A 144,179-nucleotide genomic window follows, 5' to 3' on the forward strand; every position below is an offset into this window, starting at 1 on the left:
TTCATATTCATCGACTCTCTGCACGCGCCATGGTCCAGGAGCTCTAGCAGTGATTCCAGATCATGAAATACATTAATTGACAAAAATGACACACCAAGAAGGAGTTATCAGAATCAAATGTGAATGCAATGATGTTAAATGGGATTATGATATTGGAGCAAAAGGATACATTTATTAGGGCATACTGTACAATTTAAAGGAAGCTTTAGTGTCCTGTTGGATACAAGACAAGAAATAATTGGGCATGAAGACATATTGGCTCGGTATGGCATCCTGCAGCACATTTACCTAAAAATATTGCAGGTGGGGCTGAAGATTCTGAAATTTGGTGGACACATTACTGGGAAACTCTTGCTATGTGTGGGCGGTTGTTATCCTGCTAAAAATGGTCAGAATCTTAAAATAGAAGACTAAATGGACATACAGCGCATGTGTGCATATTAATCTGACAAAAAGTAAGAATCTAAAATTTGATCTGCCAAAAAAAGAGTTTTGTTTGTTAGGAAAATTGGTGCAAACTGTTTTATTACCATCTAGGTAACAGTAAACATCTTCCCCACCAACAAACAGCAAACAAACCCAAAAACAAGAGTGGCCAAATAGAAAGATAATGAATATATGGTAAATGCACAGATTAAAAAATACAAAATGCACATGCTGCATACAGGTTTAATGGAAATTCAAGAACCAGATTATTAAAAAAAATAAAATAAAATAAAAGCATCATATTCACTTTACTAATCCCTTGACAACCATGTGCAATACTTTCCTGGCCTCTCATTGGTCTGTTTACAGAAAAAACACCTCAGAGGGGATAGGAAGGATGGAGCTGCATACATGGTAGTCAGAGATTAGAGAAGCCTGTGATATTTCTCTAAAATCGAGCAGTCTAATTTGTTTCAGATTAACACTCATCTCTACTTACCTCTGTGGTCCATGTGGTATTGCCAGTCACTGTTAACTATATTAGAGCAAGAATTTGTGGTGGCCCAGTATGGGTGTTGTGCCCCCGTACCCTTGCTGCCCTGTCAGGCAGCCTCCTTACAGTGTCCCCTTATGTATATATTGTTTGCCATGTGTTATACTGTATAATGCATATAGAAATGTGATCTCCAGTTTTCATGTGAATTGTCATATGAGTGTAATCCAGTAGGTATCAGTGACCATGTGACTTACGGGGGACCTATGGGACCCCACCAGAGTCTCCCCTATAAAAGCCCTGGCAGGAGTTTCTTCTCTCTCTTTCTGCTGAGTTGCAGCGCAGTCAAGTCCTAGAGTGTGTCTGGAGTCCATAGGAGGCCTTAAGTCACTCCAGCAGCCACAATTCTACAAGTAAGCTCCAACCACAGCATTGTCAGTCTCAAGTCAAGTCAGTCACAGTCATCTATTGTCAAGTCAGAGTGCCCTGCATTAAAATTGTCTAAATCTACTGCAAGTCCCAGCAAGCCCTTAAGGTCTCTGAAGTCACTGGTCACCTCCGTGGGCCTGGCTGAAGTGTATAGACTGTACCATCTGTCACTCAGTAAAGCTGCCATTGTCCGTAACTTGGCATCGGAGTCATTATTACCCCCGTGCCTAGCCCAGGATCCAGCGGTATACCTTCGGGTGGTATTGAGGATAAACCATGTCCTGGCATCACGAATACAAGGGGTTAATGCCATCTGCCCCTAGGGTAATTCCACCTTCCCTGCATCTCACACCCTCTACTACAACTTTTTGCGTCCAACGAACAGGATACGAGTGTGCGCCTTATACAAGTCCTTCCCCAGTCTGATCTGTGTCCAGTATTGTCAGAAAATCGCACGCCGATGCAAATAAAATTGGCACCACAAAGTGTACGGGACTTTGTCAGTGAAAAATGTTTCACCCGAGGCACTGGTGAACTAGAGGGGGAGGTGAAGAAAGGACTGTTATTTGCCATTGTGAACTGTAGAGAGTCAGTACCTTAAAGGGTTAACTTAGTCCGGTGTTTCCAGCGCTGGCGGTCGCAGCTCCACCCCCGTGAGTCCCCAGCGGTGACGCCTCTTCAGTACAGCGAGGAGGAACAAAAGGGCCGCCCTGTGTTGCAAAGGGGAAGATTTTGCAGACCGGACCAAAACCGGAAGTTCCCTGGGCGCAGCCATATTGCCATATTGGAATCTCCAGCTGCTGCGCTCGTCTTTGCTGTTATCTGTCAAGCACCCGCTGCAGTGCAGAATCTGCAAACACCAACCATAGTCAGGTGTCACGAAGTCTCCGGTGCCCGTAGCCTTCAGTATTAACCCAGTAATGCCCGCAAGTCTGGTCGCAAGACTTTTCACAACTGGGTACCTGCAAAATAGAGGGGGAGCATTCATTACAGTACCCCCACTAGTCAAGTCAAAGCCACTACAGCGCTACAGTAAGCATCTTAAAGGAGAACGCACCTTATTTCTCTTAAAGCGACAACGCACTCAAAAATCGACAGGATGTCAGAACCCAGCTCTCCAGATCAACCAGGCACCAGCGCCCCTTCATCTAAAGCGATGAGGTCATCACCTTCTTGAAAAGCCAGGGTCCTGCCCCCTCCCTGCCTCCAGCAAGCATCAAGAGTCTTGGTGTTTCAATGTCTGCACCTGTATTCATGGGGAACCCTGTGCTTCCTACCTACAATGGAGACGCCTTCACCCTGAGGGATTTCAAAGAGAGGATCCCGAGCTTGTTTGTCTTTTACTCTTTCCCTCCTAGTCAACAGATGCAACTGCTAACAGGACACCTCCAGGGACCGGCACTAGATGAAGTCCGCACCTGGCCAGCATCTGAGAAGGCAAAGGTGGAGCAGATCTTTGAAGGACTGTACCAGGTATTTGAGTCACATTTTCCATCTGAGGTATGTTTCGGGCTGTATGAAAGGAGACAAAAGCCAGGTGAGACCTTGAGAGTGTATGCTGTAGCCCTACAGAGTGCCCTAGAGACTGTCCAGAAGTTAGATGGTATGACTCCTGAGCAGGGCAACAAAGTGTTAATGGACAGATTTATTGATGGAGCCCATAACAAGTGGGACAAGGCCCAACTGAGATTGTTAGCAGTCCAAAATCCTAATATGTCATTCCCTGCTTTTAAGAGACTAGTTATCCAAGTAATTGATTCCGAGACTGAGTCCAAAGATGTCTGTACCCCCCTTGCACCTGCTCAGGGACCCTCAAGGATGACGGTCAGGCCTATACCGCCCCATTCAACTATCCCAGCCGCAGTCCAAGCAACAATCTCAGTCACTACTGCTTCAGACTTACAGAGTATTAAACAAGACCTTGAACAATTGACTAAGACTATCAAAGATCTCGCTACTCAGCTTGCTCCACTCTCCTGTGAGCAATCCTTGTCTAGAAAATCCCCTTCTGCTCCTGCCCCATGTAATCCCAATTACTGTGCTCCTTCATCCGCTAGGTATTCTGGGAGTAACAGACCCTTCTGTACTTATTGTAACAAGTCCAGCAACTGGAAAAATGCACTGCTGGGGATTAAACAGAATTCCCTTAGGGGTCAGGAACTGGCCCTCGGTAGAAAAGTCCGCAGGCTCAACTCCAGAATGACCTAAATCAGAACTCTCACTTTATGTTGCCTCCTGCTCCTTTGTAAGGGTTATTGTAGAAGGTGTATCTTTAGAGGCGTTAATAGATAGAGGGTCGCAAGTGTCTACCATATCTAAACGTGTTTTCTATCAGCATTGGGATTGTCTGTTGTGTGAGCCTGATGATGTTAATTAGTTGCAGGTAATGGGCAACCAGTCCCCAGACATGGATACTGGGATCCGACCATTCAATTGGGTGAACATGTACTTAAAGGGCAGGGAGTGATTGTAACGAATGTGACAGATAAGGGGTCTGCTGAGTTTATACTAGGGATGAACATTATGAAATACCGTTTCACTGAGATGTTAGATGCCTTGCCTGCTTCTCTTCCGCATATGTCCCCTTCAGACCAGCGGCTGTGCAGCACCACTTAAAAGTCCTAAAAGCAGAACAGAAGTTTGCCAACAAGCAAGGTAAAATCTGCCGAGTACGACGAGTTCAGATATCTGGTCGGTGACCTTACAACCCGAGACTATCCTCTGGTGTTGTGCATGTCCCGGAGTCAAGAATAGGGACTATGCAACTAGAGGATTATCCTCTTGTCCGAGCTGCAAGAAGACTTGTCACTGTCACCAACAGGAGAGTCCCGATGCGGTTAGTTCACCTGTCTGATGCTGCTACTGTCTTCTCCAAATACACCCCAGTAGCCCAGTTGTACCTCATAGAGTCGAAGGACATTTTGACGGAACGTCTGGTGGCCCGACAGCATGCAGCTCAAGTTACCGTTGGATCCAGGACTAATCTTCAGAGCCCTGGTGGGCACAGCTCCAGGTGGGGGGGCGACACTTCCCTAAGGGACCAGGTCAATGGAGTCATCAATGTCACCAAAATGTATCACAAAGCTTTCAGCAAACGCACCACAGACTTCGGGAAGAGTTCCATGATCCAGCACCGCATCCTCACAGGAGACAGCCCGCCTATCAAGGAAAGGCACTATCTGGTCGCGCCAGGCATGTATCAGATTGTCAAGAAGATGCTGGCTGACATAAAAGAGGCGGACATGATACATGAAAGTTAGGATACAGGAGAGTCCCTGGGCGTTGCCACTTGTCCTGGTCAAGAAATAAAGATGGAACCATCCACTTCTGTGTCGGAACTGAACAATGTCACACATAAATATGCTTACCCTTTGCCAAGGATCAAGGAGTCACTCATGGCCCTCGGGTCAGCTGCTTGCCTCACCCTGGACTGAACCAGCAGATACTGGCAAGTGCCCATGGCCGTGGAGGACCGGGAAAAGGCCGCCTTTGTAACACCCATGGGGCAGTTTGAGTTTAAAAGTATGCCTGCTACATTCCAGCATCTGATGGAAAGGTGCCTGGGCCACCTGAATTTTCAGAGTGTCTTGTTATACCTGGACAATGTCATTGTGTATTCTAAGTCTTACCAGGAACACTTCAGTTATCTGTCGGACATCTTTCAAGTCCTGATTAAAGGAGTAATCCAGAATAGGAAAATTGTACTCCATACTGCCAGCAGTAAAAAAAATAAAGAGGTACATACCTTCCTTCGCTCCCCTGGTGCCTCCGGTAACCCACTCTGGTCTCCGCCGCAATCCTCTTCCTGGTTGCCGGTGGTCAGCGAGTCATACTGCGCTCAGCCAATAACCGGCCGCAGTGAAGTCCCGACTCGGCCGGCAATAGTGTGACGTTTTCCCCCCTGGCACCTGCTGCCGAAGATCTACCAGTGCTCCCAGCACTGCGGGCGAGGGAATCCACCCATCTATGGATTTCCCTATGTTTTCTCCAAATCATCCTGCGATCTTCTATGTCTCACCAACCCCGGGGCTGGTTCAACCCACACTAGTCTCCACGCCAGTCTCAATCTTGTCATCATTGGCTCCGGCCTATACACCAGTCTCCAGGTGCCAACCCTGTCTCCAGCCTCTCAAGCACAGCTGCCAGAGACTCTGGCTCCAGCCCTTCCTGAACTGATACCAGCTCCTGAGTTCACTGAGGAAGAGCCAGCTGCATCACCAGAAGTCCCAAGAGCTCCAGAAACCTCAAGAGTTCCATATTCTCCAGAGTTGGTGTTGCGCAGATCCCAAAGGTTGATGTATTGACAAATACCAGCTACGTACAGAGAATAAGTTGTGGTGCCATGTATAAAGTTGTACAACATATAGTCCAATCTAGTCAGTTCACACATAACTAATTTATTGAAGTAAATAAGGTTTGGATATAGACTAGTCACATGTAATAGCTAGTTAGGACTGTAGCCAGTATGTATATTACCAGTCCACAATTGTCTAATGTACATATGTCTAATCGTTTTTCCTGTCCACGTGTACAGGGTACTCTACTGGCCAGAGGGTTCCCATGAGGTGTAAATAAAGCACGTATAGAGACAAAGTTGCTGTATAAAATGGTAACCTTGTTGTATGGTGTAAAACCTGTATAAAGTTCAGGGGAGAAGTAGCTAGTGCTATTGGGCCCCAGTAGCTAAGGCATTGGGTAGAGAGCCTCCTGCAGCCCAATCCGCAACACATGTGTTTAAGTATATTTAATTGTGTTCAGTATGCAGTTACAAGGTTCATTAATCCCACATAGTTACATAGTTACATAGTTAGTACGGTCGAAAAGAGACATATGTCCATCAAGTTCAACCAGGGAATTGAAGGGTAGGGGTGTGGCGCGATATTGGAGAAGGGATGGGATTGTTAAGCCGAGCGCTCCGGGTCCCCGCTCCTCCCCGGAGCGCTCGCAGCTGCCTCTCATTCGCAGCGCCCCGGTCAGACCTGCTGACCGGGTGCGCTGCAATATCACTCCCAGCCAGGATGCGATTTGCGACGCAGGAGGCGCCCGCTCGCGATGCGCATCCCGGCTCCCGTACCTGACCCGTTCCCCGTCTGTCTTGTCCCGGCGCGCGCGGCCCCGCTTCTTAGGGCGCGCGCGCGCCGGGTCTCTGAAATTTAAAGGGCCACTGCGCCACTGATTGGCGCAGCAGGCCTAATCAGTGTTATCACCTGTGCACTCCCTACTTATACCTCACTTCCCCTGCACTCCCTCGCCGTATCTTGTTGCCATTGTGCCAGTGAAAGCGTTCCCTTGTGTGTTGCTAGCCTGTGTTCCAGACCTCCTGCCGTTGCCCCTGACTACGATCCTTGCTGCCTGCCCTGACCTTCTGCTACGTCCAACCTTGCTCTTGTCTACTCCCTTGTACCGCGCTTATCTTCAGCAGTCAGAGAGGTTGAGCCGTTGCTGGTGGATACGACCTGGTTGCTACCGCCGCTGCAAGACCATCCCGCTTTGCGGCGGGCTCTGGTGAATACCAGTAGCAACTTAGAACCGGTCCACCAACACGATCCACGCCAATCCCTCTCTGGCACAGAGGATCCACCTCCAGCCAGCCGAATCGTGACAGGGATTTTATATTTCTTCATAAGCATTAATGTTATTTTGTTCCAGGAATGTATCTAATCCTGTTTTAAAGCTGTTAACTTTTCCTGCTGTGACCAGTTCCTGAGGTAGACTGTTTCATAAGTTCACAGTTCTCATGGTAAAGAAGGCGTGTCGCCCCTTGAGACTAAACTTTTTCTTCTCCAGACAGAGGGAGTGCCCCCTCATCCTTTGGGGGGGTTTAACCTGGAACAGTTTTCTCCATATTTTTTGTATGGGCCATTAATATACTTATATACGTTTATCATATCCCCCCTTAAACGTCTCTTCTCAAGACTAAACAATTGTAACTCCTTTAATCGCTCCTCATAGCTAAGATGTTCCATGCCCCATATTAGTTTAGTCGCGCGTCTCTGCACCCTTTCCAGCTCCACAGTGTCCCTTTTATGGACAGGTGACCAAAACTGAACAGCATATTCCAAGTGAGGCCGTACCAATGCTTTATAAAGGGGCAGTATTATGTCCCTGTCCCTTGAGTCCATGCCTCTTTTGATACATGACAATATCCTGCCGGCTTTGGAAGCAGCAGCCTGACATTGCATGCTATTCTGTAGTCTGTGATCTACAAGTACACCCAGATCCTTCTCTACCAGTGACTCTGCCAGTTTAATCCCCCCTAAGACATACGACGCATGCAGGTTATTAGATGCATAACTTTACATTTATCCACATTGAACCTCATTTGCCAAGTGGATGCCCAGACACTTAGTCTATCCAAGTCATTTTGTAACCTATACACCTCCTCTATAGACTGTACCGTGCTACAAAGCTTGGTGTCATCTGCAAAGATAGAAACAGAGCTGTTAATGCCATCCTCTATATCATTGATAAATAAATTAAACAACAGCGGTCCCAGTACAGAACCTTGGGGTACACCACTAATAACTGGGGACCAATCAGAGTACGAATCATTGACCACCACTCTCTGGGTACGATCCATGAGCCAGTGTTCAATCCAGTTACAAACTAAAATTTCCAAACCCAAAGTCCTTAACTAACCTGTCAGACGTCTATGAGGGACAGTATCAAACGCTTTTAGCAAAATCCAGAAACACTATATCCACAGCCATTCCTCTGTCAAGGCTTCTACTCACCTCTTCATAAAAGCAAATTAGATTGGTTTGACAACTTCTATCCTTAGTAAACCCATGCTGGCTATCACTTATAATACAATTATCCCCTATGTATTCCTGTATGTAATCCCTTATAAGTCCTTCAAACTATTTACCCACAACGCATGTTAAACTTACCGGTCTATAGTTTCCTGGGGAAGACCTAGAGCCCTTTTTGAAGATTGGCACCACATTCGCCTTGCGCCAGTCCCTTGGCACAATACCAGACACCAGTGAATCTCTAAATATCATGAACAGGGGTACAGATATTACTGAACTTACTTACCTCTCTAAGAACTCTTGGGTGCAATCCATCCGGCCCTGGAGATTTGCTTACATTTATATTACTTAACTTACCTTGTACCATCTCTACATTAAGCCAGTTCAGTACATTACATGATGTGTTACCAGCATTGACCTGTCCAATGTCAGCTCCTCCTTCTTCCCTAGTATATACAGAACTAAAGAACCCATTCAGTAGCTCCGCTTTCTCTTTATCGCCTGTGACAACCTCCCCATTATCATTATTAAGGGGTCCTACATGCTCTGTCCTTGCTTTTTTGCATTTATATATCTAAAAAAATATTTAGGATTAGTTTTGCTTTCTTTGGCCACCTGTCTCTCATTTTGAATATTTGCCATTTTTACAGATTTTATTAAGCTCTTTGTACTGTTTAAATGTTATAGCTGACCCATCAGATTTGTATTTTTTGAAGGCAATTTTTTTGTTGTTTATTGCTCTTTTAACATCATTTGTCAGCCATGTAGGATTTAGTTTTAATTGTTAATATTTGTTCCCTTTTGGTATATATTTAGCTGTATAGTTATTTAGAGTTGATTTAAAGATGTCCCATTTACCTTCTGTATCAGTATTTAAGAACTCCTCCCTCCAGTCTATGTCCTGTAGTGCAGCCCTCAGCCCAGGGAAGTTTGCCTTTTTAAAGTTATATGTTTTAGCCTTCCCCGCCTGTCTTTGTTTTCTACATTTTAAGTCAAAAGTAACTATATTGTGGTCGCTATTACCAAGGTTTTCCCTCACAGTTACATTACCAACCACATGTTAATGTCCCATTATCACAAGAAGCATGTATAGACATTTTCACAAAGTGCTACATGGACTCATCCCCAGTTATGTTTTCATATTCAGACATGTGAAGGACATTCAACAATAATGCCCCAGGAACTGTCATCACCAGGCCCCAGTGGCCACTTCCAGTCGTCGGCCCTCCAGGACTTATATAGGCTTGATTTTGTTTTACTACTATAATAAAAAATTATAACTTTTAGCACAAAAATTTGTACACTTAAAAATGTCCTCTCCTGACCTCTATAACTTTTTTATTTTTCTGCATACAGGGTGGTATGAGGGCTAATTCCTTGCGATGTGATCGGAAGTTTTTATCGGTACCACTTTTGTTTTGATCTGACTTTTTGATCTCTTTTTATAATTTTTTTTAGGGTATAAAAAGTGAAAAATATGTAATTTTGGAATTTGGATTTTTTTTACGTGTACGCCATTGACTCTGCAGTTTAATTAACTTTATATTTTTGTAGTTCAGACATTTATGCACGCGGCCATACCACATATGTTGAAAGGTAACAAGTCCCAGGGATAATAGTCCATTCATATGGAAGGTGATTGGGTGCAAATCTTAATATATTTTCCATTTGATCATTGTGATATTTAGCATCCACTATTATTGCTGTCATCCTGGCCCCAGATATATACTGCCGTTCTGTTGTACCATTATATATTAAGATTTGCGTCCAGTCACCTTCCACACGAATGGACTATTATCCCTGGGACTTGTTACCTTTATAGATCATGCATGCAGTAATTTTTCCGCCACTATGTCCCGTCACTGTATAACGCCCGTAATGAATTACGGGCATATACGGGTGCAAACGGGCAGTTACAAAACCCCATAGGCTGCAATGCAATTTAGTCACGGCCGTCAGGGGTTTTGTAACGACCGGGTTTCGCCGATATAGTGACGGAACTGGTGACGGAAGTTCCTAAACGGAACTATTTCATAGTGTGAATGAAGCCTTAGATGTGTTTCTTGTTACCATCCATAGAATTGCCTTCTATGCTCCTTTTTTCTTAAATTTTTTCCCATACTTTTCCAGATATTTCTGAGTTGCATAATTTTTTCTACCCATACTTCCAAGTACAAGCTTGACCTTTTCTGGCACATTTCTATACTGTTTTGTATATAATTACTATGACATCAGTTTTGTATATACATATGTGCTCATCAGTCATTTATTATATGTCTTATAGATCTGATGAAGGTCCATGTTTGACCGCAACATTATCACTTGTATTGGATTGTACATGAAATAAAACTCACATTGGCAATATCAGAGTGCCAAGTCTTTTGTTACAGTGTTCAGTGCTATGCCATAGCATAGCATTGATCAGTGTCCAGCCTAGATCTCAGGCATGGAGCAATAGAGATACGATCGGACGGCCAGGAGGAGGGTAGGGACCCTCCTCGCTTCCTCTCAGCTGATCGGGACACCGCGATTTTACCATGGCAGTCCCGATCAGCTCCGCTGAGCTCCCGAGAAACATTTTTTTTTTTCATTATAGATGCGGCAATCCACTTTGATCGCCGTGTCTAAGGGGTTAATACCGGAAATCACTGCGATCGGTGATGTCCGGTATTAGCCACGTGTCCTGGCCATTGATAGCCGCCGGGACCGACTCACTATGATGCGGGGTCATCTCGTGATCCCGCTTCATAGCAGGGGAGCGGGCACAGGACTTACAGGTATGCCCTGTGTCCTTAACAGGTTAATAAATAAACCACCCATGATCTTTTCAATGCCTCACTTTTAGGTTTATCCTAGCATTTATGTAAGGTTTATGAAATGCAACTTTTTTTAAAAAGCTGCACATTTTTGCACTAGTTGACTCTAGCCATGACCATACTAATAGTGGGTGTCAGCTGCAGTTTACAGCTGTATATGGAGTGAATTCAGTTCCTGAGCCTATTCCAATATGTGTCACCAAGGCTCTTTGCTTTGGTGAAGTAAGAGCCGGTATTCATTCAGTGTCTGTGCTGAGATGCAGACTGATGCTATGGCCGTAGTATGGCTGGAAGGCCAATCCGGGATGGCTCTTACTGGGAATGACCAAGTGCAGGGTTGGGGGTCATTCCCCACAATCCAGGCCACCTTTTGTTGGCCTTAAAGGCAACCTGTTTCACCAGCTGAGGGGGATTTTGCTAGTTTCAGCTCACACTGCCAGAAAGAGCTGTATGTGGAGTTCGTCCCTGCAATTGCTCTAAGGTTGGAAGCTGGTGAACAGTCTGCCTGGAGGCCTGGAAAAGACTTGCTTGATGCTGCATGGCATGGACTCAGGTGTGAACAAACACCTAAGGAAATAACAGGTGGACTTTTGTTACGTTTTCCTTTGTTTTGCGTTTAAAGACTGTTTGCTGTGTGCCAAGTGTGAATAAAACACTGAACTTTGAAAAGTACTGTTTCCTTGCCTCTATACTGCAACCGCACCTATCTGCAAGAGCTAGTTATCACAACATGTACATTAAATGTTGGGAAGGGGTTAAGAAAGAACAAAGCTTGAAAAATTGGGTAGTTGATTTCTAATGTAGCTTGTTACAAATTAGCTAATTAAAAAATAAATGAATAAATAATTTAATTAACATACCTAGCATAATTGAGTCCTACGAAGACTCAAAACATGTTTATCATTGCTAACATAGTATAGCTTATACTCTAAAAAATTGTGTATAAATATTAACTGTTAGGAATACACACATTTTTGTTCATAAGTAACAATTTTAACTAACATCACACAATTAATACCAAAAAGAGGGTAAAAAAAAAAGAAAAAACATGATTGTAATCATGCCATGAGGGTATGGAATATATTTTACACCACTGACCTCTAGTGGTAGACTGCTAAAACATACGTTTTGAAATGAATGTTGGTATATGTGCACTATAGTAATGCCCAACCACTTTTATTAAATAAATAAATAAAAGTGTTGCCTAGATTTCATTTTCCTGATTAGAGCTGGATATTGAAACATATTCTTTTTTCTAATCTGTTTCTATTTTCTGACTGTACATTTTTATTAGATTTTTATACAGTAAAATGGTCCCAAAAATTGCTTCCCCCATATTAGCAACATGTTTTTATTTGACATAGTTACTGTTATTTTCTTTTCTTGACTTCATATCCTCTCCCCAGGCCCACTGCTTTCCTTCCTATCACACCATTCCCCCTAACTTTTAATTAAATAATTGGAGATTGGAGGTCACTTTTTCTTGTCTTTACTATCTGGCCTAGACCACTATTATGATTTCTCCTGGCCAAGACTTGTCTTCACAGAACCTAAAAGACAAACATTTAAGCTCCGTTCTCCAGCATAATACCCACCTCTTTACAAACTCCCCATGTGTATTGGTCTGCAAAGTAATATTTCCACTTTGTTACCCCATTTAGTAGTTATGCCCCCTTTGTGCATCCATATACAGTGGTCCCTCAACATACGATGGTAATTCGTTCCAAACGAGCTATCGTTTGTCGAATCCATTGTATGTTGAGGGATTCGTGCAATGTAAAGTATAGGAAGCTGTACTCACCTGTCCCCGCCGCTCGAGATGGTGTCCCCGCCGCTCCCGATGGTGACCCCGGCCTCCGCTGGGCTCTCCGCTGTCTTCTCCGGTCCTCCGCTGTCTTCTCCGGTCCTCTGCTGTCTTCTCTGGTCCTCTTCTGTCTTCTCCGATCCTCTTCTGTCTTCCGCAAGGCCTTACTGGGCCTGCGTAGCGACGTCATTACGCCGCTGCGTACGCCATTTCTATTGGATGACGTGCGCAGCAGCGTATTGACGTCATCGGAGAGGGCCGAGAAGACAACGGAAGACCAGCGCTGGACCCGGAGGGCACCCTGGAGCATCGTGGAGGGGTAAGTAATACTTACCGCACCACACGGGGAACATTAAGCTGCTATCTGGCAGCAGCTTAAGCATTTGGCGCTGCCGGATAGCACTTAATGCGATGGCCCCGACATAAAAAAGCATCGTATGTCGATGCTGACATCGACATGCGATGGCCTCTGAGAGGCCATCGTATGTCGATTTCATCATATGTCGGGGCCATCGTAGGTCGGGGGGGTCACTGTAGTTATAGGCCCCCATACTGCCCCATATAGCTTTAGGCCCCAACACTGCCTCACTTTGGTGCTCCACTGGTTCTCTGGCCTGGAAATTTACTTGCCCATAGCAGTAGGTTTCCGGTCCTGTGGAGCACCAAAGCAGATGTTGTGATTACTATCCACAGCATATCGGTACCTGTACTTTTCCTATGCTGTCTTCTTACTCTATATTGGCACCCTCTGCTACCATAGAAGAAGTGACCAGTGGCTGCGGTGGCCATAAAAGATTTTTGTTTTATGTACTCCCAGAACCTCCATAGCTAATAAAGACGGTAAAATAAAAAACAAAACAGTAAACTACATTTAACTATGTTACCGAATTTGGGAAGAGGTTTGCGGTACCCTGTACAGGTATTTTCCGCTGAGACACGCAATAGATATAGTCACTTTCCCAGGCCTGGACACAGGGTTCTTCTGGACTAATCTGCGCCTTCTATACTCACCTCCTTAGCAATAAGATCTCTTCTACAAGGCAAATAGCAATAGATGCTTTCTATTCTCTCAGACAATGACTGGGCAGATGTGGTTGAATCACATACGTATGTGTCCTCTACTACAAATAACAAGCGTATACCGCTGTATATAATACATCAGAGCTATTTGACTTTAGTCAGACTTCACAGAATAGGTAAACTATTTCATGATAGTTGTCACATATGCCACTCACCTTGTGATGATTTTGGCATATAATCTGGGATTGCCCGTTTCTGTGACATTTATGTGGTACCCTGTTGATTTGCTTTTTTGGTAAAAAAGTTGGTTAATGCTGTACATTTTTGAAAACCATAAGACATTTAGGGCTGTTACAGATAGATAAGAGAGTTACCGTAAGTGTGCAGGACCAAAAAATATTATATCATTTACCAACATATTGTTCACAACATGAATGTGAGTGATTTACCTTCTGGTTAATAGTTTCTGGGAGTTTAGAATTTAAACATAGTTTGAAAAACTACAAGAATATTTCAAGTTTTTAACTCCAATGAGAAAAATTCACAGCCCATGGCATTTGACAGTGCTATTGGGGATAAAGTATAGGGGATAAGATGTCTGATCACAGAGGTCCTGCTGTTGGGTACCCCCCGCGATATCCATTCCAGGCTGGCGGCGGTTTCAGGAACACGGAAGCTTGGAGCTTCCACATCTGTGGCATCACGCCTCACCCCCTCCCATAAACATGAATAGAGGGGGTGAGGCGTGATGCCAAGAATGTGGAAGATCAAAGCTTCCGTGTTCCCGAAACCGCCGCAGGCCCAGATATCGCGGCGGTATCCAACGGCTAGTACATAGCTGTTACGCCACCTCCCATAGACATGAATAGAGGAGGTATGAAGGCTTTAGTTGCCAGTCATACGACACGTGGTGGAGTTTGCTCCATGCATGGATGACTGGGGTGCCACACCGGAGACCGTGGGGGATCGGACATCATATTATAGGGGATAAGATGTTTTTTGGCAAAGTACCCCTTTAACAATTGCAACTGTGCATGGAGCAGCCCATGCAGGGAAGTCCAGCATTGCTAAATAGAAGTATATTGTGTTAAACAAAAAAAAACAAAAAAATATTGACACAAGCCAAATATGATTAGTCAAGCCACATAAGCTTTCAGTCAAAAATCCACATATTCCATACAAGAAAAAAGACGGTAAAAAAAACGTACATTCACACTTCCAGGGATGATAGGCTGTAGTGCGACAGACCAGAGTCACTGGACTGACATACCCATAGAGTTGGACAGTCCAGGTTAGGCCAGGCAGAGCTTCACATTGATGTGCTGCAGTAACAATAAGGTCTCAGGTCTCTGTGTAATGAAGCTCCAGGTTTCTAGGCTTTCCCAATGCCCTATGGATACTGGGGAACATTTATAATTGCTGTCTTTTGTAAGTGAGTTCTGAAGACATTTTTTTTTTTACTTTAGTTTTCCATATGTGCCACATATTTATTATACTATTGATACATTTGGCGCACATAAGCAAAACACAAAACTCTCAGTTGAGACTTTTTTGTGACTTATTAAAAGTGCATACCACAGGCAGTTTTGTAAGCTAGGTCAGACCTGGAGTTGACTTGCAACATTTTTAAAGGGGTTTGTGACTTTTTTTTTGCCTACTTGCTACATTCGCACATCATAAATTTATGACCACTGCAAAGTGAAAACTTAATTTGGCTTAGGTACGGCTGTTTGCAACTTTATGCGTACCCACATAAGTCGCAAAAAAGTGCTTAGGCCCATGTGAGACCTTTCATGTGCCCGGAGTAAGCAAAAAAAAAAAAAGGCTCTAAACACCATGATAAATGTCCTCTGCTGTCCATGTGGTAAAAGCCCTGTTCCTGTGGGGTCAGTAGAGAAAAGGAGAGATTTAGGGTTGCCACCTTTAGTGATGTTATGGATTCCATAAGGGCCAGGATTCTAATGTTAGCCCTACATTAATGGCTGCAGCAGAGTTACAGTGTTTTCAGTGGAATTCTGCTCCTCTGTTCAGTCTATTCTGCCAATGGAATTCTGCTAGTGGTAAGTACAGTGGGGCAAAAAAGTATTTAGTCAGCCACCAATTGTGCAAGTTCTCCAACTTAAAAAGATGAGAGAGGCCTGTAATTTTCATCATAGGTTTACCTCAACTATGAGAGACAAGATGAGGGAAAAAAATCCATAAAATCACATTGTCTGATTTTTAAAGAATTTATTAGCAAATTATGGTGGAAAATAAGTATTTGGTCAATAACAAACGTTCATCTCCATACTTTGTTATATAACCTTTGTTGGCAATGACAGAGGTCAAATGTTTTCTGTAAATCTTCACAAGGTTATCACACACTGTTGCTGGTATTTTGGCCCATTCCTCCATGCAGATCTCCTCTAGAACAGTGATGTTTTGGGGCTGTTGCTGGACAACACAGAGTTTCAACTCCCTCCAAAGGTTTTCTATGGGTTTGAGATCTGGAGACTGGCTAGGCCACTCCAGGACATTGAAATACTTCTTACGAAGCCACTCCTTCGATGTCTGGACGGTGTGTTTGGGATCATTGTCATGCTGAAAGACCCAGCCACGTTTTATCTTCAATGCCATTGCTGATGGAAAGAGGTTTTCACTCAAAATCTCACAGTGCATATCCCCATTCATTCTTTCCTTTACACCGATCAGTTGTCTTGGTTCCTTAGCAGAAAAACAGGTCCAAAGCATCATGTTTCCACCCCCATGCTTCACAGTAGGTATGGTGTTCTTTGGATGCAACTCAGCATTCTTCATCCTCCAAACACGACGAGTTGAGTTTTTACCAAAAAGTTACCAAGAACTTTAGTTTCATCTGACCATATGACATTCTCCCAATACTCTTCTGGATCATCCAAATGCTCTCTAGCAAACTTCAGACTGGCCCGGACATGACTTAAGCAGGGGGACACGTCTGGCACTGAATGATTTTAGTCCCTGGCGGCGTAGTGTGTTACTGATGGTAGCTTTTGTTACTTTGGTCCCACCTCTCCGCAGGTCATTCACTAGGTCCCCCATGTGGTTCTGGGATTTTTGCTCACCGTTCTTGTGATAATTTTGACACCACAGGGTGAGATCTTGCGTGGAGCCCCAGATCGAGGGAGATTCTCAGTAGTCTTCCATTTCCATGTCTTCCATTTTCTAATGATTGCTCCCACAGTCGATTTCTTCACAGATTCAGTCTTCCCAGCCTGGTGCAGATCCACAATTCTGTTTCTGGTGCCCTTTGACAGCTCTTTGGTTTTGGCCATAGTGGAGTTTAGAGTGTGACTGTTTGAGGTTGTGGACAGGTGCCTTTTATACTGATAACAAGTTCAAACAGGTGCCATTAATACAGGTAACAAGTGGAGGACAGAGGAGACTCTTAAAGAAGAAGTTATAGGTCTTTGAGAGACAGAAATCTTGCTTGTTTGTAGGTGACCAAATACTTATTTTCCACCATAATTTGCAAATAAATTCTTAAAAAATCAGACAATGTGATTTTATGGATTTTTTTTTCTCATTATGTGTCTCATAGTTGAGGTATACCTATGATGAAAATTACAGGCCTCTCTCGTCTTTTTAAGTGGGAGAACTTGCACAATTGGGGGCTGACTAAATACTTTTTTTACCCACTGTATGTCCGCTAAATGTTCATTTTTGGGGCGGAATTCTGGAACTGAATTGGTATCTATGCAGACTTGGCACATGGTGGAAGCGGATATTCAGCTAGCAGAATTCCATTGGCTGAATGTTTATAGTGTGGATGAGCCTAAAGCTTCAATGTATTTGTCATGTTCTAAGAGCTGGTCTTTATCTTCCTCCACAGAATATATTGCAGAATCCAATGAAAATTACCACTGCGACAGCTCCATGTTGAAGGTATCCTGGATAGCATGGCAAAGTTCTCTGGTAGCTACAACAATGCCCTTTGGTTATGCTTTAGTGGTGCCTAGAGTAAAGTGCAATGTGCCTCTTTTAGTGCAATGTGCCTCTTTTTCTGTTGAGATGCAGTAATCATAACTGGAAAGGGTGCTATGGCAGAGCTGTGGGCTAGTCCATAGGTTGGCTGAACAGCTCTGCGGTATGAGGAGCGGGTATCCATTTTCAATTTTTCATACACCAGAATTGCTGTTATGTCTATGTATAGAAGTAGCAGGTAAGTATGTGGTAATATAGGTCACTCTGTAGCTGGGGAGTGACTCTGATGCACCATGGTGAGAAGCTGGTTAGGCCACTGGTAAAGAGTTATAGAGGGAGAGAGTATGCTCCGGGTAGTAGGTTGTGCAGTAGGGAAAGGGTCTGCCTGGCAAGAAGGATATTTACATAGATAGCATCACAGCACCGATTCCATGAAAGTCAAATTTTATTTCCTTGTGGGAATTCTCTGTGCTTGGATGGGGTGTTGGCTTTTCAAAAATGGAGGTACTAGTGCACTGGAGCCAAAAAAAAGGTACTCTGATCTGGTGCAGTCTTAAATTGGCCACTAGGTGTCACCACAGTACAAGAGAAAGCTGTTAAAACAGTGAAATGTACTGTATGCTCTCTATAAGGCTTTTCTTAGTGTGAGTTCTCTTATGAGAGAGATAAAAAATGATGAGGGTAGTAGTAGGTAACAAGAGAGCTATGTAGGGACACTGACTATAGCTCTCCAATGTCAGCAGTGTCACTATGGTTTTTGTGGCTTACTGGGCATTGTCCTTTGGTGCTGGGCCTGCAACCAGAAAGTATGGTGTGAAAGATGGCATCCTGTTAAGCCAAGTTTTAGTTCCTGATTCAGTTGGTAAAAAGTTGCATACTAATTGGTCAACAATGCTCTGACCCTTTTATATGTGATCTGCGGCCTGTTTCCAATGACCTATTGGAGGTCAGTATCGCTCTCTAGGATGTGCCAATATCTGGTAAGGATATCCCTGTTTTCCGTCATAGGTCCCTAATATTCTTAAGGGACCTGCACTCAGGGATTTTGACTTCGGAGTGAGTAAATGATCACGTGATGTATCCAATGCTGTCTTATAAGCAGGATTAAGTATGTATTCAGGGTATTCCCTATCTTTAAAGCATTGTCTCATGTCTTTAGCCTGGACTTTGTACTCCCCTACCTCAGAACAGTTCCTCCTGAGATGGAGGTACTGCCCCCTGGGTATCCCCTTTTTGAGGGGCCCATGGTGGCAGCTCTCCCATCTCAGGAGGCTGTTAGTTGAGGTTTTCTTGCGATAAATTGTACTCTACAGGGCACCAGTAGGCCCTCTCATTTTTACATCCAGATTCCTTGGTCTGTACCTCAAAAGTAAAGAAGAGGCCTAACTCATTCTGGTTGAGAGACAGTATGAATTCCTCAAATTCCCTCACTGGGCCTCCACACAGGATGAACATGTTATCTATAAATCTGACCCAGAGTAGGGCATAGTCACTGAGGTTTTACACAAGTCACATCCGTTTTGCAAAAGTGGGCGTGGTTATGTACATTTTTTCAAAAATAAATAATTATCATTAGAAAATGTTAATTAAAAAAAAATTCTGTTAGTCCAATAAAAAAAGGTATTACAAGATAGTGCAACATTTTTTGATTTGCATCCATATATATATATTTCTTTTTTTTTTTTCATGGTCACTGCACTGAAGTTAAACCCCTGGGCATATTTTATTTAGACAGTTATCACTTGAATGAGCACTAGTAATCATGGAATATTATGTGAGATAATTTTCTGTGATTCAGAATTCCAAAATGGATGATTTTGGTGCTAAAAAAAAAAAAAAAAGGATGACGGCAAATGTGTTTTATTTAAAAAAAATTTGCGCCAAAATCAGCAATGCCATTGATGTCAAGCAAGGTCTTATACTGTATGTGCTTGCATAAATGTTGGTATCTTTATTTTTTGTTTTCTGTATTGTCCCTGTCAAGCACCAATATTATAAAAAATATATATTTCAGCTGAAATATTTTATAAATGTTTTGGTGTTTCCAATATTCCTTAGCAACCATACAGAAATGGTAAGTAGTAGAATGCAGCTGTTCACAGGAAATTGGACTTTACTTCACACCTTTGTAATGAATTAGTTTACATGATTCTCATTACAATTCCCATAGCTGGACATTTTGTAGGAACAGGTGTCTAATTTGTGTGTGCAACGCAAAATAAGACAAAAATAACTGAGCATTTATCTTCTAGAAATAATACAGTGCCAGAAATAATTTTGAATATTTTAGAAATGTTAGTGTTCTCTGCATATTATATATATGTATATATATATATATATATATATATACCGTATTTATCGGGGTATACCACGCACCGGCCTATAACATGCACCCTCATTTTACCAAGGATATTTGGGTAAAAAAAGTTTTTATGCCGGCGACTATAGCCAGGGTGAGAGAAGCGGCGCCGGCAATGGGGCAGCGGCGCGGATAGCCAGGGGGAGAGAAGGGACAGCGGCACCCATTGCCAGGACCGCTGCCCCGTTGCCTCCCCCATCCCCGGTTGTATAATTACCTTTTGCCGGGGTCGGGTCCGCACTGCTTCAGGCCTCCGGTGTGCGTCCCCTGCGTCGTTGCTATGCACGGCGCAACGCAATGACGAGTGATGTCATTGCGTCTCGTAGCGCACAGCAAAGACGCAGGTCCACCGGAGGCCTGAATCAGCGCGGACCCGACCCCGGCAACAGGTAATTATACAAAATCTTAATCCTTCCTGTACTTATTAGCTGCTGAATACTACAGGGGAGATTCTGATAACATCATGACCACAGTGCTCTCTGCTGACATATCTGTCCATTTTAGCAACTATATGGTTAGGGCAGCACAGTGGCTCAGTGGTTAGCACTGTTACCTTGCAGCACTGTGGTTGTGGGTTCGAATACCACTAAGGACAACATCTATAAATAGGTGTGAGTGCTATATAAATAAAGAGTTATTATTATTATAATAATGTCAGCAGAGAGCACTGTGGTCGTGATGTCTGCAGAGAGCACAGTGTTCTAAAAATAAAAGTATTTCCTCTGTAGTATTCAGCAGCTAATAAGTACAGGAAGGATTAAGATTTTTTAATAGAAGTAATTTACAAATCTTTTTAAGTTTCTGGGATCAGTTGATTTAAAAGAAAAAAGGTTTTCACTGGAGTACCCCTTTAAGATCGTACAAAGAGATCTCACAGTTTTTTGATGATCAGGAGTTCCTAGAGAAATGGAAAGATCTACATAAGGAACATGCATTAAAATTGACCAAACTCATCTTTCCCGTACTGAAAAGCAGTATGCTAGTGTGACTACTGACCTCTTTAAATCGAAGTTGGAGTTAAAAACTAGACTCACCGAAAATCAGTTCGGATCCATCTCCAAACGCATTGGGAAAAGATTAATCCCTATGCAATTGGAATTGAAAGAGAGAAAGAAAGACAAGTTCCTCAGGGATAAAATGGATTACGATACCGGCAAAGTGTTTTGGACTGGCAACCCAGAAGATTTATAAGGAATCGGTGCATGAGATCTAACCCGAGGAAGCCGGACTTTTGGACCACAGAAAACACAACATCTGTGAATACCAATGTTCTTAATCTTACCAACATACCATTGAGCCCTGAATGTCTCTCTTTATTAGCTAAAGGGTTAAATTACTGTCAGAAAAAAGGGAGTTTCCAGCTTCCAAGTAAAAAAGAATAAATTTTATTTCAATCCTTTAAAAACGTGCAAAAAAATAGACCCCATAAAAGGTGACCCCATAAAATCAAAAATGAAACACCGTTTCGGTTTATTAATAAACCTTAATCATGTTCCTGTCTAACCAGCAAATTTGATCCTATCTATCCAGATAGATTTACCTAAAGCGGTGAGACAGATTAATTTATATAGCTTTATTTTAGTTAATAGTTGGAGTAGTGATGCTACCTCATTTATTGGAGAAACACCGATAGCAGTGTCGATCCTTTGAGCTTTAGTTTGAGCAAGAATTTTACTGAACAGGATAGGATAGTGCTTACTATGCTATGCGGGCTTTCAGGTGGGGCGCTTAAAGATCTGGATGAGAATGGTGACGAAAATTATAAAAATTATTTTCGTCGTGGTAAACGGTCTAATTCCCCCCCCCACTAGCCGGCTAGCTGCCCCTTGGATACATTTCTCAAAGCTGTTACCCGTGATGTCAGGGCCCTCATCTATCCGATGGATCGGCCTTATCTGACAATCTGATAAGAAATGGTATGCCCAAAGGGCAGGCACGGCGATGGGCACGTCCATCACACCTACATTTCAGAATCTATATCTAGCTGACTTGAGGAACAGAAGGTTTTCACTAGTAGCAACCCACATGCCGGTCATGTCAAGATGTATCTTAGATACATCAATGATGTGATTGTCATATGGGACAGGTCTGAACAGACCTTCAACCAGTTTGTCACTTTCTTGAATGACAATAACCACGGTATGGGTTTTACTAGTGTCTTTGTGGGGTAAAACACATAATTTTCTGGATGTTGAGCTGGATGCCAGTACGGGATCATTAGAATGTAGAGGGTACCGTAAACCTACCACTGTTAATTCTCTTCTAAGCTATTATAGCTATCACCCACACTATGTAAGATGCTCACTCCCGTATGGGCAATCTGTCAGCTTGCGAAGAGTGAATTGTAACCTGACATCTTTTGACATGCAGGCGTCCCAGCTTATGGATAGATTATGTGAACGTGAATATCCAGAAGATTTGATTCAGCACTCCTAGCAAAAAGCCGTGCCTTAAATCAAGAACATATTTTAAGAAAAAAGAAAAGGGCGGAAAATCAGAGAGGACAAGGTACTTCAAGTAAAGTGAAGGAAAGACGGTTTGTTTTTTTCTTCACCTTTAGTTCTATGGAAAAAATTGTGAAAAATGCTGTATTAAAAAACTGGCACATACTGGCTCAAGATGAGATCCTTAGGGATATCTGTAAAAATAAACCGATTGTTACTTTAAAAAAAAAAAAAACGAAGCTTAAGAGATGTTCTGGTTAAGGGGCACCTAGATTTAACGGAAAAAATGGAAACATGCTGGTTGAACAGTGCTAGTTAACACGGCAACCACCGTTGCGGTGGTTGTAAATGGTGTGAACAGATGTTGATAGGAAAATCTGTAAAATTAGGAGCGGAGCAGTGGTCCATAAAACAGTTTATTACATGCCGTACTAAATCATTAGTGTATGCTATTAAATGCAGCTGTGATTTCTTTTATATCGGTAACACGATTAGACCATTATATGTGCGCTTTGCCGAACATGCAAGATCTGTTACAACCGGAAAGGGATCCTCGTGTTTAATTCATCATATGCGGGAATGTCATGCTAGCGATGCTTCCCAAATGTGATTTATGGGATTAGTACACATTCACACATGGCCGGATGGCGGTGAAGTGAATGCGGCCTTACTGAAACAAGAAACCTCCTTGATAATAAGGACTCAAGCACTTGGTCCCCTGGGCCTAAATGAAAGAAGTGATCTAGGCATGTTCAATGAAGAAACAGTCTTAATTGTTGCTAACTATATACAGTAACCCCCCGACATGCGATGGCCCCGACATATGATCAAATTGACATACGATGGCCTCTCAGAGGCCATTGTATGTTGATGTCAGCATCGACATACAATGCTTTTATATGTCAGGGCCATCGCATTAACTGCTATACGACAGCGCAAAATGCTTAAGCTGCTGTCGGACAGCAGTTTAAGCATCCCGGACAGGTTCACTTACCCATCCCCGCTGCTCTGGGTCCACTTCGCGATCCTCCGGCGTTTTCTGCATCTTCTCCGGGGTCCGGGCCTCGCTTTCCGGCATCGTTATTACGTTGTGCGCACGCCGTCGCGGTGCTGCAATGTAATAACGTCACCAGAAAGCGAGGCACGGACACCAGAGAAGATGCAGAAAAAGCCGGAGGATCCCGAAGAAGACGCCGGAGTAGCGGGACAGCATCGGGAGCCCCTGGGGCAGCATCGGGAGCGGTGAGGACGCAGTCCGGAGCGGCGGGACAGGTGAGTATAACTTCCTATACTTTATATTGCACGAATCCCTCAACATAAGATGGATTCGACAAACGATGGGTCGTTTGGAACGAATTACCATCGTATGTTGAGGGACCACTGTATATGTTCTTTTTCTCCCATATATATATATATATATATATATATATATATATATATATATTTATTTTTTTTTTTCTTTGTACCTGCACGAGTACTTAATATTTGGAATATAGTAGTAAATGTTGCAGTGTTCCAGGGTAATATGTTGTCCCTGTTTTTTGCCTTTATGTATGTGTTTGTGAAGTTGTACACTGGAGTTTCAACGAGTAACACTTTTGAGGGTAAACTAACCTCCACCTCTATACCGCCCACATCTTTTAAGAGGTGTGCTCTGAGGTGTACTTGCAGGAAACAGTAGAAGCGGCAGGTAGCCGCGAAACGGACATTGCTCCAATCTGTCTGCTCCCTCCCCACACCGATACCTTTGTATTGTCTCACGTGAGTGAATAAAATCTTTACCTTATCCACATTGCAAAGTGCCATCTACTTCTTTCTGTATGGAACTATCTGTGATTGCTAGTTCTTTGGATTGAGCACCGCTATCAGTGGACTGTACTGAAGAAATACACATGTACCTCCGTATGATCTATACCCCCTTGTTGGAGTCAGTAGTGCTGACCCCCAACTCTCCTATGTGTCTTGCTTTAAAAAAATATCAAAAAATGCTTTTTATTAATGTCAGCAGCATTTGGATATGCCCTGTATGTCAGTGCTGGGACCGCTGTGTGATTGACACACAGATCCCAGCACATAGGCCCCTTATTCTTTTTATATGCGGGTGGAGCAAAAACAGTGCCCGTTCTCCTGTGCCCAGCAGTGATGCGATGCGGGTGGCTACAGCAAGCGCTTGGTCCTTAAGGCACTATGCGCGGCATAATGCAGTAGCGGAATGAGCCGGCCACCCATTCTCCTGTCCTCCTAGAGTGCACAGCGGTGATGGGATGCGCGCAGCCAGCTTATTCCGCTACTGCATTATGCTGCCCATGGGGAGCAAGCGCTTACAGTGAGAGCTGGCCACCTGCATCGCTTCATCGCTGTGCAGAGGAAAACGGACACTGTTTATTCTTTTACTGAAGAAAACTCGCCACCCACATATAAGAATAAGGGGCCTATGGGCTGGAACCTGTGTGCCAATCACACAGCATTCCCAGCGCTGACATACAGGGGATATCTGACTGTTGCTGACTTTCATAAAAAGGATTTTTTTTTGCCTGATTAAAGCTGCTAGAAATCAGCAAAAGGTATGCTTGAACTGTAATTTCTAACAACTTGGTCATCCTGGGGCTAGTTTATGGGGGTTAAAATCTGTGACAGTTGCCCTTTAACTGCAGGTACTACTGCTCCCAACATGGAGCACACTCAGCTCCATGCTGCGAGCTGTAGTACCTGCATTAATGGACAGATCCTGTCAGAAGTGATCCTTGCTGCGATCTGTCTATTAATGCAGACACTACTGAGAGTGCTCCATGTTGGGAGCAGAAGTACCTGCAGTTAAGGACAGATCACAGCGGGTGTCACTCCTGACACCCACTGCGATCGTCCTGTATAATGTATAGATGCTGGGCATGGCTGCTCTTCTCTGGTCCCCTGCACTGCCGTACACACACACACACATATATATATATATATATATATATATATATATATATATATATATATAGTCATGGCCGTAAATGTTGGCACCCCTGAAATTTTTCAAGAATATTAAGTATTTCTCACAGAAAAGGATTGCAGTAACACATGTTTTGTTATACACATGTTGTTTATTTCCTTTGTGTGTATTGGAACTAAACCAAAAAAGGGAGGAAAAAAAGCAAATTGGACATAGTGTCACACCAAGCTCCAAAAATGGGCTGGACAAAATGATTGGCACCCTTTCAAAATGGTGGAAAAATAAGATAGTTTCAAGCAGGTGATGCTCCTTTAAACAGACCTGGGGCAAATAACAGGTGTGGACAATATAAAAATAACACCTGAAAGCAGATAAAAAGGAGAGAAGTTCACTTAGTCTTTGCATTGTGTGTCTGTGTGTGCTACACTAAGCATGGACAACAGAAAGAGCAGAAGAAAACTGTCTGAGGACTTGAGAACCAAAATTGTGGAAACATATCAACAATCTCAAGGTTACAAGTCCATCTCCAGAGATCTAAATTTGCCTTTGTCTACAGCTCACAACATTATGAAGAAGTTTGCAACACATTGCACTGTAGCTAATCTCCATGGGCGTGAAACACAGAGAAAAATTGATGAAAGGTGTCAATGCAGGATAGTCCGGATGGTGGTTAAGCAGCCCCAAACAAGTTCCAAAGATATTGAAGCTGTCTTGCAGGCCCAGGGAGCATCAGTGTCAGCACAATCTATCTGACAACATTTAAATGAAATGAAACACTATGGCAGGAGACCCAGGAGGACCCCACTGCTGACATAGAGACATAAAAAACCAAGACTACATTTTGCCAAAATCAACTTGAGTAAGCCAAAATCCTTCTAGGAAAACATCTTGTAGACAGATGAGACCAAGATAGAGCTTTTTGGTAAAGCGCACTATCCGTCAACATTTAAATTAAATGAAACGCTATGGCAGGAGACCCAGGAGGACCCCACTACTGACACAGAGACATAAAAAAGCAATACTAAATTATGCCAAACTGAACTTGAGTAAGCCAAAATCCTTCTGGGAAAACGTCTTGTGGATAGAAGAGACAAAGATAGAGCTTTTTGGTAAAGCACATCATTCTACTGTTTACCGAAAACGGAATGATGCCTACAAAGAGAAGAACACAGTACTTACAGTGAAATATGGTGATTCAATGATGTTTTGTGGCTGTCTTGTTGCCTCTGGCACTGGGTGCCTTGAATGTGTGCAAGGCATCATGAAATCTGAGGATTACCAACGGATTTTGGGTGGCACTGTACAGCCCAGTGTCAGAAAGCTGGGTTTGCGTCCGAGATCTTGGGTCTTCCAGCAGGACAATGACCCCAAACATATGTCAAAAAGCACCCAGAAATGGATGGCAACAAAGCGCTGGAGTGTTCTGAAGTGGCCAGCAATGAGTCCAGATCTAAATCCCATTTAACACATGTGGAGAGATCTTAAAATTGCTGTTGGGAAAAGGTGCCCTTCCAATAAGAGAGACCTGGAGCAGTTTGCAAAGGAAGAGTGGTCCAACATTCTGGTTGAGAGGTGTCAGAAGCTTATTGATTGTTATAGGAAGCAACTGATTTCAGTTATTTTTTTCTAAAGGGTGTGCAACCAAATATTAAGTTAAGAGTGCCAATAATTTTGTCCAGACCATTTTTGGAGTTTGGTGTGACATTATTAGTGTTGCTCGCGAATATTCGCAATACGAATTTTATTCGCGAATATCGCATATTCGCGAATTCGCGAATATTCGCGAATATAGCGCTATATATTCGTAATTATGAATATTCAGGGTTTTTTTTATTTTTTTTTCACAGTACACATCACAGTGATCACCCCTCTCTGCTTCCAGCTTGTGTGGTGTAAAGAAGGCTCTAATACTACTGTATGAGACTGGCGTGCAAATTTTCGCATATGCGAATTTTCTCATGTGCGAAAATAAAGCGAGAATATTATGAATATGCGAATATTCGCGAATATTCGCAAATTCGAATATGGCCTATGCCGCTCAACATTATGTCCAATTTGCTTTTTTTCCTCCCTTTTTTGGTTTAGTTCCAATACACACAAAGGGAAAAAAACATGTGTTACTGCAATCCTTTTCTGTGAGAAATACTTAATTTTCTTGGGTACCAACATTTACGGCCATGACTGTATATATAAATATATTTACCCCTATTATTCATATTTCCTGCAGAGAGTTGTGATTGGCTGGAACCATCTGGCCAATCACATCTCTCTGTGGGAAATATAATTTCTGTGATATGAAGAACTTTACTTTGCAGAACATAGTGCAGGATCGCGCAGAAGAGCGGCCGGCCACCCGCATCTATACAGGTGTACATTATATAGGAGGATCGCAACGGGTGTCAGACCCCGGGGAGATCTGTCTATTAGTACAGGTACTACTACTCCCATCATGGAACAGTCTGTTCCATGCTGGGAGTAGTACTACCTAAAAAAATGTAAAAATAAAGAAAAAAAGTGAAAGACGTTAAAACACGCACTTTATTAAACACATTATTATAATACATTACTAATAAAAAGTTTAACAAAATAAATAATAAAAAATATATTATTATTACATTTAAATGGCCCCTTTCTACATTTTTATTATTGTCGGCTACATATTTAGGTTCCTGCTGCCCACATAAATTGGTTCCTTAATTACAATTTTGTTATACAGTGGGGATCAAAAGTTTGGGCACCCCAGGTAAAAATGTGTATTAATGTACATAAAGAAGCCAAGGAAAGATGGAAAATTCTCCAAAAGGCATCAAATTACAGATTAGACATTCTTATAATATGTCAACAAAAGTTAGATTTTATTTCCATCATTTACACTTTCAAAATAACAGAAAACAAAAAAAATGGCATCTGCAAAAGTTTGGGCACCCTGCAGAATTTATAGCATGCACTGCCCCCTTTGCAAAACTGAGACCTGCCAGTGTCATGGATTGTTCTCAATCATCATCTGGGAGGACCAGGGGATGTCAATATCAAAGGTTTTAAATGCCCAGACTCATCTGACCTTGCCCCAACAATCAGCACCATGGGTTCTTCTAAGCAGTTGTCTAGAAATCTGAAACTGAAAATAGTTGACGCTCACAAAGCTGGAGAAGGCTATAAGAAGATAGCAAAACGTTTTCAGATGTCAATATCCTCTGTTCAGAATGTAAATAAGAAATGGAAGTCATCAGGAACAGTGGAAGTTAAAGCAAGATCTGGAAGACAAAGAAAAATATCAGCCAGAATAGCTCGCAGGATTGTGAGAAAAACATTTCAAAACCCACATTTGACTGCACAATCCCTCCAGAAAGATCTGGCAGACACTGGAGTTGTGGTACACTATTCCCCTATAAAGAGATACAAATATGGTCTTCATGGAAGAGTAATCAGAAGAAAACCTCTTCTATGTCCTCACCACAAAAATCAGCATTTGAACTTTGCAAATGAACATATAGACAAGCCTGATGCATTTTGGAAACAAGTTCTGTGGACCGATGAGGTTAAAATTGAACATTTTGGCTGGAATGAGCAAAGGTACGTTTGGAGAAGAAGGGGAACAGAATTTAATGAAAAGAACCTCTGTCCAACTGTTAAGCATGGGGGTGGATCAATCATGCTTTGGGGTTGTATTGCAGCCAGTGGCACAGGGAACATCTCACGAGTAGAAGGAAAAATTGATTCAATAAAATTTCAGCAAATTTTGGTTGCTAACTTGATGCCATCTGTGAAAAAGCTGAAGTTAAAGAGAGGATGGCTTCTACAAATGGATAACGATCCTAAACATACCTCGAAATCCACGGGGGATTACATCAAGAGGCAAAAACTGAAGGTTTTGCCATGGCCTTCACAATCTCCTAACCTCAAAATAATTGAAAATCTATGGATAGACCTTAAAAGAGCAGTGCGTGACAGACAAAGAACTGGAAGACTTTTGTAAGGAAGAATGGGCAAAGATACTTCAAAAAAGAATTGAAAGACTCTTGGCTGGCTACAAAAAGCGTTTACAAGTTGTGATACTTTCCAAAGGGGGCAATACAAGATATTAACTCTGCAGGGTGCCCAAACTTTTTCAGACGCCATTGTTTTGTTTTCTGTTATTTTGAAAGTGTAAATGATGGAAACAAAATCAAACTTTTTTTTTTTACTGCAAAAACTCAGTGGAATCTTAGCTTTAGAGTAATAACAAAATAGTGTGAATTAAGAAATTTGTTATTTCGAATCGAGTGGAAATTTGGATTCGGTCAGAATCGAATTTTTCATGAAGTTCTGAACGAATTTGGATTCCTCCGATTCGATTCGCTCATCTCTAGAAGAAAGGACTGAGCATGTTAAGATCGAAGACCTGGAAATATTCGGGATAACCCTACACATATGAGATAGTTGGCCAATCCTGGCAAAGTCAGCAGTTTTATTCAACTTTGCTTTAATCTGAGTATAACTTAGGGCTTGTTCACACTGACAGCATGCTCCACTACAGGAAGCACCAATGGTTAGTCTGTCAAAAGAAAGAGAGTTGAGCAGAGAAAAAAAGTGCATGTCCAATTTTTTTTCTCTACTCAACTCCAAACAGACCCCATTCAAGTCATTGTGATCCGTCAGGATCCTGCGGTATCAGTTGTGCTCTGGGCCATTCTGGGTCTGTTTGGCGCAAAAAAAAAAAGAGCCAGACCCAGAAAGGGTCGGAGCACAACTGCAGTGTGAAGTTAGCCCAACAATTAGAAACTTTGCCAGCAGATAACAGCTAATGACCTATGTGTGGTAAGTGGACTCAAATAATGTGTTAAAAAGTGTTAATACAGCAAAAAAAAATTTTTTTTTAAATATAGGATTGCATTAAACACATAAAATAAAACAAAATACAGAAACATTGTTGCACTCTAGTGTAAAACTATTTGCATTACATTAGATCACATGTTCAGTTTTACCATTATTGCACTTTATAAAGATTTATATGTAAGCAAGCTATTAATATGAAGTTTTTTGGCCATTCTATGCTATTTTGCTTTCTTGCTGTAATACACATTAAGGATCTGCTGCATATTTTCTGCAGAAAATATGCAGCATATCCTGAACGTGTGAATGTACCCTAAACATGTCATGTTCCACTGAAATATATATATATTCAGAAGTATTTTACATTATGTCCAGTCTCTCATTTGTCTTCTCTCAGCGAGTGTTACACTTCAGGTGGTGGGTCTCCATATTTTGACCTAAGGAAAAACAAAGGCAAATTTTAATAGCATTCAGTTTATAACTTCAGCAGGATTCTACAAAGCTATCAAGTGACAATTTTACATGTGTGTATTCTAGATAAGAAGATCTGCAACAGAAAAACATACTTTAGTAACTGATAAACCCCATAAATGAATTAACTCTTTAAGGACACAGCCTACTTTGGCCTTAAATTGGTACTCCGCCCCTGACATTATCTACTAAGATGTCTGATTGCGAGGGTCCCATCCCTGAGACACCTGCGATCTCCGTGCACCCAGCGTTCTAAACAGTATGTTTAGAGTGCTGGGTTCCTACCGGGGGTCGTTTGGCACCTCCTCGTGACATCACACCACGCCCCTCCATTCATGTCTATGGGAGAGGACGTGACGGCTTAAAGGGGCAGGGTACCCATTTAAGGACCCAGCCAATTTTATTTCTTGCTTTCTAAGAGCCATAACTCTTTTCTATTTTTAGCTTAAAACCAATATGAGGGCTTGATTTTTGTGAGTCCAGTTGTATTTTGTAATGATATCACTCTATTTACCATAAAATGTATGGCAAAACAAAAAAGATGTCAGGGTCAGAATTTGGCATAAACAACATGAAATCATGAGTACACGGTGGGCCATTTATATGGATACACCTTAATAAAATGGGAATGGTTGGGGATATTAACTTCCTGTTTGTGGCACATTAGTATGTGAGGGGGGAAACTTTTCAATTATCTGCTAATCCTAAAGGTTCACATACATATGCCACTAAAAGTGACAATATGTGAAATTGAATCATTTTCCTCAATAACTAATTGATATTTAAACTCATTTTTTTATTTGGTCTTTTTATCTAATTTATGGACTTTTTTGTGTGTTCAAATGTATGCAGAAACATAGAAAATTCAGAAAAGTTCACAAACTTTGAATTACCACTAAAGATGAGCAAATCGAAGCTGACAAACCCGAATTTGTTACAAATTTCACAAAATATTCGATTCGCAACGAATGCGAATATCGCTGTGATTCTATCGCGCAAATCATTTCATTAAACTCCATTTACTGCGGTGCAGGGTCCAGGGCATCTAAAATGGCGGTTCCACATGTCAGTACATGGAGCAAGGAACACTGGGAAAGCGGGAAGGCAAGACGTGAAGGGAAGTAGGCGGGATGACCCTGAATCACATGCAGGATGCAGCCTATCAGCAGCCAGTCACCCCTTTGATGTCACAGCCCTATGTATTTGGCAGCTATTTTGCGGCTAGTCATATCATTCATTACACTGCATACAGATAGGACGGACATCGCTGTGTGTGTTACACAGAAAAGCTCATTCCAGCAGCGTTTCACATCCTAGTCACATCAGCGTTCTGGTGGAAAGAGAGCAGTGTTTTTTTCACTGAAAAGGATTTTTACTGCAGCTGCAGGCATTAACCTCCCACTTACTTTCTTCGGCAAGAAACAGAGAGGGAAACAAATCTGTGTGTTGCCTCATACATTTAAACAAGCTGCCTCAACTTCATAAACCTTAGCAAAGGAGGCAGGAATAATTTTTCAGCGCAATTCAGTGTCTTTGTTCCACACAAAAAAATCATCTGCTGGTTATACTAGTCTGTAGACGGTATAATACCCAGCAGTCCATTCCTAATAGTCTTTGACATAGTGCAATTTTGTGTTTAGCACACAGCTTTTTGGCTGCAGCACTGTTGTGTACTGCTGGTACAATATATGGTTTGCTAATGCAGCTGGGCCTGGACCTAAAAAATGTTTATGGTAGCACTAGCTACCATAAATCTTCAATTAAAATTTCAGTTACAAACATTCCTCCGCATCAGACCTTTTTTCACCCACCTTCCTCACCGGGTACTGGTATTGCTACCCACCGCACCACTCTGTCACCGGGTCACTTTCAGGACTCCTGATGCTGCTGCTGCAACCTCAAGCCTGTCTCATTCAGCCACTATATGGTCTCTTCTAATGCTTCAGCCAATTCCAGGCTGTCTCATTCAGCAACTACATGGTTTAGTGATGCTGCTGGGCCTAGGACATTACCTATATATGTTTATGGTAGCACTAGGTACCATACATCCTCAATGGAAATGTCAAAATTCATCTTTTATTCTTAAAGATTGTGAGGCCCCATAGTCTCCTCATCTGCCGCCAACTCCAGGCTGTGCCATTCAGACACTACATGGTCTCCCCATGCTGCCACAAACTCCAGGCAGTCATTCAGCCACTATATGGTCTCCTCATACTGATGCCACCTCCAGGCTGTCTCATTCAGCCACTATATGGTCTCTTCTCATGCTTTAGCCAACTCCAGGCTGTGCCATTAAGCCACTATATGGTCTCCTCCTACTGATGCCACCTCCAGGCTCTGTCATTGTGCTGCCATGTGACATGTGACTCCTTGTTAGATTTGGTCCTTTGTACCCACACGCCGGGCCCAGGACACTAAACCTTGGGAGTTAAAAGTTCAATTTCAAAACCCTCAATTTCAATTTAAAAATCTTAAATCTAAATTTAAAAATCATAAATTTCAATGGTCTCCCCATTCTTCTGCCAACTCCAGGATGTGCCATTCAGACACTATATGGTCTCATCATGCTTCAGCCAACTCCAGGCTGTGTCATTCAGGCAATATATGGTTTACTGATGCTGCTGGGCCTGGGTCTGAGAATAAAAATCTTGTTATGGTAGCACTATGCTACCAACTCCAGGCTGTGCCATACAGACACTATATGGTCTCTTCATGCTTCAGCCAACTCCAGGCTGTGTCATTCAGACAATATATGGTTTACTGATGCTGCTGGCCCTGGGCATGGACCTAAAAATTTTTTATGGTAGCACTAGCTACCATAAATCTTCAATTCAAATTTAAAAATTCATCTTTAAATCTTAGGGATTGTGAAGCCATAGTGTCTACTCATGCTGTTGCCAGCTCCAGGCTGTGTCATTCAGCCACTATATGGTCTCCTCATGCTGCCAACACCTTCACGCTATGTCATTCAGCCACTATATGGTCTCCTTATGCTGCCAAAACCTCCACGCTGTGTCATTCAGCCACTATATGGTCTCCTCATACTGATGCCATCTCCAGGCTCTGTCATCGTGCTGCTCTGTGGCAGTGATTCTAAAAGCGACACCTGTAATCTGCATGTTATTCTGAATAACAGTATTATTTCACTACCCCAGCACACTCCATATGCGTGTTAGAACACAGCAATGTGAGGCTCTGTGTAGGCCAGAAATAGCTGTTTTAATATAGATTTGCAGCAAATATATTTGGATCGAACAGAATTTTTTCAAAAAATTCGGCAAATCGGCCGAAATCAAATTTTTCAAAAGTTCGCTCATCTCTAATTACCACCATAGAAATTTTAAATGTTGTCTCACCTGTTACTGATGTTTTCCTTTTGCTTCTCCTTCAGCTGATTCATAAGTCTGAAAAGTAATATTTTAATAAATGCTTTTGTATAATTTAGTTGGGGATTATTTGGTCATACCTTCATTGATAAAACATGGGCCTAGATGCCTTTCTTGAAAGTAAAAATATAACAAGTTATGTGCACTAGAATATTGGAGGTAGGTAGCCGAGTCAGGGACTTATCCTGATTGGGATATGTGAAGTCAGCGAAGATGTTTATTCCCTTAGGCTAAGTTTCCACTTGTTTTGTTTTTTTGGGCAGTTTTTTGAAAACTGCCATTGCAGTTTTTGATCCAAAGTCAGAAGTGGATCCATAAGAGAGGAGGAGGTATATTCTGCTTCAATTTATGTGTTTATAGATCCGTTATTCCATTTCCATGTTTTCCATATGTCTCTGTAGAGTGTGATGTCATGATACATGTGATGCTTTCAAAAAGTATTTAAAGTTTGGATGTTATTCTATGTGTTATGCCATGACTAAGGACCTGTAACGGTCCGAAATGAGTCGGCTTCTGTCCTGATGCTAGTTTGTATCCGATGATCCTACAATAAAGTACCTGTGTTTTACCGCATTCGGCACTGGACATTCCTTTGTGAACCTGTTGATCCAGTCCGGAGACGCTGCCGGCTAGTCCGTGCATTATTGCTGGGAACACGAGGAAGAGAGCTGTCCACACACAGTGGTGTTATAAGGGAGGAGAAGTGTAAGTCCTTCCTTTATAAGTCCTATTCCTTTCGAATACACTTCTGGCTTTGGCTCAAAAACTGCAGTGGCAGTTTCCCAAAAACTGCCAGAAAAGAAACAAGTGCAAACTAAGCCTTCGTGTACGTTCACATGAGCAGATTACCTACGGATTATCTGCTGCCTTTCTGCTGCATAAAATCCACAGTGGATTTTGCTACCATTGACTTCACCATTGCCTCACAATAGAGGCAGATTTGCAGATTTTCCTCCAGACCCATTAAAGTCAATGGTAGCAAAATTTGCTACGGATTTTCTGTAGCAGATATGCAGTGGAAAATTTGCATACCCTTATGGAACATTCACACGTGCATATTTTTTGCTGAAGATCTGCTGCAGATTTGCTGTAGCAGCTTTAGCTACCCATTGAAGTCAATGGGTAGCAAAATCTGCAGCAGCAAAAATAAACGTGTGAATATACCTTTAAAGAGTAACTGACAGTCAGTTGCATCACCCACACTGACTGCTTATACAGTTTAATAGTGCGGTTTATGTTTATACCAATGCCGATTACCTTTTTAAAAACCCGTTGTGCTATTCCGGAGTTATGTACAAAAATTCTAATGTGTAAATGATTTCCTTGGGGCGCGAGGGACCAATACGTGCTGTGATAATGTGTTGAAGAGCGAAACATGCATATTTATGAAGGAGTATCACAGGGCCGGTACAAGCAGGCAGAACGCTGCACCAAGGGGCTGGGGGAACAGCCCTGTTGACCAAAAATAACGAGGAGCATTTATCAACTCTTTTACACAAGTTTTTTTGTGTAAATTTGTCGCTACTGCAAAAAAGTCGCTACTGCGACACCGTGACTTTTCGTGTGACAATCATCTATGCGAGCAAGTTTTGTTTTTTTGACTAAGGTACGCGGGTTTGTAAACTTTACTTGGTTTAGTCAGGGATTTATCAACCGCGACATTCGCAAAAAAGTCGCAAAGCCTTCAAAAACCGACTAAATATACCCAAGCAAAATCATGGCTTACGAACCTGACTGTTGAACTCATGCTGCTATTACTCTGTTGTGTGCAGTGGCGTAGCTATAGTGGTCGCAAGGGTCGCAATCGTGACTGGGCCCGCAGTCCGGGGGGCCCGCGGGGCCCCCCTGCCACTTCACTATACTATGCTATGCTACAGCAACAGGTCCCGGGCCCGCCGCTGCCAGCAAGTCGCCCGTACCCGCCGCTGCAAGCCGCTCTGCCTCGGCTTTCATTCATTGTGCCGACCTGGCGTCCCCAGATGAAATAGCTTTCACTGCTGCGCAGAGGCTCCTCCCCCAGTTTACGAGCATTGCGCGGCCATACAGATATGGTGGCTGCGTAATGACGTTCCCAAAATCACAGCAAGGGGGCGTCACTAAGCTTTACGTCATTACGTGGCCGCCGTTTCTGTATGGCCGCGCACCGCTCGTCATTTGGTGGAGCTGCGCGGTGTCTTTTGCCTCCGACTCCTACAGCAGCAGCATCGTCGATGAAATGTGGTGCACTGCTGGATGCAGCCACCTGGTAAGTGAAGGGGACTGTCTACTGCAGTGTTTCCCAACCAGGGTGCCTCCAGCTGTTGCAAAACTATAACTCCCAGCATGCCCGGAGGGAGGGAGGGGAGGGGGGGGGGCGTCCTAATATAAAAATCTGAGGAGACTACCTGACTACTGGGGGGTGATATGAGATATGGGGTTCAGATGAATGTGGGGGGGGAGGGATGATATGAGATATGGGGTCCAGAGGAGGGGGTGGAGGGATGATATGAGATATAGGGTCCAGGGGAGGGATGATATGAGATATGGGGTCCAGAGGAGGGGGTGGAGGGATGATATGAGATATAGGGTCCAGAGGGGGGGGGGTGATATGAGATATGGGGTCCAGAGGAGGGGGGGTTGATATGAGATATGGGGTCCAGAGGAGGGGGGGGGGGTGATATGAGATATGGGGTCCAGAGGAGGGGGCTGATATGAGATATGGGGTCCAGAGGAGGGGGGGTGGTGGAGGGATGATATGAGATTTGGGGTACAGAGGAGGGGGTGGATTTGGAGTCTGGAGGCAGCGTGTGTATGAATGATGTGTGTATAAACTGTATTTATGTTGTATGAATGATAAATGTTGTGTGTAAGCTAGAAGGATATATGTATGATGTGTGGACATGTATTTTGTTGGGGGATCTGGAGGTGGCGGGTGAATGTATATGTATGAAGTGTATGTATTATGCATGTGTGGGGGGTCCAGAGGCGGCGTGTGTATGAATGATGTATGTGTACTGTATGTATGATGTGTGTGTATAAATGATAGATGTGTGTAAGCAAGATGTATATGCATGATGTGTGGACATGTATTATGTTGGGGGGACCTGGAGGCGTATGTATGTATTATGTATGTGTGGGGGGTCCAGAGGCAGCGTATGTATAAACTATGTATGTGTATGTACTGTATGTATGATATATGAATGATGTGTGTGTATAAATGATAGATGTGTGTAAGCAAGATGTATATGTATGATGTGTGGAGATGTGTGTAAGCTAGAAGGATGTATGTATGATGTGTGGAGATGAATTATGCAGAGGGATCTGCAGGCGGCGGGTGTATGTATGATGTATGTGTATGTAAGATGTGTGTGTATGTATGTATTATGCATGTGTTGGGGGGGTTCGGAGGTGGCATGTGTATGAATGATGCGTTTATGTACTGTATGTATGATGTGTGTATGAATGATGTGTGTGTATGAAAGATAGACGTGTGCAAGCAAGATATATGTATGTATGTAGGATGTGTGGGAGGGTAAAGTGTATAGCATGGTTACTTTTGAGGGTTTATATTCAGGTGCACAGTGTGTGGCAGTATTATGCTCAGGAGCACAGTGTGTGGCAGTATTATATTCAGAGGGTACAGTAGGGGGCAGTATTATATTCAGGGCACAGTGTGTGGCAGTATTATATTCAGGGGCACAGTGTGTGGCAGAATTATATTCAGGGGCACAGTGTGTGGCAGTATTATATTCAGGGGCACAGTGTGTGGCAGTATTATATTCAGGGGCACAGTGTGGGGCAGTATTATATTCAGGGGCACGATGTGGGGCAGTATTATACTCAGGGGCACAGTGTGTGGCAGTATTATATTCAGGGGTACAGTGTGTGGCAGGATTATATTCAGGGGTACAGTGTGTGGCAGGATTATATTCAGGGGTACAGTGTGTGGCAGGATTATATTCAGGGGCACAGTGTGTGGCAGGATTATATTCAGGGGCTCAGAGTGTGGCAGAATTATATTCAGGGGGATGGTAGGGGGCAGTATTATATTTGGGGTACAGTAGGTGGCAGTATTATATTCAGGGGGTGCAGTGGGTGGCAGTATTATATTCAAGGGGTACAGTGGATGGTAATTTTATATTCAGGGGATACAGTGGGTGGCAATATTATATTCAGGGGGTACAGAAGGAGGCAGTTTTATATTCAGGGGGTAAAGTAGATGGCAGTATTATATTCAGGGGTACAATAGATGGCAGTATTATATTCAGGGGGTACAGTGGATGGTAATTTTATATTCAGGGGATACAGTGGGTGGCAGTATTATATTCAGGGGGTACAGTGGATGGTAATTTTATATTCAGGGGATACAGTGGGTGGCAGTATTATATTCAGGGTGTACAGTAGATGGCAGTATTATATTCAGGGGGTACAGTGGATGGGATACAGTGGGATACAGTGTGTGGCAGTATTATATTCAGGGGATACAGTGTGTGGCAGGATTATATTCAGGGGGTACAGTATTTAGCAGAATAATAATGATTATTGTCTTCATACAGAGGATGAGGATCTACTGACAAAGTGAGAACCTATGATGTCCCGGTGTCAGACTCTGCAGAGAAGATGGAGCTGGAAGACATCCTGACGTCTGGACCAGATGGAGAAGGAAAGAAAAGACAACAGAGAAGACGTCACTCAGGTCAGTGATATCATTGTGTTTTCTCCTGATTGTCCCATCAAAGCTGTAGTCATTTGTTAGTTCTGCAGTGATCATAGGTGACAATGTACCCTAATCTATGGCTCTCCAGCAGTTGAAAAACTACAACTCCTATAATGCCTGAGGCTCTCTAGACATGATGGGAGTTATAGCTTTACAACAGCTGATTTGTGATTGGTGGAGGTACCAGCAGTTGGACCCCCACCAGAAAAATGGGCGTATTATTCTTCAATGCCTGTTTTGTCTGTCTGGCCCTGCCTATTAGTCACTTAGTCATGAGAATACACAACTATATAAGTGACTAACAGGCAGGGCCAAAGGGACAAAGATATCAGTGACTACAGCATTGATGGGACACAGTCAGGAGAATACACAACTATATGTGTCCCATCAGTGCTGTAGTCACTGATATCTTTGCGCAGCCGAGTAAGGGGTCGTCCGGGATTGGGAAAGAGGGTCGTCAGGTGGTAGGGGGGCCCAGGGCAATTTTTCGCACCGGGGCCCCCAGTTTCTAGCTACGCCCCTGGTTGTGTAAATGTTTTGACAGGCAATTTTCAGGTTGTATGATTTGTTATAATAAATGTTTGATATAGTATAATATAATATAATAATATATAATATAATAATATAATATAGATGTCCTATACATTAAATTTACTTATTGGAAGGTTAAATTTGTTTAAAAGGTAAGAATGATCAAGTAATTTTGCCATTGCAAAACATACTGAGGGGCATTTTGAACAAAGCTTTTTAAAGAGATATGTAGCGCTAATTTTAAAGTCGTCTACGGCACCAGCCAGACGAAAAATAGAAAGCAAGCTTAAACTAAACTGACAGCGTTTCACATTTGCTACGGTAAGTGTCCGGGTCAGCCATAAATGGTGCCCTATGGGCTGGGAACCTCAGCGTGTTGCCAACCCCGACGATGTCGCATCTTGGACGGTGAAAGGCTGAGCAAACTGTCATGTAAAAGAGCCCGGACATAGCTCCTTTAATGGACAGGTTGGTAAGCCTATCACCGGCTGAGGCGGGACATCACTGCAGGTGGGGATAGGCTGAGGTTCCGAACCCCAAAAGAAACATGGCCAGAGGAAAGGGACACATACCAGAGCAAATGGGGACCACAGGCAGGTAAGTTAAAGCTTGCTTACTATTTTTTGGCTGCCTTAAATGCCTGACATAAACCCAAACTGCAACCTCAACGTTTGCTGATGCTTTTCCCTCCAGCTCTCGACATTTTAAGGTAGTAAGTTTGGCAACAAGCCAGGAAAGGCACAAAGGCAGGTCTTTTAAATAAGAAATAATACTTTCCCGGGCAAAAAAGCTAAGAATAAAGCGGACCGAGCGCTCTGTGAAAGAAGCATAAAGCTGACAAAAAAATTCGCTTATACGTGCGACAATCCTTATTTTGCTTACGTGCGACAAATTTACTTACGCCATGCGACAATATAGTAAATTTGTCGCACGACAACAAAAACAAGTTAAAGAAAAACTGACCAAAAAAACACAGACGTATGATAGTTTTCATAAATGCCCCTCAATGTCCTTATGTTAACTATTGTGCAGAACTTGAAAATGGCACAACGGATTTTAAAAAAGCAATCAGCTTTGGAATTAGCATCACCCACACTATTGTGCCCACAGGTTAGTCTGGGTTATGCATCTGTCAGTTCCTCTTTAACCCTTGGACATGTGCAGTAAATGTACATTTATGGCACGGCAATGAAGTGAGTGAAGGAGCAGCACTCGCTACAGCGCTCCTCCGTTATCATTATCACTGATAACGGCGGACATCAGCGATCATGCTGATGCCTGCCATTAACCCTTCAGATGCCGTGATTAATGCTCAAATTAAGTATCTGCAGGGTGAGGCGGTGGGGGGAAATTATTAGACACATGCGGATTTCAATGCGCAAATCCATGCAGAAATTCTGCCGTGTGAACATAGCCTCGCATTGCAGACTATACTTTGAAATAGAATAGAGCATTGATCAAAAAACAGAACCACTCCTGTCCTTAGGTTGTGTGTGTTATTACAAGTTGGCTTAATTCACTTTAATGGAACTGAGCTGTCATACTACACACAACACTCATTCACACACATGGTGAAATCATGGATATCTCTGTGCTAACATTCCATAGACAGCAGAGTGCCGGTGTGAGGTGGTTTTTTGCGCCCCCATAGATCCATGTGTCCGCTCCTCCCCCAGCTCTCCGAACATTTCCGAAGCTAAAACTGGTGGAGGGCAGAGCAAGGGGAGAGAGAAGGTCCACGCCCCGTCCCTCATCTCCCCTCCCTGAGCTCGGCTGCTGGACGCAGATCTCTACGGCCACCCCCCCTCCCTGAGGACGTAAATCTCCATGGCAGGTCCCCTCCCTCATCTCCCCGAGCTGAGGACGTAGAGCAGTGCTCCCAATGAGCTCTATGTATAAAGGGGGACATACTGTACGGGCTAAAGGGGGACATTGAGCCCGTACAGTATGTTCCCCTTTAGCCTGTGCAGTATGTCCCCCTTTAGCCCGTGCAGTATGTCCCCCTTTAGCCCGTGCAGTATGTCCCCCTTTACACATAGAGCTCATTGGGAGCACTGCTCTACGTCCTCAGCTCGGGGAGATCTATGTCCTCAAGGAGGGGGCGTGCCGTAGAGATCTGCGTCCAGCCGAGTTCAGGGAGGGGAGATGAGGGAGGGACCTGCCGTGGAGATTTATGTCCTCAGCTCGGGGAGATGAGGGAGGGGACCTGCCGAGGAGATCTATGTCCTCAGGGAGGGGGTGTGGCTGTAGAGATCTGCGTCCAGCCGAGCTCAGGGAGAGGAGATGAGTGAGGGGGCGTGGACCTTCTCTCTCCCCTTGCTCTGCCCTCCCAGTTCTAGCTTCGGAAATGTTCGGAGAGCTGAGGGAGGAGCGGACGCATGGATCTACGGGGCGCAAAAAACCACCTCACACCGGCAGAGCATGGCGGCGCTAGGACCGCTCGGAAGTGCACCGTCTCATAGAGGACAATGCATTTGCTTGCGGAATCCGCAGGAAGAACTTACTTGAACTAGAATTTCTGCAGCTGAAACATCTGGCACAGAAATTCCACCGTGTGCAGAGTGCAGCAGAATCCAATTGAAATCAATTGGACTCTTCTGCAGCAGAATGTCCGTGCAGAATTCTTCTGCAAAATTCCACACAAATTCCATTGTTTGAACATGGCCTCACAATAAAGAGTTGTGACATTTTCCAAAAGTATTTATTATAACACATGGCTCCTCTATAATCTTGTGACTCACGGATCATGACTCTTCATGAGTCTGGCCTGAATAGATTCATCATCTTTCTTTTCTTTTTCATAGTCCCCATGCTGTCCTGAGGACTTCTCCTGATGACTGCCCCTCACGTCTTCAGAAATCTTCAGCCTCTGCAGCAACACAAATAAATGCTTATTACAGACCTTCAATTAAATACAGACCGCAGGCCTGACACCCTAAAAAAATACAGGCCCACGTTTTGACCCCCTAAAAAAATACAATCCCAGACCACAAAATAAAACAAATAAGACTTGACTCCTAGAAAAATACAGACACCAGATCACTTAAAAATACAGACCCAAGACCAGACATCCTAAAAAAATACAGACTTCAGACCAAACCCCCTAAAATTACAGACCACAGACCAGACCACCTTAAAAATACAGACCCCAGACCAGACCCCTCTAAAAATACAGATCTCCCATACAAGACACCCTGAAAAATGTGGACCCCAGACAGGTTAAGAAAATATAGTGGAGTGGGCGTGGCTTGGCGCCAATGAGAGCTGTCACAGCTTAACAGAGCTCTGTCCCTAGGCTGCCTGCAGTGTTTTTGCCCTGTTTTTGCCCTGGATTCTGCTCCCGATGGGTCACACTAACCATTCCCAGCACCGGGGTCAAACACCAGTGCTGGACCCAAAACTGGGACCTCTGGACTCCTTTCTGCTCTCTGGATCCTTGCAGGCCCTGTCGCCATTGTCCCAGAGCACTTCTTCCTCTCCTTGGGTCGTGCTGTACTGCCGGATGCTTCACCACACCAGCTGACTTCATTCCCCTGAGTAAGTCAGTGTGAGCTGACAAAATGTAGGGATGCAAGTGGCTGTCATATATTTTAATTAGCAGCCGCAGAATTGCCAGTAAAAAAACATATACAATACATCCCTTGTAGCCACCGGCTATAGTGTACATTCACCAGCGGTCAGGTACATGAAGGGAATGACTGAGACTATTATATGAGCACAGGCTGTGTTTTTAAAGTTAATTTACACCCGATATATGCAAGAGTTCTTGCTTCTTAAAGTGACAATAATAAAGATCATTGTTTTAGGAGGGATTTCTAGTTTAGGGCTAGCCCCTTGGGGGTAACCCCTAAAGGTTGTTGTTGGTATTATTGCCCAGAAATTCCTTGGGATTTTGTTGTTTATAATGCTCCAGAAACAACACCTACTGAGACCCCTACTTCAGTCGCTTCATGACGAAAACATTCTCTACCATTGGGGCTTCCTGTTCAGTTTCACAGCCCAAAAGAATGGATCTACTGCTACTCTCCGCACAAACCACAACCTCCATGCTTTCTGTGAGACTTTGGACATTCTGGACCCCAAATTGCAGAGTTGGTAATTGCTTCCCCACCGCCTCCTCCACTTCCGGCATGGCCTCGGGTCTGTAGACCAAAGGACAGTCCTCGACCACCTTGACGTCTGGACTCGACCCCACCACTGCTGGCCCTCGCATGGGAACCTGATAGCCTAGTTTCTTTCCTTTTAGGATGGCGTATTCTGTATACTATGCTTTGTTGTCTAGTTACCTAGCTTCTTCTCTTCAGGCGACGCTCACATAGTGTTATTGCATTATGTAGACCACTTTTATTTCTTATGTATGGTGGATTCCATATTAGTATGGTATGGGCAGCTTTTTTCTTTTTTGCCCCTATATCTGTTCGTTAGCTTTGCCTTTTTTCTCCCATTGGTGTGTCCCTTCTCCCCCTCCTCTTCTGTCTTTCTGTTGTCTCTGTTTTTGTCTCTTTTTTTTCCCCCCCTCTGGATCAGGCGCCCTGCCTGGCTCTTCCTCCATCCAGCTCCTCCGATTCTCTGGGTTATTGTAAAAGGATTTCTAAAGACTCCACCGCTGCCTGGACCGCTCTGCATTTGTACTACCCGTCACCAGACATTTGGACTGTTGAGGATACCATTTCATTCCTATTTGCCCACTTTTGCCAGGTGTCATGATGCATCTAGTGTCCCTTAACATTAAAGGCTTGAACTCTTATACTCTACTTTATAGTCCCATCTCTCGGGAACAGCTACTAAATTCCATCTCCCAGCTCAGTTACTAAATTCCATCTCCCAGCTCCCCAACGGGAAATCCCTGGCCCTGATGGTCTTTCCCACCAATACTACAAAGTGTTTATGGACTTCCTTGTCTCCTCAAATGTTGTCATATGTTGGCGCTCTTCAAATCTTTTTTGCAAGGGACAGCTGTCACTCCCCATAATCCCCCCCCCCCCCCGCCCTCTCTGCTGGAATCTGCCATTACGGTGATTCCTAAGCCAGGCAAGGACCCAGTGGAATGTGCAAGTTATCGCCCGATCTCCCTATTAAATGCTGACCTGAAGCTTTTTTCTAAGATTCTGGCTGACAGGCTGGGGCAGCTCCTCCCTTATCTACAAAGATCAGGTTGGTTTTGTGGTCAATCACCAGGCAGGAGACAATACCGGGACAACCATAGTCCTCACTGAGGATCTTAACAAGGCTAAGACCCTGGGGCTACTTCTTAGCCTTGATGCCGCGAAGGCCTTCGATCGTTTAAGTTGGCCTTTTTTGTTTGTCGCTCTTGAGGTCTATGGTTTCTCTGGCCCATTTCTGTCAGCCCTTAAAGTCGTACTCTGGTGAAAAACTTTTTTTTTTTTTTTTTAAATCATCTGGTGCCAGAAAGTTAAACAGATTTGTAAATTACTTCTATTAAAAATTCTTAGTCCTTCCAGTACTTATTAGCGGCTGTATACTACAGAGGAAATTATTTTCTTTTGGGATTTTTCTGTCACGAACACAGTGCTCTCTGCTGACACCCCTATCCATTTTAGGAACTGTCCAGAGCAGCATATGTTTGCCATGGGGATTTTCTCCTTCTCTGGACAGTTCCTGACATGGACAGAGGTGTCAGCAGAGAGCACTGTGGTCGTGACAGGATAGAATCCCAAAAGAAAAGAATTCCCTCTGTAGTATACAGCCGCTAATAAGTACTGGAAGGATTAAGATTTTTCAATATGTTTTACTTTCTAGCATCAGTTGATTAAAAAAATAATAATAATTTCCACCAGAGTACAACTCCAGCCCTAAGACATCTTATCCCCTATCAAAAGTATAGGGGATAAGATGTCTGATCGTGGCGGTCCCAACGCTGGGGACCCCCGCAATCTTTCATGCAGCACCCTGCTATCATCAGCCTCCGGAGTGAACATCGTTCTGGGTCTGATGAATCACGATCACAGGGCCGGAGTATCGTGACATCACGGCACCGCCCCCATGTGATGTCATGCTCCACCCCCTCAATGCAAGCCTATGGGAGGGGGCATGCCGGCTGGGATGAGTATATAGAAACACGTGGACCTTTGGGGGGTGGACCTAGGCTGGTCTCCTGACTTTCTCCCCCCCGTATTTTGGCTCCCTTTCCTCTTCTCTTTGTTTTCCTCTCTCTTCCCCCCCCCCCCCTCTTATGTGCTTTCCCTTCCCAATATAGACTAGCCTAAAATCCTGAAGTGTTTTGTTTCTTGTTTCTGACAAGTCAGTTTTTGCTGCAGATCCTGTTTTTGCGTCCCTAAAGTTCCTGATATTTGCTAACTGTTATGCTTCAACAAATACTGCAGATCACTCTCAGTAGCAACTGTTGTTCCTGTTTCACACTCTCTGGTGCTGAGTTTTTCCTCACATTTTTCAGATTTATCTAGGTTCTCTACACTTTAAATTGTACCCCTATGTATCCTAATATCACTCTGAATGTACCCAAGATCAGAGCCCCTACAGACCCTAGACCAGAACTGTTAAAAAATACAGACCCCAGACCAAACCCTAAAAACACAGACCCCAGACCAGACCACACAAAAAATACAAACCCCTAGACAAGACCCCCCGAAAAATGTGAACCCAAGTCAAGTTAAAAAAAAATACAGACAACTTCTCCATAACAAATACAGACCCTCAGTAATACAGACACCAGACCAGAGGCCTTAAAAAAATACAGACTCCAATGTGTAAGGTGCAGCCACTTTGTGTTGCCAGGATGCAGAATTGATGTCACTTAACGTCCACTTCTCCCTTTAACTGAAGGTGTAGAATGTCAGTGGGAGGAATTGTTCATCAAGTACAATAGAGGGGTAAAACGCAAGGGAGACTCTGGTATATGGCATATGTCTGGTGTGGGGGCTGGAGCACATCACAGAGAGCAAACAGTGATGGACACAGGAAGGGTACTCATTGCTCACACACACACAAGTAGGGCAGCTACAGGCTAGAGCAGGTCTATCAGCAATCCTTTGCACTACTCTTAGAGGGACATTAATTTAAACTAATGGCAGAATGGGAGATGGGTGACCTAGGGCCTCTTGGTGGCCCTCCAGGATTCTGCCCAGCCCAGCAGATTTTCAGTCAGAGCCTGCTTTGATTCTGTGTAAGGGTGCTGTCACATATATCGGGCAGTCCGGCTCAGTTTCTCTTCGGCCCTTTTCTAAACTGATCCCACTTTACCATCAGTTGTTGCATCTCTTGTAGGCAGTTTACTGACAATTACTGGAGGGTGCGGTGCCTTCAAAAATACAGCATACAGAGGTACAGTAGGGCTCTAGAGACAACTTATTTTATGTGCATGAGCCCTTAAAGGGGTATTCCAGGATTATTTTTTATTTGACTATGCTACAGGGGCTGTAAAGTTAGTGTAGTGACTGTTTTCTCACAATTCTTCTGTGATTTTCACACCAATATTTATTTGTACCAGAATACAAAATAACTGTTGTCCCAGGTTGCAATGCGGCCGAGACCTGACTCACTAGTCAGCTGATGATAGGGAGCCTGTCTGCTTCAATGGGTGGAGGGATCGTTTTGTGGGAAAGAGATCAATCTGCAACCAATGCAACAGCTGTAGGCACCCTGATTGAAAACCACAGGTCTTTTGAATGGATGCAGCGCATTTATGTTTCAATGGGTGGGGAGCTGATGTGTGGGAGGGAGGAAAATGGAATTATGGGATTTGTAGTCAAAAAAAGAAAACTCAAACAGGAAATACCAGTTCACAAAAAGCTAGCCACAGTATTATGGTAATCTCACAACATAGCCATTTGGCCCCAAGACAAGCACAGAACCTTCCTAAGCATGTCGATTACTGTCTGCCAGGTACATACTAAAATCACCTTATGGTGGATAACCCCTTTAATACTCTACTCTACACTTCTATCATTAATTTATATAAAATAAGAAGCTAAGAAGCGGCTTTGCCTCTGAGACCCACACTTCTAGGTGCATACTTACTTATGTGGTACAGGGCTAGGCAGGCTGCTATCTCCCTTAGGCTCAATCCTCCTGGACCCTCTCAGCTAAAATTCTTCCATGGCACTGGCATGTTCTGATCCCATCTGTCACAAACTTACTTTCCTCAACCACTAAAATACGAGTGGGCTCAGCACCATCTATTTAAACAAGGGTTGCTGCTATACGTATCAAGTGTAGCACAATGTCCAAAAGAAAAAGAAACACATAAAACAGCGCACACCCATATTATGTGTATATCAAAAATCCTTTTATTAATACATATATCAAAAAGACAGACAATATCATAAAAAACACTTAAAAAGGGCCAGATACAGCCAACTGCACAAAACAGGGGGAGCCCCCTTAACAAGGGAACTCCACCCAGGGCACCTGCCTATTACAATACGTAAACAGTTGCCTACTATTCTGAAGAAGGGGCCCTAGAGCCCTGAAACGCATCAATACCTGGCTGAATAAATTTTATTACATTGCAAATGGTACCTTGCCTTTGACTGGTGAATTACCTCTGAATGGTGGATTGCACTGAAACCCGGTTCTTGTTTTTTTTTTTTTCCTCTTCTTCTACCATAAGCATATCGGTAGGTGTATATCCTGACCGATCCCGGGAAAGCACCCCTACAATCATACGTTGATACTGTGGTTGTGTCCGACACACAACCCACCAAGGTGAGCATATTGGAATTATTTGGTTATTCAGCCTATCCATATTGTGCACAGACGGTACTGTCCTATGAGGAGCTCTGCCTTTTTGTCTCTATAGATTGCATGCAATACGTAAACAGCGTCACTATGATATACATGTAGACTGTCACATTATAATATATGGCCAACTGGCCAATATAGTGTCAGACACCACAGGACACTACATTTGGTGCCAAAACCGAGGCTAAACATACTTTTTCAACTGGCCAATATAGTGCTCAGGAATTATTCTGCAGCACTACTCATGTGACACTTTTTTGCTTGAATGTTCTTAATTTTGGGGATGTCAGGGTCACTTATAGTTCCTTACATCAATTGATACTTTAAAAGGGATCAAGTCCTGCAGGAACGCATGGGAATGGAGTTCCTACACTTTTTCCACAGTAGGAATACTGTTCCCATTGGCATGAGTCCTGCAGGACCAGCCCTTGAGTGGACCTCTTGGATGAGTTCCCACACTTTTTTCCCATGGCTTGAAGGCTGTACTTTAATACATACAAATAAAAATAATAATTTAATTTATTAAATTACAACAATCTAAAACTACCACAATGTCTGTCACATAGTTTCTTAAAACTTTACTTGGAGATTTTGTCTTTTACATTTTCTGCTTCAGTCTATGTTAACTTACATATAACTTTTTCTTTCTCCATATGATCCGAGCAACAAAGATGACAACTATAATAAAGACCACCAACACAAGTCCAATGAAGATACCTACAAAAGTAAAATGACATGTAGTATCACAGGAAATAACAAAATACAATCATGTATAAATTAATATTGTAATAAAGTCTTTGTTTTGCTGCCACATCAAGGATGTACATTTAATTGAAACTGTTTTATGTGTTTTACTTGATTTGGGAGTTTTTGTCATTAACTGATTGAATGTCATGTCAATACAATTACACCTGTTACTATTTGCTAGCCTCTATCAACAATTGTCTGCAATTTTCCATCAGTTTTCATAATTATATTAAATTAAGGGTTCAATTGAAGTAAAAATATATACTTTACTGTGGGGAAGAACAGGATGATAAGTTGAGGTATATGGCTATTAATCCAGATTTGGTGGTGAACCCTTAAAGGGGTACTCCGGTGGAAAAAAAAAATTTTTAATCAACTGGTGCCAGAAAGTTAAACAGATTTGTAAATTACTTCTATTAAAAAATCTTTACCCTTCCAGTAATTTTTAGCAGCTGTATGCTACAGAGGAAATTCTTTTCTTTTTGAATTTCTTTTTTGTCTTGTCCACAATGCTCTCTGCTGACACCTCTGTCCATGTCAGGAACTGTCCAGAGCAGGAGAGGTTTGCTATGGGGATTTTCTCCTGCTCTGGACCGTTCCTGATACGGGCATCAGGTGTCAGCAGAGAGCAATGTTTTCCACCGGAGTACCCCTTTAACCTTGGTAAAAATCCTAAGTAAGAAGTACTGTAAAAGTAGTGACATAGTTCCTATTCTCTGGGGTATTATCTTGAAAACATGATTCTGGGGGCCTGAATTCGGCTTTCTTGATGCCTATGAGAATTGCCTTGTTTTGTCACAATGAAGGTAGATGTGAAAAAGTGATATAAAGGCCATTTACAGTCTCTGAAGCAGTACTTGAACAATGGAGGACATGTATCATTTCCAGTGTATAATAGAAGTTTTTTACCCCTCTGCCTGTTGTCTAAATTTGGCGCAGCTGCGTTAAATTTATCATTCTTGTGTAGAGTTTTAATCTCACAATAATACCACTTTTTGCACCCAATTATAACACATCAATTATACCAATGTCCTTATTCTTCATTTAACATCTGTGACACCCCTGTGCAAATCACCTCAAATGTACATGGTGCACTCTACCTTATGGGCCTTGTTGTGCGCCCGCAGAGCACTTTGCGCCCACATATGTGGTATCTCCGTACTCTGGCTAAATTGTGTCCCAAAAAATGGGGATCATTTTTCCCCATTTACCTCTTGTGAAAATGTAAAGTATGCGTCAACACCTTAAATTTTTATACACTAACATACTGGTGTAGACGCCAACTGTTCCTTTTCATAAGGGGTAAAAGGAGAAAAAGTCCCCCAAAATCTGTAAGGCAATTTCTCTCGAGTACGGCGATACCCCATATGTGGCCCTAAAATGTTGCCTTGAAATACGACAGGCCTCTGAAGTGAGAGCGCCATGCACATTTGAGGACTAAATTAGGGACTTGCATAGGGGTGGACATACGGGTATTCTACGCCAGTGATTCCCAAACAGGGTGCCTCCAGCTGTTGCAAAACTCCCAGCATGCCTGGACAGTCAATGGCTGTCCGGCAATACTGGGAGTTGTTGTTTTGCAACAGCTGGAGGCTCCGTTTTGGAAACAGTGGCGTACCAGACGTTTTTCATTTTTATTGGGGAGGGGGGCTGTGTAGCGGTATGTGTATATGTAGTGTTTTTAGGGTACAGTCACACAGGCGAAGGATCACAGCGAGTTTGCTGCTTCTCAATCTTGCAGCACTCCCTGTAAACCTCCGCCCATGTGAGTGTACCCTGTACATTCACATTGGGGGGGAAGGGGGGGGGGGCATCCAGCTGTGGCAAAACTACAACTCCGAGCATGCCCTTTGGCTGTCCGTGCATGCTGGGAGTTGTAGTTTTGCAACAGCTGGAGGCACACTGGTTGCGAAACACGGAAACAGACTCAGTGTTTCGCAACCAGTGTGCCTTCAGCTGTTGCAAAAACTTCAAATCTCAGCATGCAGTGACAGCAGAAGGACATGCTGGAACTTGTAGTTATGCAACAGCTGGAGGCATACTGCTACAACTCCCAGCATGCCCTTTGGCAGTCCGTGCATGCTGAGAGTTGTAGTTATGCAACAGCTGAAGGCACACTGGTTGCAAAACACTTGAAAGTTTTTTACTTAACTTAGTGTTTCCAAACCAGTGTGCCTCCAGCTGTTGCACAACTTCAATTCCCAGCATGCATGGTCTGTCAGTGCATGCTGGGCGTTATAGTTTGGAGGCACAGCTGGAGGCACACGGGTTGGGAAAAAGAGATAGGAAACGAACAATGTTTCCCAACTAGTGTGCCTCCAGCTGTTGCAAAACTATAATTCCCAGCATGGCCAGACATGCTGGAAGTTGTATTTCGGCAATATCTGAAGGGTCAGATGTTGACGAACTACAACTCTCAGCATGCTTGGGCAGTCTGGGCATGCTGGGAGTTGTAGTTTTGCAACAGCTGGAGGTCCACAGTTTGTAGACCACTGTATAATGGTCTCCAAATCTGTGGTCTTCCAGATGTTACAGAACTACAACTACCAGCATGCCTCGACAGAGTGGGCATGCTGAGATTTGTAATTTTGGAACATCTGGAAGAGCACAGATTGGAGACCATTATACAGTGGTCTCCAAACTGTGGCCCTCCAGATGTTGCAAAACTACAACTCCCAGCATGCCCAGAAAGCCAAAGGCTGTCTGGGCATGCTGGGAGTTGCAGTTTTGAAACTCCCAGAGGCAGCAGTGAGATCGCTTTACGGCGATCTCACTGCTGCCAATGAAGATGCCGCACCCAGGTCGTTACCACCGACACGGCTCGACCACACAGGTACTGGGCAAGGCGAGGTACAGGAGGATGAGACAGAGGCATAGTCAACGTAGCAGAAGGTTAAGGCAGGCGGCAAAGGTTCATAGTCAAAAACGTAGCGGGAAAGGTCTGGGTACATGGTATGGCAAACAGGCAATAGGGTACGATTTCTCTTAGGCAATGAGCACTGAAGATCCGGCAGGGATGTGTGGGAGGCGCAGGGATTTATAATATAGTGTTCAGCTAAGGGACGGGGGCACGTGTGCCGAGGCGGGGACGGAGCAGCAGGAGTGGACGTGGGTAAGTGATGGGCCGGGATTCGCATGCGGGCGCATCCCGCAATGCGAATCCTGGCCCAGCCAGTGAGTGGGGACACGCGGCTGCTGCACTCACGGCCGGTGAGCGGTAACACGGGGATCCTGCGCTCACGGCCGGTGAGCGGGGGCACGGGACTACTGCGCTCACGGCCGGTGCTAACCGCCGGAGCACAGTATGTAACAGTACCCCCCCCTTTGGTCTCCCCCTCTTTTTATGACTCAAGAATCTTTTGAGAAGATCCTGATCCAGGATGTTATCTTGAGGCTCCCAGGACCTCTCCTCAGGACCGAATCCCTCCAAGTCTACCAAGAAGAAATGTTTACCTCTGATAAGTTTGAAGTCCAGAATCTCTTTGACGGAATACACATCTGAGGTACAAGAGATGGGAGTGGGAGAAAAGTCCTTTTTAGTAAAATGATTATAGATAACAGGTTTCAGGAGGGAGACGTGGAAAGAATTTGGGATCTGGAGGGAGGAAGGCAGATGTAGCGAACAAGCCACCAGGTTTAAACATCTCTTGATCTTGAAAGGCCCCAAAAAGCGTGGGCCCAGTTTGTAGGAGAATACTCTGAAGCGGATGAATTTTGAAGACAACCACACTTTGTCTCCAGGAGAAAATTCAGGAGGAGGACGTCTCTTCTTGTCTGCTTGACATTTCATTTGTGTTGTGGCACGAAGGAGGGAGAGCCGAGTCTTCTTCCAGATGGTGGTAAAGTTCCTTACTAGTTCATCTGCCATAGGGACACCGGAGGGAGTTGACAAGGGCAGAGGAGGATGAGGATGAAGTCCGTAGAGTAGACTACATAAAAGGGTGAAGTTTCAGTTGATTCGGTATCCCTATGGTTGTATGAAAATTCGGCCCATCGACCATCGACCAGTTGTCTTGGCGAGCGGAGACAAAGTGGCGCAGATAATCTCCCAAAATCTGATTCACCCTTTCAACTTGTCCATTAGACTGGGGGTGATAGGCAGAGGAGAAATCCAACTTAACTTTGAGCCGTGAGCAGAGTGCCCTCCAGAATTTTGAGACCAAATGGACTCCCCAGTCAGAGACTATATGCGTGGGCAATCCATGGAGGCGGAAAATATGATTAAGGAATTGTTTGGCAAGTTGAGGTGCGGATGGTAACCCAGGCAACGGTACAAAATGTGCCATCTTAGAAAATCGGTCCACCACGACCCAGATGACCGTATTGACGCAGGAAGAAGGGAGATCTGTAATAAAATCCATTGCAATGTTGGACCAGGGCTGTTCAGGAATGGGCAATGGATGTAGTAGACCAGCAGCCTTGGTGTAAGGAGTTTTGTCCCGGGCACAAACAGAGCAGGAGCTCTGTTTCAGAGTGGGCCACATATAATGTCGGGAAATTAATTATATTGATTTTCGATCCCGGCATGACCTGCCAATAGAGATGAATAACCCCACTTCAGGATTCGCACCTCGCAGGCGATCAAACGACTCTGAGATTAAAGGAAGGGGATAATGGTTTTTAACAGTAATTTTATTCAGTCCCCTGTAATCGATGCAAGGACGTAAGGACCCATCTTTCTTTTCCACGAAGAAGAAACCAGCTCCCGCAGGAGAAGAGGATTTCCTGAAAAACCCTTTCTGTAGGTTCTCCTGAATATAGGTTGACATGGCCTGGGTTTCTGGAACAGACAAAGGGTAGATACGGCCTCTGGGAGGTGTGGTACTTGGCAGCAAGTCAATAGGACAATAGTATGGACGATGTGGAGGCAAAACTTCAGCTTGCTTTTCACAAAAGACATCAGCATAGTCTTGGAGGAAAGGAGGTAATCCAGGTTGAGGACTAGACGAGGATTCCAACTTGGTCACACGTATGTGAATACAGTGGTCGTTGCAGTACGGACTCCAGCAAAGGACTTCTCCGGTTTTCCAATTCAGCTGTGGAGCATGGAGCAAGCAAGAGAGTTGAAGTACAGTGTGGAAGAACGTAGAAAGACAAATTCTCTTTATGCAGGTATCCGACCTACATCAACAGGGGTTCAGTGCGGTAAAGCACGGTATAGTCCAGTTTTTCTCCGTTGACCGTAGAGATGTTCAGGGGCTTCTGGAGGCGGAAGACCGGCAGATGATACTTATGCACTAAGGAAGCATAAATAAAGTTTCCCGCAGAGCCAGAGTCTAAGAAGGCCAGAACTGAGAGGGTCTTTGGAGGGAAGAAGAAGCTGGACTGTCAAATTTAAGCATGGAGAGGAAGGATTCACACCTAGGGAGGCCTCTCCTATGTAGCCTAGGTGCGAGCGTTTCCCTGCGGCTGAGGGCGTAGAGGACAACCTTTAAGGAAGTGGTCTGCACTGGTGCAGTAAAGACAAAGGCTTTTGGTTCGTCTGCATGTCCTTTCCTGCAGGGTCAGGCGAGTCCAATCCACTTGCATAGCCTCCGCAGCGGGAGGCAACAAAGCAGGTTGCGGAGGTTGGTGGAAGACAGGCGCCAGACGATGGAAGCACCGAGGACGTGCAGATTCCCTTTCTTGTCTCAGTTCCTCTCATCGCTTGGAGAAGCGGATATCGATCCTGGATGCCAATTGAATCAGTTCATTCAAAGAGGCTGGCAATTCCCGGGCAGCGAGGACATCTTTAATTTGACTGGATAAACCTCTCTTAAAAGTAGCGCAGAGGGCTTCATTATTCAAGGACAACTCCGATGCCAAGGTTCGGAACCGGATGGCATACTCGACAACAGTGGAGTTGCCCTGGAAGAGACTTAGCAGAGCCGTCTCGGCAGAGGAAGCACGGGCAGGTTCCTCGAAGACTGTACGAAATTCCATCAGGAATGCCTGGAGATTTGAAGTGATGACATCACTGCGATCCCATCCCGCAATGTGAATCCAGGCCCCGCCGGTGAGCGGGGGCACGGGGCTACTGCGCTCACGGCCGGTGTTAACCGCTGGAGCGCAGTATGTAACAGTTGCCTATAGGCCAAGGATAGATAGGTCTGTAGAATAGTGCATTTAGTGCATTAAGCCCAATAACAAAATGACTACAGCAATTCCAAGGATATTGCATTTCCATCAGAAGGTAAGACTTACCTATATGAATCATGGAATATCTCCTTGGCTCTTCTACAAATGCTTGAAAATAAATAAACAGATTGGTTACACAATAATATGTGTGTTTTTTCATGAACTGATACATTATACTCAACAATTAAAACAAGAAATGGATACATATTCTTTTCTTTGTATCTGTTTTTATTTTGTGATTGTATATTTTGCATTATTTTTCTACATATCAGTTTATGGGCAGCCATCTTGCCTGAGTTGATTTAACAGCATTTAGAGGTATGCTTTACAGTAGCCACATGGGCTATAGGAAACTATAGTCTGTAACTGACTTCTGTCTGAGAGTTTGAGGCATGTTTTGCGATCTGTGACTACATATCTACATAATTTAAGTTATTTTTTGTTTTGGTGTTTAAATAGATAGTGACATGGGAAATAAATAAATAAGTAAATAAAAAATAAACATTCTTAAAAATACAATTTAAATCTTTTACAGTAAAGCTCCTGATATTATGCTGCAAGCAGATCAGTCTGCATGTTGAACAAAACAGAATTACTTGACAGTAGCATTGAATAAGTATAGATCACCTATAATGCCTGTGACAAATAGCACAAAAAATGGGCAGTAGTTTGTTAAAATGGGTTGTCCTGGATTTGAAAAGCATAGCTTCCTTCTTCAAAAAACAGAGTCACACCTGTACCTAGGATATGTGTGGTATTACTACTTGGCTCCTTTCACTTCAGTGGAACTGAACTGCTATACCGCACACTAAGGGTGGGTTCACACTACGTTTTCTCCCATACGGGAGCGCATACGGCAGGGGGGAGCTAAAACCTCGCGCTCCCGTATGCTTTCGTATGCGCTCTCGTATGTAATACATTTCAATGAGCCGACCGCAGTGAAATGTTCGGTCCGGTCGGTTCATTTTTGCGCTGTATGCGCTTTTACAACCGGACTTAAAACCATGGTTGACCACAGTTTTAGGTCCAGGGAATAAGCGCATACAGCGCAAAAATGAGCCGACCGAACCGGACGTTTCACTGCGGTCAGCTCATTGAAATGAATTACATACGAGAGCGCATACGAAAGCATACGGGAGCGCAAGGTTTTAGCTCCCCCCTGCCGTATGCGCTCCCGTATGGGAGAAAACGTAGTGTGAACCCAGCCTAACAGAGGACAAGAGGGACACTGTTTCTGGATGAAAGCATCTATGTTTTTGTAATTCTGGGTAACACCTTTAATATCGAGCAAGAAGGAATGAAATAAACTAGAGGCAGCAAGCTTGGTTCTTATAAAATATATAATGATTATATAAATATATAATGCTTTTTGTTTCTCAATATTTAGGCAAGTTTTCCCTGTTTAAGATATTGCCTGATTTCAGTATGGGCTCAACTCAAAGTATATTTGCCATGCCATATAACTTCATCACTTTTTTTTAGTCTTTATTCTGTAGGTTCTAGGGAACCGTGTTGATCACTGATTAGTTTTTTTTTACCCCACCAATAAGACTGCCCTCTCTCCTACCTGTTCCCCAACTCAGCTCTGGGGCCCCTGCTATATTCACAGTAAGGGTTCTCATGGGCCAGTTGGCTCATTCCCTAAATCATGCAGCATCTCTGTTATGGTTAAAGCTTGGGCAACAACAGACACTTGACATAGCGTCTAAAACTCTAGTCAGCCCAACTACTACCACTCCTTTGAAGAAGACGAACCTGTTTTTATTACCCCTAAATCTCTTCCATTTGGTGGTGCAAATGCAGTGCCTCTCTATACCTTGTCACAGAGGGTTCCCTGAACAAACCACTGAACCACAAATCCAGCATCATGCAATCAGGATGGGATTTTTCCTTCCACCGTGCTGGGCAACCACAGTGAATCCATTATCAGTCATACATGAAGTGCATTCAAAATGTTTTCAGACCTTTTTTTTTTAAGTTTATTATGTTGTGGCCTTGTGCTAAAATAAAAGAAAATTTTAATTCACTTAATACCCCATAATAACAAAGTTAAATCAAATTGTTAGAAATCTACTAATTTATTGAAAGGGAAAATTGTAATATTGTATTCAGTTAGTTGAAGTATCTTTAACAGTGAATACAACCTCCAGTCATCTTGGGATGGTGCCACAAGGTCTGCCCATTTAGAGTTAAAGGGGTATTCCAGGAAAACACTTTTTTATATATATCAACTGGCTCCAGAAAGTTAAACAGATTTGTAAATTACTTCTATTAAAAATCTTAATCATTTCAGTACTTATGAGCTTCTGAAGTTAAGGTTGTTCTTCTCTGTCTAAATCCTCTCTGATGTTTCAGGAAACGCAGTTTAGAAGAGGTATGCTATGGGGATATGCTTCTAAACTGGGCGTTTCCCGAGACAGGTTTCATCAGAGAGGATTTAGACAGAAAAGAACAACCTTAATTTCAGAAGCTCATAAGTACTGATAGGATTAAGATTGTTTAATAGAAGTAATTTACAAATCTGTTTAACTTTCTGGAGCCAGTTGATATATAAAAAAAAGTTTTTTCCTGGAATACCCCTTTAAAGATTTTTTTTTTAAACTCTTCTCTGCAGATTCTTTCAAGCTCTATCCGGTTGGATGGGGACAGTCACTGGAAGTCATTTTTAGGTTTTTCCAGTGGTGTTCGATTCAGTACAAGTCAGGGCTCTGGCTGGGCCATTTAAGGACAATCAGAGAGTTGCCCCTAAGAGATGTCATGGCTGTGTGCTTAGGGTCACTGGGAGAGATTGGTCATATTTAGTCCTTTTAGGTGCTGTTTTTTTTGGCAAAATTGAGGTAGGCTTTCATGTGCTCTGGAAGTTTATTCCATCTGTACACAGGATCCTTGGAGCTCAGCTAGAGTGACCATTGGGTTCTCGGTCATCTTTCTTACCAGGGATCTTCTCTCCTGATTACTTAGTTTTGTCTGGTAACCATCTCCTCTTCCCCCTCTCCTTTCCCCCCCAGAGCAAATTTTCAAGTGCCTTTACAAAGGGTCTGTAAAATAAACAAAACCAAAAAATCCCAGAGCATAAACATCCCGAGTTCTGTCTTTGGACATACCATCACTGAAATCGCAAAGCTAAAAAATAGCTTTAATAACTACAATTTACTCCTTGAAGATTATACTCAGCTACTAAATCAGTTACCACAATACCCAAACCGAGTATATAAAGAACTGCTCAGATACCAAAAACACCAGACAATATGTCCAATTCGTGAGGTAGCCTCACAAAACAAAAACCAACAGGGCATCTTAGGGTTAACCTAATTATGTTATTATAGTGCCATTGACCCTCCTACCTATCCTTAAAGGGTACCTTTCATCAAAAAAACTTTTGATATATTATAGATTAATGTATGCAGAATAACTTTCCAATAGCATGTTATTAAAAAATATTCTTCTTTCTATTTAATTTTCCACTTTGAAAAAATGACCACTAGGGGTCACCCTACCAGTCCTTTTTTATAGATTTCAGACTCATGCTGGAGTCCTAAATCTCAGACTGCAGCAGGGACACAGACAAACTCACCACTGCTCACTGCCAGTGAGCAGTGGTGAGTTTGTCTGTGTTCCAACTGCAGTCTGAGATTTAGGACTCCAGCATGAGTCTGAAATCTATAAAAAAAAAAAAAAAAGGACTGGTAGGGAGACCCCTAGTGGCCATTTTTAAAAGTGGAAAATTAAATAGAAAGAAATTTTTTTTTTAATAACATGCTATTGGAAAGTTATTCTGCATACATTAATCTATAATATATCAAAAGTTTTTTTGATAAAAGGTACCCTTTAACATACACATAGGATATACATCCCTGAGGATAGACAGTGTAATATCATGCAGGAACCTGTTCCTCCCTATATTTCCCTACAACTGAGTAATGCCTGGTACACACAGGAGACCGTACGAAGAATAAAGAGCCCCAAACAGGGGAATAATCCACATGGAAACCAGGAATAATGCACACAGCATTCTCATTATGAGGTATTGAGTGCAGAATGCATTTTCTTAATTTTACCACAAAGCCTATACATATCAAAATGTGAAAAAAGTGAAAGGGTCAGAAGATTTTCCAAAGGCATAGAAGGCGAATTAGCAAATAAATTGGTCACATCCCATACAAGTGCTCTAAAAGACAACTTTAGATTTTTAAAAATGTGAAAAAAAATGCTACAAATTACATATTGAAGCATTATTGAAATGTTCTTTGTCCATTTTCTTATTAAAAATAAAGAATTAAAATGCTTCAGTATGTTGACCTTTTGAAAAAAAAAAAAAAACATGCTGAAAACACCTTAAAAATGCAACAAAAACATCACCTGTGAACCCAGACTCAAGGCAAGGTTTCTAAAATCTTCCACTGGTCTCCAAACATTATGTATTGTGTAGATTAAAAAATGTAAACAATATATTTAGTAAACTTACTAGTGTTAGAAGGTTTTTTACTAGTGGTTAACTTGGGAATAGCAGTGGTTTCTTCTTGACCTAATATAGGAAGTGTATAAAATAAAACAAATTAAAATGACCTTTCAAGGAAAAATGAGATCACATCTTAGGCTGCATTCACACCACGTTTTTGCAATACAGTTCCTGTATACGTTTTCAATGTGAAAACCGTATTGAACCGTATTGAAAGCCGTATGCATTGACTCCCCATTGAAAACCGTATGCCAAAAGATGCATCAGGTTGTATCCGTTTTGCACCCTGTACGGTTTTGTCAGGTTTTTTTCCCGTACCCAAAACCGTAGTCTACCACGGTATTTGGTCCGGGTGAAAAACTGTATCAAACCGTATACTTTTTTTTTTAACATGGGAGTCAATGGGAACTGTACAGAACCGTATGTGCATATGGTTCCATCCGGTTTTCACCATACGTTTTTTGGCTTTACACAGTTTTTTTTCTTGGAATTTCAATCAAACAAGGGAAACTTTATTCAAAATGGAGTGAAAAGTTAAAAAGGTATACGTTTTTTTCTTAAAAAACACATGCAACCAGACATAATTTTTTCAAACCGCATACAGTTTTTAACTGTATACGGGTTGAAATTTGTACACACGTTTTGATACAGTTTAGTCAGGTTTTGAGGAATCCGTTTTTCCTCAAAAACCTGATCCGAGAGCTGTATTGCAAAAACAAGGTGTGAATGCACCCTTAAATATCAGTCATAGTAGGAGAGATACTCCCAAATTCCTGCCACTGGTAGAAATTAGATAACAGATTATCAGAAGAAGTGTGAATACTTTGGTAGGCACCATTATATATCTGCAAGAACTGTATCATTTGTAACAGACAATGAGTGTGGACCTGCTGTGATACCCAGCTGGTTTGACCTCGGACAAAACTTGAAAGCTTAACCCACTCCAGGATGTAAGGGCTTTAACCCCTTAACGACGTATGACGCAAATGTACGTCTGGTGCGGTGGTACTTAACACACCAGGATGGACATTTATGTCCTAAACATAACCGCAAGCATCAGAGCGATGCTCGGGTCATGCGCTGCAGGTCCCGGCTGCTGATAGCGGCCAGGGACCCGCCGGTAATGACGGACATCGCGATTGCGCGGATGACCGCCATTAACCCATCAGATGCCGTGATCAATACAGATCACGGCATCTGCAATGCTGCAGTCACTAAAATGGATGATCGGATCGCTAGCAGTGCTACCGTGGCGATCCCATCATCCAGAACTGCAGACGGAGGTCCCCTCACCTGCCTCCACTGCCTTCCACGGGTCTTCTGCTCTGGTCTGAGATCACATCAGTATCTCACATCACACATGTTACACTCACTTACACTATTTGTCCAATTTTGGAGGTTATATGCACTTCCTACACAATTACAGTATGTGCACTATATTGTCCCAACATGACAATACCACAATATCGCTATTTTTCCTGATATCTAATTATTTATATCTTTTAAAGGACAACTGCAGCGCAATATACACTTATCCCCTATCTACAAGATAGGGGATAAGTGTTTGATCGCGGGGGTCCGACCGCTGGGACCCCCCTCGATCTCTCTAATGGGGTACCGCCATTAGCGCTCATGGTGACGTAGCGTCCACCTAGAGGTCGACTGTGACGCCCCGTCTCCTCCACGTCCCCATACAGTTCTATGGGGGAGACGGGGAGGCATGAACGCTGCCTCCCCGCCTCTCCCATAGAGATGTATGGAGGAGGCGCGTCAGAGCCAACGTCATGCTGCGGCTGGCACGCCCCCTGCACAGGACAGCCGTGGCCCCGTACAGGAGATCACAGGGGGTCCCAGCGGTCGGACCCCCCGCGATCAAACACTTATGCCATATCCTGTGGATAGGGGATAAGTGTTAATCACGCTGCAGATGTCCTTTAATATACACAATCATTTATATATACTTTTTTACATCCCCTCTGCATTTTCCTTACTGCCTTATTTATTATTCTTCATTTCTTTACTTTCATTTTTTACTCCACATTATGTGTTATCTTTATTATCATCTTTATTACTTTAATTTTTATTATATTAAATGTTTTCTCCCACCAAATACCTAATGTATTGCAAGTGCAAGCGGGATGAACGTGCATTTAAAGGGGTATTCCGGTGAAAACCTTTTTTCTTTTAAATCAACTGGTGGCAGAAAGTTAAACAGGAGTCCTGGACAAAGCCCCGCTTGGGCGAAACACGTCGGAGGTGTGGTGGGTGACTGGGGAATCTACGGGGGGGGGGGGGGGGGGGGGTCTTATCTCTTACTCTTACCTCACCAGCAAGTCCTTTTCACGTTCCCCGGGCCGGTTTTGACTTTATGCTTTAAATGCACCTTCATCCCGCTTGCACTTGCAATACATTATCCATACTGCTGTCTAATATTGCATATTCGCACACTTGTGCTGGGTTATTTTCCCTCTTTGGAGGTTGCTGCTAGACACATCTTTTTTACTTTACATTAGACACGTTAGTGTCCATTCTATCATCTGCATATTTTTACATTGCTTGTATGTGTATATATTTATGTACTCTTTTTGTGTCTGCACTTTATTGCAGGATTTGCACTGGACTTTTGCTGCTCATACCCAATTAATTTTGTACCCCCCTTTCCCCAGTCCCCCACATTTCTGTCTGTGTCCACGCCATTTGTGTGTTTTTTATGCATTTTTTCCAATGTTTACATTGGTTTTTTGTATACCTAATAAAATATTAGCAATTTTACTTTTGAAGTGGTTCCCTTCTTTGGATAGGTTGTTTTTTTGTGGTTTGGAACCACAGGACCTTTTTTTACTAGGTCCACTACGTATGCATCCCCTCACTATATTGGTGCTTATATGGAAAATGAAAAAGTTATAGGTCAGCAAAATAAAGGGATTTTAAACGTACTCATTTGGTTAAAAAGTTTTTTTAAAGCTGTATAATAATAGAAAAGTAAGGAATAATGGGTATCATTTTAATTGTATCGACCCACAGAATAAATAAAACAGGTCTATTTTACTGTAAAGTATACCGCATGAAAACAAAACCTTCCAAAAATTGCTAAATTGCAGTTTTCTTATCAATTTCCCCATACAAATAGTATTTTTTGGTTGTGTCATACATTTTATGGTAAAATGAGTGATGTCATTACAAAGGACAACTGGTTGCACATAAAACAAGCCCTCATACTAGTCTGTGGAGGAAAATATAAGAGAGTTATGATTTTTAGAAGGCAAGGTGGAAAAAACAAAAACGTAAAAATAACATTTTCCTTAAAGGGATACTCCCGTGGAAAACTTTTTTTTTTTAAATCAACTGGTGCCAGAAAGTTAAACAGATTTGTAAATTACTTATATTAAAAAATCTTAATCCTTCCAGTATATAGGGGCTATATACTATAGAGGAAATGCTTCACTTTTTAGATTTATCGGATGTCATGACTGTCAGGATCTGGGCTGGTAGCAGGTGGCGGAGGATGGGGGTGGACCCGCTGTGCCAGAGAGGTGATGACGTGGGCCGTACCAGGGGAACAGAGTCTAAGGAGTTACTGGTTTTCACCAGAGCCCGCCGCAAAGCAGGATGGACTTGCTGCGGCAGGTAACCCCCAGGTCGTTCCTCCCAGTAGCGACTCAACCTCTCTGGCTGCTGAGATAAGGCAAGGTACAAGAGGATCAGGCAAAGGCGTAGTCGGACGAAGCAGATGGTCAGGGCAGGCAGCAACGGTTCACAGGCGGTAGTCAGTAGCAACGGGTACGGCAACAGACAGGGAACACAGGAACAAAGAACGCTTTCTCTCAGGCACAAGGCAACAAAGATCCAGCAGGAGGCTGTGGGAGGAGATGCTACTTATAGGCAGTGCACAGGTGAGGCCTAATTAAGTCCAAGCAGCACTGCCTCTCACAAACCTTAACCCTTAATTAACCACATTGGACCAGGCACCAATCACCGGTGCACTGGCCCTTTAGATCTAAGAGTCCCGGGCCCAAGAGAGCGGGGGCGCACACGCTGAGATGCCGGAGCGCAGCCTGGGGACACACGCCGGAGCGGGGATTGGAGCGCTCGGCGTTACAATGACCACAGTGCTCTCTGCTGACCTCTGCTGTCCATTTTAGGAACTGTCCAGAGCAGCATATGTTTTCTATGGGGATTTTCTCCTGCTCTGGACAGTTCCTAAAAGGGCCAGCAGAGAGCACTGTGGTCATGACATCATAGAAATCTAAAAAGTAAAGCATTTCCTCTGTAGTATATATCCCCTAAAAAGTACCGGAAGGATTAAGATTTTTTTTATAGAAGTAATTTACAAATCTGTTTAACTTTCTGACACCAGTTTATTTAAAAAAAATTTTTTTTCCATGGGAGTACCCCTTTAAAGCCCAAATGTCCTGAGTCCTTAAGGGGTTAAGGGGCTACCTGGTTTCTAAAATCTTCCACTGTTCTCCAAGCATTATGTATTGAGTAGATAAAAAAAATGGAAACAATATATTTAGTAAACTTACTAGGGTTAGAAGGTTTTTTACTAGTGGTTAACTTGGGAATAGCAGTGGTTTCTTCTTGACCTAATATAGGAAGTGTGTAAAATAAAACAAATTAAAATGACATTTTAAGGAAAACTGAGATCACATCTTAAATATCAGTCATAGTAGGAGAGATACTAATTCCTGGCACAATGCCACTGGTAGAAAATAGATAACAGATTATCAGTGTAAGTATAGGTGTGAATACTATGGTAGGCACCATTGTATATCTGCAAGAACTGTATCATTTGTAACAGACAATGAGTGTGGACCTGCTGTGATACCCAACTGGTTTGACCTCGGACCAAACTTGAAAGCTTAACCCACTCCAGGATGTAGGGGCTTTAAGGGGTTACTTGGTTGCTGCCTTAACAGTGGTCCCAGTGGGGTGGCAGAGACAAACCACTACATATCACCAAGGGGTCAATCAGAGTTAAGTCATGGTATAGGCAGAGGTCTGGGGTAAGTGCTGTGGTAAAAGACAGGCAGATGGGTCATTGTAGGCAGCCAGGTTTGTGGTAAGTGGTGTGGTAAAAGACAGGCAGATGGGTCATTGTAGGCAGCCAGGTTTGTGGTAAGTGGTGTGGTAAAAGACAGGCAGATGGGTCATTGTAGTAAGCCAGGTTTGTGGTCAGTAGATAGGGTCATACACAAAACAAGCATTATGGTAAAGGAGGGTCAGGCATAGACAAAGTCAAGAACACAGGCAGTGATCAAGAACAGAATATCAAACACAGCAAAACACCTTTTAAGGAAAACTAGACAGACCAGGCGATGTGGAGCGGGTGCTTCTGCCTGAAATAGTTGACTCCAGATGGTAAACAGCTGGCGACAGGGTGTGTGCTGGCTCTATTATAAACAGCACCCTATGAGCGGAGCTGGGGACAAGAGAGACAGAAGCATGGACTAGGGGATATAGATAAGAAGTAACTCTGAACATTGGGAACAGTTTTATGTCTGGGAAGCAGACAGCCAGCATTACATTGTTATATAGGTACAGATACAAGTGTGAAGGTATCCAGCTCCTTGATGTATCCCGCAGCGTCTCGGACCGAGACAGACCAGATTCATATGCAAAAGAAGAAAGATGGTCCAGCGCTGTCAGGTCGGTGAATATTGAGGAGTTTATTATATAAAAACCATACAGGTACAGGTAAGGCTGGGTACTGTATGGTTAGAACTTCTATATTGACACTATGGCTGAAACTGTTACATAGTATATGCACTGTGGACTAGAATATATGATCAATGAATAATCAACTGTCTAGTATAATTATACAGACCATAACCTAGTTTATATTGTTTAGCTTCTATTCTTATGGGCTTGTATTCTTATGTCAGGTGGGAGATTCAGGACATTCTGCCGTGTTGTGCTATGTGAGGTGCATTTTACTACTCTTTTTAATTAGGAAGAAAAATTATACAATTTAGTTGTTGCCTAGATATCATCTTACATGTTGGAAATCATAATACAATCTAGTCATTGTTACTTTCGCAGAGATTATGTTACCTTCTGTAAAATAAAGCCAGTCTTTGACTCATTCTTACCATGTACTGTACTTGGTATCTTAGAGTCAGCTGAAGAAACATAAGGCTCTGTACTGTTCAGCACATCCACAGTTGTCGGATTGTGTAATGTTGATCCTTCTATATGTGAAATATATGAGATCCCCAGATGGAGAAGTAGAAGAACTAGGGAAAGGAAAAACAACTAGTTTAATTGCAAAAGAGCTAATAGAGAAAAAAAAATAAACCCACAGAATTCCCAGGGTATCCTTATGTACATCAACAAAGCCCTATAGGACTCTCGCCCCTCCGGGACTATAACCTTGACAAAGCCGGCTCTGTTCAGCAAAACATCGAGAAGGTATAGAGAGGGATGAGACCTAGTGTTTAGGAAGAAATAGTGAGCCCTAGTCTCAGAACTCAATAAAGTACAAAAAAAAAATCCATCTGTAGATAACTACTGAGATCATAGGAATGAGAAGTTGTGCACTGAGAGGGCTAAACTTCTGAAAATAGTGAACCCCCCTTGGGTTACTTAACCTCAGACCACTGGGGTTTTAATAAAAGCATTGTATACTGTTGAAACCAGAAGTTTACATGCAATATATAAAAAGACACATATGCATGTTTTCTCTCTATCTGACATGAAATCAGAATAAACCGTTTTTTAGGTAAATTAGGATTACAAAAATTATTTATACTTGCCAAATGCCATAATAATGAGAGAGAGAGAGTTAGAGTTTTTTAAAGCCATTTTTATGACTTTCTGCAAAGTCAAAAGTTAACATACACTAGGATTACTTTAAACAATTTGGGACAGCCCATATGATGATGTCATGTTGTTGGAAGCTTCTTATTGGCAACATCAGAGTTAATTAGAGACACACCTGTGGATGTATTTTAATGCTCACCAGAAACACACTGCTTCTCTGTGTAACATCATGGGAAAGTCTAAAGAAATCAGCCAAGATATCAGTAAGAGAATTGTGGACTTGCAAAAGTCAGCACAGGTTCCAACCACCGTGTCTTTGTGCGACCCAGAAAAGGTGAACGGATGGACTCTACATGCCTGGTTCCCACCGTGAAACATGGAGGAGGAGGTGTGATGGTATGGGGGTGCTTTGCTGGTGACACTGTTGGGGATTTATTCAAAATTGAAGGCATACTGAACCAGCATGGCTAACACAGCATCTTGCAGCGGCATGCTATTCCTTCCGGTTTGTGTTTAGTTGGACCATCATTTATTTTTCAACAGGACAATGACCCCAAACACACCTCCAGGCAGTGTAAGGACTATCTGACCAAGAAGGAGAGTGATGGGGTGCTGCGCCAGATGACCTGGCCTCCACAATCACCAGACCTGAACCAAATGAAGGCAAAATCATCTCGGGGAACTCCTTCAAGACTGTTGAAAGACCATTTCAGGTGACTACCTCTTGAAGCTCAACAAGAGAATGCCAAGAGTGTGCAAAGCAGTAATCAAAGGAAAAGGTGGCTACTTTGAAGAACCTAGAATATGACATATTTTCAGTTGTTTCACACTTTTTTGTTATGTCTATAATTCCACATGTGTTAATTCATAGTTTTGATGTCTTCAGTGTGAATCTACAATTTTCATAGTCATGAAAATAAAGAAAACTCTTTGAATGAGAAGGTGTGTCCAAAGGTCTGTACTGTTCATTAAAGTATCATTTCTTAAAACTCACAGTAAGGAAAGTAAAAGCCTGCTGTATGTTTTATCTGTGCCCAGTAAGTGTGAACACATCCTTTGCTTTATCTATACTAATAAAACCAAAATGCCAAGCATGAAAAAAAAATATATAAATATATATGCAAGAAGTAACTAAAAATGTTAGGTTATAGAACAAAACTTAAAGGGGTACTCCGGTGGAAAACTTTTTATTTTTAAGTCAGCTGGTGCTAGAAAGTTAAACAGAGTTGTAAATGACTTTTATTTAAAAATCTTAATCCTTCCAGTACTTATCAGCTTCTGTATGTTCCAGGCGAAGTTGTATAGTTCTTTTCTGTCTGACCACAGTGCTCTCTGCTGAATCCTCTGTGTCAGGAACTGTTCAGAGCCGGAGCAAATCCCCATAGAAAACCTATCCTGCTCTGGACAGTTCCTGACATGGACAGAGGTGTCAGTAGAGAGCACTGTGGTTAGACATAAAATACATTCAAAAAGAAAAGAACTTCCTCTGGAGCATACAGCAGCTGATAAGTACTGGAAGGATTACGATTTTTTTATAGAAGTAATTTACAAATATCTTTAACTTTCTGGCACTAGTTGATTTAAAAAAAAAAATTCCACCGGAGTACCCCTTTAAGGTGTGAATCTTGCATTCCCCCACAGCGAGTGTGCAGCTTCTATTTTGCGCAGATACATTTTACAAAAACAAATACATTATCACACAGTTGTGACAAGTTTATGTTTTGTTTAGGAACAAGTTATTCAACTTGTATTGCCTTTGAGTTACAGCATGAGGCTTTAATTTTACTCCCTGCCCCCTCCCAACACACTACTGAAAGCGCCTTAACCAAAGTGGCCAATGAACTGCTAACTGCCAAGTACTTATACTGAGAAAGCGTGCTCCTTCCTCTCAAACAAACTTATGCCTTCAACACAGTTGACCACTTCTTCCTGCTACAATCTCTCTCATCCCTCGATGCCCCCGACTTGGCCCTCTCCCAGATCTCCTCATACCTCACCGACTAAAAATTCAGTGCCTCTAAGGCTAGGTTTTGTGTAAGTCCTCCCGATAGTCATACTTTTTGGCATCCCGCCGAAATCAGGATGCTGACATATATTGTAATCAGGAGCAGCAGACCTGATTGATTTTAATGGTTCAAACTGAGTTCACTTTAAACAGCTCATACATCTTGAACAGTGTCACTAGGTGACTCCATTTGTGCAACTGAAGTAAAGGGGCTGGCACTAATGTAATGTAAACCTAACTATACTCACGTACAACCTCTTCACCTCAACTTCTCACTGCGGAAGTCAACCAATGCCCCTAATGTTCTCTATCTATATGTTTGGCCTGGGACAGAGAATAGAATCCCATGGCTTCAAGTAACATTTTTAAGCTGATGACACTAAAATCCACCTCTCTTGTCTGGATGTCTCCTCCAGATATATTTTCCATTTTATCCTTTTTCTTCCAACAACTAACATAAAGAAAACGTAATTCATTATCTTTCCACCATCTTGCTCGAACCCAAACCCAATCTATCAATAACAATCGGTGGCTTCACTCTCTTCCCAGTCCAAAAAGTCAAATGCCTGAGGATACCCTTTGATTCTTTCTCTCTGTCAAACCACACTTCCAATCTCTCACAAACTCCTGCCACCTTCACCTCAAAAACAGTTTTTGAATCTACTTTTTTTTCTCTCCACAGACTGAACAAAAATGCTAGAGCAGGATCACTTGGACAATTACAACATCCTCCTCTGTGGCCTTCATTATCATACTCTGGCTCAGCTCCATTCCATCCTTAAAGGGGTACTCCACTCCTAGACATCTTATCCTCTATCCAAAGGATAGGGAATGAGATGTCTGATTGTGGGGGTCCCGCAGCTGGGACCCCCCTGCGATCTCCCTGCAGCATATGGTGTTAGTTTAGAAAGCCGGCTGAGGCACTGGAGGCTCGTGATGTCACAGTCACGCCACCTCGTGAAGGCCATCAGGCCCCCCCCATAGACTTGCATTGATATCATGATGACCGTGATATCAGTGCCACATCGCTAGTCATCAGGCACGGAGCAAAGTTCACAGCAGAGAGGAGCAGAGATCGCGGGGGGTCCCAGTGGCGGGACCCTGCAATCAGACATCTTATTCCCTATCCTTTAGATAGGAGATAAGATGTCTAGGGGCAGAGTACCCCTTTAAATCTGTTACCCAGCTAATTTAGTTTAAACTGTTAACATTAATATACAAGGCTGTCCACAACCTGTCCCCTCAATACGTCTCTGACCTGATCATCTACCCATGCAATCTCCAATCATCAGACCTCCATCTGTGATTTGCCCTTGGCCAAAAGGGCAGATCATAGAGAAAAGGTAGGAATATTGGATTTGATGGAATAAATGGAAAGGATGGAATATATGTCAAGAAAGGAATATGCGGGGACATTTATCATCGTTGCTTTGGTAAGCAAGTTCTGTAGTCATTTTTTTCTTGCTATTTTTTTGCTTATGTCTGACATATTTATCATACTATCACAGGGGGTTGATAAATTTGGCTCACATGAGCAAAAACCAAGAAATCACTTTTAAATACCATTTTTTTAGCACACATAAGCAAAAACCAAATAATGACTACAGAACACCACTATGCAGCTTTGAAAAAAAAATGTGTGTGTGTGTGATATCTATATATATATATATATATATATATATATATTACATTTTTTTAACACTGTTTTTTCTCCCTAAATGTACTTACTCATTTATTTCTTAATTTTTGGTACTTCTACAGATCCGTGTATCCTGTGGACTTGGTGGACTACTTCAACGACCAGCGTTTTTCTTTGCTTGATGCTAATAAAATGGTTAACGAGGGCTTGTGGGGGAGTGTTTTTTTGTAATAAATTTTTTTTTTAAACCTGTTGTTTTTTTTTTTACTTACTGGACAGGCTTAGTAGTGGAAGCTGTCTTACAGACGGAGTCCATTACTAAGCTGGGCTTAGTGTTAGCCACAAAAACAGCTAGCGCTAACCCCCAATTATTACCCCGGTACCCAACACCACAGGGGTGCCGGGAAGAGCAGGTACCAACAGGCCCGGAGCATCAAAAATGGCGCTCCTGGGCCTAGGCGGTAACAGGCTGGCGTTATTTAGGCTGGGGATGGCCAGTAACAATATTCCTCGCCCATCCTGGTAACGTCAGGCTGTTACTGTTTGGTTGGTATTTGGCTGAGAATAAAAATAGGGGGGACCCTATGTGTTTCTTTTTTTTAATATTTAATTATTTATTTTTTAAAAAACCGCATAGGGTCCCCCCTATTTTTATTCTCAGCCAAATACTAACCAAACAGTAACAGCCTGACGTTACCAGGGTGGGCGAGGACCATTGTTACTGGCCCTCCCCAGCCTAAATAACGCCAGCCTGTTACCGCCTAGGCCCAGGAGCGCCATTTTTGATGCCCCGGCACCCCTGTGGCGTTGGGTACCGGGGTAATAATTGGGGGTTAGCGCTAGCTGTTTTTGTGGCTAACGCTAAGCCCAGCTCAGTAATGGACTCCGTCTATAAGACAGCTTCCACAACTAAGCCTGTCAAGTAAAGTAAGGAAAAAACACAACAGGTTTAAAAAAAAATTTATTACAAAAAACACTCCCCCACAAGCCCTCGTTAACCATTTTATTAAAATCAAACAAAGAAAAACGCTGGTCATGGAAGTAGTCCACCAAATCCGAAGGAGTCCACAGGATACACGGATCAGAAATGAGAATAAAAAAATAATAAAAATGGGTTAGTACATTTATTATCACCTGTTCGCAGATCTCCCGCCCCGCACGAATACAACTCCCAGCATGCCCTTTCAGTAAGGACATGCTGGGAGTTGTAGTTGTGTGGTGCAGGAGATGTGTGGGCAAGTGACAAGCTTGTCCCCTGCCCCCAGCTGCAGGACTACAACTCCCAGCATGCCCTTACAGTAAGGACATGCTGGGAGTTGTAGTCCTACAGCTGGGGGCAGGGGACAAGCTTGTCATTCGCCTGCACTGCACAACTACAACTCCGAGCATGTCCTTACAGTAAGGTCATGCTGGGAGTTTTGGTCCTGCAAAGGGAGGCCGGGCACACACACACAGAGAGTCACACACACACACACAGTCACACACACAGAGTCACACACAGACAGTCACACACACAAACACTCACAGAGTCACACACAGTCACACACACAGTCACACACAGGCAGAGACACACAGACAGAGATAGAGACAGGCACACACACTCACCCATCCAGTGCAGCGATCCTTCTCTCCGGGCGCCCTGCGAGTGACGTCACTGACGAAAGGACGTGGGAGCGGAGGCCGGCGCAACCGAAGACTTGGGAGCGGAGGCGGGCACAGTGCAGGTGAAGGTCGGGGGGGTTACGGCGGATGGGCACAGCGCAGGTGAGGGCAGGGGGGGGGCTTGGGTTACGGTCGGGCACAGTGCAGGTGAAGGCCGGTGGGGGGGGAGGGGGAGTGTATGCTGACGGACCCCCCCCCCCCTGACAGACTCCTATATCCCCTAATCATGTCACTGTTCCGGTCGGGTCCTGTGATTAGCTGCTGATTCTGGCCAGGACCCAGCGGGAAATGTGAAATGACAGCAGGGGATTTAGGAGTCTGTGGCGCCGGTATATGTAAGGAGCCCGGGCTGACATCACCGTGCAGCCGCCCGGACTCCTCATACGGCCTCCCCGCTACCCTCACGAGGACACTGATATCCCCCCCTTGTCTCCCGGCCGTGCCGCTCAGCTCCCGCTGCTACAGGACTACAACTCCCAGTGTGTCCTCACTGTAAGGGCATACTGGGACTTGTAGTCTTGCCACAGTTAGCAGATAGATGGGAGTTGTTTGGCGCTCGCAGGTGAGAGGGGTAGGATGTAAATCACTGCAGTGTCCCCGTAGCGAAGTGAGGGTAGCGGGGAGAAAGTATGTCAGAGCCCGGGCGGCAGTAGCTTTTCCTGCTCCATTTTGGAGCTGGAGTAAATTTAGTCAATTTTTACAGCCGTTGCGACATTTTATTGTGCAGCTGCGACTGTCGCAGTTAATAAATAACTGACTAAACCAAGTAAAGTTTTCAAACCCACGTACCGTAGTCAAAAAAACAAAACTTGCTCTTCTTGCTCGCATAGATGATTGTCGCATGAAAAGTCACAGTGTCGCAGTAGCGACTTTTTAATGTCCTTAAAACAAGTCAAAATTAGGCTCAGTAGTGTGTATGGCCTCCACGTGCTTGTATGACTATGCCTGGGCATGCTCCTGATGAGGTGGTTGATGGTCTCCTGAGGGATGTCCTTCCAGACCTGAACTAAAGCATCTGCCAACTCCTGGACAGTCTGTGGTGCAACGTGGCATTGGTGGATAGAGTGAGACACGATGTCCCAGATGTGCTCAATCGGATTCAGGTCTGGGGAACGGGCGGGCCAGTCCATAGCCTCAATGCCTTCCTCTTGCAGGAACTGCTGACACACTCCAGCCACATGAAGTCTATTATTGTCTTGCATTAGGAGAAACCAAGGGCAAACCGCACCAGCATATGGTCTCACAAGGGATCTGAGAATCTCATCTCGGTACCTAATGGCAGTCAGGCTACTTCTGGCAAGCACATGGAGGGCTGATGTGGCCCCCAAAAGAAATGCCACCCCACACCATTGCTGACCCACCGCCAAACTGGTCATGCTGGAGGATGTTGCAGGCAGCAGAACATTCTCTGCGGCATCTCCAGACTCTGTCACGTCTGTCACATGTGCTCAGTGTGAACCTGCTTTCATCTGTGAAGAGCACAGGGCACCAATGGCGAATTTGCCAATCTTGGTGTTCTCTGGCAAATGCCAAAGGTCCTGCACAGTGTTGGGCTATAAGCCCAACCCCCACGTCTGGATGTCGGGCCCTCATGCCACCGTCATGGAGTCTGTTTCTGACCATCTGAGTGGACACATGCACATTTGTGGCCTACTGGAGGTCATTTTGCAGGGTTCTGGCAGTGCTCCTCCTGCTTCTCCTTTACACAAAGGCGGAGGTAGCGGTCCTTCTGCCGGGTTGTTGCCCTCCTACAGCATACTCCCCATCTCCTGATGTGCTGTCTCCTGGTAGCTCCTCCATGCTCTGGACACTATGCTGACAGACACAGCAAACCTTCTTGCCACAGCTCGCATTGATGTGCCATCCTGGATGAGCTGCACTACCTGAGCCATTTGTGTGGGTTATAGACTTCGTCTCATGCTACCACTAGAGTGAAAGCATCGCCTGCATTCAAAAGTGACCAAAACATCAACCAGGAACTGAGAAGGGGTCTGTGGTCACCACCTGCCAAACCTCTCCTTCATTGGGGGTGTCTTGCTGATTGCCTATAATTTCCACCCGTTGTCTGTTTCATTTGCACATCAGCATGCGAAATTGATTGTCAATTAGTGTTGCTTCCTGAGTGGACAGTGTGATTTCACAGAAGTGTGACTGACTTGGAGTTACATTGTGTTGTTTAAGTGTTCCCTTTATTTTTTTGAGCAGTGTATGTTCTCTTTGTGTATGCGTGGAACTTCTCCTGTTATTCCACTTTCTTGCCACAGTCCAAACACATACTGATAGTTATTTATTTTACTAAATTGGCTCTAGTTTATGTTTGTGGATGTATGCACATGTGTGTGTGTGTTATCGTGTGGGACATAGATAAGAACATTAGAGTGCAAAAGAACATTTGGGGACAAGGACTAAAATAAATTACTTGAATTAATTTTAGTATAGATTTAATTATTTTTCCTTTAATGTGGAATATTGTCCAACCAGTCAAATTCAAAAGGAAGGAATATTGGATTTGATAAAATATATGAAAAGAATGGAGTTTATGGCAAGAAAGGAATATGGACAGTAGATGTGTTTCTATCGCGGTGTAAAGATAAGAAGGCTAGTTAGTTAGTTTTCTACGAAACTGGCTCTAGTTTATGTTTGTGCATGTCTGCACGTGTGTGTGTCATAGATAAGAAAATTAGAGTGCAAAACAACATTTATGGACAAGTACTGATATGAATTACTGTAAATTACTATATCAATATATGTTGGCACTATTAAAGCAACAGGAATTACATAATGACAGAACATACCATTTGTTTTATACATACACTCTCTACCATCCCTCTAATAGTGCCACTCTTACCAAACTAACATTACAAACTTGCTGTTCATATTTTAGAGAATACCGTTACCATAAAGGCTAAACTAGGTCTATGAAAAATACTTCTAATTAAAAAAAAAATTGTATATAGAAGTGTACATATGATACAGACCCCATAGCAAAGAAAAATTAGGTCTCTTTGAGGTGCTGCTTGACACTATCACACGCAGAAGACATTTTCTACTTTGCTTTTTTGTAGCACCTGTGGACACAACATCCCTGTGCAAATTCCCACCACCCATTAGAATGGGGTCACACAGAACACACATAATATTTAGGTCAGTATGCGTCAGTATTTTAGCAAAAAGCAGGAGTGGGACCAACACAGAGAAAATATGATGGACTCGCTTCTGGTTTTGGTAAAAAAAAATACTGACCATAATAATGACCAAAATACGAAATAAGAATGACACCAAACATTATTGACGTGCTTCTCCCTCTGACGGACCCAGAGAAGCCACATACAGTACTTGTACAGATTGAACAATGTACCTTTATTTACCTGTAGCTTTATCCATAAGGACAGCGAACATAAAGACTAGTGTTGGGCGCGAATATTAGCATTTTGAATTTGTATCGGGAATATAAAAAATTTGCGATTATTGGGAATATATTTGATATATATTCACATTTTTTTTCTGCATATGCGCATTTGTGAATATTTGTATATGCGCATATTCGCAAATGTGAATATTTGCAGATTCCTTCTTTTCACTTATGGGCAATTAGAATGATGCAAATACACTTGTCAGAGGTTATCAACAACATCCCTAGCAACCAATAGTAAAGTTGCCCACCCCCTCACTGTTTTCTTCCTCGAATACGCGAATATGCGAATATTCACATATGCAAATATTCACATATGCTAATATAACGAATACACAAAATTCGCGAATATAGGACGAATATTCATCTATATATATTCGCGAAATATCGAGAGTGTTGCTCATCACTAATAAAGACGGACATTTCAGAAATATAAATGAGCATATGGAAATAGACGCTGTCCCCATTTAATCAGGAAGAATAATGTTTTAACAGCCTGTTAAAAAGTATGTTGCAAAGTATGATTATTACAGTTTATACACATTTACTAAAATACTTAAAATTCACTTTAAGGGTCGATTTACACGCTTAGTATCCTGCACATATTTGATGCACAGGATTTGAAGCTGTGGATTTGATGCCTGGGTAAGTCAATTAGTTTAAGTCTATTAGCATAAATTCTGCAGCTTTAAATCCTGCACACACTGTACGATGAATAGAAATGACTTATTTTACTTCAAATGGACATCAATAAATCAACATGAATCTTTGCAGTAACTTGTGGTAATACAATACACGTAAGATTTAGTATACACACGATTCATATGTACAGTATAATACAAAATAAATCTTCTAATACTTACCGGAATGCAAAAACTTAAAAGAAATCAATTGTGTCATCCTGAATTTGTGCCACTTAACTTCCTTTACCAAGAGATGAGAGTTTATCTCTGAATGCTGGAACCAAGAGCTCTCTAAATTTGTTTTCAGTATAACAGAAACCTGACAAGTAGCTTCTTGATAAAACACGGAGGCGGGTATGAGAAGAGGGCAGTAGCATACATACTGAACTGGCACATGAAAGATAAGTGACCACAGGGCCGACGGCGTGTGACATCATGTCTCCGCCCCCATGTGATGTCACGCTCTGCCCCTCAATGTAAGCCTATGGGAGGGGGGGTGATAGCTGTCACGCCCCCTCCCATAGGCTTGCATTGAGGGGCGGAGCGTGACGTAACACGGGGGCAAAGGCGTGATGTCACACGCCGTCGGCCCTGTGGTTGCCGGCAATCAGACCCGGAGCGAACACGCTTCGGGGACTTATTATAAACGGGGTGCCGCGTGAAAGATCACGGGGATCCACAGCGGCGGGACTCCTGCGATAAGGCATCTTATCCCCTGTCCAAAGGATAAGATGTCTAAGCACCAGAGTACCCCTTTAAGCATTGGTAGGCTACCGTATGTATTTTATAACTGTAGACTATAAAGGTAATAGATTAAATAGATATGGCTTAATATAATATGACAGTATAATAAAAATCTGTACAATATGCATTATAGCAATATTCAGTATAAAGAGCTGGTCTGAAACTATCAAAGACTTTTTAAATTGTAATACCCCCCCCCCCCCCGTAAAGGGGGGGGGGGATTTATCATTGCATTTACACTGCTTTTTTGTGTACATGTGTTGCAAATTTTGAGCAAATGAAATTTGTGAAATATGTGAAATTTTTCCACTTAAGTTATTTCATTTTAGTAAAACTCCTTAGGATAAAGTCAATTGTGCAATTGCACCTTGACTTTTGCAGTGGTAGCTGATTTATCAAATTAGACATTTTAACATTTTTGTAGATTTTTTAGCAATCCCACAAATGTTTGCACAGTCTTATTCCTGCCTAAACCACCCTTTGAAATTTACGTAGATCTAAGCTATTAGCAATTTATGAAGATCACTCGAAAAATAACTTGATATACACATACAATGATAAATTCTTCCCTCTACCCTTAAAGGGGTACTCCAGCGCTAAGACATCTTATCCCCTATCCAAAGGAAAGGGGATAAGATGCCTGATCACGGGGCTCCTGCCGCTGGGATCCCGTGATCTTGCATGCAGCACCCCGTTAGAATCAGTCTCCGAAGCATGTTCGCTCCGGGTCTGATTACTGGCGATCACGGGGACGGAGCATTGTGATGTCACGGCTCCGCCCCCTGTGACATCACGCTCCGCCCTCTCAATGCAAGCCTATGGGAGGGGGCGTGACTCGCCCCCTCCCATAGGCTTTCATTGAGGGGCGGAGCGTGACACCACACGGGGCGGAGCCGTGACGTCACAATGCTCCGTCCCCGTGATCGCCAGTAATCAGACCCGGAGCTAACACGCTCCGGGACTGATTCTAACGGGGTGCTGCGTGCAAGATCACGGGGATCCTCAGCGGCGGGACCCCCGCGATCAGGCATCTTATCCCCTATCCTTTGGATAGGGGATAAGATGTCTTAGCACCGGAGTACCCCTTTAAAGAATTTATCACATACCAAGCCTTTGTTCTCTTGCTACCTATGTTTCACATTATTTCTGGAAATGTAATATTAAGAATGGAGAGTATTGTTGTCAAAATATTCTTCTAAATAGAGTAGAGTAGAATACATTCTCCAAAATAGAGGTGCATTCACATATGCAGCCCAATCTGAATTGAAGACAAGCAAGGAGGAGAAAAGATACCAATATTATTGTGGCAGACTGCCCAATAGTCCCATTAAATGAACACACCATGATGACACATTGCCCATACTGCCCAGTATTTCCACAGTAAGTGAGTGGCCACTCACCAGAGGTGCACACTGGATTTTATCATAGGTTGGGGTTTAGAAACAAAAAATAATGCCTCCACACCAAGGCAACATATTACTACTACTGTAACTAAATAATACCATGATGCACCCAATATCACTAATAACCGCATTATGCAAGGAACAAATAATGAGCACAACCATTATACCACATGTTGACAGGATAATAATACTATACTGATACTGAATATAAACCCCTCTACAAAGACTAATACCATAAATATAATATATAAAATACAATAAAGTATCTATATAGATGTGGTGACCATGCCATAATAGTGAGATACTGAGTAAACAAATGTAAAAAATTAAATAAAAGGACTTATACTTGTGTAAAGTGTTACTAAGACACTTGATAGATGGATGTCTGTGCTTTGCCAGATCATGTAATTATCAAAGCTGGTGATGTTTGATACAAATAAAAATACAAGTAGAAGTAAAAATAAAAATATAGCATAGTCACCACCAACAAGCAATTTTTAAATGATGAACACTATTGAGACCTATTAACTGACCATCTGCACCCATATCACCATATCTTCAGAAGGTCTTTCCCAACTACAGTGCCATCTTTCAGCAGGACAATATTCCATGTTATTGGGCTCAGAGCACTAAGTAGAGGTTGGCAGAGCACAACTAAAACAGTTCTCCAAACTGCCTTGGCCCCAAACTCACCAGTCTGTAACCCTATAAAACATGTTTTGGCTAAGTGGAACAGGCTATGAGATCTGGTCCCACTCCTATAAAAATATAAATTAAAGAAAATGTATAATACACACTGAGTCTAGCTCCGTAAAACCAGGCAAACTAGCAGTCAGAGACAGTAAAAGGGAAGGAATATTTAGGCAGTGCTTTATTTTTTCAGTTACAAAACAAATACAGCAATCACTCTCAGCATTCTTGGACCTACGACTGTTATTATTATATATGTACTTTTTAAATTCTTTTAAATGTCCTGTCATTTTCTGAATTTATGTTAAATAAAGTATACTTTTTGATATATATATATATATATATATATATATATATATGTCCTGTTATCACGCCTTTTCTTTGTGAATTTAATCAGCATTCACTATACAGATCTCTTCTCTGTCTATTCAGGTGGCTTACTACCAGCCACACAGCACAACAGCTAAAAAAATGTGTTACTCACATACATTGAAATGTCCCCATTTTAGGCTGCAAACCTCCAGTTTAAAAACTCTCATCAAGGGACCAGATTCCTCACAACTTCTCTTGCAGACTAACTCCTCTTTAGATTTTAAGCCCAATGACAAACTGTTATAAGCAACGATACCTGGGCTAGCCTGAAAACCTGGAGTGGCCCAGTAAGAGGATTCCTTTTATCCCTTAAAGGGTAACTCTCATTAAAATTAATTTTTGCTATTGCACTCCTTATGGTAAATAAGAAATATTTCCCCACATCTTATACACAGACTTTGGACCGAAGTCCAAACACAGAAAGTGCAGCCTGGAGTGCTGAGGGGGGGTGTCCAGCCCCATCCAATCATAACTCTCACACTTAACTGCCATATGCTGTCGGTTGGACCCCCCCTCAGTACTCCAGGCTGCCCTTCCTGTGTTTGGGTTTTGGTCCAAAGTCTGTGTATGAGATGGGGGAAAATGTGCTCTTGAGCTTTTTTTAAGAACAAATAAAACATTGAAAACTTCATTTTTTTTAAACTAAGTATATTAGAAATATTTTTTATTTACCATAAGGAGTGCAATAGCAAAAAATAATTTTAATGAGAGTGCCCATTTAAAGGGGTACTCTGGTGGTCAATGTGTTTTTTCAGTTTCTACTTACCCTTGTAGGTGAGTTTTTTTGTTATCTCTGGTCTCGTGCTGGCTCTTTGTTTGTCTTTCTTTTCCTTTCTTTGCACAAGTGTGTCCATGTAGTGTAGCATCTATTTCCGTTTTGCCTTTGTTTTAGAAACTACAGCTCCCAGCATGCCTTGTAGCCTGTCTCCTTTTTCAGTGCCCTGCCCAACTTGTTTTGCATTGCTGCCCAGCCCTGTTTGTGGCCAGATTTTTTTTCTTTTCTTTCCCCTTTAGCACTCCCTTTCCCCGCCCTGTTCATTAGTATACTCATCCCACCCTCACTGTCAGCTTCTCACCCCAAAGTCTCACATCAGGGAATGAATTGTCAGTGGGGGAACTAATCATATGTGACCCACGGGCGCTGCTCTCCTTCTCCCCCCCCCACCCCAATGAATTGTCATCCGCAGCGCGCTGTCCCCACATTTGGGAACTAATCATATGTGACCCGCGGGCGCTGCTCTGCTACCTGCCCTCCCCCCCAAAGTGATGTCCCCGCAAGGGTTAAAGGACATCTGTACTGATGAATTTTACATATTCCTGTGCCCGTGCTGCAAAAATAAGCAAAATAAACTTTCACTCACCTTCCTGCGTTCCCCCGTTGCTATGGTAGAGGCCTCATGATCCTCCGCTGCGATCCTCATGCTGCATCCTGGGGATGGGAACATCACAGAGCCATCAGCGTATCACAGGCCGCAGCGATGTCCTGCCTCGGCCGGTGATAGGCTGAGCGCACTGTCATATAAGGAGCCGATCATGTAAGGGCAGGAAGCAGAGAGGCACCCGCGGGTCACATATGATTAGTTCCCTAATGTGGGGATGGCGCGCTGCAAATGACAATTCATTGGGGGGGGGGGGGAGAAGGAGAGCAGCGCCCGCGGGACTCCTCATATGATTACTTCCCCAATGTGGGGACAGCGCGTTGCGGATGACAATTCATTCCCTGATGTGGGGACTGCGGGGTGAGAAGCTGACAGTGCGCCTGCGAAGGGGAATCATGATAGCGCTGCAGCTGACATGTTACTAATACCCCCACCATGGGGACCGTGCGCCCGCAGGGGGAATCATGATAGCCGATTCCCCTGATTCCCCCCGCGGGTGCACGGTCCCCATGGCGGGGAAGGGGTTACATGTCAGCCGCAGCGCTGATACAGGGTATTCAGTACACTGTGAGCCGGGCGCAAGGCTGGCTGACAGCGGGAGGAGACATCCATCCTTCCGCAACAATTCATATAATATTCATTACAGGGGTGTGGAAAAGGGGCAACACCATTGCAGGAGAAAAAAAAAACAGCATCGCCCGCAGCTCTGATGTCTTGTCCACAACAGTGAACAAACATGGCCACAGGTGTGGACGACAATCAAAAGCAACCAGAAAAACAACTGAACTTCCCTCACAGAAAAGAGGTCAGTAAAAACATATATGCTGTGGACAGATGTATAACATGTGAATTACAAAAGTGCTATACTCACTACAAACACGCTAGATAACCATAAAACTGTGGTACCGGAGTACCCCTTTAAAAATCCAAGCCCCATAACAGAACTTACCAATATCCCTAACAAGCTAAGTATCCACATATGACAGGTACCTTTGAAATATATATAGCAACCCCTGATGACCATTAATATTTAATATAACCCCGAGGTCTGATCCCTATAGTGAATATAACTATACTCGATTAGGCCAACTCACAGCCTACTTATTTACTGTTTTTATGGTAGAAAGTCCACATGCACTAGTGGTTGTGAGTACTGGGGTGGGGACATATAAAACCATTAGACTGCTTTACCATAAACATACAGAACCAATTGTAAAGAAAAAGAAAATAGATTTAACATTTGTATAAAGTACAATTGTGTGTAGTTAGTAAGTATGTAACTTACTAACTTGGCATTTGAGGGCAAGCTTAGAAAATTTCTTAACATAAATGTTTAGAAAATTCTTTGGTAGCAATATCCACTTGACAATTCCACTTGACAGGACTTGTGTTCACATGCGAACTGTTAGGGTGCACACTAGGTGGCAGTATGAACTAATTCTATTGCTGATACTATAGTAAGTAACAGTGTAAACTTGAGTTTTTCTTTTTTGGTTGTTTTATTTATTTATTTATTTTTGCATATGTTTAGGATCAGGGCTATTCAATACTATTACCCACGAGAAAATATCTGGTCCCTCACACTGACTGCACCATTTAGATTGTGTAAAAGGTGTTCACATATTTTGTATTTGTAGTAGAATCCTGTATAATATGTAAATAGTATGGAACCCTACATAAAAAAAAACTCCCCAGTAAAGGGAATGCAATCTAAGAAAATTACCCTCTTTTTTTTTTCACATTTTCCATTTTATTACTTTACTATAATCCTGAAATCTGGCCACTAAGCCTAATAATAAGCTAAGACTTCCTGACTCAGTGCTCACATGACCAGCGACAATAATTATTAAAATTGAGCCGGCGGCCCACCTCCAGCACGCAATTCAGAGAAGAAAATATTTGGAGGGACACATCTCTGGCCTGAAAGTACATATTGTTGTCAGTGACCCCTCATCGGTGTCTGGTTCATCCACACTACAACCCAGTGTATTGGGTTTAGTGTGGGTGTCAGCACTGGCAGGGTTAACAGGTGCTGACAAGGTGTTGTTTGCTAGGTTGCTGGGTTACGCCCTGCTGTCTGAGTGGCTAGCTACTGATTGACCACATGTGCATCTCCCTATATCACCAGGCATCAGTCTCTGGGAAGATGCCTGTGAAAGCGGTCATTAGCATTTCCTTATTTTCCTGTATACCCGGCAACTTGACTTCTGGCTTCCTATCTGACTTCTCTTTTGTTATAGCGATTTGGCACCTCTTCCCACTCCTGGCTGGACTCGGTTTGACTGACATTGACTTTATGTGTGTATGTTTAGTTTGTTAGTTGCTTGTTTCCCTGTTGCTCCTGACAACTGACAGGATTGTATTTTATTGTGTTGACATTTGACTCCCCTCACTTATTTAGGAAGGGATTGTCGACCAGTTGACGGCCTATCATTCAGGATAGGCGGACAAGTAGGCAGGGACAGGGGCGCGGGTAAGCTTAGCGAGCACTCCTTCCCTGCCCATACGTGACATTTTCACAGGCCCAAACTACTACCTGCATCTGCTTGATGGAAGCAATGACTGCTTTAGTAGAGCAAATGCAGGGATTAACCCTTTCAGTACAAACTCTTGCTGAGAGGGTTCAGGCTCAGGAGACAGCTAATGGTCAGTCAGTGGTCTGTACTCCAGCTGTTTCAAGTGACCCTAAAATTAATCTTCCTGACCGTTTTTCTGGTGACCGAAAAAATTTGTTGTTTTTAGAGAGTTGTAAGGTATATTTTCGCATGAGACCACAGTCTACTAGCACAGAGGACCAGAGAGTAGGACGTATATTGTCTTTGTTGCAAGGAGACCCTCAAGAGTGGGCTTTCTCCTTACCTTCCTCAGCTCCTGAATTAAGTTCAATGGATGCTTTCTTTTCTGCTTTGGGCCTTCTTTATGATGAGCCAGACCGTGCAGCCTTTGCAGAATCACAGCTAGTCAATCTTAAGCAGGGAAAGAGAACAGCAGAGGAGTACTGTGCAAATTTTCGGAAGTGGTGCACGGCTTCGGGTTGGAATGATCCAGCCCTTAAGTGTCAGTTCAAAACAGAATGATGATGTCGGAAACCGAGAACTTTTGGCTATCAAATGGGCTTTCGAGGAGTGGAGACATTTCCTTGAGGGGGCAGTTCATCGGGTCACTGTGATCACTGACCATAAAAATTTTACCTTTCTGGAATCAGCCAAATGTCTCAATCCTCGTCAAGCCCGATGGGCCTTGTTCTTTACTCAGTTCGACTTTGTTATTACTTATCGACCGGGTACTAAGAGCGTCAAGGCCGATGACTTGTCTCGAAGTGTCAGTGTTTCTCAGCCTATAGACTCTAATCCTGAGACTATTCTTCCAGAAGGTGTGTTTATCTCTGCAGTATCTGCCAATTTAACATCTGAAATTTTGAATAATCAAGGTTTGGTTCCTCCAGAGACTCCTAGAGGCAAAATCTTTGTACCTAGTCAGTTTCACCTCCGTATAATCGAGGAATCTCATTGTTCTACGTTAGCAGGTCATCCTTGTATCCATGGTACATGGAGATTGCTTCAAAGGAAATTTTGGTGGTCAACCTTGAACAAGGATGTGAAAGCTTTTGTTGCTTCTTGTGATGTCTGTGCCCGAGCTAAGACTCCTCGGATTCGCCCTGCAGGGGAGCTGTGTCCATTATCTATTCCTTAGAGACCCTTGACTAATATTTCTATGGATTTTATGACAGATCTGCCAGCATCTGAGGGAAAAACTGTTTTATGGGTGGTGGTGGATAGGTTTAGCAAACAGTGTCATCTTATTCCTTTGAAAAATCTTCCTTCAGCCAAGATTCTTGCTGACTTATTTATTAGGCATGTTGTTAGGTACCATGGGTTACCAGAAAATATTGTATCAGATCGAGGAGTGCAATTTGTCTCTAAATTTATTATCTACCAAAAATCTTTGTCTCAAGGTTCCGTCTAAGAAACTGGCATCTAGGTTCATTGGACCTTATGAGGTAATTGAAGTCATCAATCCTGTGAGTTACAGATTAAAATTACCATCTTCTTTTAAGATTCATAATGTGTTCCATTAAAACGTTACGTTCCTACTCAGTCTCCAGTCCCGATTCCGCCTCCTTCGGTTGAGGTTGACGGAGAGCTTGAGTATGAGGTCGCAAGAATACTGGATAGTAGAAGGGTACAGAATTCTCTCCAGTACTTAGTTCATTGGAAAGGTTATGGTCCGGAGAAGAGATCATGGGTTCCGGCCTCTTCTGTCCATGCGGCCACTTTAATTAAGAAATTCCACAATTCTCACCCAGACAAACCTAGACCCTGTTTTAAGGGTCCGGTGGCCCCTCTTAAAAGGGGGGGGGGGTACGGTCAGCACCGGCAGGGTTAACAGGTGCTGACAAGGTGTTGTTTGCTAGGTTGCCGGGTTACGCCCTGCTGTCTGAGTGGCTAGCTACTGATTGACCACATGTGCATCTCCCTATATCACCAGACATCAGACACTGGGAAGATGCCTGTGAAACTGGTCATTACCTGAGTAGCTAGCATTTCCTTATTCTCTTGTATACCCGGCAACTTGACTTCTGGCTTCCTATCTGACTTCACTTTTGTTATAGCGATTCGGCACCTCTTCCCACTCCTGGCTAGACTCGGTTTGACTGACATTGACTTTATGTGTGTATGTTTAGTTTGTCTTTGTTAGTTGCTTGTTTCCCTGTTGCTCCTGACAACTGACAGGATTGTATTTTATTGTGTTGACATTTGACTCCCCTCACTTATTTAGGAAGGGATTGTCGACCAGTTGCCGGCCTATCATTTAGGATAGGCGGACAAGTAGGCAGGGACAGGGGCGCGGGTGAGCTTAGCGAGCACTCCTTCCCTGCCCATACGTGACAATGGGTGAACAGGATGACCGTTTTCCTTTAAAACTCTCTACTTTTTTAACCTCTTAGCTACCTCCCATGTGTGTTCATACATTATGGGCCTCATTTACTAAGCTGAAACCGACCAGTTCTTGTCTGGTTATTTTGGCGCAGAGAGTCTGAGACATGTCTGCGCTAGTGTGCGACAGTGTGCGCCTGGAAAATCCGACAAACCCGACATTGCACTGTGAAAATCTGAAAAGGGGGCGTGGTTTGTCTAAAAAGGGGCGTGGTTTCACAACCCGACCGATTTACTATTGAATTCACAGAAAATCCTGTGGATAAATGGCTGGAAATATCCACCTAGAAAAAGCTAGTCAGAAAATGTTCCCAACTTTTCACAATAGTAAATAGAGAGGAATCCTGCAAGTCTGACACAACTTTTCCCACTAGTAAAAACCCCACACTCTTAGTAAATGAGGTCCTATATGTGTGATCACTGCATACGGAGTAGACTCACTAGCCGAGTTTGTTCTATATGCGGCAAATGTCAGCTCTATATTACAGCTGACATCTGATGCCAACTGCCGAGACCAAACTTATGTCTACACCTATCAAGTCTCTGATCACCACCACTGCAATGCAATGGCGGGGTGGCGATTGGTTGCTATGGAAGATGGAGGCCTCCTGAATACCTCCATGTCTGCTGCAGTGAGATTTTCTTGTACACGCAGCCTGAGCCGGCTGTACAAGTCGAGCACAGATCACACTGATCATTGCGATCAGTATTGGTAATTAAGTCAATGTATATAAAAGTCCCCTAAAGAGACATAAAAAGTCTAAGAAAATATTTAAAAAAATGTTTATTACAATATATAAAAGCCCTTACCCTAATATAAATCCTAATCCTTTTTCTATTTTATAAGTAAAAAAATGCAAACAAAAGTATCATTAAAGTCCTCATATGGCTCTGTAGATATCGAGAAGGGAAAAACAAAACGCAAAAATTTTTAATTTAAACTTTAAAGGCAAATAAATGCAAATAAATTATTGTATACATGTAAAACCCATAACAGCATGGTTGATGAATACAGGATGATAATGCAAGCGTAATCACGATAATAAAATAGAAAAGAGAATTGTGAGAGATAAAAGGTAATAAACTGATGTCACAGCAGCCGAGAACCATAGTGATGTCATAGCACAATGATAACACAAGGGAAAGGATCGGCACTCGCTTGTGATGTAAAGAACTCTTTATTTCACTAACAGTGGGAACCTACCGGTAATTTGTGATGTCTTCTGGTTGAGTGCTGAGCAACTATAGTGCTCTGTATACTGAATGTATGAAATATATATAATGTATGTATGTATTATATGTGTATGTAAGATGCCTGTATGTTTGATGTGTGTATGTATAAATGATGTGTGTATGTCTGATTTGTGTATGTTCGATAGATGCATGTATGTATATGTATGCATGTATTACTTGTGCATTATGTGTGTATGTACGGTAAAAGTGCGTATGTATGATGTTTGTATGTATGATGTGTGTATATAAAATGTGTATATGTACGATAGATGCGTGTATGATACATGTATGGATGATGTGTGTATGTGTTTATTATGTACAGTGGGGCAAAAAAGTATTTAGTCAGCCACCAATTGAGCAAGTTCTCCCACTTAAAAAGATGAGAGAGGCCTGTAATTTTCATTATAGGTATACCTCAACTATGAGAGACATAATAAGAAAAAAAAATCCATAAAATCACCTTGTCTGATTTTTAAAGAATTTATTTGCAAATGATGGTGAAAAATAAGTAATTGGTCAATAACAAAAGTTTATCTCAATACTTTGTTATATACCCTTTGTTGGCAATGACAGAGGTCAAACATTTTCTGTAAGTCTTTACAAGGTTTTCACACACTGTTGCTGGTATTTTGGCCCATTCCTCCACACAGATCTCCCCAGTGATGTTTTGGGGCTGTCGCTGGGCAATACGGACTATCAACTCCCTCCAAAGGTTTTCTATGGGGTTGAGATCTGGAGACTGGCTAGGCCACTCCAGGACCTTGAAATGCTTCTTACTAAGCCACTGCTTCGTTGCCCAGGCAGTGTGTTTGGGATCATTGTCATGCTGAAAGACTCAGCCACATTATATCTTCAATGCCTTTGCTGATGGAAGGAGGTTTTCACTCAAAATCTCACAATCCATGGCCCCATTCATTCTTTCCTTTACATGGATCAGCCATCCTGGTTTCCACCCCCATGCTTCACAGTAGGTATGGTGTTCTTTGGATGCAACTCAGCATTCTTTCTCCTCCAAACACGACGAGTTGAGTTTTTACCAAAAATGTCTGCTTTGGTTTCATCTGACCATATGACATGCACCCAATCCTCTTCTGGATCATCCAAATGCTCTCATGCAAACTTCAGATGGGCCCGGACATGTACTGGTTTAAGCAGGGGAACACATCTGGCACTGCATGATTTGAGTCCCTGAAGGCGTAGTGTGTTACTGATGGGGGCCTTTGTTACTTTGGTCCCAGCTCTCTGCAGGTCATTCACTAGGCCCCCCGTGTGGTTCTGGGATTTTTGCTTACTGTCCTTGTGATCATTTTGACACCACAGGGTGAGATTTTGCGTGGAACCCCAGATCGAGGGAGATTATCAGTGGTCTTGTATGTCTTCCATTTTCTAATAGTTGCTTCCACAGTTGATTTCTTCACACCAAGCTGCTTGCCTATTGCAGATTCGGTCTTCCCAGCCTGGTGCACGTCTACAATTTTGTTTCTGGTATCTTTCGACAGCTCTTTGATCTTGGCCATAGTGGAGTTTGAAAATATATAAAAAAAAATGTGGGAGCTCAACGTAAAAAGAGAAAACCTATACCGAGGATACTGCGTTGCACATACCCATGTGCCAAGAAAGAGTACTAATAGTGTAAAAAGGGGAGGCAGTCCTGCTAGGCTAGGTCAGAGTAAAAGATATAAGGTCAAAAATTAGAAGAAAGAGAGAGAGAAAAAAAGAAAACGTGTCTAAAATAGCATAAAATTACATTTATTTGGAAAAATGATGTGAGGTCTGCGGCAGGGCCCTTGTCGCAGACTGGTCACTAGATAAAATGGTTACAATGGTATAAAATGCTAAAAATATAAAATATACACAGTGGTATTGCACTTCACTAATTGGACAATGAGACAATGAAAGTGGGGCAATGGGACAGTGCAAACAGTATCTGTTTAGTTATACTGTAAAGTCATATTATAAGAGCCAGGATTAATCCAGATGAAAGTACATAGCAAAAAAGTTGATAATCCAATAAGGCAAATTTTCAGTAGCTCTGGAGCCTCCCAGATTGGGGCCCACTATAAACGTTTTTAGGTGCAGAGATACAGGCGATGCCCCCTCTACCCCGACGGCATGGGGACTGAATCCAAGAGGGCAATTGCTATACAGTTCAGGCACTTAGTGCCTCTTACCGGCTACAGTGTGCACAGTCAGGTGAGTGCAGCTGTGCTTGCCATCCGGATACACGTCCCTTTGTCCCGGCGGCACAGGAGAAATGTAGGAGGGGTGATAAGATCCGGTGCTGGGGGTCGGAGATGATGGCTGGGAAGCATTGTGTGGCAGCACTGTGAAGCCTAGCGGTCGTAGCAGCGTATGGCAATGCTGGAGGTATCCTCTCTACCCCGATGGCACGGGGAGCAGGTGAGAGAGTAGGTGAGGACCGGCAATGCTGTAACGATTGTCTCAGATGATGTGCAGGGTTGTCTTAACACCAGACGCATTTCGGGGAACTGCGTCCCCTTTTTCAATGGTGGAGGTTCAGGAAGACTGTATGTCATAGTGGAGTTTGGAGTGTGACTGTTTGAGGTTGTGTGGATAGGTATCTTTTATACTGATAAGAAGTTCAAACAGGTGTCATTAATACAGGTAAGGAGTGGAGGACAGAGGAGAGTCTTAAAGAAGAAGTTACAGGTCTGTGAAAGCCAGAAATCTTGCTTGTTTGTAGGTGACTAAATACTTATCTTACCAAGGAATTTACCAATTAATTCATTAGAAATCCTACAATGTGATTTCCTGTATTCTTTCCCCCCATTCTGTCTCTCATAGTTGAGGTATACCTATGATGAAAATTACAGGCTTCTCTCATCTTTTTTAAGTGGGAGAACTTGCACAATTGGAGGCTGACTAAATACTTTTTTGCACCACTGTATGTGTATATGTATGTATAATGAGTGAAGGTATGTACAGTATAATGTGTGTATGTACAATAGATGTGTGTATGATATATGTATGTATGTATGATGTGTGTATGTATATTGTCTGTGTATGATAGATGAGTGTATGATAGATGGATAGATAGATAGATAGATAGATAGATAGATAGATGATGTGTGTATGTATGATGTATGCATTTGTGTATGATACATGTGCATATGATAGATGTATGTGTGGTAGCTTGGGGGTATAGGGTGAACAGGGGTGATGCTGAGTGGTGTTGCAGGGTTTAGCATTAAAGGGGTACTACCGTGGAAAACTTTTTTTTTTTTAATCAACTGGTGCAGGATCAAAACTTATTGGTTCCCCAAACCTGTCAGTCCTAGTGCAAAGGATTCTGGTTACATCACATGACCCAAAAGGTCCTTAACCTTAGCATAACTTAATTATTAAATATCACATGACCTAAGGTCCTGTACATTACTTATACCATTAGAAAATATATTAATTATATACATTTGTAAAGACATTATGAGGTGACTAGGGGTTAACCCACCAAGAGAGCCCTATCAGCACGGAGGAACTCTGGCTATGGGGACCTACGACGAAGGTATGGGACAAGGTCCAGTCCCGGGACACCACATATGCATAATGTGTGTATGTATAATAGATGTGTGTATAATAGATATATGTATGTATGTATGTGTGATGTGTGTGTATGATATTAAAATGATACCACTACTGCTGCTGCTACTACTTTCCAAAGGGGGCTGCTGCGACTACTACCACCTAAATGGGGCTGCTGCTGCTTCTACTACTACCTAAAAAGGGCTGTTGATACTACTACCTAAACAGGGTTGCTGCTGCTACTCCTACCTTAAGGTGGCTGCTGCTAGTACTACATAAAGAAGGCTGCTGCTGCTGCTACTACTACTGCTACTACCTAAAGAAGTCTGCTGCTACTACTTGCTAAAGGGGGTCTTCTGCTACTACTAGTTAAAAGGGGTATTCTGCTACTACTAGTTAAAGGGGGTCGGTTGCTACTACTACCTAAAGGTGGTCTGCTGCTACTACTGCCTAAAGGGGGCTGCTGCTACTACTACCTAAAGGCTATCTGCTGCTACTACTACCTAAAGGGGCTGCTGCTACTCCTACCTAAAGGGGGTCTGCTGCTATTACTGCCTTAAAGGGCTGCTACTATTACTGCTTAAAGGGGGCTTCTGCTACTACTACTACTACTACCTAGGGGGGCTTCTACTACTACTAACTAGAGGAGGCAGCTGCTACTACTACTTAAAGGGGGTTGCAACTACTGTATATAGAGGGCTGCAACTATCTGCAGGGTATAACTACCTACAGGGGGAGCTATATTCGTGGGGACCTACCTACAGGTTGCACCTACCTATTTAGGTCACCTATGTAATGGGGGAAACCACATGAAGGGGCTCGTCTACCTACTGGAGTGACCTATGTAATTAATAGGGGCGGGGCAACCTACTCTTTTCCAACCCACTAATCTACCCACTCTACTTTGTGAGACACCAAGGTGTTATTTTTACTGTTTGGAGCGCTATAAGTGCTGGGAAAGTGCAAACCCTAAAATGTTTGTCTGGCAGCTTCTTTGGAGATGAGCTGTGGCCTTTAAGAAATCGGCATGATGGTCTGGGCCGGATGGAGAAGAAAAGTAAAAGTGAGAGACTCTGATCAGAGAAGACATCACCTGATATAACTGTATGAAATCACTTGTATGGTCTGCAGAGCCTGTGTAGAGCTGATATCTATTACTATATGGTCACTGTATGGGGGGAATATTTCCTCTGTGCAAACTGATAATATTGGTCTCAGTATACAGGATTTTGTCAGTAACAGTATCATTGTAATATGTATGGTGATAATATTCCCCCTTGTATACTGGCATTATTGGTAATATTGGTCTCAGTATACAGGATTTGGTTATTAACAGTATGATGGTAATTTCTATAATGATAATATTTCGCCTTTTATACTGGTATTATTAGTAATATAGGTCTCTGTATGCAAGATTTGGTTAGTGACAGTATGATGGTAATATGTATGGTGATAATATTCCTTTGGTGACCAATATTACCAATAATACCAGTATACAAGGATGAATATTTTCGCCATACATATTACCATCATACTATTACTGATCAAATCCGGCATACTGAGACCAATATTACCAATAATAACAGTATATGATACTATAGATATAAAAATACAAAAACAGAGCTTTCCATTGGGCAGTATGTTTGGCACAGGGGAGAGGCAAGGTGAGTGTAAAATATAGAATCTCAACCTTATAAGCCTCTCATGGTCGTGATCTTTCAGACCTTTAGTTGGGAAGCAGCCGTCTGGATTTCTCAGGTTGTGCAGATCCACACCTGATGGATTCACTTGTATAGGAAAATTGTAGAAAAGATCTCGGGAAAGTCGGCGCCAACCGCATGTAGAAATGACTGTTCAGAACAAGATTGGTGTGTTCAATATTCCTTTATTTGCCTTGTCAGGCACATTTTGAGGTCTGTCACCTTTAGTCCAAGGACATGTGTATTTCTTCCTGGAGGCTTTAGGGATCCCTCCAACCAGGCACCAAAACAGACACCTCCGGAGCGGAGGTGGTTTGTTTTGGTGCCTGTTTGGAGGGATCCCTAAAGCCTTCAGGAAGAAATACACATGTCCTTGGACTAAAGGTGACAGACCTGGAAGCACGTCTGACAAGGCAAATAAAGGAATATTAAACACACAAGTCTTTTAGGAACAGTTATTTCTACATGCGGTTTGCGCCGTTTCCAGAGATTGTTTCTACAATTTTCCTATACAAGTGAATCCATCAGGTGTGGATCTGCACAACCCGAGAAAAACGGACGGCTGCACCCCAACTTAAGGTCTGAAAGATCACGACCATGAGAGGCTTATAAGCTTGTCATGTGCCAAACACAACCTGACATGGTGAGATTCTATATTTTACACTCACTTTGCCTCTCCCCTGTGCCAAACATACTGCCCAATGGAAAGCTCTGTTTTTGTATTTTTATATCTATAGTATCATATACTGATATTATTGATAATATTGGTCTCAGTATACAGAATTTGATCAGTAATAGTGTGATGGTAATATGTACAGTGATAATATACCTCCTTGTATATTGATGTTATTTGGTAATTTTATGATTTATTTAGTGGTGCATGTGTCTATTATGGCACATTGTCTTACCTATGTAAACATGTGATAGGAAACTGCACAGAAAAGAATATATGTATGGCAAAAATATTCATCCTTGTATACTGGTATTATTGGTAATATTGGTCTTAGTATACAGGATTTGGTCAGTAACAGTATGATGGTAATATGTACGGTGATAATATACCTCCTTGTATATTGGTGTTATTTGGTAATTTTATGATTTATTTAGTGGTGCATATGTCTATTATGGCACATTGTCTTACCTATGTAAACATGTGATAGGAAACTGCACAGAAAAGAAGTGACATGTCACCTTTTTTCCACATGGACACATGCTGAAGCTGCCTTTAATGTCAATGGGAGCTTCAGGGTCATGCTACCCCCATGTTGCCCACAGCTCAAAGATGATTTTCGCCCACAGAGTATAAATGTAGTGTTGTTATAATTGCCCCCCCCCCCTCTACATTTGTCCTGGCCCCTAGTGAGCCCCACTAGCCACTGGTCAGGATTTGAGGAGGGGATATGTGGTGAGGATTTGAGGACAAAAGCTTCCTCCTTTGTTACTTTTTCTCCCCCCACAAGGATTAGGTAGGAAACTATAAGTACTATACAGGGATGCCAAAGCACCGGGGAAAAATAAAAATGGTGACACATTTGTTTTTCATTCTCCTTTATAAGTGGGGGGATTGTTATAAAACTGTGATATTGTTGTGTTGTACAATGTCATTATACTGTATGTTTTGGGAAAAGTAAAAAAAAAATACAGTTAAAAGAACAACCTTTTTACTATCAACACTTATTGGCATATAAATCTGCATTGTTATGCAGTGTTGTATTCCACAGGCCACGTCATTCGGGGTCTGCTGAGTGACATCCCTTATGGACACCTGCAGTCCTATGTGTTCCACTAGGGTAATATGAGATCAGTGCTAACACACAATAAAAGCATATGAAGTAATGCCTACTGGAGCTGGTGTGGAAGCAGCAAATGTGCTGAAAGATGAAATGCAAAACATTCTCTTCTACTTTTCGGGGCATGATATAAAAAGTCTCAGCAAAATATCAGATTGTGTAAAGCAATAAGCCGCTGTGAAACAGCTGATTCCATCATCACATGGTAAAATTCACTTTTAGAAAACACCTGTCTTTATTACCGACAACTGTTCTTTATCTGAATATGTTGTATCGCTCTGCTGGAGACTAGAAGTGACATAAGTCTGAAAAAATGGGATATAAAGAAATAAATTGAACTACTATGAATTTACGGGCAATCCATATTTTTAAACACATTGTTAAATCTAATTTGTATATCTGGGCCTAGTTTTACAGTAGAGGCTCATGAAACTTATGATCCAATCACTATAAATGAAAACTATTTAATTGTTTACATATTACTTTATTCAAATATAAGCCTTTTGCTGGGCTTTACCTTGTCCAGTAATTTTTTATACCCTTTATAAGCCTGTATGTGGCTACAACAACATGGATTTCTCTTAGTTGTCCAAGTTGAATGCTGTACAAAGACTAAAGAAATCAGTAGAGAGAGTGTACCCTGTCTTTGAGGCATTGACTTAATAAATTGAAGATAAAGTGTACCTGTCATTAGCAAAATCTTGTGATAAAAAGTAGATAACACCATTTCAGCAAAATCTCCTCCCAATAGGGGACAGCTCCCAATAGCAGACAGTTTTTAATTCCCCGGCAGAGTCCCATAAGACTTAATGTATTTGCACCCTCCAAATAGGGGGCACTCCCAATAGCACTCCCAGACACTCCCAGTAGTGGACAAAACACTCCCAAACGGGGACAAAACATTCTCAATAGGGGACAAAACACTCCCAATAGGGGACAGAACACTCCCAATAGGGGAAAAACAGGCTTATGTTCCGGCCTTACCTTGTACACAGGGCTGCCGTTAGGGGGGGTACAGCCAATACCCCAGTAAGAGGCCCAGGCTCCCAGGGGGCCCTGGCCCTGGTACACCTTCCTGCAGCAGCCCCAGCACAGAAGCAGAAGACTGCTGTTTAAACAGTGGTCTCCTGCTTCTGTACGTCCGCCGGCCGCATCATTCACCCCCCATGCCAATTTATTCCCCCTGTGCAAAATCATCCCCCCTTTTTTTACCCCCTGTGCCACATTATTTCCCCTTGATCCCCCTTGTTATTTCATTCCCTCTTTGTTACCCTTTGTGCCAATTCATCACCCCCTCTTTACCACCCCCTGTGCCATTTCATCCCCCCTGTGCCATTTCCGTCCCCCTTTATTCCATCTGTCCTCTGCGCTGTACTCACTGAGAAACTGTGAACAGTGGCAGCTGCACTGACAAGTAACTCCTGGCATCACTCATCAGTGCCCGCAGCCACCGCTGTTGCTCTCAGTAAGTGCAGCGCAGAGAACCTTAGGAGAACGTCAATCCCATTAATAGCCCCTGCACCTGAGCATGCTGGACCGGTAAGAAGAACAACAGGGGAAGGAGGGAAGGGGAAAAGTGGCACAAGGGGTAAGGGGGGATAAAATGGCACAGGGGGTGGGGTGGTAAGGGGTGAGGATTTGGCACAAGGCACAGGAGGAATAGAGGTGCACAGGGTATAAAGTAGGGATGAAATAGTACAAGGGGTTGATAGGGGATGATTTAACTGCACTGGGAGATTCTACTGTAATATTGTCTTTTATCATGTTTTATAAGTAATTACACTGGAGTGAGTACAGTACAGTATTTGGTCATTTAGAAAGATTTATGAGCCTTTTTTCCCAATAGGGGATCTCTAAATAGCAGACACTTTTTTATTCCCCATGAGTGTCCACTATTGGGAGATTCTATTGTATAAATAGAATTGTAATATACATTGGTTAGAAAATCTGTATATTTTTGGGTGAAAAAATGCTGCCCCTGCAGCTATCGCCTGTGTGTCTCTATGAGGAGTCCAAATACAGGCAGTGGGGGCAGCACAAGCTGACTCTGTGCAGGCTCCTGGCTTGTCAATCATTCTGATGTGTAAGCCGTGAGCTTGTCACAGAGCCCTGCTTGTCCTCAGTGCACAGAGCCCAGGGCCGAACTGGCCCACCGGGATACCGGGAACATTCCCGGTAGGCCGCTCACCCTGGGGCCGGCAGTGGCCGGCCTGTGCTCAGTCCCCGACCTCACCTGTTCTTATAGATCGGAGCGCATCTGGCCGCCCATGCACACTTGCATACAAGGGCCTGATACTAGTATCAGGACCTTGTATGCAGCCAGGGCCGCCATTAGGGGTACAGCCAGTACTCCAGTAAGGGGCCCGGGCCCCCGCTGCGCCCCCCTGCAGATGCCGCAGCACAGTAGCAGGGGATCGCTGTATACACAGCAGTCTCCTGCTTCCATGGCCGGTCCAGGACGCATTGAACTATAAGCGCGTCTGTATAGTTTAATGCGGCGCTCGGGCTCGGCTGATTGACAGAGCGAAGAGCCATTGGCTTCTCGCCCTGTCAATAACTCTTGTGGGCCGCCCACCTTGTGCAGGCGCCGACAAGAAGCCCGGGCTTCCGTCCTCTGCACTCCTGCACATGAATGACGTCATCATCATGTGCCGGATCACAGACTGGTGAAGAAGACAGAAGAGAAGAGGCCGTGCTGACTACCACTACCTAAAGGGGACACTGCTGGCTATCACTACCTAAAGGGGGCACTGCTGGCTATCACTACCTAAAGGGGGCACTGCTGGCTATCACTACCTAAAGGGGGCACTGCTGGCTATCACTACCTAAAGGGGGCTGCTGCTGGCTATCACTACCTAAAGGGGGCACTGCTGGCTATCACTATCTAAAGCGGGCACTGCTGGCTATCACTATCTAAAGGGGGCACTGCTCGCTATCATTACCTAAAGGTGGCACTTCTGGCTATCACTACCTAAAGGGGGCACTGCTGGCTATCACTACCTAAAGGGGGCACTCCTGGCTATCACTACCTAAAGGGGGCACTGCTGGCTATCACTATCTAAAGGGGGCACTGCTGGCTATCACTATCTAAAGGGGGCTGCTGCTGGCTATCACTACCTAAAGGGGGCTGCTGCTAGCTATTACTACCTAAAGGGGGATGCTGCTGGCTATTACTACCTAAAGGGGACTGCTGCTAACACCTAAAGGGGAGGATAATACTGTATATGGGGGACTGCAACTATATACAGGGGGATCTACATACAGGGAGTAACCCCTACTTATAGGGGACTGCTACTGCATACAGGGTGTAGCTATCTACAGGGGGCAGCTATCTATACGGGGACCTACCTACAGATAGTACCTCCCTACTCCGGGCACCTGTGTAATGAGGGAAACTATGTGAAGGGACCTGTCTACTTTCTGGAGCGACCTAACTACCTAATGGGTGGGGGAAGGACCTACCTACGCTTCCCCAACACACTTATCTAGCCACCATATATGGTCTGCAGAGCCTGTGTAGAGCTAATATCTACCACTATATGGCCACTGTATGGGGGAATAGTTCCTCCTTGTATACTGGTAATATTGGTCTAAGTCTACAGGATTTGATCAGTAACAGTATGACGGTAATATGTATGGTGATAATATTCCTCCTTGTATACTGGTATTATTGGTAATATTGGTCTCAGTATACAGGATTTGGTTAGTAACAGTATGATGGTAATATGTATGGTGATAATATTTCCTCCGTCTTTCTCCATTGAAATAAAGGGCTCTTGTTTTTCTTGTCCTGTGGTTTACATGTTTTTTTTATTGATAATTGGCAAAATAGCGGGCAATCCCTTAGGGGGGGGGGTTAAGTGGAGGGGCCCATGCCTTAAGCTGTGTAAGGGGCCCCAAAATTTCTGATGGCAGCCCTGCCGGTGGCTGCCACAGTGCCGCAATGCTGTGGGGCTGGTAGGAAATTATTCCCATGGCTGCTTTTTATCCCCAGTCCGGCCCTGACAGAGCTCTGCTTGTCCTAAGTGCTCAGAGCCCTACTTGTCCTCAGTGCACAGAGCCCTGCTTGTCCTCACTGCACAGAGCCCTACTTGTCCTCAGTGCACAGAGCCCTGCTTGTCCTAAGTGCACAGAGCCCTGCTTGTCCTCAGTGTACAGAGCCCTGCTTATCCTCAGTGCACAGAGCCCTGCTTGTCCTCAGTGTACAGAGCCCTGCTTGTCCTAAGTGCACAGAGCCCTGCTTGTCCTAAGTGCACAGAGCCCTACTTGTCCTCAGTGTACAGAGCCCTGCTTGTCCTCACTGCACAGAGCCCTGCTTGTCCTCAATGTACAGAGCCCTGCTTGTCCTCAGTGTACAGAGCACTGCTTGTCCTCACTGCACAAAGCCCTGCTTGTCCTCAGTGCACAGAGTCCTGCTTGTCCTCACTACACAGAGCCCTGCTTGTCCTCACTGCACAGAGCACTGCTTGTCCTCACTGCACAGAGCACTGCTTGTCCTCACTGCACAGAGCCCTGCTCGTCCTCACTGCACAGAGCCCTGCTTGTCCTCAGTGTACAGAGCCCTGCTTGTCCTCACTGCACAGAGCCTCGCTTGTCCTCAGTGTACAGAGCCCCGCTTGTCCTCAGTGTACAGAGCCCTGCTTGTCCTCAGTGCACAGAGCCCTGCTCGTCCTCACTGCACAGAGCCCTGCTTGTCCTCATTGCACAGAGCCCTGCTTGTCCTCACTGCACAGAGCCCCGCTTGTCGTCAGTGTACAGAGCCCTGCTTGTCCTCAGTGCACAGAGCCCCACTTGTCCTCAGTGTACAGAGCCCTGCTTGTCCTCAGTGTACAGAGCCCTGCTTGTCCTCACTGCACAGAGCCCTTTTTGTCCACCCACACTTGTCTACCTACACTGTATTTTGTCTTTACACAGTGACACACAGACAATAGTTTCAAGGATTTTTTCACCCAAAAAAATTCACATATTTTAACCAATGTACATTACAAATATACATATACTGTAGGACCTGATTTTCTAAGAGTGGAGTGTATTTTCTTTTTTTGTGGGCTTTAATTCCCTACAAGTATTTTTCTAAGGTACATAAATCGCAGACCCGACCCCTGGGACGTCTGATCGTCTTGGGGATCGGGTCTGCGACAGAGGCATTGTCCTCTTACCTAGAATGGCTTGTCCCTCCCCTGCTCCCATCCATCCCTTCCTTCCTTAAGAACACAGAAGATCTGCTACGCGCCCTACAGTCCTTTAGATGGGAAAGTTCCTACAAGTTAGCCTCTATAGACGTCGAGAGCCTCTACACTCGCATTCCACATGATGCGGGTGTGTGGGCTCTTAGCGACTTCCTAAGAGGGTCACACAAGTCCCAAGAATTTAGAAACTTTGTCACAGAGGGCATGACATCCTGACTCAAAACACCTTCACACAAAATGATGTGTGGTATGTGCAGAGCCGGGGTACCGCGATGGGTACCCCGGTCTCTTGCACATACGCAAACATCTTTTTAGCGATGTTAGAAAGCAAACTCATCTACTCGTCTAAGAATCCTTATATTTCCAACATTAAACTTTATTTAAGGTATGTAGACTACGTATTCGCGGTCTGGGACGGATCGGCCGATCTGTTTCATCAATTTGTACAATACATGAATAATGAGAATGGGCAGAATATGCTCTTCACCTACCAGTTTGGCGACCAAACTTTGGATTTTTTGGATGTCCATATCTGGATTGAAGAGAATACAAGAAAAACCACAGGCTACAGGAAAGATATTGCACACAACTCCCTGTTACATTATCAGAGTTCCCACCCCCAGCATGTCCAAAATGGATTTCTTATAGCCAATTCCTCCGCTTGAAGAGGATAAATACCGAAGAATCACATTATCAGAGCCAGGCGGAGGAATTGAAGCAGCGACTGTCAGACAGAGGCTATCCCCTACCAATGATAGAAAAAGCATATAGAAGGGTACAACAAAAATCAATAACAAAAATTACTAAAAATGAAGTCTAAATTGCAGGAGCATAAGGTGAATCATTTTGTCTTCAGTTTCCATAACTAGCCCCCTCAATAAGATCATTAATAGAGCTATCCATAACCACTGGTACCTTCTGGTGGCAGATTCTGATATTCAGGATACTGCGAAAAATCGCCCCATTATAACATACAGATGTAACAAAACTATGAGTGGCTATCTAAACAAACAAATTTGAAAACGGAAAAACAAAAAAGGTAGTGATTGGTTAAATAAGAGTGCTCCCAATGGTAATTTTGCATGCAAAAATTGTTCAATATGCAAACTTAATCTGCAGCAGCAACAGTTTCGTCTAGGAGAAGAAATCATCCAGGTCCGACAATTCATTACTTGCCGCAGTACACACGTGGCATATTGCCTCGTGTGCCCATGCGGTTTTTTCTATGTCGGAAAGATGAAATGCAACTTCTGCAAGCGGATGAAAGAGCATATCTATAGTTTAAAAACAGGAAAGGGCGCACCTAAACTCATAAAACACATGAGAGAAGTCCATAATAATAACGCCGAGCAATTACGATTTGCAGGGATCGAAAGAATTATGTCTAGTGGCCAGGGCATAGATCGTGACAAGATCTTAATGAAAAGAGAAATTATATGGATCAATAAACTTGAAGCGCTAGGCGCTCTTGGATTGATTGAATGACCGTCACGATCTATCTCCCTGGTTATAAGTTGCATGTCAGTTTTGTTTTTAGAGGTATAGGTTTGGTGTATTTGTTACCACTTAATTCAGTATGTATTCACACCTTATTGTGAGTCCGTTTTTACCTCCCCCTTCCCCTGGAGGAGAACGTACTTAAACCCCACACCTCCTCACCTGTCCAGACCGGATGAAGCGTTGGATTACTTGAAACAGTTCTGTCGTTTGGACCCCACCCCCCTGCACAGCTCCCTGATCCCTACATGCCGCGAGTGTCTCCAGCTGTTGTGACAGAGGCGGATCTCCGCAATAAAGCTGTCACTGAAGACGGTGAGTCGATACGTGTTTTTCTTTACATCTACTTACAAATATACATATACTGTAGGACCTGATTTACTAAGAGTGGAGTGTATTTTTTTTTTGTTAGTTTTAATTCCCTACAAGTATTTTTCTACGGTATTTACTAATAATTCCCTATATTTTGCACTTTTCCCTACATGTTGCTTTTTGTTTTTACACATGCTCTGATCTGTGGGGTTTTACTCAACTCAAATCCACCACATTTCCTGTGGAAACCTTAAAGGATAACTGCAGTGCAATACACACTTATCCCCTATCTACAAGATAGGGGATAAGTGTTTGTCGCGGGGGGTCCAACCACTGGGACCCCCCCCCGCGATCCCCCTAATGGGGCACCGCCATTAGCGCTCATAGTGAGCGCTAAGGAGTGTAGCGTCGACCTAGAGGTCGACGGTGACGCCTCGTCTCCTCCCCGTCCCAATACAGTTCTATTGGGGGAGGCGGGGAGGCACGAACGCTGCCTCCCCGCCTCTCCCATAGAGATGTATGGAGGAGGTGTGCTGGCCGCAACATCATGCTGCAACTGGCACGCCCCTGCAAGGGAACAGGAGAACACAGGGGGTCCCAGCGGTCGGACCCCCCTTGATCAAACACTTATCCCCTATCCTGTGGATAGGGGATAAGTGTTAATCACGCTGCAGATGTCCTTTAAGAAATATATTGGGATTTTTTTACGTTGGGAACACACACCCTTTTTCAACTGCAACGGCCCCTTTTCCCAAGGGTCACATCCCTTTTACTGGTTTTCTGAATAAAATTGAGAGTTGGGCGGGTTTTTATATTTTGGGCGCAAATTCTGGCACACATTCTGACACAGACACAATTTGAGGCGCAATGCGACACATTCTGGTGCCCAACCTGTCAAAACAGGTCGGGTTTACAATACTAAATCAGGGCCATAATGTTATTATATATGTTATATAAAAAGTTTTTTCAAGTCTGTACTGTTTATCCAGCCTCTGTATCTTTAAAATGGTAAAAAAGTAAAATAGGAAGGGGCATACTTTAAATGGGTTGCCCACTTTATACAATGTCTCTTAGAAGAGTCCACTCACAAGAAACTGATCACAAGGTGTACCACTGCTAAAAGTAATATTGATTAATTATGACCTAGGAATTTTGACTGCATGTGTTCAATATCCTTAGAGCATCCACTCTGGAATTGGGTCTCCAAGTAAAACACTTACATTTTGGATCCTCCGGAGCAAAAAACCACTCTTTAACCATTCTTATCTTGATCAAAGTGTGAGGGTTCCTGAACGGGAAAATTCTATTAACTAATAATGAATATATAAAAAAAGAAGACAATCCCTTAAATGGGCACTCTCATTAAAAATTTTTTTGCTATTGCACTCCTTATGGTAAATGAAAAATGTTTCTAATATATTTTGTTTAAAAAAAAATGAAGTTTTCTATGTTTTATTTGTGCTTAAAAAAGCTCAAAAGAACATTTTCCCCCAACTCATACACAGACTTTGGACCAAAGTCCAAACACAGGAAGTGCTGCCTGGAGTGCTGAGGTGGGGGGGGGGGGGGAGGGGTGTCCAACCAACAGCATATGGCAGTTATGTGTGAGAGGAGCTATGATTGGATGAGGTGATTGGATGAGGCTGGCAGGCAGCACTCCAGGCAGCACTTCCTGTGTTTGGACTTTGGTCCAAAGTCTGTGTATGGTGTTGGGGGAACATGTGCTTGAGCTTTTTTAACCTCTTCAGGACGCAGGGCGTATGGATACGCCCTGCATTCCGAGTCCTTAAGGATGCAGGCCGTATCCATACGCCCGTGGGAATTCCGGTCCCCACCGCTAGCCGGTTGGGGACCAGAGCTGGATGCCTGCTGAAATCGTTCAGCAGGCATCACGGCATATTGCCCAGGGGGGTCATTATGTCCCCCCATGTCGGCGATGGCCGCAGATCGCTGGACAATTCAGTCCAGCGATCTGCGGCGATTCCGGGTCAATCGGGTCTCCAGTGACCCGGTGACCCGGAATTACAGGCTGTTCGGGGCCGTCTCTGACGGCCCTAAACAGCCATAGCCAGCAGGGGGGAGGTGGCACTGGTGCCACCTCACGATCGCCCTGATTCGTCGGCCGGTTTACCAGCCGACCAATCAGGGCACCTGCTGCGGGTGTCACTCCCGCAACTCCGGAGGACGTGAGCGGGTGCGGGATGTGGACCCCAGCAGCTGGGGCCCCCGATCCCCGGCGTCCCTGTTTGGATCGGGCCCCAGGAGCGACGGCGGCGAAGGTGAGTGACAGCCTCCTGCTGTTGCTTAGCAACAGCTCCTGCATGCAAAAAGGGCATGCTGGGAGCTGTAGTTATGCAACAGCAGGAGGCAGACCACCACAACTCCCAGCATTCCCTTATGGGCATGCTGGGACTTATAGTTTTGCAACAACTGGAGGCACATTTTTTCTATGGAAAAGTGTACCTTCAGCTGTTGTATAACTACAACTCCCAGCTTGCACAAACAGCTAAAGTGCATGCTGGGAGTTGTAGTGATGCATCTGCTGGTTGCATAACTACAACTCCCAGCATGCCGTTGGCTGTCGGTGACTGCTGAGAGTTTTAGTTTTGCAACAGCTGAAGGCACACTGGTTGTGAAACTCAGAGTTTTTTTTTAACCTAACTCAGTGTTTCACGACCGGTGTGCCTCCAGCTGTTGCAAACTACAACTCCCAGCATGCACCGTATATACTGGGAGTTGTAGTTTTGCAACAGCTGGAGGCACACTGGTTGTGAAACACTGAGTTAGGTTACAAACTAAGTGATACATAACCAGTGTGCCTACAGCTGTTTCAAAACTAAAACTCTCAGCATGTACAGTCTGTCAGCGCATGCTGGGAGTTGTAGTTTTGCAACAGCTGGATGATCCCCCCCTCTCCCCCAATGTGAACGCACAGGGTACACTCACATGGGCGGAGGTTTACAGTAAGTATTCGGCTGCAAGTTTGAGCTGCGGAAAATTTTCTGCCGCAGCTCAAACTGCCAGCGAGAAACTACTGCGAACCCCCCGCCGCGTGACTGTACCCTAAAAACAGTACACTACACTACACTAACACAAAATAAAATAAAAAGTAAAAAACACTACATATACACATATCCCTACACAGCCCCCCTCCTCTCCCCAATAAAAATGAAAAACGTTTGGTACACCACTGTTTCCAAAACGGAGCCTCCAGCTGTTGCAAAACAACTGCTCTCAGTATTACCAGCCAGCCACTGACTGTCCAGGCATGCTGGGAGTTTTACAACAGCTGGAGGCACCCTTTTTGGGAATCACTGGCGTAGAATACCCCTATGTCCACCCCTATGCAAGTCCCTAATTTTGGCCTCAAATGGGCATGGCACTCTCACTTGCGCTCTCACTGGAGCCCTGTCGTATTTCAAGGCAACAGTTTAGGGTCACATATGGGGTATCGCCGTACTCGGGAGAAATTGTGTTACAAATTTTGGGGGGTATTTTCTGCTTTTACCCTTTTAAAAAATTTAAAATTTTGGGGAAAACAAGCATTTTCGGTAAAAAAAAAAAAATTTTTTACATATGCAAAAGTCGTGAAACACCTGTGAGGTATAAAGGTTCACTTAACCCCTTGTTACGTTCACCGAGGGGTCTAGTTTCCAAAATAGTATGCCATGTGTTTTTTTTTTTGCTGTCCTGGCACCATAGGGGCATCCTAAATGCGGCATGCCCCCAGAGCAAAAATTTGCTTCCAAAAAGCCAAATGTGACTACTCCTCTTCTGAGACCTGTAGTGCGCCAGCATAGCACTTTTCACCCTCATATGGGGTGTTTTCTGAATCGGAAGAAATTGGGCTTCAAATTTTGGGGGGTATTTTCTGCTATTACCCTTTTTAAAAATGTAAAATTTTGGGTAAAACAAACATTTTAGGAATTTTTTTTTACATTTGCAAAAGTCATGAAACACCTGTGGGGTATTAAGGGTCACTTTATCCCTTGTTACGTTCCCTGAGGGGTCTAGTTTCCAAACTGGTATGCCATGTGTTTGTTTTTTTGCTGTTTTGACACCCTAGGGGCTTCCTAAAGGTGACATGCCCCCCAAGAACCATTTCAGAAAAATGTTCTCTCCAAAATCCCCTTGTCGCTCCTTCCCTTCTGAGCCCTCTACTGCGCCCGCTGAACACTTTACATAGACATATGAGGTATGTCCTTACTCGAGAGAAATTGGGCTACAAATACAAGTAAAAATTTTCTCCTTTTACCACTTTCAAAAATTCAAAAATTGGGTCTTCAAGAACATGCGAGTGTAAAAAATGAAGATTGTGAATTTTCTCCTTCACTTTGCTGCTATTCCTGTGAAACACCTAAAGGGTTAAACACTGACTGAATGTCATTTTGAATACTTTGAGGGGTGCAGTTTTTATAAGGGGGTCATTTATGGTGTATTTCTAATATGAAGACCCTTCAAATCCACTTCAAAACTGAACTGGTCCCTGAAAAATATTGAGTTTAAAAATTTTGTGAAAAATTGTTGCTGAACTTTGAAGCCCTCTGGTGTCTTCCAAAAGTAAAACCTCATAAATTTTATGATGCAAACATAAAGTAGACATATTGTATATGTGAACCAAAAAAAATTATTTTGAATATCCATTTTCCTTACAAGCAGAGAGCTTCAAAGTTAGAAAAATGCAAAATTTTCATTTTTTTTGTCAAATTTGGGGATTTTTCCCCAAGAAAGGATGCAAGTTACCATAAAATTTTACCACTATGTTAAAGTAGAATATGTCACGAAAAAACAATCTCGGAATCAGAATGATAACTAAAAGCATTCCAGAGTTATTAATGTTTAAATTGACAGTGGTCAGAATTGCAAAAAACGGCCGAGTCGTTAAGGTGGAAAAGGGCTAAGTCCTTAAGGGGTTAAGCACAAATAAAACATAGAAAACTTCCTTTTTTTTAAGCAAAGTATATTGGAAATATTTTTCATTTACCATAAGGAGTGCAATAGCAAAAATTAGTTTTAATGAGAGTGACCCTTTAAGGGCAGGGTCCCCATGCATTCTGTATGTGCATTGTTAGTATGGTTTTATTTAAATATTGTTTATTGTTCAGCAAATTTTTACCACCAGCTTTTCCTCTAATATAACTATATACTGTATAAAGAAACAGGATACTGGCATTACGTTTACATTGGAATTCTAGGTTTTTAGCATTTTTTTGAAATTACATAAATACTCTAAACAATTGTAGAATGCTCTAATTGTGTGTGTACAGCTTTAAGAAGACACATGCCATTAGCTTGTTAACATCTTGCTGTTATTATGCTGAAATCCTGGAATTTATTGTTTTGAATACCATGATATTCATCTTTGTCTAATCTTCAGAACTGAGCATCAATCCCTGAAAATATTTTAAGTGCCAAGATTAGCAAGTAAGAGTGGAATATCTGCTTGGCTTCCAACTTTCTCTTATTTAATCAGAATTCCCATATTTCACTGTCGCTCTCATTGTCATCCAAGCTTCCGAAATATATGTTATATATTGTATGGTATAAAAAGATAGAAATACAAAAAAGCATCCACATTGGATGGGTTGTGTTTCTTTCTAACCACTGTATTGGTGTTCTTAGGCTCAGTTCACACATGCTCAGACATGTTCATGGCCTCAAGTGCCATCAAATGTATGTCCCTCATGTATACAACAACATGTCTACACATTGCAAATGTCATTGATTCAAATTGTAATAAAATATATAGCAAACAATCTAGATCTTTTGTACAACACAAAGAGAGAAACACAGCCGCACATCCACCATTTGTAATTTGATCTACTTGATTCTCAGCAAAATTTTAAAAACTAACAGGTTGTTAGTATACATTTTGATCAAAAAGTACATGCCCACTCGCCACGTCAAGACCACCACGTTTGAGTTGGTCCCTAACCTGACACTGGCGTAGCCCTGCGGCGGCGACCACTTCCTTCGAGACCCCATGCCTAACGGGGGGAGCGACCCAGTGGCCAGGCAGGGCCACTACTGCCCGACCAAGCCCCTGGCTCTGGGCCACTCCACCCCACAGACAAAGCATCACAGAAACAATGGCCACCACAGAGAACCACACCAGTATGAAACCTACCATGAGCTCACTGCCAGATGGCTGGGAGAATGGTAGGAGGAAACCCTTCTGCAGTTTCCTGCTAATTAAAAACACCTGGGCCAAATGAGTGGAGTGGAGTGCAGGCTATGGAAGAAGGGAGAGACTACAAATGTACAACACAAAGAGAGGTTGTTAGTATACATTTGGCCAACAAACAGGTTGTAAGTATACATTTTGATCAAAAAGTACATGCCCACTCGCCACGTCAAGGTCACCTCGTTAGAGTGGGTCCCTAACCTGACACTGGCGTAGCCCCCGGCAGCGACCACTGCCTCAGAGACCCCATGCCCAAGGTGGGGACCGACCCAGTGGCCAGAAAGCCACTATGGGGTGGAGTGACCCAGAGCCAGGGGCTTGGTTGGGCAGTAGTGGGGCTGCCTGGCCACTGGGTCGCTCCCCCCGTTGGGCATGGGGTCTCGGAGGCAGTGGTCGCCGCCGGGGGCTACGCCAGTGTCAGGTTAGGGACCCACTCTAACGAGGTGGCCTTGACGTTGCGAGTGGGCATGTAATTTTTGATCAAAATGTATACTAACAACATGTTAGTTTTTGAAATTATGCTGAGAAGCAAGTAGATCAAATGACAAATGGTCGATGTGCGGCTGTGGTTCTCTCTTTGTATTGTACATTTGTAGTCTCTCCCTTCTTCCATAGCCTGCACTCTACCCCACCCATTTGGCCCAGGCATTTTTAATTAGCAGGAAACTGCATAAGGGTTTCCTCCTACCATTCTCCCAGCCCTCTGGCAGTGAGCACATGGTAGCTTTCATACTGGTGAGGTTCTCTGTGGTGGCCATTGTTTCTGTGATGCTTTGTCTGTGGGGTGGAGTGACCCAGAGCCAAGGGCTTGGTCGGGCAGTAGAGGGGCTGCCTGGCCACTGGGTCGCTCCCCCCGTTGGGCATGGGGTCTCGTAGGCAGTGGTCGCCGCCGGGGGGTACGCCAGTGTCAGGTTAGGGACCCACTCTAACGAGGTGGCCCTGATGTGGCGAGTGGGCATGTACTTTTTGATCAAAATGTATACTAACAACCTGTTAGTTTTTGAAATTATGCTGAGAAGCAAGCAGATCAAATTACAAGTGATGGATGTGCTGCTGTGTTCCTCTCTTTGTGTTGTAAATCCCCATCTTTTGCTGTAACAAAAAGCATAGATAACTACACTTTTAGTTAAGTTGAAACAAAGATATAATACAAAGCAAGTGCGTGCCAATAGATATACATGCGCTAGTTATACCTGTAGATTGGGAGTAGATTAACCTCTTAAGGACACAGCCCATTATGAACTTAAGGACCAGAGCATTTTTTGCACATCTGACCACTGTAATTTTAAGCATTAATAACTCTGGGATGCTTTTCCTAATCATTCTGATTCTGAGATAGTTTTTTCATGATATATTCTACTTTACGTTAGTAGTAAATTTTCATTGATACTTGCATGAAAAATGCAAAAATTTCATAAAAAATTTTAACATTTTGCATCTTTCTAATTTTGAAGCTCTCTGCTTGTAAGGAAACTAGACATTCCAAATAAATTTTATATTTATTCACATATACAATATGTTTACTTTATGTTGGCATCATAAAGTTGACATGTTTTTACTTTTTGAAGACATCAGAGGGCTTCAAAGTTCAGCAGCAATTTTCAAATTTTTCACGAAATTTTCAAAATTAGAATTTTTCAGGGACCAGTTAAGATTTGAAGTGGATTTGAAGGGCCTTCATATTAGAAATTCCCCATAAATTACCCCATTATAAAACCTGCACCCCTCAAAGTATTAAAAATGACATTCAGAAAGTTTATTAACCATTTAGGTGTTTCACAGGAATAGTAGCAAAGTGAAGGAGAAAATTTAAAAAATCTTCATTTTTTCACTTGCATGTTCTTGTGGACCCAGTTTTTGAATATTTACAAGGGGTAATAGGAGGAAAAACCCCACAAAATTTGTAACCCAAATTCTCTAGAGTAAGGAAATATCTCATATGTGGATATAAAGTGCTCTGTGGGTGCACTAGGGGGCTCAGAAGGGAAGGAGCAACAATGGAATTTTGGAGAATGAATTTTGCTGAAATAGTTTTTGGGGGGCATGTCGCATTTAGGAAGCCCCACATGGCATACTATTTTGGAAACTACACCAAAAAACAAGGGGTCTGGTGAGCCTTAGCACCACACAGGTGTTTAATGACTTTTTGTTAAAGGGGTTATCCACCATAAGGTGATTTTAGTACGTACCTGGCAGACAGTAATGGACTTGCTTATGAAGGATCTGCGCTTGTCTTGGGGCTAAATGGCTATGTTGTGACATTACCATAACACTGTGGCTAACTGTTTGCGAACTGGTATTTCCTGTTTGACTTTTCTTTTTTTGACTACAAATCCCACAATTCCATCTTCCTCCCTGCCACACATCAGCCACCCCACCCATTGAAACATAAATGAGCTGCATCCATTCAAATCAGTGTGGTTTTCAATCAGGGTGCCTACAGCTGTTGCATAAGTTGCAGATTGATATCTCTCCCACCCATTGAAGTAGACAGGCTCCCTGTCATCAGCTGACTAGTGAGTCAGGTCTTGGCCACATTGCAAGCTGGGAAAAATCCGAAACAACAGTCATTTTGTATGCTGGGAAAAATAAATAGTGGGGTGAAAATCACAGAAGAATTGTGAGAAAACGGTCACACACAGGTACAGACACTATATTATGAACTACACTAACTTTACAGCCCCTGTAGCATAGTCAAATAAAAAAAAAATCCTGGAATACCCCTTTAAAGTCGGATGTGTAAATGAAAAAAAAAATTCACTAAAATGCAGTTTTCTTTCCCTAAATTTACAATTTTTACAAGGGATAATTTAGAGAAAATGCCCCCCAAAATTTGTAACCCCATTTCTTTGGAGTATGGAAATACCCCTTGTATGGACGTAAAATGCTCTGCTGGCGAACTACAATGCTCAGAAGAGAAGGAGCCACATTTGGCTTTAGGAGAGAGAATTTTGCTACAATGATTTTTGGGGGGCATGTTGCATTTAGGAAGCCCCTATGGTGCAAGAACAGCAAAAAAAAAAAAACAACAGATGGCATACTATTTTGGAAAGTAACAAGCAGTACACTGAGGCTTAACACCTCACAGATGTTTGATAAATGTTCATTAAATTGGGATGTGAAAAGGAAAAAAAATTTTTTACACTAAAATGCTGGGGTTACCCAAAATTTTTTATTTTCACAAGTAGTGAGAGGAGAAAATGTCCCCCACAATTTTGTAAATACATTTCTATGGAGTAAGGACCATGAAGTAATGTCCGTTGCTTCTCAGTATGGAAGTACTCAGTATGTGGACGTAAAATGCTGTGCGGGCGCACTACAGGGCTCAAGAGTCATAGAGTTATTATTACATTTGAAGCCTATGGCATATCAGTAGCTGACGGTTACATATATTCAGTGGAAAATAACAAAAAGAGACATCCACATGTGACCCTATTACAGACAGTACCCCCCTGGGGAAGGTGTATAGGGGGACTTGACATTTGGAACAGATGGGTGTTCCCGAAATGTATTTTCCAGGAATGGATGAAGTGTACTTTGGGGAAAATGAAAATTACAATTTTACTACTGATATGCCAATTATGTTCCCAGAATGATACCCAAAAGTAAATAATATGCCCTCCCCAAACCCTATGCTCTGGATCATCATTCTGGGAATGTGATGTGTGGCCGTCCCTAACCTGTTGCCTCAAATGCGCACACCGCTCAGGTGGAGAGAGAGCACTACGCATTTGAGGCAAAATAAGCCCCCCCCCCCTCCCACCGATGATAGTGACTCAGGGACCCATGTCAAAATATATATCTATTTTTTTTTATAAAAGAGTTTTTTGGCCAATTTAGTGGTTGTAATGGGCTAAAACTTGGAATGTACTCTGGACTTGGTACATTGGGGTCAAATTATGGGAAATGAAAATGAATAGGCAGGTCTCAGCTTTGCAAAGGGGGCAGTGCATGCTATAAATTCTGCAGGGTGCCCAAACTTTTGCAGACACCATTTTTTCTTTTTCTGTTATTTGAAAGTGTAAATGATGGAAATAAAATCTAACTTTTGTTGACATATTATAAGAATGTGTAATCTGTAATTTGATGCCTTTTGGAGATTTTTCCATTTTTCCTTGGCTTCTTTATGCACATTAATACAAATGTTTACCTGGGGTGCCCAAACTTTTGATCCCCACTGTACATGCCTTGAGGGGTGTAGTTTTTTATTTTATTTTTTTTGCTGTTCTGGCACCATAGGGGCTTCCTAAATGCGACATGCCCCCCAAAACCATTTCAGCTAAATTTGCTTTCCAAAAGCCAAATGTGACACCTTCTCTTCTGAGCATAGTAGTGTGCCCGCAGTGCCCTTGACATCCACACATGGGTTAATTCCATACTCAGAAGAGATGGGGTTACATACTGTGGGGGGGGGGGGCATTTTCTCCTATTGCCCCTTGTAAAAAAAATGTAAAATTTGGGGAAAAACCAGCATTTTAGTGGAAATTTTTAAAAAATGTCATCATTTACACATCCGACTTTAACGAAAAGTCGTCAAACACCTGTGGGGTGCAAAGGCTCACTGTACCCCTTGTTACATTCCTTGAGAGATGTAGTTTCCAAAATAGTATGCCATGTGTTTTTTTTTTTTTTTTTTGCTTTGCTGGCACCATAGGGGCTTCCTAAATGAGAAATGCCCCCCACCCCCAAAAAAAAAAAAAAAAAAACATTTCAGCAAAATTCACTCTCCAAAATCCCATTGTCGCTCCTTCCCTTCTGAGCCCTCTACTGCGCCCGCAGAACATTTTACATTCACATATGAGGTATTTCCCTTCTCAAGAGAGATTGGGTTACAAATATTGGGAGGATTTCTCTCCTTTAACCCCTTGTAAAAATTCAAATACTGGATCTACAAGAACATGCTGGTAAAAGAATGAAGATTTTGAATTTTCTCCTTCACTTTGCTGCTTTTCCTGTAAAACACCTAAAGGGTTAACACACTTTCTGAATGTCATTTTGAATACTTTAAGGGGTGTATTTTTTATAATGGGATCATTTATGGGGTATTTCTAATATGAAGGCCCTTCAAATCCACTTCAAAACTGAACTGGTCCCTGAAAAATTCCGATTTTGAAAATTTTGTGGAAAACTGCTGCTGAAATTTAAAGCCCTCTGATGTCTTCCAAAGGTAAAAACATGTCAACTTTATGATGCAAACATAAAGTAGACATATTGTATATGTGAATCAATATATAATTTATTTGGGATCTCCATTTTCCTTATAAGCAGAGAGTTTCAAAGTGAAAAAAAAATGCACTATTTTCTAATTTTTCATAACATTTTGGAAGTTTTTCACCAAGAAATGATGCAAGTATCGGCAAAAATTTACCACTAACATAAAGTAAAATATGTCATGAAAAAAAACAATCCAGAATCAGAGTGAAAAGTAAAAGCTTCCCAGAGTTATTAATGCTTAAAGTGACAGTGGTCAGATGTGCAAAAAATGCTCTAGTCCTTAAGGTGAAAATGGGCTTGGTCCTTAAGGGGTTAAAGTTACAGCAACATGTTGAGTTATGGGTAAACAGTTGTTACCCAGTAATAACTAAAATGGATGCTGTAACTATGTGCATAGGATTTTTAGTGGTTTTGGCATCATCCCTATACTGCCTCCTGACTGGCTGGGAGAGGTGATTGAAGGGCATTATGGGATTCCCTGAGGTCATGTGATCCTTTCCCCTTCTCCTTTTTTCTCATGTGGCTGATGTTATATTAGCGGGTTTGGCCTACCTGTGCAAACCAAACTTTTATTTAAGTTCTGACCAAACTCGCGTTCTACAGGTTTGGTTTCCTCATCACTACTGGTTATGCGTTTTCTACTATAGATATATGGCTATATTATAACAAAGGATACTTCTTTCAGGCTATGTGGTGCTCATGTTACATGCATTATTTAAACCCTGAATAGCTTTCTCCTGCATAAGTCAATATAATAAAATTAATGATGCTTGAAAAATTTTTTCACCTAAAGATAAATAGACAGTGTGTTTCCTGTAATAAATATAAGTGTCAACCATTCAAAAGTGTGGCTTTTAAATTATAATTCCGTGGTTTTCAGTCCAGCTACAAAACCAGATATGGTGCAAAAATGAGCCGACTGGAGTCACTATCTGACTCCGGTCGGCGCATTTAAGTGAATAAGGTGCGGTGCCTATTTTTAAATTTCCCCACCAGCGACCGTATCAGCCAAACGTTGTGCAAATGCCCCCTTAGAAGGATACAGCCAAAGAAAAGTCATCAATTTGCTACTGCAGCCACATTATTATGAAAATATTATGGTCCCTTTCGGTCAAATATTTTGTTAAAATAATCTAGGGAAGTTATGACATTATGTAATGATGGATACAGGATTATAGTATCAGATGCAATTTTTTTTTTTTTTTAGAATACATTTTTTGTATAACACTATCATTGTAGAACTTCATAATAAGTCAACCACAATGGTGATAATTATTAAGATTACACAAATGAAATAATTGTTTCATCTTGTTGTACTCCGGTCTCTTTACAAGTGCCCTATATTGATGTGGCCTACGTCTCTGATATAGGCCTTAAGAATATGCAGCGTGACACATTTAACGTATATTACAACCATTCTAGGAATTTATTTAATGTTAATAATAGTTGTATTATGCTACATAGTACATATGTGAACTTCATGCAACCGCTCTTAGTCTAACTCTATTCTACTTTCCTTGGCTAACACATATTTTGTAGGTAACAATTAACTCTCCCTGAGGCAGAACGCCTTTGCTGGTAGTCACTGAATTTATAGTTAGGGAAGACTTCCCACACTGAGGAAATTGAAGGTTTCAGCGGGCAGATGTGGTGTCTGAGTAACCATGGACTGCAGTTCCAGGTGGACACCAGAAGTTCTTTTCAATTAACTAGTACTTTGACTATGGAGAGTATTTGCTATCCTTCTAACGCTGTTTTGAAGCTGTCTTTGCATGTAATAGGTGGTACTATATCTTTACAGAGACAACATCTGCTTTCATGTACCTGCGATATTATTATAATAGACTTTTCTTTATAGTCTGAAGATTTCACATCTTTTAATCATTATTAAGTTAAATATGCCTTCCAGCAAAAACACAGTTTCTCAGAAACCTTATGGAGCATGCTATTTGCATTTCCGGCTCCTGGATAATTGAAAACTGCTTAAAGTTTAGCTTCTCTATTTAATATAAGGTGTCCCACTCGCTGCAGGCCTGGAAATTAAACTCAACAAACTCCTAGACTACTGAGAACATTTTAATGAAATTTGAAAGTTGTCTTCCGTGCAGTCAAGCACACCTGAACCCAATGCTCTATATTACTGAATGTTCTGGTAAACATGTAGTTAATGGCTTATATAGATCACAGATCAGATATGTCCTATACAATATGCCATGTGAAAGTGTGGCAACAACCAGATCAAAAGGTATCACAAAGTTACATTGCATTAAAACCTAACTTTTTCAAAAACTAGCGAGTTTGGCCCGCTCTCAGCAATCATGTAGAACCTAATTCTGTTGTCCAACTTATCATGTCAGAATCACTATATCAAGAGAAAGGTACGTCACCACAGTAGAGGGATAATACCAGAGTGTAATGTAACCACACAAAGTAGTAGACACTAAATATCGAGATTAATGGTGGAGATGATTATCCCAATGTAAAGGACACTTCCCCAAATATCCACAACACACACCACCCCCTTTAATAGGTGGTTGGTTAGTGCCAGCACATTCACCCCACAGAACATAGTTATCCCCTAAATATAGTACTGTACTACCATTTACTGTACCCTCAGAAGATAACCTTGCCACACCCTAGACCCTCTGAATGTAACACCACCACACGCTGTCCTCCTTTAGACCCCTCTGTCCTCCTCCACAGACCCACTGTCCTCCTTCCCCAGACTCTTCTGTACCCCCCAGAAACCGCAGCCCCTGAGACCTCTGACCCCTAATCCATTCTCCAGACCCCTCTATCCCCCCATCCAGACTTCTCTGCCTCCTCAATCCCCTAAATCCTCCTCCAGACCCATAAGTTCCCCCAGACCCCTTTGTATTCCTTTTCAAGATCTTTAAGACTTCTCTGTCCTCCTTTGTCAGACCCCTCTGTCCTTCTCCTCCAGGCCTCTACATTCCCACAGACCGCTCTTTCCTCTTTCACCAGGCAATTAAGTCTTGTCCTCCTCCAAACACCCATGCCCCCTCGGACCCCTCAGGTCTCTCCAGACCCCTCTGTCCCCACCAAAACCCTACGTTCTGATTTAGACCTCTCTGTCCTCCTCCTCCAGACTCCTAAATTCCCCCAGAACCCTCTGTATTTCTCCTCCTTCAGACTCCTAAGTCCTCCCCAGACCCTTCTGTACCCCTCCTCAACACCCATAATGTCCCCCAGACTCCTCTGTCCTCCTCCTCCTTCAGACCCCTTAGTTCCCCCCAGACCCGTCTGTCTCCTCCTTCTTCAGCCCCCTCTGCCCCCCAGTCAGAAAAGTCAAGGGTTATTTTTTCTTGACTTTATTTGTGTTTTGGATGTTTTGACAAAAACATTTGATTTAAAATTAACATGAAAGGGACATGTGATGAGCTTGTGATTCAGGTAAATGGAATGAGGATTGGTATATTATGGTATATTGGTATATTATAATTCTGATAGCTAATAGTGGACTGGTATATATGACATCTTTTCCTACATCTGTTGCAAAGAGCCCACATCATCAAGCCTATCACCAAGTAAAAAAATGCATCTAGAAAATACCTTTAGTTTAAATGAAGCACATATGCACTTCCAAAGTCATAAACAAGACCATGGTGGAATTTTTCTATAATACAAAGCTTTTAGTAGAAAATATTCAGTCCATGGGATGAAAATGTTTTGTGATTAAATGCATTATATTTTTTGTATTAGTCAAGTGTCTCAAGGCTCTTACAGTAGAGAGTGCATGTACTGACAGGATAGTTAATCTTGAAAACTGTGCTCAGGATGTGAATGTTTGTCATTTTAAATTAAATTGGGATGTATTTTTTGTAAGTTGTTGAAAGAAATGAAAATTGTTTTGTCTCCCCTATCCCACAAGCATTTCTGGCATGTAGCATCACTGATATTTAAATCTAAAAGTTTAGATAAAAGCTTTAACACTCCAGACCCTTTCCTTATATCTATTTTCCATTCAAAAGAGATCTTCAAGTCATTTACAATAGTGTCATGCAGGGCCACCCATTCCATAAGTCTAATCGGATGTTCATCAGGAGGGGAAGTGTTGGGATGGAAGTGAAATCACAGCTTTATATTCTTCTCCAACTTCTACCCTGGGCTGGTGTCTAGGATTGGTGCAGGTCAGGATGTAAATTCGGATTTGATTAATAAATAATGTTAGCTTCATCAAGTGATAATTCACATCACTGGAGCCCAACAGGTTAGAACTAAGCTATTAGAAAACAGGGTGTCATGTAGTTGGAAAGCCTTGTAACAACCCCTAGAGGACGCAGGATGTAAATGTATGCCCTTGTCCCGCTTCTGTTATATGAATCACTCTCAGGGGCTGCATGTGCTTCATACCTGGTGGGTCCTGGCTGCTATCGGTAGGTGAGGCTCATGGCTAATGAGGTAGAATTGAACTTCTGAATGTGAACATTTATTTAGAAATTAAAGGTGTTATCCAGCAAAAACCCTTTTTTAATAAATTTACCCAGGTGGATAACATAAATAAGCCTGTACTTACCTCCATCATTCCGCCGCAGCCTTGTTAACATTGCGCCTGGTCTCCGGTACACACTCCTGGTGCTGCCGACAGCACGTCACATTGTTGCTCAAGCCAGTCACTGGATGAGATGGAACACCACTGAGTTAAATGGGACATATTGTCTGTATATCAATACCATTACAACGATACCCATATTTGCACAGCTTTGCATGTCTTCACAATTTTTTTTTTTTTTTTTTACAAAATAAGTACAGTGGGGGAGATTTATCAAAACATGTGCACAGGAAGAGTGGTGCAGTTGTCCATAGCAACCAATCAACTCACTTCTTTCATTTTTAAAAAGGCCTGTGAAAAATGGAAGAGGTGATCTGATTGGTTGACATGGGCAACTGGAGAACTTTCCCTCTGGACAGATTTTGATAAATCTTCCCCAGTATGCTTAAAATTACCTTATTCTGACCCCTAGATTTTATTTTTATTTTTTATTCTTCTACATGGCTGTTTGAGGGCTAATTTTTTTGTGCCATGATCTGTAGTTATAATTGGTACATATATGAAATTTTTTATCTTTTTATCTTTTATCAATTTTGGCTAATTCAGTTTTTTTCGCTTTTGTTTACACTGTTCACCATAGGGGATCGATAATGCTTTACTTTAATAGCATTGGGTAGATTGGTGCTTTGCTAGTAGAGCTTACCTGAGGCAGAACCTATTAGCGGATCGACCCATGGCAGTGAAGGCCTCCGGCTGCCATTGGAACACTGCAAACATGTTTTGAATGTTCTGTGCACGCACCCAACCAGCATGGCACCTGTCATTTAACCTCTCCCCATTAGAGTACATTACGAAGCTGGGGCTTAGCATTAGCCCCAAAAACCGCTAGCACTGACCCCCAATTTTTACCCACATCGGGGGTAAAAATTTTGCTCCTGGGCCGAGGTGGTAACCGACTGGCATTATTTAGGTTAGGGAGGGCAAGTAACAATGGTCCTCGCCCACCCTGGTAACGTCAGGCTGTTGCTGCTTGGTTGGTATCTGGCAGAGAATAAAAATACCGGGAACCGAATGCAATTTTTTGGGGTTTGATTTTTTTATATTTAATTATTTATTAAAGAAACGTGTGTGGTTCCCCGTATTTTCCTTCTCAACCAGATGCCAACCAAGCAGCAACAGCCTGACATTACCAGGGTGGGCAGGGACCATTGTTACTGGCCCTCCCCAGCCTAAATAATGCCAGCAACATTTAGCCGACAGGACGACATCCTCTACTGGGACACCACATAATAGACAAATAATAATCCACCCAGATAGAAATGTTGGATTGCTGCAAAAATTGGTATGCCGTTATGTCATAGGCAGATATGTCAATGAGTTAAAAGTAAATATAGTTTAATTTAACAGTCTTGCCATAAGAAAGCTAAAAGTACTTCCCCTGCTGGCCTATAAAAATGATCTCAGAGGCTGCTTTTGGGTAGTGCATCTTTTGGTAAAAAATCATTCACTGCTAGCAGGGGCATATAAGGGGTACAATGGGCCCCCCATCTTGCCCACATATTGGCGCTAATGTTTTTCAAGCAGGTACTGAATTAGCACCATTTTGTGGGCCTGTATCTATGGACTATATGCCTCTATTTAAGTGGAATTGATATATAATTTATTGGAATGTTATCAGAATGGTGCCAAGGAAATTTCTTGTTGGCTACAAAATTCTGGTTTATGATTCATAGACCATGCTTGTGAACCCTTAAGGTTTAATAAATTACACATAAAATGCAATGCTGTATTTATATGTCAAAGCTTCAAGCTATTAGGTTAACTCAAAACATATAAAGGTATAAGACAATTCTCTACATATGATAATAACAAATACCTCTAAATAATACAAGTCATAAAGTTACCAAAAATACAAGATATAAGTAGCAAATATACCCCCACACCATGACCACTCATCATTACACACAGCGACTAGATAATTCCACCATACTGTTTCTGCGCAAAAGCCACTATACTCAGAGCATCATTACCAAAAATGGCCCATATTTATCAATCTGCTTAAAATGAAGCCAGTCTGAGTTTACCCACAGCAGCCAATCCCAGCTCAGCTTTTATAGATTAACAAGATCTGATAAAAAGAAGGTTGATCTGTGACTGGTTGCTATGGACAAAACCAGATTGCATTTTTTTTTTCAGGCAGATGTATAAATCTGGGCCAATACCAGTGTCACGGCCCGCGCCGCGTCCCGGTGCCCGGCGCGGGGCTGCCTGCGGCCGTGGTTCGGCGGTCACCTCCCCGCCATTTACCTTCCTCCTCTGGTGCCTCTCCCCGGGTCATCTCCGCTGGGCAGCCTCCTTGCCCTGCTCACACGGGAGCCGCGTCCCTGGGCCGCGTATTATCTTCTGCTCTGACATACCTGTGCTACCTGACCTATTGCTACGTCCCTGACTACGTACCTTTGCCGCCTGCCCTAGACCTACTGTTCAGTTCCTGACTACGCACCCTTGCCACCTACCTCTGACCTCAGGCTGGTCCTGACCACGACTTACCACTTGCCTGGCTGGTTGCCCGCTACCTACCTCCCGGTGACACCTCTCTCTGCCAAGTTCCACCTCGGCTGCCCGCGAGGTCGAGTCGTGCCAGCGGAAGCGACCTGGACGTCGCCTGCCGCAGCAAGTCCATCCTGCTTTGCGGCGGGCTCTGGCGAAGACCAGGGGTGTCTTAGATTCCGCTCCCTGGTACGGCTCTCTACACCTGCCACGCGGGCCCAGCGGATCCCCCTCCTGTCTCCTCTGGTGAGTGTCACAACCAGTTTACAAAGGAGAAATAATACAGCTCACAGGGAACACACATTGTGATCACACAGACTGACTGATGCACCATGTTGTTACTGGATAAAACCACTGTACACAGACCATTATTTCCCCAAGTACAGTGTACATATAGTGGTAGATACCAGCTGAACATAGGAACTGTATACCACATAAGTGATAGTAGTTATATCCTGGGATGTCTTCTCTGATCAGATTCGGCCTCTTCCTTTTCAACTCAATCTGGCTCAGACCACCATTACCATTTCTCCCAGCCACAACTGCTCCATTTAACAACTGCTGGATAAGCTCTGCATTTTTAGGCTCTTAGGCTCTGCACCAGGGGTCAAGTCCTGGGGAAAAAAAGTGTGGGAACTCACCCAAGATTTCCACTCAAGGGCTGGTCCTGCAGGACTCCTGATAATAGGAACAGCGTTGCTGCTGTGAAAAAAGTGCAGGTACTCAGTTCGCACACGTTCCTGCAGGACTTGAGCCCTGCTCTGCACCCTTCAAACCTCCACCCAAAGTTTGCATCTATAGTCCTTCAAACTGTAATAATGTCCCTCTTGGTGACCCACACAATACAAGTGCTTAGTTTAGTAGGTCACCCATTAGATCCCTATATATCAAACACAGAAGTTAGGTAGTTCCCCGTTACTTATTTATGTAATGTCCCAGTACAGGATGTAATCCTATACAATAACCATAGTCAATGCTCTAAAGTCCATTACAATGATTATTGGTCCCAGCAAGCTGCGAGGTCCTTCTGTGTTCCTGGACACCTCTCTGGGATTCTGGCTGAGCTGTAGAGACTATAACAACTGTCTGACCTCAGTAAAGCCTCTGTTAAAACACAACCTGGTCATGGACTCTCATTTTACTGCCTAGCCATTGGGATAGCGGAGATATCGTTTGGGTGGTTCCCGATACCCAAAAACCACTCTGGCATCACGAACATTAGGGGTTATTAACACCTTGCCCCTGGGGTTAATACCATCTGCCCCATCCACCTACACCAATACACCCCGTGGTCCCGCCATTCACCGTGGCTCACCACATGTATATTCCTCAAAGTAGTTAGGTAGTTCACCTATTAAAGAGTGTATGTCCCCCAGTAGGCACATAGTTCTCCCATTATGTAGGTATATCACCCCGATTTTTATTTGTCAATAAGTGTTGTAAACCAGCTATACACACACAGCATTAAGGGGCATTTTTTCACACACAAAAAACGGTCTTTCCTTAGGATTGTGTGGTCTACATTCTCTTTCCTGATATGAGCCAAATATTGAAACATGTTCTTGTTTTTCTAATCTGTTTTTATTTTCTGATGCGAGCTTCATCTACTGTCTTCTCTATCTAATAGTGTCACCTTTAACTGTAATGCTGTACAGATCTATTTCCAGCAGACTCCTCCTTATTATAGACAGAACAGAAAGTCTCAGTTTTAGGCTTAGTAGTGAAAATTCCAATTGCAAGATTTTTTATAAAATAGTAAAATAAAATGGAAAATTTGAAAAAACACAAAAAATTCTTAAAAATTATATTTTACATAAAAACTTGTTTTAAACAATAGGTCATTTTGTGATGACACATTACCTTAAAGGGAATGTGTCAGCTACAATTCATGTTCCAAACTGCTGCTATTCTTCTATGCAAAGTGTCAAAAAGACGTTCCCAAGCCCCTGAAGTCCTGCAGGCTGGAATGCCTCCTTGCTCCCTTCACCATCCCCATCCCTGCTTCATTGACACTATTCAGAAGTTGGCTTCCAGCTGAATGTCAATCAAGTAGGAACAGAGATGGGAGACAGAACTAGGCTTGAGCTGCAGACTGGGAAGCCTCTTAGACACTTTGCACAGAAGAATAAAAGTATTTTTTTACATTAAGGAAGCATAGATATTTATATGAAAGGTACGATGTGTCTCATTTCCCTGACAGCTACCTAACAGTGTCAGCAGTTTGGAATGTGAATTGCAGCTGACAGATTCCCTTTAAGCCAGTTATCAGCTGTTTGTCATCTCAGGGTATACTTTGATGATGAATTTTCAAGGGTTAACTAACAGACATTGGTTCAGATTTGCCTAGATCATCAGGGATGATGTAGGAATGTCATGACAAACCATAGACAAGGTCCATCCCGTACATATAACATAATGATAGCCGTGGTTATTGACAAATTATTTAGAGACATGTATATAAAGACTTAAATATAATGACAAATATTATAATTGATTGGATTACTGCTACTGTATGTTTAGGGAATTAAAAACATGATCATCTGAGAGCAGAGTAGACAATGATGTTCTGAATGGGATTTGGGAATTGTTCCTCAGAGTTTCATATAATCATTGACTCTAAGGTCAGGAGATTTTTTCTTAACCCGTCCAGGACGAAGGGCGTACAGGTACGCCCTTGCGTCCTGGTACTTAAAGGGGTACTCCGCCCCTGGCATCTTATCCCCTATCCAAAGGATAGGGGAAAAGATGTTAGATCGCCACAGGCCAGCTGCTGGGGACCCCGGGGATCGCCGCTGCGGCACCCCGCTATCATTACTGCGCAGAGCGAGTCCGCTCTGTGCGTAATGACGGGCGATACAGGGGCCGGAGCATCGTGACGTCATGGCTCAGCCCCTCATGACATCACGGCCCGTCCCCTTAATGCAAGTCTATGATAGGGGGCGTGACATCCGCCACACCCCCTCCCATAGACTTGTATTGACGGAGGCGGACTGTGACGCCATGAGGGGCGGAGCCGTGATGTAACGATGCTCCGGCCCCTGTATTGCCCGTCATAACATGCAGAGCTATCTCGCTCTGCGCAGTAATGATAGCGGGGTGCTTCAGCAGCGATTCCCGGGGTCCCCAGCAGCGGGACCACGGCGATCTAATATATTATCCCCTATCCTCTGGATAGGGGATAAGATGCCAGGGGCGGAGTACCCCTTTAAGTACCAGGACGCAAGGGCGTACCTGTACGCCCTTCGTCCTGGACGGGTTAAGAAAAAATCTCCTGACCTTAGAGTCAATGATTATATGAAACTCTGAGGAACAATTCCCAAATCCCATTCAGAACATCATTTTCTACTCTGCTCTCAGATGATCATGTTTTTAATTCCCTAAACATACAGTAGCAGTAATCCAATCAATTATAATATTTGTTTTATGGAAGTCTTTATATACTTGTCTCTAAATAATTTGTCAATAACCATGGCTATCATTATGTTATATGTACGGGATGGACCTTGTCTATGGATAAGATGTCTAGGGGCGGAGTACCCCTTTAAGGACCGAGGTCGTACCTGTATGCCCTGGTCCCATTACCGGGGTTTAAACTGCTCTCAGGAGCGGAGAACACTTCAAACCCGGTGGGTCCTGGTTGCTATGGGCAGCCAGGACCCACGTTTAATGCCGGACATTGCTGATTGGGCCAATGCCCAGGATTAACCCTTTGGACGCTGCAATCAAAGTTGATTGTGGTGTCTAAAGTGCGGGGTTAAAGGTGCTAGTTAGCTCACTGGAGCTGATCAGGACATCTGCGGGGAAATCGCGGGTCCCAATCAGCTGAATGGATGGTGGGAGGGCCCTTACCTGCCTCCTTGCCCTCCGATAGGTCCTCTGTTGTTCCCAGCCAGCCAGGCAGGCTGAAGCAGCAGTACAGCGATAACACTGATCAATGCTATGCTCTGGCTATGGGGACTAAAAAAAAAAGTGTAAAAAAAAAAAGGTAATAAAAGTGAATTATCTCCTTCCCTAAGAAAAGTTTGAATCACCCCCCTTTTTCCCATTTTTAAAATGAAATAATGTAGTAAAGAAAAATAATCATATGTGGTACCTCCACGTGCGTAAATGTCCAAACTATTAAAATATAAGGTTATATTATTATACCGCATGGTCGATGGCATACATGTAAAAAATTTTAACAACAACAAAAACATGGTCCGCAAAACCATGAGCCCGCAAACCAACGCCAAGGTTTCTCAAGTGGTACGGGCACAAACATGTAAAAAAAACACCAAAGTCCAAAAAAGTGCATTTTTGATCACTTCATATACCATAAAAAAACTAATAAAAAGCGATCAAAAAGTCTCATCAAAAATAAAAATGGTACCGCTACAAACTACAGATCAAGGCACAAAAATTAGCCCTCATATACAGTAGCTCCATATGCGGAAAAATTAAAAAGTTATAGGCGTCAGATGATAATTTTAAAGATACTAATTTTGGCACATGTAGTTATATTTTTTAAAATACTAAAATAAAATAAAACCTACATAAGTTGGGCATTCTTGTAACCGTATGGACCTACTGAATAAAGATAAAGTGTCATTTTTACCGAAAAATGCACTGCGTAGAAACAGAAGCCCCAAAAAAGTTGCAAAATGGCAGTTTTTTATATTTTTTTATTTCACCCCACAAATATTTATTTTTTGTTTTGTGGTAGATTTTGTCATTAAATGATTGATGTAATTACAAAGTACAATGACGCAAAAAAAAACAAGCCCTTATACGGGGGAGAGATGGGCAGCAGCGACGGGGGAGAGATGAGTGACAGGGGGAGAGATGAACGGCGGCAGAGGGGAGATTAGGGGCCGGGGCAGCGGAGCCGACCGGCTCCCAGAAATATGAACCTACACTGTAATTTCATATTTCCCTGGCAATGCTGTGATTGGCCAGTTGTTCTCAGCCAATCACGGCACCACCTGGGAAATGTGAGATTTTCCTCATCTCTCCCCACCACCGCTTATCTCTCCCCCGCCGCTGCTCCTCTTTCCATGCCGCCGCTCATCTTTTGGGGGGGGGAGGGGGCGGAGGGTAGATGAGCGGCGGCAGGGGAGGGGGGGAGGCAGATGAACAGCGGCGGGGGGGACGAGATGAGCAACGGCAGGGAGGAGATGAGCGGTGGCGGGGGGGGAGATGAGCGGTGGCATGGGGGGAGATGAGCAGCGGCGGGATGAGATGAGGGAACGGGCCAGCGGAGGGCTCCCAGAAATATGATACTACATTGTTATTTCATATTTCCTGGGCAGTGCTGTGATTGGCCGAGACCAACCGGCCAATCACAGCACTGCCCAGAAAATATAAAATTACAGTGTAGTTTCATATCTCTGGACGCCAGCCCGCTCTGCTGCCCAGGCCTGCATCAACCACTCACCCAAGAGTTGAAACTACAACTCCCAGTATGTCCTCACTGTAAGGGCATGCTGGGAGTTGTAGTCTTGCAACAGCTAGTGGGCTGGTGGTAGATGCGGCTGGCATTTTAAAACCAGGGTGCCTCCAGCTTTTTCTAAACTACAACTCCTGTCATGGAAGTTGTAGTTTAGAAACGGGGTGCCTCCAGCTGTTTCTAAACTACAACTCCCATCATGGGAGTTGTAGTTTACCAATAGCTGGAGTCTCGTTGTTCCTAAACTACAGTTGGAGGTTATTGTTTAGGAACACCAAGACTCCAGATGTAGCTAAACTGGAGGCTCACTGTTGCTAAATGAAAACACCCATCATTCCCTGACAGCTAAAGGCTGTCTGGAAATGATGGGGGTTGTAGTTTGGCAGCAGCTGGAGGCTCCCTGTTTAGAAACACTGCTTTATGGGCATTCTCCCCAGGGGAGAGCCCTATAAATGTACTAACATATTTTTGTGTTTTTTTTTTATTATTATTTTGGATCCGTTTATGCAGAGGACTACTTCGGATTCAGAGGACTACCTGTGTTTTATTTTATTTTAAATATTAATTAAATGGTTAATGAAGGCATGTGGGGAGTGTTTTTGGAATAAAAGTTTTTTAAATGTGTTGTTTAAAAAAAATTTACTTTACAGGCTTAGTAGTGGAAGCTGTCTTATAGACAGAATCCATTACTAAGCCAGGGCTTAATGTTAGCCTCAAAACAGCTAGCGCTAACCCCCAATTATTACCTTGGTACCCAACGCCACATGGGTGACGGGAATAGCCGGTACCAACAGGCCCGAAGCATCAAATATGGCGCTCCTGGGCCTAGGTAGTAAAAGGCTGGAGTTATTTATGCTGGAGAGGGACAGTAACAATGGTCCTTGCCCACCCTGGTAACGTCAGGCTGTTGCTGCTTGGTTGGTATCTGGCTGAGAATGAAAATACGAGGAACCACACATGTTTTTTTTAATAAATAATAATAAAAAAAAAGGGTTCCCAACAGAGCAGCAACAGCCTGACGTTACCAGGGTGGGCAACGAAGTCCAGAAGACAAAGAAGTCCTCTGCATATATGGATCTGAAATGAGACAAAAAAAAAAAAAAACACAAAAAATTGTTTAGTACATTTAGGCTAGGATTCAACTGAGGGTTTTGCATTGCATTTTTTTAAGGCTTAAAAACACCAGAAAAAAACACACCAGAAAAACTGTCACTGTTTTTCCCTTTGTTTTGGCATTTTTTCTGGCGTTTTTACCTTTGTGTGGAATTTGTCCTTTTTTGGCCCCTTTGGCTTTTGGGTACCAAAAAAAAGGATGATGCGGTAGGAATGGGAAAATTTTTTATAAAATGTGTGTGTGTTTCACTTTTTTTTTCCAGTTTTTACATTTTTAAGGTAGTACTACTACTCCCAGCATGGAACAGGAGCACACTCTGCTCCATGCTGGGAGCTGTAGTACCTGCATTAATAGACAGATCGCAGTGAGTGTAACTTCTGACACCTGATGCGATCTGTCTAATAATGCAGGTACTACAGCTCCCAACATGGAGCAGAGTGTACTCCATGTTGGGAGTAGTAGTACCTGCAGTTAAGGAAAGATCACAGCGAATGTCACTACTGACACCCTCTGTGATCCTCCTGTATAATTTATAGATGTGGCCGGCCGCTCTTCTATGGTCCCCTGCACTGACGTATATATACACCTATTCATATTTCCCACAGAGTTGTGATTGGCTGGAACCATCTGGCCAATCACAGCTCTCTGCAGGAAATATTTTTATATAGAAGCAATTTACAAATCTGCTTAACTTTCTGGCACCAGTTGATTTGAAGAAAGAAAAAAAATCCACCAGAGTATTCCTTTAAAGGGGTACTCCGGTGAAAACCTTTTTTCTTTTAAATCAACTGGTGGCAGAAAGTTAAACATATTTGTAAATTACTTCTATTAAAAAATCTTATTCCTTCCTGTACTTATTAGCTGCTGAATACTACAGAGGAAATTCTTTTCTTTTTGGAATGCTCTCTGATGACATCACGAGCACAGTTCTCTCTGCTGACGTTATTATAATAATAATAACACTTTATTTATTGCTGTCCTTAGTGGGATTTGAACCTAAGTCCCCAGCACTGCAAGGCAGCAGTGCTAACTACTGAGCCACCATGCTGCCCTTAGCATACATCTGCTATGCATTTGCTATGCATAGTTGCTAAAATGGACAGAGATGTCAGCAGAGAGCACTGTGCTTGTGATGTCATCAGTGTTCCAAAAAGAAAGGAATTTCCTCTGTAGCATTCAGAAGCTAATAAGTACTGGAAGGATTAAGATTTTTAATAGAAGTAATTTACAAATATATTTAACTTTCTGCCACCAGTTGATTTAAAAGAAAAAAGGTTTTCACCGGAGTACCCCTTTAATGCCCCAGCAATGTTTTCTTTTATTTTTCCATCTAACCCTTCCAAGCTTCATAACTTTTTTTTATTTTTCCCATATACAAAGCCATATGAGGGCTTGTATTTTGTGGGACAAGTTGTAATTTTAATTACCACCATTTTGGGGTTCATATATCTTATTGGTTAATTTTTGTTAAAGGGGTATTCCGGTGTTGTGTGAACTTTAAAGTGCTGTGGCTGTTATGCAGAGTAATTTTAATTTCATATTTACATGTTTTAGGGGTTTCCGCTGGATCACCCACTTTTTTTTATCCTCTATGATGCTCGTCTGAAACCTTTCCCATGATCAATTGTGGCTAGAGACACCAGCTGATTACAGGGGGCTTTGCTTTTTCTTGTCTTCCCTGAAAAGCCAGGCCCCTGATTACGTATGCTCTCCATCTCTGCGTCATGACGTGCCGGCATCACGTGATCTCAGCATTCAACCTGGGGTCCCAGTGGGTCCTCACCAATGAGCATGCTATCACATATCCCATGCAAACCAATAAAAAAAAGTACAGTACATTATGAAATAAAATGAAATTAACACAGCAATTAAACCTGTTTACTGTAAATTTTTGCAAATATTCAGAAGGAAGATGTAGAACTAATGGGTCTCTGCTATACATAACCCGATGAGTACTGTATTATTTGAGTAATGCATTATGATTGTATAATGATGTTAGTTCATTCTTTCCCTTCTTGATAAAGAATGCAGTTAAAGAAACATACATTATACTTAGTGGTTGTCTTTTAAGCTGTCTTTCCTAGACAAACTGTGCCCTGGACAATTAAGCACAAATATCATCTCAATAATGCTGTACTGTTGTTACACTTTTACAACTACGAGCTTTGTAATGTCTTCTGCACATCTGTTTCAGAATGGTTACTAGATCAGACATAACAGTTGTACAAAGAAGAAAATATTTGACACACATTTTTAATCCAGAAAGACAAAAGCAAATAGATGTTGCGTGCAACAAAAAAGTTACAGTTAAATGACTTGAATTCAATGAAAATATTTTGTATAGTTTTGCACGATATTAAAGGAGTAGTTCAGATTGTGTGTTCTAACAACAGCTAGCACTTTATGGGGACAGTATATGCAAGATATCAATTTAAATAAATACATAATAATATAGAAGAAGAGTTGCTTAACCCCTTAAGGACGCAGGACGTAAATGTACGTCCTGGTGAGGTGGTACTTAACGCACCAGGACGTACATTTACGTCCTAAGCATAACCGCGGGCATCGGAGCGATGCCCGTGTCATGCGCGGCTGATCCCGGCTGCTGATCGCAGCCAGGGACCCGCCGGCAATGGCCGACGCCCGCGATCTCGCGGGCGTCCGCCATTAACCCCTCAGGTGCCGGGATCAACACAGATCCCGGCATCTGCGGGAGTTCGCGATTAAAATGAACGATCGGATCGCCCGCAGCGCTGCTGCGAGGATCCGATCATTCATAACGCCGCACGGAGGTCCCTTCTCCTTTCTCCGTGCGGCTCCCGGCGTCTCCTGCTCTGGTCTGTGATCGAGCAGACCAGAGCAGGAGATGACCGATAATACTGATCTGTTCTATGTCCTATACATAGAACAGATCAGTATTAGCAATCATGGTATTGCTATGAATAGTCCCCTATGGGGACTATTCAAGTGTAAAAAAAAATGTAAAAAAATGTAAAAGTAAAAGTAAAAAAAAAGTGAAAAATCCCCTCCCCCAATAAAAAAGTAAAACGTCCGTTTTTTCCTATTTTACCCCCAAAAAGCGTAAAAAACATTTTTTATAGACATATTTGGTATCGCCGCGTGCGTAAATGTCCGAACTATTAAAATAAAATGTTAATGATCCCGTACGGTGAACGGCGTGAACGAAAAAAAATTAAAAAAGTCCAAAATTCCTACTTTTTTAATACATTTTATAAAAAAAAAAATTATAAAAAAATGTATTAAAAGTTTTTTATATACAAATGTGGTATCAAAAAAAAGTACAGATCATGGCGCAAAAAATGAGCCCCCATACCGCCACTTATACGGAAAAATAAAAAAGTTAGAGGTCATCAAAATAAAGGGATTATAAACGTACTAATTTGGTTAAAAAGTTTGTGATTTTTTTTAAGCGCAACAATAATATAAAAGTATATAATAATGGGTATCATTTTAATCGTATTGACCCTCAGAATAAAGAACACATGTCATTTTTACCATAAATTGTACGGCGTGAAAACAAAACCTTCCAAAATTAGCAAAATTGCGTTTTTCGTTTTAATTTCCCCACAAAAATAGTGTTTTTTGGTTGCGCCATACATTTTATGATATAATGAGTGATGTCATTACAAAGGACAACTGGTCGCGCAAAAAACAAGCCCTCATACTAGTCTGTGGATGAAAATATAAAAGAGTTATGATTTTTAGAAGGCGAGGAGGAAAAAATGAAAACGTAAAAATTAAATTGTCTGAGTCCTTAAGGCCAAAATGGGCTGAGTCCTTAAGGGGTTAATAAAGTTGAGTGAACTTACAGAAAAAGTCTGGTTTTCTCGGTGACCTGACACATACATAAATAACACTGCCTAAGCGCTCTAAAGCCCTGTATAATGCCGCTAGTGTCACAAAGGAGTGCACTCAAGTAGTTTTAGAGTGCGTTCACATGTGCCAATTTTTGCAGCAGATTTGCTTCAGCAGATTTTGCTGCCCATTGACTTCAGTGGGTAGCAAAATCTTTTACAGAAAAACTGCAGCAGAAAATATACACAAGTGAACGGACCCTTAACCCCTTAAGGACCAAGCGTTTTTCTGTTTTTGCCCTTTCGTTTTTTTCCTCCTTACCTTTTAAAAATCATAACCCGTTAAATTTTGCACCTAAAAATAACTTTTAAATTTTTCTGCGTATGGGGTGGTATGAGGGCTAATTTTTTGCGCCGTGATCTGGAGTTTTTATCGGTACCATTTTTGTTTTGCTCAGATTTTTTGACCGCTTTTTATTCCTTTTTTTATGGTAGGAAAAGTGATCAAAAATGCACTATTTTGGACTTTGGAATTTTTTTGCGTATGCCATTGATTGTGCAGTTTAATTTACGATATATTTTTATAGTTTGGACATTTACGCATGCGGCGATACCATATATGTTTATTTTTCTTATGTTTATATATTTTGTATATGGAATTTGGGAAAAGGGGTTAATGTGTGTGTTTTTAAACATTTTCAAACTTTTTTTTTTACACTTTTAGTCCCCTTAGGGGACTTTTAGGAGGAATCATTTGATTCCTCATACAGATCAATGGGATTACATACAATCCCATTGATCTGTGTGCTCTGCTCTCAGTCTTGCCTGGCTTTATCATTCTGAGCATCGGAGCAGCCGCAGCAGGAGAGGTAAGTCCTCAGGCTACCTCAGTAGTGAATCGCGCCCCCCGCGATCCACCCCACTGGACCACCAAGGACGGGATACAGACACCTTTAGACGCCGCTGTCAACTTTGACTGCGGCGGTCTAAATGGTTAATAGCCAGCCGCGGCGATTGCCGTATGTCGGCTATTAACGCCGTCCCCCCAGCTACAGGAATCAGCTGGGGGCCGGCCGGCAGGTATGACGCAGGCTCGAGTTTTCATATATCAACTGGCTCCAGAAAGTTAAACAGAATTGTAAATTACTTCTATTAAAAAATCTTAATCCTTCTAATAATTATCAGCTGCTGAAGTTGAGTTGTTCTTTTCTGTCTGACAACAGTGTGCTCTACTGACATCTCTGTTTTCTTGGGAACTGCACAGAGTAGAATAGGTTTGCTATGGGGATTTGCTTCTACTCTGGACAGTTCCCGAGACAGGTGTCAGCAGAGAGCACTTAGACAGAAAAGAGCAACTCAACTTCAGCAGCTCATGAGTACTGAAAGAATTAAGATATTTTAATAGAAGTAATTTACAAATCTGTTTAACTTTCTGGAGCCAGTGTATATATATTAAAAAAAGTTTTTTCCTGGATAACCCCTTTAAGGCTAAGTTAATAATAAAGTTACAGCGACATGCAGCAACCCATGGTAATTAACTGCTTGTTTAAAAACACACTGCACTAGCAGATTTTGTATGTTTTTAATACTAAAATGAAGGTGCATAAAGTATCCCTTTTTATTGGCAGTGTTAAGATGCAAATGGAGGTATGGAAAGATGCAATGGCTTTTTCCATTTTTTTTGCTTTTTGAGAGTTGCAACAGGACTGGTGACAGTGATTCAAAATAGTGAAGAACTTGTAGATAGTGAAAAAATAGCTGATGTATGTTCATGGGCTCCTTGCCCTCTTCGCTTAGCAAATCCATAATGATGCTCAGGCAATGCTTCCATCTCTACAAACTCTGCAACACACTCCAAAGGCTGACTGAGACACAACTCCTCCTCAGGGCTAATGCTTCTTTCCTGCATTGCACTGGGTGGGGGGAGCAAAGACAGAGATGATGGAACAGACATCTAGGATGGACATTTCCACTGGGCTATGTAACTGTAGACAATAAGAAATCCACTGGCACCTGCCTCAATGTCATATCTTCAGACTTTTACACCTCCTGAGAAGACCTAGAACAAGTCAACCAGTCCACGAGGACCTTATTATTATTATCAAACCTGGCTGCTGATACATGTACTGGCCACCAATATTCTTAATGGCAGGGATGCTCTATCCTCTACCTTGTCCACAATTCCTTGACCTCAATTACTATTTTTCTAATTGAAAATATTTCTAGGTTATATTTAAAAATTTTTAGAGTTATTTGTCACTCACCTTCAAGTCAACTTTCACTCTTAATGCTAGGTATGCATATTTATGTTTAACCCAGCTACAAATGCTATGTTTCTTCTAATACCCAGAAAATAACTTGTCCTTAAAGGGGTACTCAGCTGCTCAGCGTTTGGAACAAACTGTTGCCGGGAGCTCGTGACGTCATAGCCCCACCCCCTCACGAAGTCACACCCCACCCCCTCAATGCAAGTCTATGGGAGCGGGTGTGCATTCACTTTAACACTTTTAAATCCTTAGTTATGTTAAACCCATATTTATGGTAAACCCATATGACAATTTATCATACTATTACAGGGGGTTGATAAATTTGGATCACGTAAACAAAAGACAATAAATCACTTGGAGTACGATGACCAGCATTTTTTTGTTTTTGTTTAATGTTAAGAAAATGGATAACGAGGGCTTGTGGGAAAGTGTTTTTTGGAATAAAATTTTTAAAGCGTGTTGTGTTTTAAAAATTTTTACTTTACAAGCTTAGTAGTGGAAGCTGTCTTTATAGACGGAGTCCATTACTAAGCCGGGGATTAGCGTTAGCCCCAACATCAGCTAGCACTAACCCCCAATTATTATCCTGCTACCCACCACCACAGGGGTGCCAGGAAGAGCCGGTGCCAACAGGGCCGGAGCATCAAAAATAGCGCTCCTGGGGCTAAGTGGTAATATGCGGATGTTATTTAGGCTCGGGAGGGCAGATGACAATGGTCCTGGCCCATCTTGGTCAGGCTGTTGCTGTTTGGTTGGTATCTGGCTGAGAATAAAAATAGGGGGAACCACACATTTTTTATTATTAATATTTATGCAAAATTTGTGGGGTTCCCCATATTTCATTATCAGCCAGATACCAACCAAGAACCAACAGCCTGATGTTACCAGGATGGGCGAGGACCATTGTTACTGGCCCTCCCCAGCCTAAATAACGCCAGCCTATTACCACCTAGGTCCAGGAGCGCCATTTTTGATGCTTTGGGCCTGTTGGTACCTGCACTCCTGTGGCGGTGGGTACTGGGGTAATAAATGGGGGTTAGCGCTAGCTGTAATTGGGGCTAACGCTAAGCCTCGGCTTGGTAATGGACTCCATCTATTAGACATCTTCTACAGCTAAGCCTCTAAAGTAAATTTAAAAAAACAACACATTTAAAAAAAAAGTTTTATTCCAAATAACACTCCTCCACAAGCCCTCGTTAACCATTTTACTAATATTAAACAAAACAAAAAGCTGGTCATCATTGTCGTAGTCCACCGAATCCGAAGAAGCCCTCTGCATACACACATCTGAAATGAGAAGAGAAACAAACAAACAAAAAAAGATGACTGCAGAACTCGCTTACCAAAGCAAACAATGATAAATGTCCCTCTATATGTTTGACTTAACCCAGAAAATGCCTAAAATGCCTATTCCATGTTTACAACACTTTTAAAGGGGTACTCCACTGGAAAACATATATATATTTTTTTTAAATCTACCGGTGCCAGAAAGTTAAACAGATTTGAAAATAACTTCTATTAAATAATCTTAATCCTTCCAGTACTTATCAGCTACTGTATAATCCACAGGAAGTTCTTTTCTTTTTTAATTTCCTTTCTGCCTGACCACAGTGCTCTCCGCTGACACCTCTGTCCATTTTAGGAACTGTCCAGAGTAGGAGTAAATCCACATAGAAAACCTATGCTGCTCTGGACACTTCCTAAAATGGACAGAGGTGTTAGCATAGAGCACTGTGATCAAGCAGAAACAAAATACAAAAAGAAAAGAACTTCCTGTGGATCATAAAAGCCGCTGATAAGTACTGGAAGGATTACGATTTTTTTAAATAAAAGTAATTTACAAATCTGTTTAACTTTCTGGCACCAGTTGATTAAAAAAAAAAGTTTTCCAGTAGAGATGAGCGAACTTACAGTAAATTTGATTCGTCACGAACTTCTTGTCTCGGCAGTTGATGACCTATCCTGCGTCAATTAGTTCAGCTTTCAGGTGCTCCGGTGGGCTGGAAAAGGTGGATACATTCCTAGGAAAGAGTCTCCTAAGACTGTATCCACCTTTTCCAGCCCACGGGAGCACCTGAAAGCTGAACTAATTTATGCAAGAAAAGTCATCAACTGCAGAGCCGAGAAGTTCGTGACGAATCGAATTTACTGTAAGTTCGCTCATCTCTATTTTCCAGTGGAGTACCCCTTTAATGCGTGTTTATTATTGTTAAAATACAGGTCAGCTCGCTGCTTTTCTCAGCTTGCTAGGTAATGTGATAGCTTTTATGGCTTGTGCAATCCTCACTGGGATTTGTAGTGCACCAACTAGACACAGTACTGCAGGTGACAGGTGGTGATTGTCTGAGGTCAACACGCTGGTCAGCTTTACACTGAGTTAGGCCAGGTTCGCTGGGCTCGGCTTGCTCATCTCTATTATAATATGCAACTTTTTTTGTAAAATAAAAGATACATTTTTATTTATATTCTGCAGTACTTGACAATTCTGATTTTCTCTTATGGAACACAAATCAGGCTGGGTCCACACTACGTTTTGTCCCATACGGGAGCGCATACGGCAGGGGGGAGCTAAAAGCTCGCGCTCCCGTATGTGACCGTATGCGCTCCCGTATGCCATTCACTTCAATGAGCCGACCGGAGTGAAACGTTCGGTCCGGTCGGCTCATTTTTGCGCCGTATGCGCTTTTACAACCGGACCTAAAACCGTGGTTGACCACAGTTTTAGGTCCGGTTGTAAAAGCGCATACGGCGCAAAAATGAGCCGACCGGACCGAACGTTTCACTCCGATCGGCTCATTGAAGTGAATGGCATACGGGAGCGCATACGGTCACATACGGGAGCGCGAGCTTTTAGCTCCCCCCTGCCGTATGCGCTCCCGTATGGGACAAAACGTAGTGTGGACCCAGCCTCAGTTTGGAAGCCAAGTTGCCAACAGTGAAGAAGAAATGTGTAGGAAAAGAGCAGTGGGTAGAAGCAGGCTGTCCGGGCATGCTGGGAATTGTAGTTTTGCAACATCTGGAGGGCCACAGTTTGAAGACCACTGGTGTAATCCCTTGGCTAGATGCTTCACTTGTATAAATATGAGTGAATAATTGAATGCAGTGTGAGTGAATTTTGAAGTGTCACCTTACCAAGCAGTGGCCATTTCCTGTAGCTGTCATTTAGTTAATGCATCTGAGATCACTGGTATAACTTTAAAAAAAAATCACAAAGGTTTTCATTTCTTTTATCCTGGGTAAAGCTCCAATGAATTCACTTTCTCAGTCATCTGTTCACCCAAGCATGTAGTCTGAGCCCGAGACAAGATGAGTTCCAGAGATATTCTATCTTAATCCAGGCACCGATTCTTCTAAATGGTGCCCAGCTGTCAGGTCATGAATTCAGGTGGTAGGTATCAATTAACCCTATCTGCATTATTTTCACAAGGCACTTTGGGGGAATTTAGTATTGGTTTTACACTGTTTTATGGTGGTAAAAAGCATTAAAATGTTGCACAACAGGTTAAAAAGTATTTTTTTTAAAGGTGCAATGCATTTACACTCATTCAAGAAAACAAATGTAATGTGTCATGGTTACCTTTTTGTAGTGGTCAGGGATTTATTAACTACAATTTTTTTTCTTTTTTTTAGATTGTCAGAATTTTTTGCGCAAATGCCTCCAAAAAGTTGCAAATGAACACCAACTCAGACAAGGTATAGCTTTTTGCTGTGTGTAAAAAAAAGTTGCAAATTTTTGCACAATGGGATAAAAATTCCTTAAAGGGTACTCTGGCCCTAAGACATCTTATTCCCTATCCAAAGGGGGTCCTGACACTGGGGAACCCCCACAATCTCTCATGCAGCACCCACCTGTGTGAGCTGCACGTCAGCGCTTGTATAGGACATAGAACAGATCAGTGTTTTCGGTGATCTTCTGCTCTGGTCTGCTCGATCACAGACCAGAGCAGGAGACGCCAGGAGCTGGACGGAGGAAGGAGAGGGGACCTCCGTGCGGCGTTATGAATGATCGGATCCCCGCAGCAGCGCTGCGGGCGATCCGATCGTTCATTTAAATCGCGCACTGCCGCAGATGCCGGGATCTGTATTGATCCCGGTACCTGAGGGGTTAATGGCGGACGCCCGCGAGATCGCGGGCGTCGGCCATTGCCGGCGGGTCCCTGGCTGCGATCAGCAGCCGGGATCAGCCGCGCATGACACGGGCATCGCTCCGATGCCCGCGGTTATGCACAGGACGTAAATGTACGTCCTGGTGCGTTAAGTACCACCTCACCAGGACGTACATTTACGTCCTGCGTCCTTAAGGGGTTAAGCAACAAGTAAACCATAGAAAATTCATAAATTTGGCGCATGAGCACATTAGAACCATACTTTTCTAACCATTGAAAAAAAAAGTATGTGAAACATTTCCAACAACCTTTTAACATCGTAGTATTATCTGTTAATGATAAATTTATAATATCAAACATTCTCTGTTTTTTTACTAGCTGATTTCGTTTTTATTCCAGCTTTAGTTTTATGTTAAAAGAATAATATTATTGAGCACAAAACATAAAATACCTAGCTGATAAGAGCACTGCTGTGTATTAATATCTACAAATATGCATGTAAATCGTTCTAGAGAATCCGAAAAGAAGAGACGTGTGAAAAAAAAATTGTATCTGAAGATTTCACAACATTTAATCACTACATTTAACATCATTTTACATCATTTAAAATCATTACCCTCAGTATCTCTCTCTGGTCTTAAATATCTTCTTTGGGCATGGTCACACGGAACGGATCCGCAGCATATTTTACGCTGCGGATCCACCGATGGCGGACCCTACAGTGTGCCACCAGCTATGCCTGCTCAAAGTAACAATCCGCTGTTATGAGCAGACACAAAGTGTTCATCGAGTCGCCGAGCGTGTGTGCAGTGTACTCGCACACATCGCGGCTGCTCTCGGCTTAGCTCAAGGAGCAGGGGGAGCAGCCACAATGTGTGTGAGTACACTGCACATGCGGGCGGCAACTTGCAGATTGCTCTGCGTCTGCTTGTAGCGGCAGATTGTCGCTATGACCAGGCAGGCACAGCTGGAGGCACACTGTAGAATCTTCCATTTGCATATTTTACGCTGCGGAACTGTTCCGTGTGACACTAACCTCACAAAGGTATGGGTTGCTTTAAATTGCAGAGAAATATCCAAAAAGCAAAATCACAGTACAACTCCAGGGATCCGGTCTTTCAAATCAGGGCTGAAATTGTATTGCAACATGTAGCAAACAATACTTTATCAAGCTTTAAGCCGAAATGTCCCACTGTTTGCTACATGGTGCAATAAAATTTCAGCCCTGATTTGAAAGACTGGATCCCTGGAGTTGGGCTGTGATTTTGCTTTTTGGATATACATTGTTGTTCTGGCATTGGCTTATCACTTGCAGAGCACAGAATGTGGTTCAAATTGCTGGCCTTCCCTTTGGATTTTTTTTTAATTGCACAGAAATGTACTGTAGAGATGACCGTTCTCAATTCTCAGTTATACAAAATTTGAGTTAGAATTCTAATGTTCATGCCCGGAAATTTCTGATTTACGCAAATAAATGAATAAAGCTTTGAGCTGTTTGAATGTAGTATATACACAAAATCAACTTTAAAGCATTACTCATTTTTTGTAGTGCATTTTTTGTAGTGCAACCTAGGCTAATCTTAAAGCGTACCTGTCATTGCAGGTGACTTTTCAGGATAAGCTGTGTGTGTATACATGGACAGCACTATTTCTGGTCAATATATAACTTGTATATGGTATTATTTAGCAGATTACTTTGCAGGCCTTGGACAGATTTTGTTTAACACCACAGTACTCCTTTAACCTCTTAAGGATGCAGGGCATACCTGTACACCCTGCGCCTGCTCCACTACTGTGACACAGGGTCACGAGCTGACCCCACGGCTCTAAATGGTCGGGAACTGTGTCTAATGCTGGACATCACTGATCATGGAGATGCCTATCATTAACTCCTTAAACGCGACAATCAAAGTTGATTGCCACATCTAAAAGGAAAAAAATTAGTCCTGGCAGCTCAGTCTGGTTGATCGGGATCACCACAGTAAAACCGCAGTGTCCCAATCAGTTTAGAGGATGGAGGGAGGGCCCTTACCTGCCTCCTCGCCATCCGATCTCTTCTGCGATGCTCCAGCCTGTCTCAGCAGGGTGGAGCAATTGAGGGCAGATAACATTGATCAATGCTATTGTGGTAGCCCTTGGGGGGTGTATGGTAGGGATGGTATGATGTTGGTATATGAGGGGTTAATATTAACCCAGTCACTTGTGACGCCAGGGTGAGGGCTGGTATGCTGAATCTATGTTCCGGCCTATTGCCGCCCTTCCCAGAAGCGATAGGTGCAATGAAATGACTGAAGGTCCACAAGCAGATTTAACTTGAACTTGAATAATTTTACTGCAGTGCTTGCAATATCCAATGCGTAGTAACAGTCTTTTAATACAGTTCTTTGGTTGCTTAGCGACTGGCAGAAGTTGCGGAGCTTGCATTAAACTTATATTCTCTGAATTTACGGAGTGATGTGCAGATCCGTCCAGATTTAGGGGAAATATTGGGTCCGGTGATACTGCAGAGTGCTTAGGGGATGACACACTCTATAATTTAGATCATTCAGCCGTTGCCGCAAGGCTCAGGCCTAACTCACTGTGACTCCTGCTATACAGGTCTTGCTTGCTTGCTATCCCAGGAACAAGAGAGAGATAAGATGGCCGCCACTCCCTTATATGGGCAGGGGGCGTGGCGATTTTGATTGGTCCGAACGTCTGCCACTCACTTTACATGGTATCATGGGATTGCTTACATCACAGGATCTATATACATTGCAAAACCCAAAATGAGGCTAGAGAAACCAAAGTGAGGCCTAGAACGCATCCAGAATGAGGCTTGGAACGCATCACATGACCCGAAGGCCCTGTGACACCATGGAAACAAGTAATTAACCATTTATATGCAGAAATAATACTATATATATTATTCTATGGATAAATTAGGAATCTATACACTATAATAGAGGCGACTAGGGGCGGACTGACTAACAGCTATTACTAAGTCCTAGGGACTCTGGCTACGGGGACCCATAGACAAATGAAATGCGGTACTGGGACACCACACTATGCTATGGCATAGCATTGAACAGTGTATGCAATCAGAAGATTGCATGTAATAGTCTCCTACGGGGACTAAAAGATGGTGTAAAAAAAGGTTAACATTTTTTTTTATAAATGTTAATTCTCCCCTTCCATACTACAAATTTAAATCACCCCCTTTTCCCAAATTCCATATAAAAAATATGTAAACACAATAAAAATCATTGCATGCATAAATGCCCGAACTATAAAAATATAATGTTAAATAAACCGCACTGTGAATGGTGTTTACATTTAAAAATTCCAAAGTTCAAAATTGCGTATTTTTGGTCATTTTGTATACCATAAAAAAAGGGTATACATAAAAAATAAAAAGCGATCAAAAAGTTCCATCAAAACAAAAATGGTACCGATAAAAACTACAGACCACCGGACAAAAAATGAGCCCTCATATAGCCCCGTATGCGGAAAAATAAAAAAAAGTTATAGGGGTCAGAAGATGACAATTTTAAACATGCTAATTTTGATGTATGTAGCTATAATTTTTTAAGTCGTAAAACAAAATAAAACTTACATAAATTGGGTATCCTTGTAACCGTATGGACCTATAGAATAAATATATGTTGTCATTTTTACTGAAAAGTGCACTGCGTAGAAACGGAAGCCGCTAAAAATTACAAAATGGCGTTTTTGTTTTTTTTTTGTCCCACAAATATGTTTTTTTTATGTCATTACAAAGTAAAATTGGTAGTACATAAAACAAGCCCCATATAGGTCTGTAGGTAGAAAACTGAAAGGGTTATGATTTTTAGAAGGTGAGGAGGAAAAAACGAAAGTGCAAAAATGGAAAAACCCTGAGTCCTTAAAGGGTTAAGGAATAAAGTAGAGGTTCTTGTGTATGCCTTTTGTTTACCTGTTATATTTAACTGGTCATTTATCAGTTGTTTTCATATACAGTCTGGTCTTGCAGAGACAGAAGAGTGAAGTCTCATCTACAGAGGTGTACTTCCCTTTGCATCCCTGGCAAGGGGCTGTATCAGTGACACCCCACAGCTAGACCCCCAGCCATAGTACCCTAATCACAGGTGTCTTCTACTCTGATCACAGTCATTCTCTTTCCATTTCTTCTCCATCAGGCTCAGACTGCCAGGACGACTTTGGCTAGCCAAAACTCACCTCAACAATAGTGATGAGCAGCAGAGGCCATATTCGAATTTGTGATATTTCGCGGATATAAGGACGAATATTCGTCATATATTCGCTAAATTCGCATATTAGAAATATTCACAGCATATTTTCGCATATGCGAAAATTCGCATATGCAAGAATTCGCATATAGGAAAATTAGCATATACAAAATTAGCATATGCAAAAATTTGCACGCCAGTCTAACACAGTAGTATTAGAGCCTTCTTTACACCACACAAGCTGGAAGCAGAGAGAGATGATCACTGTGATGTGCACTGTGAAAAAAAAAAAAAGAATATTCGTAATTGCGAGTATATAGTGCTATATTCGCGAATATTTGCGAATTTGCGAATATGCGATATTTGCGAATAAAATTCGCATTGTGAATATTCGCGAGCAACACTACTCAACAACTGCTGGACAAAAATCTTAGACGCTGCATAATTCCAGTGCCCTCCTCACCTCTACATAATCTCCCCATTGATAGGGCCCCAAACTATAATAATGCCCCACTTGGTGTCCTGCACAGTAAAAGTGGGTTGGTTATTTGCAAGGATGACGCCAGACACAATGGTTACCGAAAACTAAAAAAACACAGTTATTTTACTGGAACAGCAGATTATCTCAAAAGGGAGGCACAGTGTCACAATTTTGTTGTATCCTAGGGTGCCTGGGGCTGCTCCACTTGTGATGTCACTAATCCCTTGGTTTTCTCCCTGGAGCAGGTGGTAACTGGATCCTGGGTAGAGGTTGGATCTGATATCTTATGGTCACTTATCTCCCCAGTAATATTTCTCTCATAATTGGGGTACATTGGGGGAGATTTATCAAAACCTGTCCAGAGGAAAAGTTGCTGAGTTGCCCATAACATCCAATCAGATCGCTTCTTTCATTTTTGAAAAGGCCTCTGGAAAATGAAAAAAGCAAGCTGATTGGTTGCTATGGGCAACTCAACAACTTTCCAGTCCACTTTCAGAATAGGACTAATAAGGCTAGGTTCACATATGTCTGGCAACTGATACCGCAAGTAATGACAAGTTGTTGTCAGTTGTATGGCATCTGGCATCCATTGTTTCTGGACACCAGACAGCGTTCCCCTGTTGGTGCAGTCCGGCAGGTCCAATTATCCAGCATCAAAATTATGATGCTGGATGAATGTGAACTGTCCCATTCAAATGAATGGGATCAGTTCTAGCATCAGTTACCCTCTGGTGCACGCAGGAGGGAAACTATGCCGGACGCCTGATATATATGAACTAAGCCTAAGGAGAACACCTTTCAGCCGAGAGGCTGCCTCAGTACCTTCTATTAGGCTGGGTCCACACTACGTTTTGTCCCATACGGGAGCGCATACGGCAGGAGGGAGCTAAAACCTCGCGCTCCCGTATGTGACCGTATGCGCTCCCGTATGTCATTCACTTCAATGAGCCGACCGGAGTGAAACGTTCGGTCCGGTCGGCTCATTTTTGCGCCGTATGCGCTTTTAAACCGGACCTAAAACTGTGGTCAACCACGGTTTTAGGTCCGGTTGTAAAAGCGCATACGGCGCAAAAATGAGCCGACCGGACCGAACGTTTCACTCCGGTCGGCTCATTGAAGTGAATGACATACGGGAGCGCATACGGTCACATACGGGAGCGCGAGGTTTTAGCTCCCTCCTGCCGTATGCGCTCCCGTATGGGACAAAACGTAGTGTGGACCCAGCCTTACTCTAGAGGCTAACTTTCAACTTCATAATACCCTTCCTCTTAGTAAAGAGGCTGTACTAGGGCAAACTCCCACCTTTCCTCTGGGAGGTTTCTAGTTATGTGTATGTTGATCTTTATGTGTATGTTTTCTGACATGTCCCTAAAAATCCTAATATGTAAATAAGTGCCATTTGGGGCATTTGGGGCATTGCTTAGCACCTTGGTACACTGGTAAACCCGTCTGGTTAGTTCCTGATGCCTGCCCCCTAATAAATATTAATTTCTGCATGTAGCCAATGTTGCTGTGAAAGTTCCACATGCACAGTGATATTCCATGCCAGTCATGCTGGGGATCTGAACATGTACATGTGAGATCTCTCAACACGTACTGTGCATCAGGGACCAGTCGAGCAGGTGTGCCAGTGCAACGAGGGGCTAGGCAATGCCCCAAGTGCACTAAAGACACTAATTGACATATTAGTATTTTTGGAAATGGCACCAGGTAGGACAAAAAGTGAGAACCCTTGTGATCAGCATCACCCCTATCAGGCAGTACCAGCAGGTTAGTGAAGGTGACGCTGCTGTCAGTTTCCCTTTAACAGCTACACAGGTCTCTAAGGTTGATTGAGAAAACTAATTCCTTTGGCGAAAAAAAGCTTCATGTGAAAATGATTCCCAAGATATGTGTAAACAAAGATAAACTTTTGTACCAGATCTCAGTTACTTGCAGATGATTAATGGGCTTTGTTCATAGACTCTTCTACAATAGTCAGCTTGTCACTGAAGAAGTCATGCACAGGAAGAGAACATATACTACCAATAAAACTACCAAGAGGGTGCACCAAGTATTTACTCTACATAGCAAACACCAGTCTAGTTTACTCATAGCTAGAATACCAATGACTTCTAGCAATTGTCAACAGTGTTTATCAGAAAGACACCTCTGCGTTCTAAAGCAAAATACAATGGATTTGTCTGGTTCTTCCATATGGAAATAGTAATTTTAGAAACAACTAAAAGGAATATGATAATTCTATTAATGTATGCCATATGGTCCACCTACTCTCAATAATTCTTCAAACAAGAAGAAGCCATCTCAGGTGAGAAATAATCTATATAAAATCTGTTAACATATACTTACATCACCAACATGCCCTATCAGACACAAAGGGAGAATTGTCATGTTTGTCTATAATTTTTATTCAAAAATATTTGTATACCTTTATTCCTTGCATAGGTTTCCAGCCAATGCAATGCTGGTTCCAACTTCTACCATATGACGATCTGGACAATATCCAGTAATCCTCATTGGATTTTGAAAGTAATTGTAGAGGTACTGTTATGGTTACTCTGTGCTCGATATTTTTACCATCAAATCTAACAATAATGCAGACCAAGGGCTTATATTCATTTGGATATCAGAGCTGTAATATACATATTGTTACGCCTAGCGCTCCGGGTCCCCGCTCCTCCCCGGAGCGCTCACGGCGTCTCTTTCCCTGCAGCTCCCCGGTCAGTCCCGCTGACCGGGAGCGCTGCTCTCTCATGGCCGTTGGGGATGCGATTCGCACAGCGGGACGCGCCCGCTCGCGAATCGCATCCCAGGTCACTTACCCGTTCCCGTCTCCTGCGGTCATGTGCTGGCGCGCGCGGCTCCGCTCTCTAGGGCGCGCGCGCGCCAGCTCCCTGAGACTTAAAGGGCCAGTGCACCAATGATTGGTGCCTGGCCCAATTAGCTTAATTGGTTCCCACCTGTTCCCTGCTTATATCTAGTCTCCTCCCTTGCACTCCCTTGCCGGATCTTGTTGCCTTAGTGCCAGTGAAAGCGTTCTTTGTGTGTTTATACCCTGTGTACCAGTACCTTTGCTATCTCCCTTGACTACGAACCTTGCCGCCTGCCCCCGACCTTCTGCTACGTCCGACCTTGCTACTGCCTACTCCCTTGTACCTCGCCTATCTTCTGTATCTTCAGCAGCCAGAGAGGTGAGCCGTTGCTAGTGGATACGACCTGGTCACTACCGCCGCAGCAAGACCATCCCGCTTTGCGGCGGGCTCTGGTGAAAACCTGTAGTGTCTTAGAACCGGTCCACTAGCACGGTCCTCGCTATCCCTCTCTGGCACAGAGGATCCACCTCCTGCCAGCCGGCATCGTGACAGTAGATCCGGCCATGGATCCCGCTGAGGTTCCCCTGCCAGTTGCCTCTGATATCACCACGGTGGTCGCCCAGCAAGCCCGACAGATCGCCCATCTAACCCACCAGATGTCAGAAATGTCCACCATTGTGCACCAACTTCAGTCGCAACTTCACCAGCAATCATCTCCTCCGCCAGCTCCTGCACCCCTTCCGCAGCGAGTGGCCACTCCTAGCCTCCGCCTGTCTTTGCCGGACAAATTTAATGGGGACTCTAAGTTTTGTCGTGGCTTCCTTTCGCAATGTTCTCTGCACTTGGAGATGATGTCGGACCTGTTTCCTACTGAAAGGTCTAAGGTGGCTTTCGTAGTCAGCCTTCTGTCTGGAAAAGCCCTGTCATGGGCCACACCGCTCTGGGACCGCAATGACCCCGTCACTGCCTCTGTTCACTCCTTCTTCTCGGAAATTCGAAGTGTCTTTGAGGAACCTGCCCGAGCCTCTTCTGCTGAGACTGCCCTGCTGAACCTGGTCCAGGGTAATTCCTCCGTTGGCGAGTACGCCATACAATTCCGTACTCTTGCTTCTGAACTTTCCTGGAATAATGAGGCTCTCTGCGCGACCTTTAAAAAAGGCCTATCCAGCAACATTAAAGATGT

General features: G+C 42.9%; 1 protein-coding gene and 1 long non-coding RNA gene across 3 annotated transcripts; one reads left to right on the plus strand and one right to left on the minus strand.

The window, feature by feature from the left end:
- The first annotated feature begins 17,593 nt into the window (after nt 1-17,593).
- Nucleotides 17,594-48,649, plus strand: LOC130359847 (uncharacterized). Its single transcript, XR_008890483.1, has 4 exons — nt 17,594-17,670; nt 22,409-22,546; nt 38,622-38,761; nt 47,904-48,649. It is a non-coding gene; the product is annotated as an uncharacterized LOC130359847 (long non-coding RNA).
- Nucleotides 30,531-116,334, minus strand: LOC130359821 (uncharacterized). 2 transcript variants are annotated; one of them, XM_056562883.1, is made up of 9 exons: nt 116,242-116,334; nt 65,450-65,593; nt 63,884-63,943; nt 59,364-59,423; nt 54,965-55,006; nt 48,666-48,751; nt 42,055-42,182; nt 34,057-34,104; nt 30,531-30,666 (listed from the first exon to the last, which is right to left on the minus strand). In XM_056562883.1, exons 1-9 carry the CDS (start codon nt 116,270-116,272, stop codon nt 30,633-30,635), a joined length of 633 nt encoding a protein of 210 aa, XP_056418858.1. In that variant the 5' UTR covers nt 116,273-116,334; the 3' UTR covers nt 30,531-30,632. The 2 variants fall into 2 exon arrangements, with proteins under 2 accessions (XP_056418858.1, XP_056418857.1); XM_056562882.1 differs by lacking the exon at nt 116,242-116,334 and adding an exon at nt 79,496-79,611.
- Nucleotides 116,335-144,179: the final 27,845 nt, after the last annotated feature.

The sequence above is a fragment of the Hyla sarda genome, chromosome 1, assembly GCF_029499605.1.
Source record: "Hyla sarda isolate aHylSar1 chromosome 1, aHylSar1.hap1, whole genome shotgun sequence".
NCBI lineage: Eukaryota > Metazoa > Chordata > Amphibia > Anura > Hylidae > Hyla > Hyla sarda.

What these genes read in the sequence shown, in the direction of transcription:
- LOC130359821 (XM_056562882.1), bottom strand. Translation starts at nt 79,595, where the DNA reads ATGCTACACTACATGGACACACTTGTGCAAAGAAAGGAAAAGAAAGAC. An exon ending in TAAAAAACCTTCTAACACTA is followed by an intron (nt 55,007 to 59,363) that starts GTAAGTTTACTA and finishes TTTATTTTCAAG; the next exon opens with CATTTGTAGAAGAGCCAAGG. An exon ending in CTCATGAAGAGTCATGATCC is followed by an intron (nt 34,105 to 42,054) that starts GTGAGTCACAAG and finishes ATTACTTTTCAG; the next exon opens with ACTTATGAATCAGCTGAAGG.